Source organism: Myripristis murdjan, chromosome 14 (assembly GCF_902150065.1).
Source record: "Myripristis murdjan chromosome 14, fMyrMur1.1, whole genome shotgun sequence".
Classification (NCBI taxonomy): Eukaryota; Metazoa; Chordata; class Actinopteri; order Holocentriformes; family Holocentridae; genus Myripristis; species Myripristis murdjan.
The window spans coordinates 14,339,926-14,480,642 of record NC_043993.1 but is presented as its reverse complement, the minus strand read 5'-3'; the positions used below and the strand labels follow the sequence as shown (position 1 = coordinate 14,480,642).

At 42.6% G+C, this 140,717-nt stretch overlaps 1 protein-coding gene across 1 annotated transcript; it reads left to right on the top strand.

Moving 5' to 3' along the window:
- The first annotated feature begins 39,933 nt into the window (after positions 1 to 39,933).
- On the top strand, positions 39,934 to 128,649 carry dchs1b (dachsous cadherin-related 1b). Its single transcript, XM_030069541.1, has 28 exons — positions 39,934 to 40,767; positions 41,182 to 41,379; positions 41,532 to 42,305; positions 104,080 to 104,268; positions 105,930 to 106,161; positions 107,081 to 107,317; positions 108,023 to 109,084; positions 109,537 to 109,724; positions 110,210 to 110,306; positions 110,614 to 110,771; positions 113,350 to 113,787; positions 114,492 to 114,787; positions 115,020 to 115,135; positions 117,255 to 117,494; positions 118,236 to 118,361; positions 118,549 to 118,758; positions 119,697 to 119,953; positions 120,223 to 120,429; positions 120,637 to 121,033; positions 121,173 to 121,286; positions 121,849 to 122,060; positions 122,227 to 122,378; positions 122,964 to 123,094; positions 123,409 to 123,695; positions 124,260 to 124,401; positions 124,554 to 124,725; positions 125,338 to 125,747; positions 125,862 to 128,649. The coding sequence occupies exons 1-28, from the start codon at positions 39,934 to 39,936 to the stop codon at positions 127,907 to 127,909; spliced, it is 9,924 nt and encodes a 3,307-aa protein (XP_029925401.1). The 3' UTR covers positions 127,910 to 128,649.
- Positions 128,650 to 140,717: the final 12,068 nt, after the last annotated feature.

The window sequence follows — 140,717 nt, the reverse complement described above, 5'->3', positions numbered from 1 at the left end:
GTCTTTTCTATTATTGTCTCTGGCCCTGGTTCTCGTTGCCCGCACTTTTTTATTCTCGAGCAACATCTTCCTTTTCTTCCCAAAAAAACGGAAGAAATGGGAGCTGTGGGTTTCCTTCGGTCTACCCTGCACCTGCAGAGATACAGACTCTGCCAAGACGTTTCCTGAAGTTCAGCTGGAACATGCAAACTGTGACGCAGGGGGGTCAAACTACATGCTTTGAGCGGGACAATTTTATCCTTTTCTTGAGTCTTTCTCAATGGCAAAAAGGAAAAAACCCATCTGGAAAAAGCCAAAAGATCTTAATCATTAGCTCAAATAAAAAAAGCCTGACAAGTATATGTGATTTGAGCTTTTTCAGTTTCTTTGTTTGAAAAATTCTCCTGGGGTTTCTACCAATGACTGTGAAATATTTTATCCTAAAAGAAGCTGGCTACATGTCAGTGATAGACTTCACACATGCTGCCACTTTCAGATGTGAACTTATTTGACTCAAATTATCTGGCCTTGGACTCCAAAGTCTACCAGTACCAGATGCAGCTTTTGTGATAGAGTTTGCGTGGTGCTGACTGTGATGTTTAGCAGTGATGCAGAAAGGGGAGGCTGCCCTTCAATTTACCTTTTTGATTCTCTCTATCAGCCTGACCCACTTAAATATACTGTTTATATTACTATGCAGCAAGACAGGAGACAGAGAAGGTTAATACAATGCAGCATGCTGGCAGAATATAAAACCAGATATCATCAACCTCCAGCAATGCATGCAGTCTGTTTGAAAAGAGAAAAACAGAGAGACGGGGAGAGAGAGGGATACACACAAAATGAGAAAGAGAAAGACTTTTGCTTCCACTTAGCACATTCCATAGTGATACACTGACCAGCGCTTTTAATCATTAGATCTCTGTATTGAGCCAAACTCTCCATAAGGGAAGGGAAGGGAAGGTCAGGTTAGCCAGGATAGAAAAGAAAAGCATTTCATGCCTTTGGTTTTTCCATTCTCTTGGCTGCACAATGGTAATGGCTTCCTAAAATCAGCATTCCCCATCTTCACAAAAAAAAAAAAAAAAAAAAAAATCATGAAGGTTTTTGAGCTGTGAACCCTCTGGTCGCCAGGCCAGATCTGTGAGGGACCACGACACCATTGTTCTCGCAGATTTATGGACAATATGTCATCGACAGCCCAGCCTAAATATTTCCTTCCAGTTAGTAACCGTGTCTGGGTGAGCTGAACTCTCTCAGTGGCTCAAAATCCATGGACAAATCATGGTAAATTATGTTTTCTAAGTAAATGTGTCTTCAGCAAATCGAGGGAGACATTTTTCACGTTTTTAGACAGATTTCTGACATCACTTCAAAATACTGAGTTAATACAGTTGAAATAAAAAAGTTTTCTATGAATTTTATATATCATCAAATGAGGATTTTGTGCTTGCCTGTGTGTATGTATGTCTGCATTGTGCGTGTGTGTGTGTGCAGGGAGCTTGCATGAGCGGACATGACCCTTGAAATACACAAGGGAGTAAGTTTAGCTGGCTGTTTTAAACAGTAGTCAAGGCTTTGATGAGGTCTGCTACTGCCCTGTATATTTTAAGGAAAAACCCTATGCCAGGCAGCTAACCAACATGTTACATACCAGCTCCAAGTGCACACACACCAAGCACACATTTTGTAAATTACAGCTTACACATAGAGCTCTGTTAAATGCTCACACTTTCCTTGGTGTACTATAATGGGAAACAGAAAGCGAGGGACAACCCTTGCACATGCACACACATAGAATGCACACACACACACACACACACACACACACACACACACACACACACACACACACACACACACACAAATGTATAGTGGACGAGGTCTACTGAGGTCAGCTCTGTTCGTATAGGATGTCCTGTTTATGTCACTCTAAGGATGAGGACGGTGTTAAAGGAGGAAAGACGCAGCTGGAGCTGAGTAAATGTGTCACTTTGATCCTAGCTGTAGAAAACTATCAGCTTTTTTCCTATTTGTTTGTTGGAAACGTCTGGCAACCCATAAATTCCCATTAAAAAATATCTCTCTAGCATTGTGCACATGCCAAACAAAGGAAAACTCAACGCAAAGCTAGCTGGAGATATGCACAAGGCAACAACACACAAACAAGACGAAAGACAGCATTATTAAATATCATTACAGCATTCACTAAGGCTGTATTTGCTGTTTTGGCACTGATAGAATGTGTCTTTAATCAGTTCAGGTTGGAATGAATAGAGACACAAAGAGAATAAGCAAAGCCCGAAAAGGCTCCATTTCACATACTGGGCGCAAAACCCGGCGGAGTTCTTGTTGAGATAAGAAGCCCTTGACCCACTGGGAATGAAACCTTGACTCTCTTGAGTTCACAGGCCTGGTTTTCTGCCTGCTCTGATGATTCCCTTGCTTGGAACTTGGAGAAAGAAAAATCAAAACCTTGTGCTTTCTGTGATGATATTTATTCAATATTGGTGAAAATATGTATTGGCATCATTGATAATGCAAAGCGGAACAGTCCTTCTCTCTCCATATGACAAAAAGATTAAAAGTATCTGGACTGGGAATTTGCCTCAACACAATGAACCTTTCCAGACCCATTTGGTCCTGAACAAAAGAAGGAAAATGATAGAATGAGGTGAAGGAGACAGAATAAAGAGATGCTGTGTCCATGGTGGATACAGGTTTAAACCCCAAATCTGCATCTGCAGTATGATGACCCCTTCTGAAACACTTCATAGAAAAGCTAGCAGCATCTAACAGCGAAAGATGAGCAAAAACAGACCTGTGTTTTGAGATTTGAAATAGCACGAAGATTCATGAAGATGAGATATGATATTTGGAGAAAAACATTTTTTTTTTTTCAAGTTGAAACCAAACTCGCAAATATTTGTGCCCGAATACCTACAATTTATGGACGAATAAAGTCTACATGGGGGCTTTTAAGTACTCATATATGTCTAAATGTCATCGGTGGAGATACTGCAACACTCAAAAGGTTGAAGAAGAGCAAGCTAAACAGATTTATCCATCTCAGAGGATTAAAAAATTCTACTGGATTATACCTTGCAGCTACTGTGTAAAAAAAAAAAAAAAAGTTTGGGGCTTGGCTGCTGAAATGTGACATTTCCTTTTAGATCTGACTGGAGGACTGAAAACTTGAGACCACACCGTTTGGAGAGGCTGACTTAAGGCACAGTGTTACTCCCATTTTCACTCCCTCTTCGCCTACAACACTAGTGAGAAAAATCCAGTGGGGAGGGAAGAGAGGAGCGACTATCAAATTAATCTCATGCAGACTTGAATTGATATACAAACAAAACACAATGATGCTCACCTACTTGAAATCTCAAAGAACCTGTTTTAGTGTTTTCAATCACTTTAAAGAGCAAACACTTGCAGAGTAAACTGCTGCATTACCCACAAGGGGGCTGAAACTTATCATGGTGCGTTGCACTTCTGGTCACACACAATCAGTGAGGCCGCGACAGGTGTCACCGACTGTGGATGAAAAATGTCGGCCTTAGTTATTGGGTGTGGCCTGAACTGTCAGTCTCAGCCCGTAGAAAGCAGAATAGCAGAAGCTTCCTGCCTTTTATGATTTAGTGCTGTCTCATTCATTAAAGGTGCTACATGCAATGTTTATTAAACATCAGTATATCATTGTCAGAGCATCTGCCAAACCTTGGCATAATTACTGTCAACAAATGTGACCCTGGTCAAGATGAGTGGTGGCCTCTGTCTCACACCAGTGGTATTGCTAGAGCTGGTGCATCTTAAAAATTACCTTCCTTCCTTTTGCAGAGAATACCCGCAATTCTTTGGTCAGAGAGTTTTTCTTTTGCTTTACTGAAGACGATACATTTTTCCATGATCATTTCTTTGGCTCTAGTTTAGCTCTGTTTGTGCTGGAAGAACACTGCCCTCTTTCTGGTTTGTACCTTTAAACAACCTCTCTTTGTGCCATAAAGCAATCCACCCTGTTTCTAATAAAAATCCAACCCATTTTACTGATATTTTAAAATTAAAATGGTAATGATTTATTGATGATAAAGTGCCACATGAAGTACCTGTAAAAATTTGGCAGGGATTTCTGATAAAGCGCTCAATGAGCCTGATGCTACAAATATTATTGGATTGTTTGAGTTGAACCAGTCTTATTTCACTTAAGTCATGCGCTGACTGCTAAACACAGTCTTCTCAGTTTTTAAGTACCGGGACAGAATCACATAGAGAGAGAGAAAAAAAGGACAAAGAAAGACAAAGAAAAGGAGGTTGTCGAGGATAAACAGGGACACAGGAGTAAGGTAATATAGGAACAGACAAGTAGAGGGTGGGGTTCAGGGGTTCAGGGGCCAGACAAATGAAGAGGACAAAAATCTGAAGATGATACCATGGCTAAAATGAAAAACACCTGCAAAATGAAAATCACCGAAGCAACTGAATCTCCCCCGTTGCCTGGGACTGATCACATTGTCCTCAGGGGGGTTATATTTTCTCCACAGGATCGGCTCCAAATTAGACTCTCTCACACCAACCAAGACAGATACACAACAGAAATCCAAAATTGCATCCAAATGAAACTGCCATACAGTTAAAAAAAAAAGAAAAAGAAAAAAAAAAAGCATGCACTCACACACATAAAATGCACACATGGAGACACGGCGAGCATGTGCACACAAACACACACAAGTACATAAAGTATGTTTTTTTTTTGGCACATTTCTGATGGTGTCCCTCAAGGTTTTCTGCAGTCGTTGCTCATTTGCCTGCTCTCAAGACTCTCTCTCTCTCTCTCTCTGTCTCTCTCTCTCCCCCCACCTCCGTCAGCACCGCAGTTTAATCGCCCTCAGAGAACCACCACATCAGAGGGCTACAGACCCTTAGCATTAGCCAGAGCTGAGACAATGCTGGCAAATTCAGCGGTGTGACAGATGGGACAGAATCAAAGAAAGAACAAGAGGAGCCACAAGCCATATGAGGGGTCTTGTAAAAATCACAGCCTCCTGCCATCTTTATTGGGCAGCAGTCATCACAGTGGCTGAGTAAAAACGCATGGATCCCTGTTTAGTCTTCTCAAGGAGTCCATGTCATCCAGAAAAGTATTTTGTATTATTCATGAAGGTGATTGACATAAATTACTGCAAAATGCTGCTTCATATTCTTTCAGCATGAACAAGAAGCCCTGTGTTCGGTGCCCTGATTTTATTTTACGGCCGCTCATATAGCTCTGAACACCTGGACCACACTACGAGGTGCCTGAACATTCATCTTTTGAGACCATCATCAAAGCTGTTTCGGTGCGTGCGCCCCTAGCACTGCATCTAATGGCATACAAATGAGAGGAGAGGGCCTGCTAAGCTTCCTCTCACACCCTCAACCCCACATGGCTCCCATATTTCACTTCTCACACACATACCAAGTGTGCATGCATCGTACAATAAGCTCATAACTATCAAAGCCCTCGTTTTTTTTAAACTTCTTTCCTGTCTTTGTTCTTGGCCCCGCCCACTACAGGAAATTAACCAGTCGGAGCACAGGTGAGCATGTGTGTGTGAGTGTGTGTAGCTGCTCAGAGGTGATTATAAGTCATGCCTTTAATGGGGGGAATGTGATAAAGCTAATGGCAACACTCAGAAATTGCCCAAGGCTGTAACATTTGGTTGCAATCCCTCACACTTAAGTTTGATGAACAATCTGGGGGAGCTGGGAGAAGGAGGGAAGGGAATTGTGTGTTTATTTTTAGGCCAGAGGTGTATTCAAGTCTCCGAGTCCTACTTTTAGTCTCAAAATAATGAGAGCTGAGCTTTGTCCTTGAATTGATAAAAACACTGAATATCATTTGTGAATCCTGGTATTGATTTTTCATTCTGGAGGCAAATCAAGAACAAAAACGATACCTATACTGAAAGAACTGCACGCTGCCTGGACGACCTTAGTGCTGTAATGTAATATATTGCCTATTTCAACACTGACCTAATTCCTATTGAGATGATTTATCGCGTGGTGATGCTGTTCCTTGAATAATTTACGGCACAATCGTCGATAAAGCCAGCGAGGATTCTTTGTAACTGTTTGGCATGATTTACATACCATCTGCATACAGGCTTTTGTGAGTTTACCAGCACCCTGGATTCTCTGTCTTAGAAATGAGCCCTGACAAGTGGTTATATGAAGTCAAAGGCAAAAATCGCGTTCCATCATGTAGTGGAATTTCATCACAGTTTGAGAAAAAAAAAAAAAAAAAGACATTCCGTTGAAAAAGAGAAAAAGATGCACGTCTTCTTCAATAGTTGCTTACTGCTGAAATATTGTGCTGAAAATGTGAGAGAGAATGTATTGTGCTGCTGTGGTGGATAGGAAGCAGCTGAGAGGAGATGTGGCAATGTCAAGGAATGCATGCTGAGGTCTCCATGGCTTACTTTTGTGTGTGTGTGTGTGTGTGCATGTGTGTGTGTGTGTGTGTGTGTGTTTGTATGTGTAGCATATATATAATTGTGTACTTTGCTGATAGTCTGATAGATGGCCCATATTCTATGTTTGTGTTTATGTGTGTTTCTGTGTGTGGCTGCAAGTACCCACACACATGCCTGCCTTTATACTGTACAGTATTTGAAGTCAGATTCAATTAAAGTGATGAAACATTAAAGACTGGAGGGGTTTGACAGTGTTTTCATACTTTTATTCATTAGACGAGCTAATTGTTGAGCTGAGCTGATTTCCATGACATTCACGACCACAGACTCTGTAACACATTTGAGTTTGGGAAAACTTGGGAAAACTTTGTGGGTCTCCAATGAGTATGTGTGTGCTTGACTGAGCATAAACATTTATGACTATGTCAGCTTGTCATTACACACTGCTGATTAATAGAGTTGATGAGAAAGCAGTCATCAGTTAGATATCCACAAATGGAGGTGATTAAGTATAAAGCACACGCATAGAATCACTTTTAAAAATTATTTCAGCTTTATATAATTTTTTCCTGCATAAAGCTCATCCATGAACTTCTTTGTTCTTCCAAATAAACATAGCCACACACCAACATACACACGTTGACATCGCAAGCACACACACACACACACACACACACACACACATACATATATGCTCCGCTCACACACACCCCTCCAGCTGCCACCACTCTCAGAGAGTCACATCTAATCTTAATCTAGCTCTGTTTATTATTCTTTACAAGAAACTTCCACCCACTCCATGGTAACGCTCACTATCCCCAGCAATTTGCTGTCTAATCCATAGTGCGATTGCACAAAAATAGTTCTGCGCACGGTGATTACAGAGCTCAGAAATCAGTGGTCACTGTGATGTGGACGGCCGGTGGGTATCCTAAACGGTGCAGCAGATTTTCTGGTTGTGGTTATGCTCACACACACACACACACACACACACACACACACACACACATATGCGTATATACACCACCTTGCTTTTCCATTTATCTGTGAACAGAGAATGATGGGAAACACAGTGACTGCTCAGTCTCCATGTAAGCTCCACTCACAACAGCTCTCATGGCATGGACATGATGGCAGTGTGTGTGTGTGTGAGTGTTTATGTGAGAGAGAGTAAGAGAAAGAGAGAGAGAGTACTGCAGTAGTTGAAAAATAACTGATTGTGCCTAATGCATGGAAAATTTGGGGATAAAACAGTGGTTGCTTGGAAGAGAGACAAGTGAAACCCCCTTACCACAACCCCAATATCCCCAAATCCCTCCTCCACTCCCCTGCACCCCTCACCCGACACACTTCACCAACATAAAACAGACTGCCTCTGCAAAGCGCAGTAATATTTCAGAGGCAGACATCTAGTCTTGCCTCTGAGGCACACTCAAAAAGAAAAGCAACAATTAGGTTCAGAGAGAGGGAGAGTGACAGAGGGAGTGAGACAGTAAAAGACAAAGAAAAAAGAAAAAAAAAACAGAGGAAGAATGCCAGCTGCGGCTAGGTAACTACATGAATTATATTCCACCCAGGTTTACAGATCATCTTGACTTCTCCACATTTTAAAAACATCTTATCCAAAGTGGTGGCAAAATGAAGTCATGATGAAGTCATCCCTCTTCAAATACCTGGCAGCTCATTGTCTGTCTGATAGGGGCCATTACTGCAGTAAAGTAACGAAGAGTGCCTCATAAAGTTAAATGGAGGGGACGGTGGATTTTTCCCAAAATACTTATGATAAGCAGCACTGTGACGGTTATTTCACGGATTCCACAAGTTCAGCGCAAAAAGAAGAATAAAACAAAACAAAATAATTCCCTATAAATGAGGCACAACCCAAATTGGATTTTATACTTTCTTAAATACTTTTTGGCAAATAAAACATTTGATTACCTGCATGTTGTTTGCCAAGACTGGTGTTAGCAATTTAACTCCTGTTGGTTCAGTGGTGTGATGTAAATCTTGTACCCCCCACTATTCATACACACTGTGCTTAAGTGTTAGCATGCGCTGTCGTGAACTAAACACATATTGGATACACAGAGGTGAAAACTACAGCCAGCCTTCTTCCCGCACAAAGGTAAGTTGATCAAAGAAGCACAATTGCCAAAAAGTCGAAGCAATATTTGTTGAACCATATGTCCACATGTGTTATATTCCCAGCTTATATGGAAGGAGGGATGCTGAAAAGAAAAAAAGAAAAATTACCTCCCAGTGTTGATTCCCTGGGCATCCAAAGTGATGTCACTCTATTGCTGTCAATTGGAAATAACTGTTTATCAGTCGGTGCCTGTAAAGAAATAATTTTCACTATTTGCAACTATCCAAAATCGCTACCCGGAGTTGCAGCCTGACCATTCATGAACTTGCAGAGGTACGTGTGCTTAAAAATGTTCTATTAAAGAGAAATATGGCTTTAAATTGGAGAATACCTCCCTTGTGGTAGGTAATCACTAGTAGCTCATACAGTGTTCTTTGTAAACCTACAGGCCGGCTTCCAAAAAACACCTCACTACGCTGCGGACTCCAAGTGGCGTACCTGGAGTTTGAATCGTGCAAGAGTGATGTTTATGATTTCCTCACCAGTCACAATGGTTTACTGAGAGGATTTAACAAATGTCATACACGCATCCAGAGTTTCTCTCCGTCTGTTTTGAATCAAAGGCATCGGGGCTATACAGTTGTTGGTGGAAAATGCTCGCAACTTGGCTGGATCCTCTGTGCTCTTTTTTCTCTCTCAGTGAAATGAAGCATAATTGAATAAATATGTCACATAGAATAGAAAGCGGTGTTTAGAAGGCAGACACGGTGCTGTAAATATTTGGTTCGTATCGTCTGCCAAGCTGTCAGGGGAGAGATAAAACCTCAGAGGATGGACTCGCAGGTCACAGCGAGACATCGGCTTGGTGCGTTTGGTGTCTGTGACATGATATCTGACATGGTACAAATTTACTTCCTGATTTCATAAAGTTATCAGTATCATCTTTTACTGGAACCTGCCATGATGTCTCACAGTATCACAAATGCAGCGGTACAATTGCTGTAAATGAGAATTGATGGTAAGCTGCACTGTGCATTACGGCATACTGAGGATGCCTTCTCTCCTCAGTCTCTGTAAAAAGAGACAGAATGCCAGTGGAAGGAGACACTTTAAATAAAGTTTAGTGAGTCGGTACTGGAAAGAAGGAAGGGAAGTCATCATTAGACACTCTGTATATGAAGAGAATATCCTACATCATCAGTGGCTCCTGGCCGTCTCCAACTTTGATCAGTGTGCAGTCTCCAGCTAACCTTGTTTGCTATGTGTACGACACAACCAGGGCTGCCCGAGTGTGTTTACAAAATGATGTCTGTGTGTGTGCATTTCCTAAACCATTTAATGCTGTGAAACTGGAGTGTGGATGATGTGCACTACATGGTCCAGGTCACATGCTGGGGGACATGTAGAGGTCATGTGGCCTGTCAGTAGAATTAGAGATGCAGTTGATAAAGGACAGATGAATAACCCCCTGTGTTGATGTCGACGTGCCTTGCATGCACCTCAATTACTGCTCCAAACTGGATGCTACAGGGCGGCAATAAGGGAATTTCAGGACCAAAAGTAAACCAATCTCAGCTTGTTATTTCGACTGCTGGAACAGCCTGTGAGACTCTGTTGTGACTTTTGTTTTGTCCCCCTCTTCTGCCTCCTCACGCAAACTCCGTTAATGGATGCAGCAGTTGTACAGAGAGTCCGATCCGGAACGGCAATCCAAAACAGATAAAATATCTGCTCTTGAACTGCCATCCAATGATCCAATCTCATGAAAATTTACAGTGCCCCCGTAAAAGACCTGAATCGGTCTGGTTTATTTTCAGTTGTTTCTTGTAGCCTCAGCAAACCTCTCGCTCTTGCTATCCTGTTCTCTCCAAGTCTCCATCTGAGTCTGTCAGGTTGCCAAACTAGCCCAAACATCCTTATGAACAAATGCAAGGTCTATTGGAGCCTCTCCATCTCCTGTCCCTAATCCCTCTAAAAGCTACAAGAGCCCTCCATACTGTAAACACATTGTGACCTGTGCTGTGTACGCTGGTTAAGAAACCAACAGTGCCTTATCTTGATAATCATCTTTCTGCAGGGGAACAATTTATAAGAAAAACAAAATCCTAAACTCTACCAGAAACAAACAAACAAACAAAATCAGGGCAGTGAACTGGACATAAATCGGGTAATAGGCAAGACAAAGGAGAATCTCCGGCTTCTGCTCTGGCTCCAGCCGCATCCAGCTGCGAGAGTTACTGAGATGCAGTTTTTCTTGACCTTTTTCCAGACGCAAAGTGGTCTTAAGTTCCCGCTCTCTGATTCCAAGAAGATAGGCGAGGTTTTTAGAACATTGTATCGTAAAACCCTGAATATGATCTATCATCTGGTTCTCTCATTAGGAGACCTATAGTCTGGCCAGCCATTAGGAATTAAGGGCAGGGGGACAAAATTTGCCAAATTGGGCCCCTCATCCACACTAACTTCAGCACCACCAACCTCTGCCACCACCAACACCCACCTTTGGCAGTAATACCAACAAGGGCCGTCTTACAAAAGCTTTTGGCCATTAGCCTTGTAGTGACACAGTCGGAGTCTCTAATAACCATTTCCAAATCCAGTATTATGAAACTATATAGGCCATGATCTATTTTGCATAGATATACTCAATATCATTCTAAAGCACAAAAGGTCAGTTATTCCAGTTACATACACAGGTCTCCACAGATACTTTGCAATCTGTGCATTTCTCTGAGTAGTTCTAACAGAATCAGATCACTCTGGCAAGTTGCAGCGTAGAGTTTTTCAGTGTGGCACATTTGACTGTCCAGGGCATCTGTCATATTGTTTAATTGTACTGTCAGTGGAATAAGTCAGTAAGTAAATTGTCATACTTAGTCCTATTTCCAACCATAGATCTTTGCATGGGCCCCCCATGGGCTATGGGCCGGGGTCATTTGTACCCTTTGATGCCACTGATGGTGGCGCTGTCTGTAGTCTGCATTTTGGTGAAAAAGTGCTAAAATGACAATTGTGTATGTCAAAACTGCAATAATTGAAATTTTGAAAATGAAGGCTGTTTAGCATGAACTGCTAAAAACATGGAATAAGCCCTTGAACTCTGATTTCTCCTTAAATTTCCCTTTATGTGCCTTCAAAGTAGGAAAACATTTATTTTTCATATATCATGACCTATAAACACTAGGTCAGAGGTGGGTGCCACACCCTGTAAATTTTGGCCTGGCTGCTTCTTGATTGGGTAGACATGTTAGTTGTTTTGTTTAGTTTCTTTTCCTAGGTTAGAAACCAAACTTAGTTAGCCTTGTTTTTGTTCTATTTCTGCCTTTGTTTTGGCACCACGTCCAATCCTTTCCATGTCTTATTTCTTCCTGTGTGCAGCTCTGTGTCAGTACCATTATTCTTCTAAATACTGTAAATAGAATATCCATTGTCTTGTTACCATTGTCTCATGAACACTACTTTTTTTTTTTTTTTTTTTTTGCTAGTAAATGACTGCTCTTACCACTGTCATTGTGTGTAATCTCTTCAGTTTGCTTAATTATCTTAATTATTTCACTTAGGATTACCTGGTTGTTTTAAGTCACTTCGTACATTCCCTTACAACATCAATATGATTGTAACATCCACAATAACCTGCTGCAGTTATAGCAGTAACTGGTTGAAACTTGAGAAGACCATTCAGTCAGAGTCGTGCATCCTTCTGTGCAATCTGCCTCAGTCTGAGTAGCGGTGCAGCAGTCGCAGTGGCGGATTACGGTGGTTGTGCGATGATGAAGTGTGACGAGCATCCGTCGCAGGATGTGCCTCTGTTCCGCCAGAGTCAAAGGTCAAAGCCTCGTTATCTTCATGGGACAACACCTTATTGTGACCAAAAACAGGAAGCAGCTGATCTGCAAGGGCAATGTGAGGGAATACTTATCTCCCCCGACGCACTTGACCTTCTCATCTTCCTCTTCCTCTACAGCTTCTGACATACGCTACACTGACTGAGCCAAGTTTGGGGCGTCCCAAAAAAACCCTGCACTGCACACGTATACATAAACAAAAGGTTAATTGTTGTCACATAAAACTGAACATTTTTATTTGGGGGATATAGGATGATAAAACACAGGAAGGAAAACTATGAGTGTGTGTGTGTGTGTGTGTGTGTGTGTGTGTGTGTGTGTGTCCACGTCCTTTGTCACGATCTGCTCCATGGGTCAAGATCCTGCCCAGAACGACAATCCTCTACTAATAAGGAGAGATCTGATTAGATCAAAATAGACTACATAATACAAAACAATGTCTTTCCACGCTTTCTCTTTTTGTCCTCCTTTTTCTCTCTCTCCCTTCCTCACACACACACGCACACACGCACACACACACAGCAACTCATTATCAATCTGTCGTTCACTCTAACTATGGGGACACAGTAATCTACACTGTACATTAGCAGCACAATGTCATATCACTGTAGAGCAGAAACACATCCAGCTCACAGCACCCTCTAAATCTGTTCACCTCCCTGCAGCCTCATGTGTCTGCTGAGTGACTGAGTGTGGTGTGTTGGTGTGTGTAGAGGTGCGACCTGCTCTTTCCCACGATGCTGTGCATCAGCAGGCCAGGGGCAGGGAAGGAAGCAGAGGGGATGGAATGCTGAACACCAAGCACACACACACACACACACACATGCACAGGAAACTCCTGTGCCCATAGCACAGAAACCAGCCGGTAGATGGGCCTATACAGGAAGTTCTCAGCTTTGGCTACTTCCTGTTTGCTAGACGGTTGTATTAGAAATACACAATGAGGTAGAGCAGCCTTTCACCAGCTATTCACTGAGTGTAATGAACCAGTGTAACTCAATTCACCAGGATTAGTATGGGCGCAATCATCAGTTATGCAGATATCTAGAGCTACGTATTCTATTTCTGCACACACATTGTGATTAACACTGAATAACGCTGAGGTTACAGCTCTCCCACGTTTTAAACAGCTGGTAAACCCAGTTAAAAGTATCGTCATCATCCACCTAGTTCTGAGAGCTCCTCAAAGTCAGTAACTGTAATAAGCAATTTTAGGGCATGCATTTTCTACAGTAATACAATCCAGCAGGGCAGGGTGGGCTTTAGTCCCCTCTGTAGGAAAACAAAGCCTTGACCCTGATAAGACCAGCCACCCTCCAGCAAAGCAGAAAATATTCCACTTGTTAAAACTGAAATAGCTACGGGTCCTACTAGCACTGCAACAATAGGCTATATTAGCAAATGTTTTCACAGCAATATCGATGTAAAGCTCACTTGTTAAAAAGCAGTAGCAGAGTTGATGTGAGAAAGTCGCTCCCTAAAGAGGGAAGGCTCTATCAGACTGAAGTGCTTTGCCAGCCCTCTCCTCTGACATGAAGTTAGATTGGTAAAATAATCCTCTTAAAATGATGGATTTATATCCAGGAACAGCACAAAGTCAGCATGCCATTCTAGCTTACTGTTAATATCATTTGCTGAGGCTCACGTAGCACAACAGGTGCCCTGAGGAGTCAAATCAAACTGAGGAAGAGCTCTGATTGGATCATTCCATTCCTACATGTGTAAGAAAAAACGATAATTTTACCGATCATTCAGAAATCCTCTGTTAGGCCTCTCTCTGCACAGAGAAGACTTCAGATTCTTGCAATGAATAAAAACATATTAATGAGAAATAACTTATTTTAGTTTCCTTGTCCTGTTATACCATGGAATAGTTGCCTACCGCCACACTTTACGATACAGTTCACATAGCTATTATATTAGAGATATGTTTTACAGCTATGTTACATGCAAAAAAAAAAAAAAAAAAAAAATCAGCTGCAAGAACTGTTTTGCAGAGACAAAACAGAGCCAATCCTGGAATTGAGTCAATTTAAATCCATGTTTCACAGTAGCCAAGACACTTGAATATTTTGCAACCTGTCAGTCAATTAGTATACTGAATGATTTTCTCACTGCCTGAGCAGCCTATATTGTTACATGGAGGCTGTTCAGACATGGTAGATCTGTCTGCTTAGCGTATTTGCTCTGAAACAATAAAACATCCTGAGAGAAGGAGGGAAGTATATGAGTGGGACGGGGAATCCAGTAATGTAGGATGCAGTGTGCAGGTATTGAGGTGAACAGGATGTCCAAGTCACGTAAATAAAGACGGAAGAATAAAAATGAGGAATTGATGAGAAGAGAGGAAACAGAGGGAAGAGGAGAGTTGTCCAAGGTGTCATCGCATAGAGAACTCAAAGCAAAATCGAGGGATGCACAGACCGAGCAGCCAAAACACCTTTTGGACCGTAGATCATACACACTGATATTTAAACCAGGCTCTGTGGCGTCCATAGTGATTCCTTTGGAGCAAGTCCCTGTGGCAAAATCAGGCTTTGCATCCGTTGGCTGACTCATTAGCAGGAGCTTGCACTGTGGGACTCCAGCACCTTAGAGGATTTTGACCATGCATTTGTTTTTCCCAACACAAAGTTAAGAAAATGTAGTGTCAACGTCGGACACAAAAATGCAGTGTTAACATGAATAGCAGCTGGTCAGTGATATCCATAAGAGAGGTGATCTTCATAACAGCATGCAACAGCCCCCGTCGGCTTCTGACATACAGGTTTCCTCATTGTACAAATCCTGGAAGCTCGTCAGAGGAACTGTTTAATCTCCCACTCCGATATCAGCTTGAATGTAAAGATAGGTAGAGTGCAGGGGGCATTACAACTATAAAACCTGGACTGCTGCTTTCCTGTTTTCTTTCTTAACTTCAAGATCACGCTTCGATAAGAGAAAAGTTATGACCTTCACGCTTGAAAGTATGAGATAAGTTTCTCAGTGAATGTTATAAGCTAATACCAGGAGGCCTTGTTCAGATGAGGCTTGCCAAGTGGAAGTGGGCCAGCCTGTGAAGCACACAGCCTGTGAAGTTAAAGAAGAAAAGTTTCAACATTTCTTTCAACTCTAAGCACATTATGGAAATGACACAATTCGAGATAAGGCTAGAATGTGAGGCTTAGCGTTAGGCTGGATCTAAGCTGAGCAAAAAGGCGGATTTAATCATGCTTTTTGGAAAGCGCAGTAGGTATTCCGGTGGTCATTAGGCACAATGACGATATCTCAGCGTTTTATCACAGAGTTCCAGCGAGTTCCAACTGAATACTTTATTTCGGTTTTGTCAGATATCATTTCCGTTTGGATGTGGAACATGTGACTTCATTCTGTGAAGCTCAAGGGGAAGCACGAGTGCTCTGGGCTCCTAATAACAATGCCCTTTTCCTGCTCTGTCATCCCCGGGTCTATTTATCCTCACAGCCTACCCCTAAAATAGTTGCAAAGGTTGTGTACATCCACATAGAGGCCCTACCTAAGAAATCAGCCAATTTTGAGGAAAAGACAGATAATGAAGAGGAGATGCAGCACCAAAACCAAAAGAATATGGAAATACATTTTTTTCTTTTGTTAGCTCAGCAGAATCAATTCCCGAATAAATTCTTTCCTGTGATATTTAACCTTAGCTCCCCTTTCAGTGCCATCTAGAGAAGCACACAGTGTCGTAGCTTAACTGAGACAGAACAGCCAAAATCACTGGGCTGGTGACAGTGTGGTTGCATGGTAGGCGGATTGGCCTCAAAGTGAGGGAAGCTATAATAATTGCCCTAAGAATACCATAAGGGCACAGATGACGACAGTAAATACAGTTGGTTTCTAGTCACAAAGAGAGACGTTTGGGAAAAAGAACCAGGGCTCAATGTGCCCAAGCAGTACAGTATCATGGTACTGTCTACACTGTCAATGTGCTAAGTAGAGGCAAAAAAAAAACAAGTACTATGCCCAAATGAGACATCCACCATTTTAAAAAAGACACACTCGACACACAAATGAGTGCTTTCATGACCGTAAAGGAACAGTTCACACAAATAAAGTTATTTTCCTGCTCACCCCTAGTGCAGTCTATCCATGCTTTCTGCGTAAACTGGCGAGGTTTGCAGTCTGCCTTCCCTGTCTCCCTGCACAACAACACAATGAAGCTGAATGAGTATTTGTTTATGAAGGTCAAACCATGAAACAAAATTGTGCAATACGACAATGTGCAAAATGATAGCAATATGATGGTGCATTTTCTACTTTTTAAGTCAGTTGCTTTTTAACCAATGAAGCGCTTTGTGCCCTGCAGGTTATCTGCCAAACGCTGATTAGGGTAAAATGCTACTTGTACTTATTGTTATCTATTTTAACATTTATTTCAATTTATTTACTTTGTTTTTGATTTTTAATGCATCTCAGGAATTGCAAACACAAACACAATTTTGTTGTACTTATAGTGTCAATTAAAGACATATGAATATGAATAAAAAATGTGCATGTGAAAAACTCAACAGCAACAGCTCTTTGCAAGATCAATGACACAGATATCTGGGATAATCTATAGTCCTCTGGGAAGAAGAGCTTCATTTGGAATCATTTGCTGCCAGAGAACTCTGGCAAACTGTATCTATCCAATTCGAAAGAAAAAAGCCAATTTCCGCACACTTTTTCACCTCTGCATTGATTTATTCAAGGGAGTCTGTTGAAGTCTCAGGTGCAAGAGCCTTTCTCAAGACATGCCTTGAGAAAAGTGTGTGCAAGGATTGACTTTTTTCTTTGGACTTCGATCTTCGGGGACTTTGACTCCCTACGCCACACAAAAGACAGAGCAAATTGTGTACATGCTGCCTTCTGTTCATCTTGCAAACTGTATTTAGCCGCCTCAAATTCATTCTCTTTGAATGTGGATAGATAAAGTTTGCCAATGTTTTTGTATTTTGGATGAGCTGTTCCTTCAAAATATGCTGTTGAATAATTCTGCATTTTAGCTAAATAAAAGCCTGGATTTTGACACTGCTGTGTTTTTTAGTACTAAATGATGAATGTCAGGTAAGAGGGTTTTTATCCCTCCCTGAAAATGGATGCAGAACATTTACTGAATGAAACTCTGATCAAAGGTGGGCAGTGAGATTTTCACCATGGGAAGGGAGGGTTTGATTAAGCCCCGACTCTTTCCTCTCTTGGCCCGGATTCACTGAGCAGAGCTGTGACCTCATCCCATCCTGTTGCACAGGAAGGGCGAATCAGATAGCTGGGGCCGACACCTGCATGGACACAGGGCCCAAAGGAGGGGTTTTGGAGTGTGTGTGTGTGTGTGTGTGTTTGTGTGCGTGTGTGTCAGAGAAAGACTGAGTAGATGACAAAAGTGAGTTAATATACATATGCGCAGTTCTGAACGAGCTTGTGTGTCAGGAAAGGGATCGACTCCAGAGAGATGAAGTGATAACAGTTGAATGAAATAAGACATGGTGGAAATAGATACATTAAGCCGTTTTTTGGATGAAGCTGCCAGGATATACAGAACTAGGATATTGTGTTGCCTGCCAGTCAAAGAATTATTTCACATGACTGAAATATTTTCCAGGGCTGAGAGGATGAATGCTCCTTATACTTAAGTATTCATCATTTTTTGTGACTTTGATGAAATCTGAACATTAGTTTCAGTACATTGCACATGCAAACATGTCAATTTGTGTAAATTGCTACTTGATTCACATCAGAGGCAACATAGTGCTGCGGTCAGCTCTATGTGTGTGTGTGTGTTTGTGTGTAAGAGAGCGCGAGCAACCCAGCCAATAGGTCCAGCCTTACAGCCAACACAGACAGACCCCTCCATTAGCTCTTAACGAGGCATTTCCAAATGACCTCACAGCTACTACTTCTAAACTAACCGCCACCACCGTACCACCATCATGCCTCCTCTGTTATTTCTATCTCGTGCTCAGGGCTGTCATAGGTTGAACCAGGTCAGAGATGATCTACAGTACCTCAACAAAGTATGTTGAGTTTCAGGTGATGCAAAGAAGGTCAGATTAAGTCATTTCTACTGTCGTTTCATGAGAATGTGAATATACGGCGCTGTAACTGCAGTCACTTGGTTTAATCAGTCTTGTGATAAATGTTCGGAGTTGGAATGAATACAAGGCTTATCTCGGATTTGACGTACTATAAATTTGGGAGATGTGTGAGAGTTCTGGGATGTGGATGGGGGTTATCATGGTCAGGCTGTGGATTTTGAGGTTAGAGGGAGGAACTGACAAACAGGATGGACACAGGAGCCAAATAAATCCTTTGCCTGTGTTCCACGCTCATGATCTACATTTGTACTGTGTGTGTGTGTGTGCGTGAGTGATTGAGTGAGAGAAAGAGAGACCCTTGTATGAATGTGTGCAACAGCAATATAAATCATGCATTCATCTCTTACATGGTGGGGAGCCCCACCAAAAGTGTCACTACTCTGCCATCTGCTCTTGGTTAAAGCTGTGTAAATGCAATTCTGTGGCAAATGTTCACACAACAAGCTAGATGCTGCATAAATTCTTTCATACACACACAAACAGTACAAACACACACAGACACAGACACACACACACACACACACACACACACACGCATGCATACAGACTCTCCAAGGACAACGGCAGAGGCAAGATGAGAGGAAGAGCCTTTACTCAAACAGGGGCTCTTGGGGCTTGTTGCCTAAGAGAGAGTTCCCTTTGCAAAAGGGTCCTTTTCACTCTGAGCAAACTTTATAAAAGACATGTATAATCATCGCAAATCAAAACAGGGACAAGACACACTAAAATAGTAGCTTAAATCTACAAACTGTACCTATTACATCAAAGGCATAGTTCAGATATATTGACATAAGTTAGTGTGACTTACTCACTTGTAGCGATTCCGATGCATAGACATTTTTTCAGAGGCGATCCCTGCCTTCACAGTTGTGGCTGACATAGTGAAATGAATAACAGTCAATGGGTCAGCTAATGTATTAAGCCGCAAAAGGATCACCAAATATATTCAGACTATCCACAACAGAATGCAGCAACAATTGTGTATTCCAGTGTGTATCGCTTCCATAAGACAGCTTCTGTGTCTTGGAACTACTTAGCGTATTGAAGAATGCCATTGTGTTACTCCACACTATCAGTTCTGCTGGCAGAAGTTGTGTAGTAATCACAGAAATGAAATAGTTCTATGGCAACAAAACAAGTACAACAAAAATATCGCCGATATTTACATTGGTGATTTGAACAAAAGTACAAACCATTTGATCTTGGCCACAAGCTGTCGCTGTGGCTCCGGGTGCCAACATTGTCAGGTTGTAATTAGCAGCAATTCTGAGATTCAATTACTGAACTAAAACTGCAGGAGAGAAATCACGCTAGCTGGTTATGTTAAGGATCAAACCAACACATTTGCCTAGTGATAGTGACATAAAATCATAATCAGCTGCATTACTGTTAACAAAAAATGCTAAAGAAAATGTTTTCATTTAGCCATGCATAAGATGTTTAGCAACATAAACAAATTCCTCTGTATTGAATTGACAAGGGGAACAACCTAAAAATACACAAAATTTCCAAGAAACAATCAATTTTGCCATTTCTAGCCAGTTCTATCTCGACGGTAGTAATAAAATGGAGGGATTCAGTGAACAAAATAGTTCCAAGATATCGCATTTGTCTAATCGGAGTTATAAGCATTGGTATACATTATTGCTGTGGAAGGTTAAAATAATTTTAACAATTTTTTGGCTTTAATATTAGTCATTAGCTGACTGTTTACTGCTATTCACTTAGCTGCTATCTACCTGCTCATTCGCACAATTAACCACCACTCTAACCATGGGCATCAGCTTTGGAAACAGTGTACATGCATCAAGTCTCTAGTATCAAGTCAGTCAGTAGTTATCAACATGTATCAATACATCTGAGCATATCTTTTGCCTGTTAATATATATATTTTTAACAGTTGTAGCATATTTGGGGTCTGGAGTTCAGTGGAGGGACATTTTAATTGGCAGGGGAAGTGACACCCAATATTTGATGGTGATACTGGGTTAGTTGTTATATAAACTCTATGGACAAAAGTATTGGGTCACCTACACATTACACCTACAGGATCTAAGCCTAACCCTAACTCTAACCCAGCACAGTTTTTTTTTTTTTTTTTTTTGCTCATATTAATGCTTGAGGAGTTTTGGAGCTCTGCAGTTATTGAGTCAGCAAAGCGTTGGCAGCTTTCACGCACAATGTGCCTTAGCACTCAGCGACCCCGTTCTGTAACTTTACATGGTCTGGCGCTTGGTGGCTGAGTTACTGTGGTTCCTTAAATCCTTCCACTTTGCAGTAATACCACTTACAGCTGATGGTGGAATATCTAGGAGGGGAGAAATTTCACAAACTGACTTGTTGCAATGGTTTGTAAAAGCAGACTGTATGGCTAGGTGCTTGATTTTATACACCTGTGGCGATGGGACTGAAGGAAACACCTGAATTCAGTGATTAAGAGGTGTGGCCCAACACTTTTGTCCATTTTTTAATGATGATTTTTGCATTCAGGTGCAGCATGGGTCTCCTGTGGCCTGATTTCATGATGGTCACCATATCAAGGCTAACGTAGATAAATGTGCACATTTTCTGGTAACTGTGTGCATTCACCAGTTGATTTTTGTTATCATTTGTAACATGAACATTCCCATATAAGGATTTTTTGCTGTGATATTTGTATGGTATCCTAAAATTTATCATACATTCTCTTCTTTGGACTCCCACAGCAAGAGGAGATGGATTGATTGCTCTCCTTGACCCCCCTCTCACACACCCTCTTCCACCCCATGTTCACACCAGTGCACACACCCACACCGCCTCCCTCATTCATGTCTCCTCCCTTGCTCTGGTTCAGTGGTGCAGGTGGAGGCTTGACCTAAAATTCAGGGTGATGAATGACTCCCAACTTGCTGATGTTAGCAATCCAGTGTGTGTGTGTGTGTGTGTGTGTGTGTGTGTGTGTGTGCATGTGAGCTGTATAGCCCATCCCACTTTGCTGCTTTCTCACTTAGCGTATAAGCCAAAGCTATAATATATCCTTACATCCAAGTGTCTGTCAACTCATTCTGCTCATTACAGTTTGTGGTTTAAAGTGAATTAAGGCAACTTAATAGTCAATTTGGCTGCATTGAATGAGATCACACTATTTTTTGTTTTTTTTTTTTTAATTCCCATAGTGGCACTTTAATATTACTTTAATATCACTTTAATTTTCCTGTAATGGGCCTAATGGATTTTTACTATGATATTTGTGTGGTATCCCTCTAAAATTTATTATGAGGTTGACATGGTTTTTTTCCCCTCCAAGGTCAAGAATGTATGCCAGATTTATTGAAATTACAACATATGATACAGATGTTGTTAATTAACTATTTTCATGCTATACACTATGCTATTCTGATCCCCTCAAGATAGTCCATGTACTAAGTTGAGCGGACCAGCATGGATGGTCCGCTCCTTTGTCTGAAATTATACTTCCACTGAGCGGAGCTGGGGGGCACCAAAGTCTATGGGAACACTGGCTCCAATCTTTCTCTCCGCTCACTCCCCACTGTATTCCACAGTCTCCCTCTCCTTCGTCCCCCCTTTTGTGTAGCTACCCGAATAAATTAGCAACCCAAATCGGAGAAGGGAGGAGGAGGAGGAGAGCATGAAGAAGAGGAGGGGGGCTGGGCCTTGTGGCGGAGTCGGCTTTCATTTGGCGAGGTGCGCGGTGCCCTGAAGCAGCTCTATCGTCTCAGCGCACACACCAAAGCTGTATGACTGGATGCTGAGGCAGAGAGAGCGAGAGCGAGCGAGCGAGAGAGAAACCTTCAGATCAGTGAAACACCAGGCAGAGCACTGCGGGGCCACAGACGGCACATATCTGCTGCAGCCAGCCTGCAAAGAAAAGCACAGTGGCTTTCCAGCTGATCCAAACGCGCTCACCTGACAAGGGAACGGAGACAGGACTAACCTATCGGTCTGTCGGGATAAAAAAAAATCGGGCGAACTGGCTAAACTGATTTCTTTTTCTTCATTGTGGATATTATGTAAAGAAAAGCCAAGTCCAGCTGGCCAGCACGGGTTCATTCAAGATTTTGCCCCGGTGGATTGTCTTGCTGTGAGTCGTTAGGGGGAATTGGAGACCCGTTTGCATACTAATCAGGTTTCGGAGGGGATATCCAGAGCGCGCATCCAGCCAGAGCAGCGGAGCGGGTCAGATGAATGTAAGTGACAGCTCTTTTATTACTACCCTCTGTCTCTTTTGCATGTACCTGCAAATCTCAGTGCAAAGCTGCTTTAATCAGTGAGGGATAATAATACGGACCGATCCCTAGTTGTATCCCTGCTGGTGCTGGTGGGTGCACCCTACATCTGCACCTTGCATCCATACGCTGGCCAGACTACTGTGATCTGTGAAGACCAAGCCGCGCTACAATAGGAAGACCAGATCAATAGATTGTGGTGGTGCCGCTTGGTCAGTCAGGGCTATTCTCCTATTGATTGCTGATTACTATTCGCAGCAAACCAGATAAACAGTCAGGTTGGTAAAAGACCCAGTGGCACCACATGAAAGGGATCTATATTAAGGGTTAGTCTCAGAGCCTGGTATTTGGGCCCTATGATTTGGTAGCCCTATACGGAACATTTTAATAACCGTAAGTCGTCGGTTTCTTCCCCTTGGGCTGCCAGCTAAGAGCGAGTACACTTTGTTTTGGAGGGCGGACAGAACCACTTAACAGAGAGCACCATGAAGTCCACAAAGTGGGCCAGTATACTTTGGACTAATTCCTGGAGAGACCAACTGATCTGTGAATGAAGGGCTGTAGACTGACTTAAAGATGTCTCAGGAGGAGAGAATATGTAGCCTACTAATATGGTTGGATGCCCTTGAGCCAGGCACTTGCAGGGCCTCTTCTGCAGCTGATGTTGTAGGCTTCTGTTTCTTATGTGTACTTTAAACTTTTATGCATACTCAAAAATCATCCCAACCTGTCAGCAGAGTCACTGGTTTGCACAAGGCTTGTCCTAGTAGGCTTTAGAGTCTGCATAACAACCTCAAAAACCTTATGAAGTTAAGGCATCCAATACATTTTCCAGGAAATGCACAATTGCATGTAGTTCTGTCGTGCAGCAAATAGATTCTGACACAAGTGCTTTTTTTCTCACTGTCTTGAAGTGTATTTATTGCAGCCAGTTTTGTCTGCGTGTGTTTACATGGCCACAGGCTAAAAATGGGAGACCAGGGGCATATTTAAGTACCTAACCACAATAGTTATTCTAGTCGTATCTGGTGTCCAATGGCATCCACAGCTCCCGGTTTTCTCCTGTTAGGGCAGATATGGGTCTTTGCATTATTACACTATCCACTTACATGATCCCATGTGCTCCAGCTCCATACTGGCCTCAGCCTCTGGTCTGCATACGACCAGTAAGGGTTTGGTTTCTTCCAGAGTGATGAGGCGTGCAATGAGACATTTTATAACAGGAACCATATGGATTGCTGTTGGTAGGGCTGCAGCTGAACGGAGCTCATGTTTATACAAATAACTTCTAATTATTCACATTAATTGTGTAGAGGAACAGGTTCTTACAGGACCAGTAGTATGGTAAGAGTTGTAATTGTTTGTCTGCATGATCAGATTACAAAATAGAATTCATATCATAAGCCCAGGATACTTTACATGGGATGTGTCATCTACTTTGAGAAAAAAAAAATCAGGGATTTTAGTTATATCTCAGATCAGTTAAGGAATTCAGAATATACATTTTCAGAAGTTAAAATAGTGAAAAGTGCCCCTCCCCCACCCTTTGCTTTATATTGCATTCATTGGTGCACATTTTTGCACAGTTAAGGTATTGGACTATGTATGTGGCCATGAGTCGAAACACCCCTCTGGATGGTGTGGATGCTTGTTCTACACCTTATTTCATCACTTGTTCTTGGTCACCTGCCATTTTCAATTCAATTCTGGTTTAATCAAGTCGTGCACTTTTTAAATTGAGTTATGGAGTTGAGTAATGGTTTTGCAAATCTTGAACAATCTTGAGAGTTTACTTTAAACTTTACAGTCACACATTGTGTCAGTGTTGCAGTCGAGTCACTAGACCTCCAGTCCGAGTTGAGCACAAGTCCTCAGTGTTCAATTCGAGTCTGAGTCGCAAATGTTGAGTATGAGTCGAGTCCCTAATACTCTGCTTCCTTGTCCGAGTCGCCGGTTTTGAGTCAGAGTCACAGTCGAGTCTAGTCAACATTACCTGTGCCTGAGTCTGAGTCACCTGTCCAGTTCTGAGGTGAATGAAATGAAAGAGCTGACATATTTATAAAAGGTATAAACTGAACAAAACTGGCAACAAAACCTGTTGACAGATATGTCATTTATTAATTGGATGTGCTTCAAATCATACTGCATCTAGCTGCAGTTCTCAGTTGAATCCATCGTGAAATCCATATAGGCAAAGTGCACCACTCAGGTGGCTTCCTCAGGCATCTTTGCGTGCTACACACTGTGAGCAGGTGGGAGGAAGTTGAACACACTTGCGCTTGTAATGCAGCGTAAAGTATAACACTGTAAGAGGCATTAACAATATTTCCGCTATATCTCATTTAGGAAGTAGCCTCTACACCTCTGTATGACAAAGAAGAAAAAAAAAGTTGGAGTCCACAACTACCGACTTCCAAATCCAAAGGCAGTTAATGCCCAAGTCGAGTCTGAGTCATCAGTGCTCGAGCCCGAGTCGAGTCACGAAAAAAAGGGTCAGAATCTGACTCGAGTCCAAGTCCTGGACCTGCATAGTACAATTCTGCATTGTGTAATCAAATTGTGTACTTGCCACCCACACTGACGTTGACATACTGCTTGCTTACACCATTGTCCTCTGTGTGGTTCTGACAAACCCACATAAGAAAAAAATCTGTTGTTTAGCAGTTTCTTTATGTGTCCATTACTGTCTGTATCCTTAGATGATTACACTCGTCTCCATCAATATCCCATTTTATAATCTCTAAGACACGAGTAACTGTTAGTAAATAATAGTCTACTAACAATCTACTCCAAAGTTTTGAAAAGAAAATTGCATATTGAAGGTTTCAATCCCATGTGTAGTGTCAGCTCAAGTCATCATGTGTGAGAGAGAAAGACTGAAGGCAAGAGACAGAGGGAGAGGGAGAAAGAAAGACAAAACAAAACAGAGAGAGTTAAATACAAACTTCCTTTTACATCTTCCCACCCAGAAATGGTGCAGCTGAAGCAAAAATCAGTTTAATTGTATCCCAAAACTGTTTTTTCCTGGGTTTTGTTTTTATGCATGGGAAGCCAACATCTGAGTACAAATGTCGGAAAGTGACTCACAACCTCTCCCTCTCTCTCCCTCTCTCTCTCTCTCTTTCTGTCTCAACCTTTACCTTAACCCTCTCAGCTACGTGCTTTACCTTAACTCTTAACTTAACCTAAAACCAAACCTAATGCTATTTTTAACCCTACACCCAGGTTTCAACCCCAAATTAGCCTCTTGAAAAAGTGAGAATGGGCAAATTGTCCCTTTAGTCCCCACAAGTGTAGAAATACAACTACCAACACGTGCACAAAGCTGTCTTAACCATATGAAATCCATAGTGTTACACCCTGACTTTCCCATCTACACACAGAAACACCACATTGCTGAATGGTTAGCAGATGACAGCGGTGCAGAAGGCAAAAAAAAAAAGACAAAACAACACAAATAAGATTGTTCTCCTCTTTCTTGGCTCCACAAGTAGCCAGTGGAAATATTTACCCTACATCTTTCACTCGCCACACACCGCTGATGCCTGGGGTGTGTGTTGGTGTTTTTATTTACCTCCCAGACCACCATCTTAGAGGCAACATAAACCAGTGACGTTGACTCGGTATTGAAACTATTTCATGTCAGTTTAGTTTATCCAGCAACATTACAAACTATAACCAGAGTTTGGTTACTGTGTTGTGGTGGGGTGTTGTGTTGCTTTCCTGGAAAGCAACATGTATTTCCATCCATCTCCATCCATGAGAAGGCAAGCTTTATTAACAACTTAAGCTGTAGGATGATAGGAAAATAAGATTCCCATTGATAAGCAATCCCATTTATGATTGCTCTGCGTTTCATTAGCTTTACCCCTGGGGCCTCTTGGTTGCCATGGCGCCATAATCACTAAGTCTGCCATCTTGCTGCGAGCCACTATAATAGTCATGAAATTCAATTACACCATTGTAAAATTTGAACTGTGATTGTATGTGTGTGTGTGTGTGTGTGTGTGTGTGTGTGTGTGTGTGCTTTGTGCGCTTATATGCATGTAGCAAAGGGGAAGGGTTGTCCAAAATATCCATTCTTCACAGTTCATGCAGGAATCAGATTAAGCAATGGGGAGTGCTTCATGATTTCTATGACCGCAGCACACCAGTGCCAATAACCACTGTGTAGCACACTCTCATATATGCTATTGCATTTATACAACATCTGCATCATTTTTAAAGATTTTGTTGGCATTTCTGCTTTAATGGACAGTGACAGTAGAGAAAGGACATGCAGCAAAGGCCCTGGGCCACTGTGATAAAAATATATGCAACACGCTCTAGCAAGTTGGCCACCAGGGCACTCCTACAGAAGTCTTACAGTAACAAACGCTTAAACAAAGAAACACCAATATGGTGACTTTCAATCAAGTTTTCAGGCCCCCCTGATGACTTTTTTCCTCAAAAGCAACTGGCAATCAATCTAGCCACTTTTTCCTGAAAATGTTGAATCCTAAATAAATAAATTGGTACAGCCTGTTTGCTGTACTTGCTTGTGTAAACCAGAGGTCTGAAGATTTCAGTACAGCCCTCCTCTCTTCACTGATGGTGGGGAATGCTGTATTTATATTGATGTTAATTAAGTTTGCATATAACATCATTTGGTGACTTCTGGCAACTTTTTTGTGCAGCAAATAGCTACTCTTCTTTGAAAGGAGCTGGCTACACTGCAGCGTTAAAGGTATTAGGTTAACTGAATGATTTAATTTGCCCCTCTGCCAGCAAAGATTCCCTAGATCCCTACTGCTTACGTCAACAAGATTAAAAGATAGCATTTGATTTTTTTATGGTGCACGTTCGTGCACTGCAGTTACAAGCACTCAAAATTTTGTGTGGTCGAAAAAATCATGATGTGTAATGCACTATGGGTTTTATTATTTAAAACAGAATGAATCAAATCTTGATGAAATCACCCAAAGTCATAACTTAACTCTGCTTGGAGTCTTGCAGGCCTCTACACTGTCAGACACATAAGGTATAAAGCTGCACCTTTTGTTGGTGGGGCTGTACTGTACTTTCCGAGAGCGTGTAGGGTTTCCTCTGGGAAGATGCCACTGGGAAGACCCCACCTTCCTACACATGAAGACCCATTTATCTGCTGCTCTGGAGAAGATATTACCATATGACTAACTCACCCAATCAAAGTAAATTACTGGACTTGCCTGACAGACATAGACTGATTGACTGGCTGGAGCTCAGAGACGGTGCAATTTCTTTTTTGTTTGTTCTGAGGCCCAGTGCTGATGTAACTACGTTCATCCTTATTCGTGGTCTTTGTCCAGGCGGTGCAGCTCCTGTTTGTGTAATGACTTTGCTGATGATGAAGTCAACCGAATAGAGAAGACTACATCACTTGCGCAATAATATGAAATGACATCTTAAAAGTGCATTAGGTGCCTTTCCGTACAGCCACGGAGAGACTACTTTTGGACGGCTCCATTGACACTTAAAAAAAAAAAAAAAAAAAATCCAGCCTTCAAATGTCAAGACTCGCTACAGTGTAATTATCAAATTTGACAACAAAAGTTGATCCAAACTGGCCAGCTGAGCTAGACCAGGCCTTTAGCCACCTCATGATTAGGATCTGGGATAATGACTGCTGGAAATGGGTTGTTGTATTCCTGGAGGAAACTGCAGATGGAAGTCCTCTAAAGCCTGGTGTTGTCTAGAGTTTCCCCATCCTGCTCTCTTCAGAGTGGGTTGGACCTGTGACACTGGCTCCTGAGTGCCAAAGTGTGGCGGGACTGTTGAAGCTCTGGGTTTCTCATTATCGCGGTATAGGGCTTAGAAGAAGTGTGTGTGCGTGCGTGTATGCAAGCACATGCTGTCCCATGTGGCCGTGGTACTTTCATCTGTGGGCTTGATAGAGATATCTCAGTCCAGTCCATGAAATGCCAACAGACGTTTTTTTGCTCGGACCTCTCATCAGTTATGTCCCACTGAAGAAGAGGCAGGCATGTATATGCACATGTCTCCGAATGAAAGGAAGTATTGATTTAATTAATCATGTGAAGAGATGAACGTTCCAATGACTCATGACAAAGACGAATGAAATGTGGTAACTGCCACCCATCAGGGGGCTTGATAGATGAGCCCGGAGTGTCTATGTTCTAAGGCAAGCAGGCGAGCAGAGGGAGCGAGCCCGTCTGTGTAGAGTCTCATGTGTTTTTAATGATGCAAGTGAGATGATCTGAGCTCCTGGTAACTTCAAACACTCACAGCGAGATGAGAGCTGCATGTAGGGCATTCCAGCTCAGGTAGTGCTACGTGTTATGCAAGTTAACAGATTGGCTGTGTGTGGGTGTTGTAAGGGAGAAGGGGTAGGGGGTGCATCCAGTGGTTGGTTAGAAAAACTTTTTTTTGTGCGTCTTGATAACTTGGAGATTGAAAGAAGTGACCTTTAGGAATATCAAAAATGGTATTTTGTGTTGTTTACCATTGATGTATTCTGTCAAAGACCGAAAAGGCTATTGATTAGGTCAGCAGTGGGAAGCGTTTCTTCACTCTCAGCCTCACCAGTCATCTATCACATGTCTGCCTTTCTAATATCATACATTATCTCTGCCTGGTGGTAGCCTGGAGGGGATATTATATTTGGTTGTATGTCTGTCTGTGTATCTGTCCACAGCAAAATCTCGCATACTAGTGAGCTTCGATGATCAAAACTTTTAAAAAACTGTTTTATACCACAGTTGAATGCCAACTCCTTTTTTTTTTTTTTTTTTTTTTAATCTAAGTCTGGGCTCCAGAGAAGGAGAGATACGCCTGGTGTACATCTGCACTCTTGTAGTTTCTGTTTCGTTTTGAGCATTATTAACAGATCACTATTGCTGGTTGCAGCAGCCTTTATAATAGATTAGAATAAAGACCAAGACGACTTAATATCCAGGCTTAACATAAGAAACACAGTAGAGGAACCTGATACAAGGGCATTCCTTTGTTGAACAGCTATTGCCACCAGCAACCAGGGAGCCACTAGAGAATTTAATAACTAATGAAGTCTGTCATTGTGCTGCGCTCCAAGATAAAGGTAGAGATGCATAATTACGAATTCATACGTAATTTCCATGGAAACTATCTAAATTTCTAATTGAGATCATGGTAAAAAAAAAATAAGGCTCTGTGATCTAATTCTCAGTTTGATAGGAAACTATCTCAAAATGAGAATTAGATGAGAGGTTTTATTTGTGCTTTGACTCCTCTCATCACATCAGCAGCCTGACAGCCTGAGACAGTTCCCGGTCTCTTCCAGTCAGATAAACACTGTAGTATTTCCCTCAGGAAGATACAGACCTATTTTCTCTCTAATAAAATTTGCTCTTTTGAGCTGGGAATCTCTTCAGTGAGACCTTTTATCACTTTAGTCAATATTTCTGTCTTTTTTTTTGAGGCAATAACATGACGTGGTGCGACTGAAGCACAGCATCAGGGCCAGGTTTCAGATTATTTTATGATGGGAGATAGAGGAGGAAATGAAAAATGAGTGTGTATGTGTGCGCGTGTATATGTATGCGTATGTGTGTGCGTGTGTGTGTGTGCATGCATGTGAGCGTTTGTGTATTCAAGTTATAAGTTGGATCTTTGATTTCCCTTCTCCCGCCCCTGTTTTGGCTATCTGCTGAGTGTTTTGTCTTTGAACCTTTCCTCTGTTAGTTCATTAACAAATGCTGTTATTCTTCATATTGTTATGTGATACTGTGTGTGTGTGTGTGTGTGTGTGTGTGCGTGCGAGTATTTGCATGCTCGTGTGCATAGTATATGTGTGTGTAGATTAAGAACAAAGGATAGGGCACGGAAATTTCACTGTGAATAATCTAACTAATGCATTTGCAATCTGAATTGCAATATGATAAACCCGGGAATCAGCATCACATTCCTCCTTCTGACAGCGTCCAAAGCACGCTTTTTATTTTTAAATTTATATGTGCCAACAACACATTCCGAATCGAATGATTTTCAAGCAGAGCAAGTGAGCATGCCACACATACACACACACACACACACACACACACACACACATACACACATATGCACACTGACGTCAGGGCCAGTCAGAGCCAGATGGACCCGTTATTATATGTACTTGGCAGGTATGTTTGTGCGTTTAAGTTGTCTCCCAGTCAACACTGATAAGAGTGTTTCTCAGCGTTTAATTACTTCCAGACAGATGATGTTCCACTTTTCGCCAGGCAGAGACAAGGATGAACTCTGATGTCCTCCTCATGGACTGAATCCAGTGTGCTGAACCATCTTGAAATAACAGTCGTATTTAGTGGCCATGCCATCACAAATACAGAACTGGTGTTTGTTTGGGCCACTGGAAGGCTATTTGTCTTGGTTTCCCCGCTGAGGTAATACTGTTTGACAGAGTGTCATGGGCAGGGCTTGCCTTGACTTTTTTTTTTTTTGGCTCTTATGGGATATTAAACACGGTTTGATGGGGAGGGGGCGATAACTGATGGTAGATGGCAGCTGCTGCTTCACCTTCAGGGGTAACACCCCCCCCCCCCCCCCCCCCCCCCCCCGGACCCCCCACCCACCCCCAACCTCATAGCCTCTCCTCCCCCCCGCCCCACACATATTCCTCTCTGGCTCCTTCTGTTGTTCTCTGACTTGTTTTATGATTTCTCTCTTTCTTGTCCTCTTTTTCTAAATCCCCTTGTGCCTCTCACTTCGTTTCAAACATATTCATTCATACACACACACATACTTGAATGCACATACACGCTTGAACATACACACATTGCACATACACTTGGCAGTGTGGCCTTGATTCACCTCTGGCTGTGCTTTCTCTTGCGCTCTGGCTTTTCTGTTGGTCCAGAGGGGACATATTATTTTTCTGGCTCTGAGTATATATGCCTGTATACAAGAGTTTATGTGTGTGTTTGTGTATATACGTGTCAGGATTCACTCAGATTTCATATACCACTTAATGTTTCTGCCTCTGATGCTGCTGCAACATGTTTTTTTAGGGGAATCTCACTCTGTATCAAACTTTTCTGTTTTATCTCTGGCTCTACTTCTTCCTCTGTTCTTTCTCTCTGTGTCTGTCTCATCTGCTTTCCCCTTCTGGCCTGGTCGGGCAGTAAAATCTAGGACGCTTTGTCACAGGAGACTTGGTGCACTTTGTGTGTGTCTGTATCTGTCTGTATTTCATCGTGTGAGCCTGTGTGGGGGTAAATAAACAAATCTTAGTCATCAAAACAGCTTTGAATTGTCATGCTCATGGTACTGAGTTTCGGAGACTTCAGCAGTTGTTTTTCCCCAGCTAATATCCCCATGGAGTCAAATAGGAGTGTTTGTAAGGAGAAACAAAAATTAAAGTTTAACGTGTCCATCTCATAACTCTTTTTCAGCAGCCTGGTGATTTGAGTCTGATTTGACAACGCCAACTATAATTTATTTTCAGAAGCCAGTCATGTTCACTGTTCTGCTCAAGAATAAATTAGAGACAAGTGTGGTCCATAGCTTAATTTTCATGTCCATTAAAAGGCAAAAATCTCTGAAAGCACATCTGAACATGAGTTATTGCATACCGAGAATAGGACCACATATTTAAAATGACTAATTTATTGCATAACATCTTAAAGACCTTTGGCCCTGAAATGGGGAAACATTGTTATATGGCTGAGAATATCTTCAAATTAAAGCTAAAAGTCTGCACCCTGACCTCAATTTTATCGCATCATTTCCCATCCAAATAAGAGTATGGAGCCAAAACATCAAAAAAATGCCTCGCTCTCCAAATGCTGTTTGGACCTCATTGTATGTGCATGCTAGTGCACGCATTTGCTGTGTGTGTGTGTGTGTTTGTGTGTGTGTGTCTGTTTGTGTGTCTCTGTGTGTGTATGTCCGTGCTTGCAAGTGCTTGTATATGTGTTGGGAAACTGAGTACACCCACTCTAGTGATGCTGTTAGCGAAGAGGCAATCAAGACACAAACAATATAATCAAGATACAATATTCTGTTCTATTCTATTCTATTCTATTCTATTCTATTCAAAATGCAAAATGATTTATACCCAAGTATGAATTTTGCATAAAACATTCCTCCCCAAAAATGTTTTTCTGTAGAACAAAACAAGGATATCTAAAACCAAACTGAATAGAAAATGACATGACTGCATAATTCCTTTTTTCTGTCATATTGTATCTGCAAGCCAACCCTGCATCCTTTCAAATGACTAGTAGTTTCACTACATGAAATAAAACATATTCAGATAACTGATATTTTGCTGAAGAGAAATCCACAGTCGCACGTGTTTTTACTCATGCATGCACATCGCTGACACGCAGGTCCAACTACAAATAAAACTAATATTTTCATGTTAAACCATTGAGTCATTTGGTCAAAATATGCCAAAGAATTTCAAAAGTCAAACATCAAAATATAGGCAAATATAGGCATAGGTTGACTTGTGATTACTAAAAACAATCCACAACATCTGTCTTAAAAACTTGTGGTTCCTATGTACAGTGCAGCACCAGAGCTCATAACTGCCAGGATTTAGACAGAAAGAATTCCACAAGAAATGAAAGGATTTCAGGATTGGGCTGAGATATCAGCAGATGATCAGTACTGGACAATATCTGCTTTACAAAAGCAATATCAGTCTCAGTCCAGAAAGTATTTTCACTGCTAATACTTGACTAATTTTGAATCATGGCATATTTGTAATATGTTTTTGTCTAGGACTGTGTCATCAATACAACTGTCAAATGAGCAACAGAACAAAACTAGCACGGCCTTCTGTTTACAAAACACATAATTGTCTAAAGGCATGCCAGTGTGAAAAGCTGAACCTTGCAGTTGCATTTGTATTTGGATTCTTACAACAATTCATGTTGATATCAGTCATCTTTTATGGCTCAGAAGCTATCGTATATTGGGTTCAGCCTAAAAAAAAAGCTTGTCAACTTATCCCTAAAATGAATATAGTGTTAAGAATCTTCTAAAATAAAAAAAGTCAAAACAACACAACAAAAAAACAGCTGGTGTTTTCTGAGCCATATGATAATTGTTATGTTGGGTGTGGTTTCCCTCCACTGTGTATGTGCAGATCAGTTCTACCAATGTCTCATTCATGTTGCTTTTTTACATGACTGGATTATCTGACCGTCTGTATTGGATCATCAAATGGAGCTACCACCATGATGAGGGATGTTTAACAGTAACAGTAAGCCAAGGCACTGGTCCACCCTTAGTAATTATTAATTCAAACTTCTGTTTTCCACCAGTCACATGGCTGTGTCCCCCATGTTTAACCAACCAGAGAGGCTGTAGTGCTGTACTTTCACAGGCTGTGGGAGCTTTTAGGGCCTGCAGGCCTCCCTTAGGTGAGGTAACCCAGTTGTATGACGCAGCCATGAAGTATGTAGGGGTATAAATATTGATTGTGTTTGGGTGCAGTTTGTGCACACATATTTCAGAGAGTGTGCAGCTGTGCAGGCCGTGGTCGTCTGGCTCTCTCAGAGGTCATGAGGTTTCTCTGGTGCTGCACTGGATCAGGGTCAATTCCACTTTAATTGAAACAAATTGAAACTGATATCCATCTACAGCATTGACTCTTAGAGGAGCAGTAAAATTGTATTGAGGAAACACATGTATTTGTGTATGTTGTAGATGGACACACACACACACACACACACAATGCTGGTGACAGCTGGGGATGCAAGTGGGATGTCTGTATCCAAAGATCTGGGGAAAGGGAACGCAAAGGGAGACAGGGGTCATAGTCACTGTTGCCCCTAAACACACACACATACACCGCCCAAATGTCATGAAAACTGAGATGTAAAGCATTCCTCCATCCTCTGCCCCCCACTGGGCTCCCAGTTCCCTCCTGCCTCTTCTCACAAAAGTTTTTTTTGTTTTTTTTTGTTTTTCTCTCCAAGCCCTGTAGCCTTCCTCACCACAACCTTTCACTCTCACTAATTTAAAGATGTGGTGTTCCTTGGGATACCCCGTAATTGCACACTTTCCAACTATTGTGAAGCAATGTCAAAAAAAATAAATAAATAAAAAAAAATACATATATATATATATATATATATATATATATGTAGGGCTGAACTTCCATAATACAATAGAGAATTTGACTACACTTTATTTTTGCGTGCTTTTAATATGCCAGCAAAACAAAGTAATAGTATTTTTAGTCGTAGTTTTTCTCGCGCTATTTAGTACATGTGTAAAATATGGTTCTGTATAACACTTGGAACAGCAATGTGAAAAAAAGATTTCTTCATAAATCACATCATTGCAGTTGGTCTTTTGAATATACAGTACTAAGGCAGCGTTTTATCAAGGCTCTGTCTCTGCGGCAGGCATATTTCTGATGTTAACTTGTGTATTTCACTTTGACAGCCTCCTTCCCACTTATTCTTTCCCCCGTCTGACTTTACTGTCAATCACAGGGTCTGGGTAGTGTTTGTGCTGGGTGACACAGAAGCACTTGCAGGGCTGAATGACTCGGTGCCAAGTATCTGCTACAGTCAGTGCGAGACCTCTCGGCTGCTCAGGCACTCACTGAATGCAACGTTTCCTTGTGCTTTAATAAGCTCTTCCATCAAAGAATAAGCGGCACGGCTGAGAAAGAAGAGTGGCCATTTTTTCTTGGAGATTCGTGACTTTGGGTCCTGTTTGACTTGGCCACGGGTAGCTATGGCATGCCCAGCTATATCTGCTAAATCCATTAGAGGGGATGGAAGGAAAGAGGAGGGGCGGACATAGGAGGGACAGGGAGATAGAGAGGTCTGTTTAAGATTGGCACTGCAACGTGCAGGCTAGTTCTTACAATTGAGATATCACAGCACAAACACAAGCATGCACACTCACACATACACGCACATACACTGCATAGACATACAACCACTGCTCTGAACAGTCACATCCTATAGAACATATTATGGTTGCCTATTATATGGTAACAGCATTTAGAGTGGCGGCCCATGCATTTGAGGCTTTGAGGCTTTGTGTCCAGCGGAGGCAGATTATGGGGGTGCAATGCCAGATATAATGTGGCTTAGACTGCATGGAGCCCTCCGGGTCTGCACTGCCTGTCAGTGTGGTCGCACAGAGATGATGTCACTGCACGCACGCACAGATGTTCCACAGATATGCCCAATACACAGGCGTGGAAAGACCCAGATAATGTGCAAGGCGACAAACTGGCAGACGGGCAGGCAAATTGGAAAGCAAATTGCAGTATGTGACTTACTTTCTGTAATATTTTGTTTTCTTTTTTACATTTTAGATGCCGTTAGAACCTCTACATTTGATACAAACTGCCAAGAAGAAAGCTTCATAAACAGAATATTATACAAGGTGCCACTAGAGGGAGTGAATCTTTAGCCACTGGCCATCTGTTAAAGCCAGTATCCTTTCAACATGAGTTATATTTTAGTCCCTGCTCCCTTCATTCTTCATCAGCCCGTGTTTTCCAGAGTAAACACCAGTGTTGTACAGTGCATGTCAAAGGGGAGATGATGTCACGGTCCAGCCGCTCATCGACAGTGACAGATCACAGCCATGCGACACATTCATCAATAAAACCTTTCACTGATGCTGATTTGAGGCAACGAGGGAGCACAGGATGCAGGCCTTGAAAAGGCACACAGATGCAGACACAAACACACACATACGCATACACATACACATACACATACACATACACATACACATACACATACACATACACATACACACCACACACTGGAATACACCCTGCCTGAGTCAGTAGTTCAGTCAGAGATTTCTCCCACACAGCTCGGTGGTCTCTATGGGCAAGAAAGTTTTACAGCCAAAGCAAACTGGTTAATCACCCTGCAAAGTATAGCTTTGCTATTGTGTCTGAAATCCACTCTTTCCATCTCTTTGCTTTGTTCTTCTTTTACGTCTACCCTTGGGGCTTCTCTCTGGCTGCGTCATGGTACAGTATTTTGCCAGAGCAGAGCCTCCAAAGACTCGGGCTCTGACTCTCAGATTCCCTGTAAGCCTCTCAACAGGGTTTGTCTTCGTCATCTTGTCCCTCTTTGTCTCTCACAGACCCTCCAATTCTCTCTCTCTCTCTCTCTCTCTCTCGCTCTTTCTCCTTTTACACAAACAAGTGCAGAGACAAGCAGGCAGTTTGATGCACATGTACAAATACTTCGCACGTAGCACACAAACACACACAGACAAAAGCATGGTGTGTGCATATGCAGACTCTCCTGAGTCTTAGCTCTGTTTCTGTCTTTGTGTAGGAGTGCAACAACTGTCCAGAGCAGCCGTCTGGACCAGATGTAGGGGTCAGCGACCATAACAGCGGGGCCAGTATCAATGTCCCTCTCCCTGTCCCAGTGGAACTATAGACTTTATTAATCTCTCCTCCTCAGAGGCCTCATAATGTGGGTTAAACTACTGAAAGGGGGCTGGGTTAGTAGAAAGACTGGTGGAGTGGATGATTATACAGGGTTTCACTGGGTCTGTTTCATTTGCAAGAAAGCCTCCTATCACCTTGGTAACTAGTTAGGAACCTTCCTTATTAGTAGCATATCTTATTCTAAAGGTTACATGAACTTTGACAACAAAATGGCACAAGGAGCATAGAATTACAAACGGCGTGGTGTTGCCAGTTTCCATGGTAATCGAGCCTTTCCAAAACAAGTGATCCCAGCCAGTAGTGACTATAATGTGGTAAAGTAATGGGAACTGAAAATATGAAGAATAAATCTTAATTCTATCTTAACGTGTAAGTGTACTGGAAATACACATACAGCTACCTTACAGCGAGCTTGCTAACACACACACACACACACACACACACACACACACACACACACACTTTCAGGTGGTGAAGGGACATGTAATTGACATGTAATAATTAGTGTAACTCAATGACTTATTGACAGATTTAACTAAAAACATGCAAGAACGGGTCTTGCGTATTTAAATTTTCACTTAAACTCCTAACTCACCTTTATGACACTTCCGTTGGCTGTTATAATAACTGGATTTAAGGGCTTTTGGCTCGCCACATGTTTTATTCTTTAAAATATTGGAACCTATGTAGGATGTGTCCTATGCCTCCTGTCCTCTAATGAGACAGTTAAATAACCATATTTCCTTAAAATGCTGCTTAACCAGGAAGCTTCCTTGCAAATGAAACAGACCTACTCTCTTGTATTAACTGAATGTATTAAGTGTATTTGTGAGGATGCCACTTGTGCACTGGACTGGTGCAGAATATGCATTTGAAGAAATGGGATTGCATTTGAAAAGGAGAATGCGTTTCCCCATTTAGTTTATTAGGGTGAGAGGCATGGTGAATATATTGTCACTGCTGAGTATAATCCTGCTCCATTAAATAGGTGTTATCTATAAGGAAGTGGAAGGTTTAAATCCCTTTTCTCCTATTCTGGTGTTAGCAGCCTTGCAGACAGCTAGACAGCCTTAAGAATAAAGCTAGTGGGTCATGTGTGTGTGTGTGTGTGTTTGTGTGTGTGCCTGCTTGTTGTAATGCATTTGCAAATGCAGGAGGCCCAGACTCTCTCTCTGTCTCCCTGTACTGTAAGAAGAAGAAATACCTAATGTTAATTCTCCATCTTGTATGTGCACCGGGACAATAAGGCTGACTTTGAGGGCCAACAAGCTCCACTGCGATCTAGCGTGCTGTCCGTTATTGCCCTTTTGTCTTCCAGCTCCACTTTAGTGCATCTTCATTGGAAGAGATTTTGATATTTGTACAGAACAGCAGCTGGAGTTTTGTACAAATAGACCACATATGGTTCCCTAAAAACAAACAGCTAATACTGGTAGGACTCATTGTATTCATTGTAGGGATTTTAGCTATTTATACTGCCATCATTGTCGGAGGCTGATGCACAACACCATCCCTCTGGTCTCAAAGTGTGATGAATGGAATATGTCAGGACTTGGTTGCTCTCCCTATTGCAGGATGTTTTTCAGTTATGCGCTCAATTAATCTTTCCTCATAAATACCAGAGGAATATGTATAAACAACTGCGGTCATTTTCAAAATAAAGTAAATATTTATAGACCCCATTGAGAGGTAAAATGTGCATCTATCTTATGAAAGTTTATAGAGGTTGTAGAGGCTGAACTGGCTAGGACGTTCATGAGTGCATTTCCAACATTTTTTGGTAGTGTGCTAAAGTATGTGTGTCAGACCCAGGTCAAATACCATTTGCAAATAATTATTAGTGTTTGTTTAAACTTGCCGAAAGTGAAGTACCAGATGGTAGGGTTTACTGCAGGATAATTCAGTTCGTGTCAGGTGAGTTTTAGATCACTGAAAAGTATGCTAAATTGACGTAAAGTACCTTTTTTTGTGGTTGTCTTTGTTTTACTCAGTGTGTTGTCCTATTCCGTGTATCTGCATGTGATCAGATGCAGAATAAGACTTAGACTGAGGTACTATAGTTTTTGCGTGAAAAGCATATTGCGTTTTTGGATTTGTGCATGGCTCAGTGTTTGGGGAACATGGAGAGTAAGTAAGCTTATGGTCTGAAATTGACTTCTTATATAGATTTGGTTTCCCATGCATTCTGTGCGTGTGTGTGCATGTGTGTGTGTGTGTGTGTGTGAGTGTGCGTGTTCTTATTATTATTATTGTCAAGCTCTTTAAGGATTTTGATGCCCAATCTTGTGTCTTTCAACGTGTTTCCTATGGGGTTTTACTCTGTGACCAGTCCTACAACTTAAAAATGTTCTCACCGAGTGAACAAAATTTGCTATCCTTCAAATAAATATATTTTATGATTCTGTCTCCAGTGTGGTTCAAGCCAATATGGCCCGGGACAGAGTCAGAATTCCATTTGGGACTTAGTTTTCATGCTCTTTCAAATCCTCCTTATCCAGCTGAAGAGATCCGTTCCAAAATGTTATATATCCATTTTGGGAGGGAAAGAACACCTGAAATTCATCAGGCATTATCCTTAATATATACAGTTTGCAGAGACTTTGTCAAACAAGACCCTACGTTACATACTCCCTGTTTAAAAGTACATTTTTCAAGAGAGCAGGGGTATTTTCAAGTAGAGGATGGACAAAATTGTTCGATTTTTCAATCCATATATTGTAAAATATATCTATATTTGTAGGAATAACACTTGATGTTGGCCTTTGGTTAATATCCTGGTAGCTGATGTATTTCTGTGTCTCTCTTTGTGTCTTTCTCTCTTCCAGGTGTAGCAGAGCCCAGCCATGCCGATAACAAGTAAAGGGTCAAGAGGGAGGGCTTGGGTCAGTGGACCCTGTGTGTGCTCAGGTCTCTGGCGACGGCAGCCGGCCCTTTTTCTTAGCACTGTCCTTTTCCTCATCCTTGTTGAGTCCACGACTGTTTTCGGAGCACTAGAGCTGCAGTTGGACGAGGAGCAGCCTGCAGGGACCATCGTCGGTGACATCAGTGCTGGGTTACCGCCCGGAGTCACTTCCAGCGTTTACTTCATCTCTGACCATGAGGGCACAGGCGTCGGCAGTGACCTCAACATTGACGAGACCACGGGTATCATTACCACCGCCCGCCGTCTCGACCGCGAACAGAGGGACCACTACAGCTTCATTGCCGTGACAATGGAGGGAGTCACTGTTGAGGTGTCCATCACTGTCAACGATATCAACGACCACGCGCCGGTGTTCCCTAAAAAGAAAGCCGTCCTCAAGATCCCTGAACAGACAGCCGTGGGAACGAGGTTCTCTCTGGAGCCTGCGACAGATGCAGACAAGGACCAGCTGACAACGCAGGGCTATGTGATCCGGGAGGGCAATGTGGGCCAGGCCTTCAGGTTGGAGACCAAGAGAGCTGCCAACAAGGTTCTGTATCTGGACCTGGTGGTCAATGGACTGCTGGACAGGGAGAAACGTTCATCGTACAGCCTGGTCATAGAGGCCTTTGATGGGGGCTCACCCAGAAGGATGGGATCCATGACCTTGGAAGTGACCGTGACCGACATCAACGATCACGCACCAGTTTTCAACCAGAGCAGATACCATGCCATTATTTCAGAAAGCCTGCCACAAGGCAGCAGCATACTACAGGTCAGTCTAATTAATAGCAGTCATTAATTATTCAATGATACTTCATCCACCTAGAGATGATGGTTTTGTTGCTATTCAGTGAAAACCTCCAAAATGTCTTTTTTTTCCTTTCAAAATGGCCTCATGTTCAGCTTGACCACCATGCTTTTTTAAATTTATCCAATAAATTTTGAAGGGGTGTCATAACACCAAGAATAGTACTGTTTGTTCTTACCCATATAGGGAGCATGGTTTCTTTTTGCTCAAAATAAAACATGAATTCACCGTCATGGGAGTTACAAGGTTTTTGCAGGATTGTGCTTTTTCCTGTAAATACAAACTTATCAATGTAATATCAATGCAATTTAATGTTTTTAATGTAATTTAGCAATGTTATCAGTGTAATTTTAATATCTGACATTCCTGTCTTTACAGGTGTTTGCAACAGATGCAGATGAGGGAGATAATGGTCTTGTACTTTATGAAATCAACCGGCGCCAGAGTGACCCTGACCGCTACTTCGTCATGGATATCAAGTCAGGGGTCATCACCCTGAACAGGCCTCTGGACTATGAGCTGAAGAGGGTCCATGAGCTGGTGGTCCAGGCCAGGGATAACGGCAGCCACCCAGAGGTAGCAAACATGCTGCATTACAACCACTCTTTACAGTGCATAACAAATATACTGCATACTTTAATGCTGTTATAAGTAATGCAACTACCAGGAAAGTTATAATCCATTTGAGCAAGCGATAGCATTAATTTTGCTATATTCTTATTTCTCAGGTCACCAATGCCTTTGTGACTATCCATGTCCGTGACTACAATGACAACCAGCCTACCATGACCATCATCTTCCTGAGTGAGGACGGCTCTCCAAGGATCTCAGAGGGGGCCCAACCAGGCCAGTATGTAGCTCGGATATCTGTCACTGACCCAGACTATGGAGAATACGCCAACGTCAATGTGTCCCTAGAGGGGGGTGATGGGAAGTTTGCCCTCACGACCAAGGACAGTATCATCTACCTGATTTATGTGGACCAGGCCTTGGACAGAGAGGAGCGGGACTCATATGATCTGAGGGTTATGGCCACAGACTCAGGCACCCCTCCCCTCAGGGCAGAGTCATCCTTCACCATCCAGGTGACTGATGTCAACGACAACCCTCCTCTGTTTGACCAGCAGGCCTACAGACAGACCATACCTGAGGTGGTCTATCCAGGCTCCTTTGTGCTTCAGGTGACTGCCAGGGACAAGGACCAGGGCCCCAATGGGGATGTCCGATACAGCCTCCTCAAAGACAAAAACACCCACTCTGATTGGTTCTCCATCGACCCGGTGACGGGGATCATTACCACAGCGACCGCTCTGGATTTTGAATCGGAGCCAGCACCAAGTGTGACAGTTGTTGCCACAGACAGTGGCCATCCGCCACTGTCATCCACAGCCAAGGTGGACATTGTGCTCCAGGATGTTAACGACAACACGCCAGTGTTCTCCAGCAGTTTCTACAACGCCTCCATCAAGGAAAACACCCCACCTGGGACATGCTTCCTTGAGGTAGGTCCCAATAGAATAAAATTTTTTTTCTCTCTCTCTCTCTCTCTCTCTCTCTCTCTCTCTCTCTCTCTCTCTCTCTCTCTCTCTCTCTCTCTCTAATCTCTCTCTTCCTTTATCTTTCCCTTTTTGTGTTTTCTTTATTTGGCAAGGGGACTGCCTTACTTAATTCTCATGACACTCAGTCTTGCAGCCTGCTGGCCACAACACTATTGTCCTACTTCTGTAGCCAAAAACAAGTATTCACCATCTCCCTCATCCTCTCATCTCTTTATTCACTCTCTCTCTCTTTTCACTCACACCCTCCCCTTAAGCCCTCTCTGATTACTCCCCTGGCACATGCATGATTTATACATCAATAAAAATGAGTCTGGAAATCAAAGTCATGTCTGAAGTGAAAAGCAGTTTTAAAGTCATATTTTAAATGAGGATGGCGCACTTGGAAGTGCTGACACGTTGTGATGTGATTCATAAAAACTGGGCTATGGGAAGTAAAGTGCAGCCATGCAATGTGTTCATCTAGGGGGGAAAGATTTATAAAAGTAGGAGAGAAAAACAGAGGAAGAGAGAGACAGGGAGGGAGAGTTCACCTGCATTCCTGAAGCTACTGTGAAGAGATTTACTCTACGCGATATGTCCTCTCTCTCACCTCAAAAGGTTCCCATGGCAACCGGGCCAGCAGCGTAAGGTTAGCGCTTAGTATCGGCATGCTATATCATGGCAGTTTGGCTGTCTTCCTTTCATCTTGTTTCCAGCAGCTCTCATGTATACGTGAGACCTCTCCTGAGAAATGAAAATAATGACTTGCTGTTTGTCTTCCAACAAGGTCTTATATAGCCACCATGCACCGTTTACGCCAACTGTTTTTACAGGTTGTTTTTACCCCTCTGCTACGGGATGAGAAGAAAAATCTAAGGTACATTTGTGTGTCTCAGCTTTTTCAAGAAAGGCTGCTGCTGGAGCGTCACAGTAAAATCCTGTGGACCCAAGAATGCGTACAAGCTGAACTGGGTTTAGATAAATAGTTAAATTCCACATTGTTACGGGTTCATTTAACATGCATTTGGAGTGGGTGACTGGTTGGTGCTCTGTGGAATCTGGCATATGGACTTGCTCCTGAGGGAAGACAGGAGAGGAGGGAAGAAATGGAATGACAGAGAAGATGAACAGCATGAGATGCAGATGAAATAAATCAGTGAAGGAAAAGAGGACACAGAAGTGAGTGGAGAAAGAATGGTTAGATGGCTAGATAGGGGAGAAATGCGGATAAATTCTGTTTTAATATGATGCATTTCTAAAGTGTCCTTCAAAGTGTCTGTCTTTTGCTCAATTATTGAACTGAGTAATTTGCTGCTAATTAGACTGCTCAGTTGAATCCCGCTGTCCCCAAATGAAAAAACAACCTCCCCCCGGACCTCAATTCCAGTTGTCGCAACAGTTGTAACTGACTGTTAGTTGTCCTTCTAATCCTAGCCAGCAGTTATTCTGGCACTCCATGCAAGCCTAATCCCATGCCAGACATCACGGGTGGTTTTCCAGTATGCCAGAGTGAGTGAATAACTCTTGATTTGCTCATTCCGGCACGTTCCTCAAGGCTAAGTTGGATCGAGCCAAGATTTTGCGGGTGAGAGTCCCCCCACAGGGGGTACGATTTGCAGGATAACGGTAGTTAGAGTGGACTTGTTCTGGGCCGATGCAGTACGTGGCCACTTGGATAGGATACACAAATGATGTTAGAACTGACATCATTAGGCTAATGGATGTCGTTGCAGATTTGTTCTGTGCTTTCTCCAGTTTCCTGCCAACCAACTGTCGAGGCCGTGGAGCTGAGCAGTTTGGTATTTTACACTGTGGACTTTGGATAGCAAAGTTAATATAGGCCTACTTGCTTTATTGTGCTGTTTCTGAAATAGCGAAATTACAATAAAAGCATATTCAAAATCTTGATAAACTGAAGAATTGGGCCCGCTGCTTCAACAGCTGACATTTTCGTGTGATGTTATTTGGCAGCAGCACATGGGGTGTGAGGTTTTGTCACGTTCCTCACTCCCTAAAGTAGAGGAAAGGATGTTTTCAGAATTGGACCAACATTTACAATAGATTGCAGTCGGTAATAGCCTTTGTGATTTATTATTATGGTCTGGCTGGATGTTATTTCTTGGGGAGATTTTGTGTAAAAACAGGAAAAGGGCAACAAAAGTTTAATATCATGTATGCAAAGAAAGTGTGTTGTCAGGAAATGGCTACAGAGTTAAAGGTAAGGGCTGCTTTCTCTTTTTTGCCAAAACCTTCCCTGAGAACTAGTCTCTTGCTCTCTCGGTCTCTCTCTTTCTCTAATGCACACATGCACACGCACATGCACACGCACACGCACACACAGACACACACACACACCCTCAGTATTATTTTTCACTTGCTGTCCCTCTATATGTTTTCTATATCTTCTCTCTCTTGCTTTCTCTCCCTCTCCCTCTCTCTCTCTCTACACACACACACACACACACTCATACAGACACACTCACATACACATGCGCGCAAACACATACAGTGATAGTGTGTAGGAAGCTCCTTATCAGTGAGGCCACTACAGTGATTTGTAATGCACTGTAGCCTACTGTTTATATAGCCACAACACAAAGGAGTTATTTATTTCTTGGTTTCCCTGCTTTCCACTTCCCCCGCTTCCTTTTAAGTATTTCCCAGGCAGGAGAGGTGATGGTGCCCCTGTGTTTCTTTGTGTGTGCGTGTGTGTGTGTGTGTGTGTGTGTGTGTGTGTGTGAGTGAGCGATTCAGGTTCATATCCTGTGAAAGTAAGGGTCATGAGAATGGCTTGAATTGGGGCTGTTGAAGCAGAGCTTGACAGCTGACACACAGCAAACAATCACATTCTCACCAGCCTCACTCGCGCTGCGTTTCATTAGCGCTTCAACTCGCCCTCGTTGACTTCCCCTTGGCACTTTCCCTTGGGGGAGTCCCCTCCGCCATCATTTGTCTGAAAAACTGAGGTGAACTTGGTCAGGTCGACCCTCAGAGGGCTGAGTGAGCAAGTCAACAACAACGGTCACTCCAGAGGTGAATTAACCACAATGCATTGCAGTTGTCCGTTATTCCTGATGCAGTGAGGAGGAGCAAATGATAAAATATGTAAGTAAACAAACCAATATCCATGTAATTACATGAATCCATGGAAAGTCAACCAAACTGTCACATTACTTATTGTTGAATAACTTACCTTAGTACATTAATAATAATGATGATCATCATAATAATAATAATTCTAGCCTAATGATTCAGAAAACAGAATTTTCAAATGCAAGAATCAGTGCAGGCCAAACTAACAAATGCCGATGTATCCGAGTCATCTGTAGAAAACGTGACAGGATGGCTTCCATGAGTCGGCAGGTTTTTCTACCTGTAAAAGCAACCAAACATCGCTGACTGTCTGCAAGGGCAAGTGTGTTCCCTTTAAACCCCCCCATTCCTCTCTCGCTCACCTCTGCTCTGATCCCCAAGCGGCCTTCATGTGACATCTGTTGTTACGTGTTACCAAGGGCTGAGGGCAAGTCAACGAGGGGAAATGAAACAACTAATGAAACGCAGCTTTGGGCTCCACTTGGTCCCTGTTACTGTCGGCCACCCTCTTTTAATCTCTTTCTGACGCGTGTCAGACCAGGTTACGTGTGACGAGTTTCATTCAGGACTGTGCATCACCTTAAAATGTAAAGTCTTTATTAGTTTTGAAAGGTGTAAAATTACACTGAAAAGCTCTTATATTCACTTTAGATGAATCTGTTTGTTTTGTCCTATTACTTTGATCTTAGTACGCCACAGTTAAAGGGATGATTCACCCAAAATACAAAAAAGGTATTCCCCTTAGTGCAACATCCATCTAGATAGTTTCTATTTGATTTGCCTCCCAACAAGTACAAATTTGAGGCAGCTAGATAAAGTTTACTGGTTTTTGACAGTTTGAGCTCCATTAAAAAATACCCATCCTGCCTGATTTTACAGAGGTGAAGGGAGACAGGGACAACTTGGCCAAATCACACAGAAACTGTCTGGATGGATAGACTGCACTAGGAGTAGGTATATATATGTGAACTGTTGCTTTAATCCAGTTCAAATGCCTGAAATCAGATTGTGGCATAACTGGTTCAGATGTAGTGTGGCCCCATGTGCATCCATCTGGCTTCGCGTCAAAGCCCATGTTTGTCTGGTTTCTGTGATGCCTGTTTGAATGAGCAGTAATGCCGTAGAGTTGATATGATTACCTTCAGGTTTGCAGTCTTAGCTCTAATCTGTGTTTCTCAAAGACTGAGTGTCTTTTCCTTCCCGTGTGGGTCGTGCCGTGGCGGGCCTCTGTCAAATCCAATGACATGCTCGCTCCAGGCATGACCTGACCACTGGGAAGCCATCACTGAGCTTGCTAGCAGTGACACGCTGTGCTCTTGCCAAGGCTAAAATACAGCTGAGACAAACATCAGCCAGTGACTTGTTAGACTACAAAATAAATCAGAATGAACTTGAAGTTGAATGAATTTGAAGAAGACTGGAAATACAGCATATCATTTTGTAAATAATTCATATCATTTCATTTTAGACTTGAAAAGAGAGAGGAGTATACAGCCCATGAAGCAATGTGGAAGACCAGATTTTTTTTCTCAAGGCATTTAATTTGAATCAGACCCTCCTTGGTGATTCGTCAAAATTATCAAGAAAAGTTACCTACCCAAGCTTTAAGCGCAGTTTTGAAAAAAATATTGTGTATCACCATGAATTACGTAACGCAAATGATTTTGAAATGCATACAGCTGTAGCTTATTTTGTAATCAAAGTTGGGCAGCCAGACAGAAGGTATGATAATCCCCTTGCTTTTGGAAAAGTAGAAGCCTATTAACAGCCGTCAACATGGCTTTATTAAAAGTACATGCACACATAATGTGAAATCTTTCCGTTGCCATGTTTGCTGTTATTCGGCACATGGTGAAAGTCCCCTGCTATGTCATATCGACTGTCTTCAGATGAACTCTTTCCACCAAACTGTATCCCATCTTGTTGTCGATATGCCAACTTATCCTCCTCCGCAAAGTATATAAATTTTTTTTTTTTTTTTTGCAAAATGTAGGATTTTGTATGTTGTACGTTTTCTTATGCACAAATTTGCATAAAAAGGTAGAAGTAAACCCCAAAACTGAAAGAGTGTCTGTTTGGATTCACACCGCTGGGTGTGTATGTACATGCATGCAGGCATGTGTGCATGTGTGTGCCTGTGTGTTCATACATCTGTTTATGTGTGTGCTTGTGTATGTTGCCGAAGCCAAGTCCGCGCTTCCAGCAGGTGATGCATCTCCCCTGTGATGTTCGGCATGTGTTTTCCTGGTCAGGCCTGTTAAACAGCCCTCAATCATCTAGACAGACGCACAGATGTGCCGAGCTGAGAGACGGACGGAGACGGGGAGGGGATTGTTTCATGATGGTACTAAAATAATGATGGCATAAAAGTTGATGCTGTGCTTTAGAATCATAACCAAAAGAAAAAAGGGATGATGAAATAGCGTGCTGAAGGTAAGCAAGAAATAGCCAGAAAGACAGTTGAAAGAAAAAAAAAATATGAGAAATGCAAAAACACAGAATGACAATGTGCTTGGTTTAATCAGTCAAGCAGCTCTAGCTAAAGTTTTTTTTAAGGGTCATTGTGTGTGTGTGTGTGTGTGTGTGTGTGTGTGTGTGTGTGTGTGCTGGCCATGTATTCTTAATATCTGATATTTAAAGTGCATGGTAACCCTATGGAATATATTCTCATAGCATGTTTGATTTTCGTGACGTAAACATATTGTTTTCAAAAAGAAGGTAAAAAATCTTATTTTATTCATTTGTAAGATTTTTAGTTAAGTTCCAGGTTTTAGGGTCACAGAATCGTAAACATCATAAAGCCTCAGACTACACATCGCCCCACTGAGGGCTGACCGGTGAATGAGGACGTATTCTACCAGAAAGCACAAGACGCCTGTTGGCCTAAACACTTCCTGGAATTTACCGTGTCAAATAACGCGGTAAATTCAGAAAATTCCTTCTCTGTGGATTACATGCTTTTTACATGGACCTTGGGGGTGAAAAACTGCATGACCTACAGTCTTGTGGTCGAGATGTTTTATGGGTCAAATGTTGTTTTAGGGTTAACTGTCACTTTAAGTTCAAGAAAATGGGGGAGGAACCTGCAAAGTGTATATATTCTGTGAAGAATTACCATACACATATTTCAGATTGTTTGAACTTTGAATCAAAATTGAGGGACAAAGAGAGACAGCTCTCCTGTTTTTGTGCCCGAGCACCAATTATTCTTTTTTTTTTTTAGGTGCACAGTTTTTTTTTACTGCAATTTTATCAAATCAAAATCAAATCAAAGAGCAATGAGGTTGTGGGGGGAAATTGGAAAGATGAGCACAGAGAAGAGTGTGTCTTTGTGTGTCCTTTGTGTGTTAAAGTGGCTGAAACAGCGTGAAAGCACAGAGGAGACAGCTTTCTTTTAACAGGTGCAGTTAGTCCGCCTCAACTTCCCTCAAAGCCACTTAAGTAAATACAGTCCGTCTGTCTGTCAGAGCAATCAGGCCCCGTGGTGTGAAGTCCAGAGTGCAGAAAAGATACGAGGACCCCGAGGCAAGAGCCTGTAAGAGTCTACATGGAAAAACGCATCATATGTAAAACACACACAGACACGCACCCATGCACACACACTCTGAGACTAATCACATTTGATAAACCTGCTGGTCTAGAGACATAAAGTGAAAGCAGGAAGCTGTTCAGCCACAGCTTCTTGTAACAGCAGACCCATCTCCTGCTGGTGTCGCGCTCAGTCCGACCCTCGTGGAAACCAGAGCCAGACCACAGCTTCCACTTGGAGCTCGCATGCTCTTTGCCAGCCCAGACTCACAACACACACACTCAAGTTTTTATTAAGCTTGAAAATGTGAGGGGAGATGAAATTTATCATCCGTTTCATGCCTCGGCCACTCGGCTTCTCTGCCCGTCCTCCTCCGGTGGCACTTGTACGTTAATACAGCCACTCTGGTTCAAAACCCTGTCTTGTGTGTTTTAATGAATCTGTCAGTGTGTTTAATTTGCTGGGATCAAAAGCTCTGTGGGGAGAGACTGCAGATTGGACCTATTGCTGTCACCACATGCCTCAGCTGCATCTCTAACAGGTGATCAGCGAAGACAAATGGTCGGGTTTCGCACACAAACACACAGCAGAGCGGTCGCAAATTTAGGGAATCGTTCAGGCTGTTAACAGCTGGCCTTGGTTCTGACACGCTTACTCGCTCTCTTTCTCGTTCTTTATTGTATTTCAATCTATTTCTCTCATTGTCTCCCACTGACTCACCCTTTCTCTCTCTCTCTCTCACACACACTCACACACACACACACACATTTCTCAGCTGCCAGTGCTGTTGACAGCATGTGTGTGACGAGGGATCAGGATGGCGTGTCTGCTATGCGAAATATTCTCATAACATCTATCAACACTCACCGTCAATTCATCACCTGTCTGCTACCGGTTGAATTACATGTCATGAACAAAATCTGTCTTGGCTTTAATAGACCTCAAGATTTCTACATACAAGAAGACAGCTTTTTATAATTATCATTATTTATTATCTTAAAACTGCAATATGAGATATTCCACTGCAGTATCATTTCAATAACTTGCACAGTTTTTTTTTTTTTTTTCCGTGCAAGCTACTTAAAGAGTAACTAAACCCCAGCACCAAATCCGTTTGAAACCTGACCCCTATTGGTGAAAAGTAGGGTGCCTGCGATGTCACCACCCATAGCGTCACATGCAAAAATCAGCAAGAAGACAAAAAAACTTTGAGGGAGTCGTGGTGCACTAGAAAAATTGACCATAATACAAAATACAGGGAGTTATATTGGTGTATGATAAGCTTTGTCGTCATTGTATGAACTTGTTTGGCGTTAGACTGAATGTAAAAAATGTTAATTTACATGTAAAAGTTCTGTACTGCGACTAGCTTTGACATTATGGTGGTAGTCATTTTCCTCCTGCTAAGAATACTTATGGGAGGATATTTACGGTACGGTTTGAAATGTCAAAATGTCGTCAACCTGATCTCTTTGTTCTGAGGCCACTTGTCGACTGTTTTCCTCTTGCTGTGTTCCTCAAAAGCAGCGCTTCGGTTCCATATCACTAGCTGTGGGCATATGCTGTGTTTTAAACCTATCAGAGTGTTCATTCATGTGTGATCTGACTGGCTGATGCTTCTATGGAGAGGATGGCCTCACGCCTCATTAAGCCCAATACTCTCTACCATATGGCAGTGAGGGGTTTTTCTTTCTCTGTTTCTCTCTCTCCCTCTCTCCCTGTCTCCCGAATGACTGGTTCCCATTTCATTTCTTCACCTCATCTGGTAGCAAGTACCTGCCTTTCCATTCTTAACTTTTCTATTTTTTTTGCCTTGTGTCTCATGGGCATTTACCCCTCTGGCTGCTGTGGTGCTCTTGAAGGCCAGCAGCTTTATCTTTTCCTCTGCTGTTTAAAAGGAATCAATCCTGCAATCAGTGAGGCTATTAAGTATGGAAACTATTTCTTTCTTTGTACAGTGCCACTCTTCTGTACTCTGCTAGCTATAGCTTTATGCAACAACACACAGCCCATTGTATTTTCCTTCCTCGATGGAGGGAATCAAGCAAATATGTTCCTGATCCCTATAGAGAAAGAAAGTCTGCATCCGTGGCCCCTTTTCAAGGCACACTGCAAACACTTAATAAGTAACATCATCTCATGTTTCGTCTTAAAATCTTGTTTTTCTTAAAAAGATAACAAAACCTACAAATTCTGCCAGTAGGATGAGATAATCCCATTTGTTTCCAATGCAGTTTCACTCGTCTCAAGAATTTGTTTTCTGAGAACAAGTATAAATATGTTGAAACAAGGCAGAATAAGGCAGATCATCCATCTAGTGTTGAGAAAATGACACTTGATTAAAGAAAAATCTGGAAACAAGTTAATTATCATTGGAAATGAGTAGGATTATGTCATCCAACTGGCAGATTTTTCTCCTGTTTGAAGAAAAACAAGATTGTAATACTAAATGAAATTAAATTACTTGTTAAGATGGAAAGTTTTTTGCAGCGCACACACCCAAAGACAATGAAATGCATACAGGCAGTAGTTGTGACTTGGCTCATCACTTTTACCTGTGATGGGGATCTACATAAGCGACATTACAGGCTGCACGGGGCTTAAATATGCAGCATGAGCCCAGAGCTCATGAATATCAACAGCTTCATCTGCATAGCAATGGGAAAGGCTCAGGGAAAAGAGAGTGGCGAACAGCAAAGCTTTTCCGTGCCGCAGAAGTTTCTTTCCACCGACGTTATCCAGAGTCTGGAGCTGACAGGGTGGACAGATTCAGCTTTAGAAAGAACACAGGAGAGACAGCTCCCTGAATCTGTCGAACACACACCGCTATCAAAGTGCTGCAGGCACAGGATCCTCCATACACCACACAGACAAAACTGTGGGAAAACACACACGTACACATACCTACATATACACATACACTCGCTGTATGCAGGCTTTCTCTATGTGTCTCTCTTTCCCTGCCTATCTCTCTGTTCTAGCTCTCCTGGGCTGCTTTTGTCCTGCGTGTTGTCTTTACAAACGTATCTGTTGTCCAGACCTTCTCTTTATCTTTCTCCGGCCCACCATTTTGTCACTGTCTTGTCCCCGCTGTTGATTGATTCCCCCTGGTTACTCTTAACACTGGGGCTGGGTGAAGAAGAGAGAGGGCTGATTATTGGATTCGGCTCCGAAACAGGTCATCTGCTAATTTGCGACCCACATAGGTTGCGATTCTCTACATTTTAGGTAGACAATCCTAACCTCAGTGTACCTTTAACCTATGTCATATGATAAATAACCAATAAATCACCATCTTTTGGATATGGTGTCTCACTTATGTTTATAATGTATTTGTAATGAGACATCAGTAGGGGTGAATTTAACAGAAAATGTTGGGAGAGTCAACCCAGAGGTGAAATATGGGACTTCAGCTTATGAAAACAGTGTCACGCACTTTTTTCCTGGCAGGTAGTCTCAGGTTAAAAAAAAAGCATTCAACTTGCATGACTGGTGTAAAAGAAAGTAGTATCAAATACATACTTATGCGTTACACTTAAATGCAAACAAACACACACACACACACACACATACACACAGATACACACACAAAGCAGCAGGTGATCCTGAGGCCCCTGGAAGTTCATTAGGTCACACTAATCTAATTTCATGAGACATTGAGCTAAGTTGGTGTAAATTAGTATGCTTCCTGTGTTTCTGTAGATTGTATTTGCTTTTGGAGGAGCTCTGGAGTTTGGGACAGCAGGTGGTCAATAAGTTCGAGGTCAAGGGCCCTACAAGTACTTGTTTCCCAGTGTATCGGATTCTGTCATTTGGGCTTTTCTAGAGACGTATATATTAGATGTGAGGTCACCGTGGGGTCTAAGCGAGAGTTTCCTCTGTGCTGAGTTTGAGTTTGTGTTGTAGTAGTTTTCTTTAGTGTCTATTTTATGCTTTGCTCCAGGACTCTAGTTGGTGTGTGTGTGTGTGTGTGTGCCTGTGTGTGTGTCTGTCTGTGTGTAGCAGCATTAGTCCCAGAGCTGTTATCTGGCTGACTCTGCTGCTCTGGTGTTGTGTCTGTGTCCCAGCTCTCTCCACACTATTTATTTTCTTCTCAGGGGTCAAAGACAGTGCACTTCACAGATATTTGTTTTCTTTAATGAATCATCCATTTAATCATCTTGTCCTGCTCTGGCACCTCACCTCACGATCTCAAAACGTGGAGAGATGCTGAGCGAGACAGAGGGACAGAGGCAGAGAAAAACAGAGCGAGAAACATCCATATTCCTCGTGTTGCGTTTTCTAAGCCAAAAGACACAGAGTTTAACAATACTGCTGATCTTGCTTGGTCCACATGAGATCACAGGAATGGCACTGACTAACAAAAAGCATTTTATATTCAATGTGGTCCCCATCACGTCTCCCCCCGTTTCTTTTTCATCTCCCACATGCATTGCTTTCATGCGTGCACCTCATATTGTCTTTTCTTAGGACTTTGGGTTTTATAAGGATAGTTCTCACCACGGGATTTCTATTAAAGGTTAGAACAACACCAGAAAGAGTGAAAGAAAGTTTCCACTCTCCCAGAGTGGAATCTTTTATGAGAGAAGCCCTTACTACTTCCCACCTGCCCGCTCTAACCTCTGCTACTCCCGCTCTCTGCGACTGTCTGAGCTGAGTATTAACTCCTGGTGGCATCACTCTGGACACGAGGTCTCAGTCTTTGGCTTAGCAGCTATCCAGTTGTGCATGATTCACTTGTTAACAGTTCAGCTAATAAACAGCTTTTATTTTTTTAATGATTTGATCCTAGTTTGTAAACCAGGATTTGAGCAATTTGATTTGGTGCTTTTGATAACAGTTTATCCATTAACACTAATGCAAGACAATTTTTTTTCTTTTATAATCTGAAAAAACACACAAAAGAATTACTTTTATTACTAGTAGTATTACATTATTTATTCTAACAAAAACTGACAAAAACATTGCAATTCATAGTATTGTGTTCGTTATATTAGATATTACATTCATCTATTCAAAGTATTTTGTATTGATTCAGATGATTCATTCTGTTGTTTTTTTTTGCAGATTGATGCAGATGAATTGGCAGAGTTTATAATCGTTGCATCGATGCAATGAATGAATCATTACAACTCTTGTCTGTGATTAGATCACTTTACATGTGTCTGAAAGCTAAAAGTTTTTATTTTACTTACTGTAAGTTTGTTTGTGCATGTGCAGACAGGAAAAGTAGTGCAAGATGAAACAGCAGTTCATAACCCCTCAAGGATAAAACCACTGAAACGTCGGAGGCTTATTTCCACTTTGGCCTTCTGTATATGTGTGTGTGTGTGTGTGCGTGTGTGTGTGTTTGTGGTTGCTGGCTGCGGTCTTTCAGACTGTTTTGGACGGGCTGCAGGAGTGGAAATAACTTTTCTGTTTGCATGGGCAACTGCTGTGATTTGTTTCGATGAACTGAAGAAATCCCAGTCCGTGAGGATAGGAGAGGAGCGGGCGATGAATGAAAAATGCGAGAGGGAGAGAGTGATGACAACAACGCGAGAGGTGACCAGAAAAAGGGTTGAAAATATAGTTGAGTAGAAGATAAAAAAAAATACTTCTATTGATTTATTGAACCGGAGTCATAAGTTTTTCTCCATATCGAACAGAAGCAGAAACAGTGCAGCTCTGTCTCCGGACGCCGACCGGAGGGTCCCGCGTGCTGCAGCTCACACTGCACCCGGTGAACCCAGCCAGGCAGAACACGCAGGGTATTAATTTAATACACAGCCTTGAGACGAGGTATAAACCTCAGTGTCTTTTTCCCTTTTAAAATGCACAGGACAACCAGCCCAGTGTGGGTTGGAGAGTTTTTAGCAGCTACCGCTCTCTGCTTATTGCACACTCTCTTCTTTCCTCTCTCTAAATGATACCTACTGAGCCACGGGCCAATTCTTCAAATCATTTCGACACATATAGCGTTGATACTTTTTTGCATGCTGTGCAAACTTACTGAGTCATGTGTAAAAAGCTCCACTGACATTTAGAATAATAATATATCTATAAATACTGACGTGATCAGCTTGTAATCCATTAATAATGGCTTTGATGATTCCTCTAAGCTGTAGAGTTTAATCACTCTTGACAAGGTTTATGATTTCTCCTCTGGACTCTGGTCATTTCAAATCCAACTGTTTCAGGGTGGTCTGTCCTTTCCTGGCCTGCTGTACCACATTATTAAGCAAAAAGGGATTCTTCACCTCACCCGTTGCCATATCATTCAGTATGCAAGCCCTACAATTTGGACACTCACAAGATCACGCAGAGTCTCCAAAAGAGTCTCTCTTCTTTTTTTTTTTTTTTTTTTTTTTTATAGGAGCATGTCCTGCAGTTGGATCACACATCAGGTGTTTATGTTGGAGGTGAGTTAGAAATAAGACAAATCTTTCTGACATGAAACAGTAGTCCCTGCGTGTTGCTGTAACCTAAGCCTGAATACATTCACAGGCTTTTAGTCTGGGTGAAAGGTTTTGGCCTGGGTTAGATAAATCGTCCGATTTGGCCTCTGTTCTGCCTTTCTGTTGCAACCGATTTAACTTTAAGGATTGGGGTAAGTCAGCTTTAATGTCAATTTATGGGAACCCAAATTTCTGGTGAATATGTGGCCCAAATTCTGCTTTGTGGTTTTGGATGCAAATTCGCCGCAGTTTAATACACCCTGTCGTGCAGTATGCTGTTTCGGAAGTCTTGGCAGCGGATTTTCTTTTGACTATTAGGATGAATCTGTATGGGTTTTGAAATAACATGTCCACCTTCCAGGATTCAGCAGTGAGATGACTGCTCAAGACAAATGAAGTAGTTCTGCTCTCATGCTGAAGTCTGCAGGATTGTGGTCGAGATAGACAGAACAGGTGCCTGCCGCTCCGCCTTGTGACAGAAACCACGCTTCTCAATGTGATGCCTCCGCACCCCTGCTGTCTATATAGTCCTTCGCTCTGGATCAGGCTTGAGCTGCCCCCACCGGAGCAATCAAGCGCTCTGCAGGCTGTGGCGCTTGAAGATCCTGCTCTGCTCCTATCAGAGGGATCAAAAGAGAGGAAAAGGGAAAACTGTTAAAGGGAGGAAAAAAAAGAGGGGAAGGGGGAAGGAGGTAGTATGGGAGAGAGGGAGTTGCAGTAGCCGTCGTTAGATGTCAACATCTGGTCTCCTAGCCGCTGTCACTCACGGTGACTTAATGTTTTCACATCATGGCTCAGAAAGCACAGCATAGCAAGAGCAGCTGGCTGGCTGGGAGGTGGAGAAAGAAAAGTTCTGCACAGACTTCTTTTTCACATCCATATGATGAAACCTAACGATTATGTTATGTGATACGATATCTTAGAATGCAAATATGGAGCTGTGTTTTGGTACCTAGCCTTGTTCTAATAAGGGAGGCCTAATAAGGAGAGATTTGAGCTTATGATCCTTCCGTACCTGTTCGATTCAAAGTTTGAGCTTTTTGTCTGGAAAATACGCTCCGGCTGATATCTGATAATATCAAATATTGCAATCTTTGCAGCCATATGGCATGTTTCCTGCGTCACCGTACGTTTCCCGTCCTGGATAGTCTTTGTGCAAATGCCTGTTCAACTTGTTGGTAGAACTGTGAAAAAGCTTGAAACAAATTCATGCCAGTTCCAGTTGTTTTGACAGAAGGGGAGACATGAATATTTGGATATTATTTATCAACTTTGAAAAAATGCCCAGTCATGTGCTAAGCAAATTTAATTTAGAAGTACACTTTTTTGTTGCTCCATTTTATCATGCAGATGAGGAGTGAGCTGTTGATTGTAAATTAAAAAAAAAAAAAAATTGAGTTTTTTGTTGGGTGGAGAAGTGGTGGAGTCATATTTCAATACTAAATTCTGGATATTGCTGAGTACTACTTGTAAATAATGTTAATGCAAATAATGGCGGTTTACTACAGTGCCTCTGTGGGTGAACTGAAGTTAGTTTTTAGAGGGTATGAGGCAGAGCCAGCCCAATGAGCACATTAACTTTGGTTCGTCATTTAAAAGGTATCTAAATGGTTACAGATGTCTAGCCTAAAATTAGACTACATAAGATATAAAAGTTACACATGTATCTTAAACTGGCCTCTGAGGTATGTGACAAAGATAAAACATCACCTTGTATGGACATATCTTATTCATATTTTTTTTCATATTTACAACTGTTTATGTTTTGTTTAAGTGTGTAATTATGTTTTCGCTGCTCGGCTTAAAGATGAACTGGGCAAAAATATCCAGACGATATGAGAGCTGAAGTGTAGACGTGACGGTGTTGGGTGAGAATGCCAGCTGTCTGCTGTTGAATCGCTGTCTGCTTATGGTTGTAGTGTCAAAGGAGCCATTTCTCTCAGGACTGTGTCAGCATGGATTGTTAATGGAAGAATCTTGTTCTGTTGGTGATGCATGACTGAGTCTCTCTCTCTCTCTCTCTCTCTCTCTCTTTGTAGCAAACATGGGCAGCTTGGCTAGCATCCTATTCTCCGCAGGGGATCATCAATTTAGAGAGCTGCAAGTTTTCTGTTTTTTGTGATGTTGTCGAGTCATACAGATGAGATTTTCAAAAATACACACCCGCCGTGCACACATACAGACACTTACACACACGTCTGTATGGATGCCCACGCATACGTGCACCCACATGTACATCCACGCAAATACATAGACGGGCATGCATGCACACTCACAAGCATACTCACCATTGGCGGGCTGCTGAAGCTGAGTACTTTGTGTCCCGCTCCAGGGGACGATTATGGAGGAGTTGCTTGATTGCGAGAATCTTGGAGTGCCGGATCTGCCCCTCTAATACCGGATACGGGGACTAATGTGAATCCATGCAAGTGTATTTTCTCCTTTCAAGCCTTTGTTTCTCATCTAAAGAATGGTCCTTTCAAGTAGCGCAGATGGAGAAGCTGAGATCACAGGAAGCAGACAACAGATGATCCTGCTTACTCTGTGAATAACACGCAGCACAATGTACACCAGCACGCAGTTTGTAATGAAGTGTGAAACAAAGACGGCGACTTTTTATTCAAGAGTCTGATCATCAGTCATCAAAAATCTCAGCCTGCACTAATGTGGTTACAGCAGAGCAACGGCACGCCCACTGGTTTGTCACCACAAAACACTTTAGGTAATGATTAGTGTAGTGTAGGATCCGCGATGAAAGAGATTATGCAGTTAAATGAGGATGAACACGATGTGGTAGAAACTAAACAGTTGGCTTTAACGCTGTTTACAAGATTGTAGTTGGGAAGCTTTGTACTGCCGCACTTTGACAACAAACTGGCCAGTGTTAATGTTTTTGTGGTCACTTGAATTTCTCTTGCTTTAAGTCTTTTAACAGATTTACTTTTCGTTTAGACATATTTTTAAATATTCATCAGTGTAATTAGGCAATCAAGTCATGATTTGATGCTTACATGGGAATAAAGTGAATAGAGCTGCAACAATTTGTAGATGGCAGAAACACAGACTTGGTAAATTTGTTGATTTTTCCATATTCATTATTGCTTCATTTTATTTTGAAAATTGGAATGACATCAAGATTATAAAAAGCCCACAGCATTAATAGTGTAGGAATATAGCCAACAGCGCCCCAAATATGAGGTATTATTATCCGAAATCACACACCACAGCAATAAAAACAATACACGAACATCTGAAGAGAAATCCTTGTGGTGCAGTTCAGTGTACCTCATGGAGCAGTACTTTTGGTCATAGTTACTCTAGTTGGGTCAGTCTGTCCACTGGCCAGAGAGCTGGTTACTAATTGTTGATCACAGACACATCCTTGAAAAGGTTTATGAATAGTAATATAACGTATGACTGTTTTCCAGGCAGCTGTTTCCCACCACACCTCAGATATCAGCTGTGATAAAATGAATGCTTTTAGTCCTGAGTTATAACTGGCTGAACATTCAAAGCCATCGTAAAAATACTCTGAAAACGTGCACTGTGTTAGTCTGTTACACGCCATGCCTATACTAACTAACTTTTGGCTGCTGTGAAATCACTGTAAAGCACAACCACTCTTGGCCTAGCGCTTAATTTGGCCATTACACGTGTGCTGTAACAGGGTGGGTTTGTAAAATGAAATATAAGATAAAAGCAACTAGTGATAGCCCTAAAATAGTATTTTACCTCAGTCTGGACTGTGGTCTTATTTGGCCTGTAAGATGCCGAAATCTGTGTAGGATATTACTACCTTTTCCCCATGCAAATTTATTCAATTTGAATTAATATAGCAGAATCATTATAATGTAATAATGTAAATAATTGCAGCTCAGAGTACTGTCTGCTATAGCAGAATGAGACAAAAGGTCAGTGTGCCATGAGAGTGCAGACCATCAGGCTGTAAGGAGCCTCTTTATAGACAGACTTGTTAAAATCTCTGGTTTCGCCTTGCTGTTTATGACTGAAAACGCATACGCATGCACCCACACGCGAGCACATGCACACTCCCTCATACGCATACTCCAAAAATGCATAAACATATTCAAAACCCAAGGATTTTGTGGGGCTATATATAACTCTATGAGCAATTTCATGCGCTTGCATAAAAATCCCAGTGCTTCATAATGAAAAGCTGAGGCTGCTGAATATATAGATGTTACGTAGGAAAAAGGCAAAGAGTCACAGGAAGAACAGGACTCAGCATATTTCAGACAGCGGCAGAGAGGGAGGAAAGGAGAGAAAAAAAGGGAAAAAATGAGGGAGTGATAACAAGGATGGCTGCATGTGGTGTGAAAGCATGGATTCAGCATGCAGTGGAGGTGCTGATGGTTACCATGACGATGGTGGAAGGAGAAGGAGGACAGAAGAGGTGGGGCCAAACCAATTCATCACCGGTTACTTGTCTGTGTGAGTGCGGGTGCATGTTTTGTGTGTGTGTGTGTGTGTGTGTGTGTGTGTGTGTGTGTGTTCACCTCTGTCTCTCTCAGTCTGTGCCCTTGAAACATGTTCTTTCTCTGTCTTTGCTTGCACACACACATACACACACACAGACACACACACACACACACACACACACACGGTAAAAAATAGAACATGATGATGGAGGATTGGAGAAGAGCAGGTTAGGTAGTGGGCAGCCAGCTGTGCATGCCGTCTAAACCATCATCGAGAGAGAGAGAGAGAGAGAGAGAGAGAGAGAGAGAGAGACACACACACACACACAAAGACAGATAGGGGAGACCAGATCTCTCGCCTATTCTTCTCACTGCTCCCTTCTTACAAGCAATCCCTCCTTCTTTCCACTCTGGCTTTATTTACAGGCTATTATCTTCTATAACTCACTGACTGAGAATGATATCGCAAAATGCCAGAATGTCCTGGAAATCCTGAAATGCTATTGATTAGATGATGATGATGATGGTAATGCCTGCGATGAGGGGAAGCTATCCTTCTTTGCAAATCAGGACCACCGGATGAGAATGAGTGCGGATTGAACAGAGTGTGTGAGAGAGTGTGTGTGTGTGAGTACTGTACACTTGTCTCTGCGTGTGTGTGTGTGTGTGTGTGTGTGTGTGGGTGAGAGGGGGTGTCTCCCTGTCCAGAGATATTTGTCATTGCTGTCAGTGGGAGAGCGGGGTCATGTTTTTGTAACTGGGCACAGAGAGGAGCAGGCAGACAGTCCTTACACTCACACTCACATGTGAAGGATGATCGCCATTACTTCATTCTGATAGCATGCGTGTGTGTACGTGTGGGTGTGGGTGTGGGTGTGTGAGGGGGGGGTGCATGATGGTTCTCAAAGGTTTAGAGACATCATTCAGCGGTAACCATGGTAACAGGACTCTCAGGACCACAGGGAGGGGTGGAGAGAGGAGGGAAAGGGGGGCAGGGGGGTATCATGGGGAGTCAGGTTGGCGTCTGAACCGTACGATAAGCAGTGATGGAAATCTGGGCATTACTGAGCCAAAATGGAATGCAGTTTGGTTTTTGTTTCCACTTGAAAAAACTAGAGTCAAATCTATGAAAGGATGTATCAAAATTAAAGCAGGTTTAGTGTAGTAACGTACCGATATATCGGCACACTATCATCTGTGGCCAATATCAGCTTTAAAAAGCAATATCGGTATTGGTGTGGCCGTATTTTCACTGCTGATCTTTGGCTGATTTTGAAATTCAGCATTTTTGTGACCCTTTGTCATCAATAGAATTAGAAAATTAGCAAAAGAACAAAACTAACATGGTCTTTAAAAAAAAAAAAAAAAAGAATTATCTTAATACAGGCCTGTGTGGAAAGCTGAACTTGTTTTTGCAGTTTTTGCAGGAATTCATATCAGTATTGCTATTGGTAGTTATGTGTGGGACCATGTTGGATATTAACTTAAAAAATGATGTCGTTCCATCTATTTTCATGAAAAGTGAAACTCCACCGGATCAGACAGAGGGCAATTACAATCACTGAATCAATGTGAAAATAAAATAACTAACTATAAAAGTACAGCTGTCTGGATTCCAGCTGATGCTGGTTATGTCATGTGTAATACATCAGTCTACCTCATTTCCATCCATGTTTATTTGGATCCCACTCATCCCAATAAGTGGGTTTCAGAAATGGATTCTATAAAGCCACAAAAAACACATAAATGTCTTTATTTACCTCTTGGGAAACCAGGGCCTAATCCTTTTCAGCTTAAGTTTCCTCATATGTTCCCTGCTGTATGTACTTTATGTGTACAGTATGATTGCACACACATGTTTGCCGGACAGATAATTTGTCTGTATGTATGTAACCACTTACTAGTGTTTTCCAACACCCTGAGTGTAACTTAATGTGAGGTTAATGATCGGAGAAGAAAGGCCATGTGCTGCCTTTATTTGCATCACCTCAAATCCCTGTGGTGTGCCGCTGCTTTGAGGTAAACTGAGGTAATGCTTACCCTGGTTTCCACAACTGTAAATATGTTGTGTGCTCGCCAGAATGACTGGCGTGGCAACTAAGTGGCGGTTTGAATTAACAGAAAAGTAAATTTGGTTTTAATCGACTTTTGCTCTCTTTCACTTTCACCCGCTGACCTCTTTTCTTTCCGCGCTTATCAAAACTGACAGTTCACATTTGCTGCAGCTATTTGGGCTTCTGCATCCACAATACTTCCCCTTCTTTCTTTTCCAATTCGGTAGGGAATGTTGACACACGCACACACACACACACACACACACACACACACACATGCACATATAAACTGCATCTGACTCGGGCTCTAAATGGACTCCTTTGTTTTCTTAATTGTCAAATTAAACATGCCACTCTATTTGAATGGAACACACATATGCCAGCTGCCAGCTCACCCAAAGGAGAAAGGGGGGGTTTGGCCCTCACCCAGTAAAGACAGAAATCCCCCTCCCCCTCTTAAACTCCTTGATCATGCTTGATACACACATATACACACACATACACCCTCATGTACATACACACACACACATGAGGGAAGGCAAAGAGAGGATGAGGAGAAGTCGGCGTAATCTTTTGTCTGTCACAGAGACGACCCCCCTCATCTGGTAACAATCACCTCACAGGCTGCCTGAGTTTCTCGCTTGTGTGTGTGTGTGTGTGTGTGTGTGTGAGTGCGAACATGTTGATGTGAGGGCAAGCATGTGTGCATTTGTGTGTTTGTGTGTGTTTGTAATCCCCGAGTGCCACCAGAAAGCCCCATCCATCCTGGCCCTGTCTGTGAAATATGAAGGGAGGAGGAGGGAGCGACTTTCTTCTAAAATGAAAAACTACAACATGGAATAGAGTGGGTGCTTTGCTTTTTTTGTTCCCCGCGGGTGATTATTCTTTTATATTTATTTGCCCAGCAGACGTCCTGGTCTCGGTCCAATGGCACGTCCTCCATTTTGCACATTAGCCGGGCCTTTCTTTCTTCCAGCTGCCTCTCTCCCATAGTGGAGCGGACATGAACCATGTAGCGCTGTCCAGGCTGCGCACCGCTCCAGACAATACACACCTTTATTTCCCACAGTGGGAGCAAATTCTCCTGCTTGTTCCTTGATGAATGCTGCGAGATGTTTTGTGGAGGAAGGATCGTTCGGCTTAATGAATCCCCTCCTGCTGTTGGCCCCGAAGCCAGATAATTAGGGCTGAGAGATGTGATGTACATTCAGAGCAGTCTTTATTGGTTTACACTCAAAAGAGCCAAGAGTTGCGCCGACTGACGTCCAATCAGCGGCTCGTTTGGAGTTGGTGCAGGTGTAGCCTCTCCATGGGAGACCGTGTACAGATAAAGCGAGGGAGTAACAAAAGTGTGTTGAGTTAAAATAAGTCCAGTAAATCAGAGGTATCTTGGTTAGGCAATTTATCAATGAGGAGGGAAGCTAAACGGCATATCCTTCAGCTAGATTTACATTTATTTTGAAAAAGAAATCCGGCTCTTCTATTTTTAAAAATGGAGGAAAGCGTTCTATTTTCCTAACCCCCTTTTCTCTCATCAGCTCTGTTTGGTTTTAGTCACGGCTCCAGTACCACTCTGCTAGTGCGCGGTGTAATAAAGTGATTTGGCGTCGTCTCCCTTGCCATTTCACCCTGGTGATTTAGAAGAGTGTAGTCAGGTCCAAATTTTCAGGAGGTTAGTTTGGATGAATAAGACTCTCTCTGCCATGGCTCTCTGGGCGTTTGTGTGAGTGAGGTTTCTCTCTCTCTCTCTCTCTCTCTCTCGCTCTCTCTCTCTCCCTCTCTCCCTCCCTCTCGTACTCTTTCAACTTACATCAGCACGGCTTGATATACACCAGAGAGGGGTTGGCTGAAATCCCAAATGAGATGCATTTAGTCACCGGGGTGACAGATAAAATTAAGCTTGTGCCTGAGTCTCGTCGGGGGAATGTAAAGAAGACGGTGGATAAAACTAAAGATCTGATCCAGTCCAACTAAAAGACTCAGTTCTAAAACATTTGCAATTTGTATTGGGGTTATAATAATGGTGTATGTGCTTATTCTGGATTCTTCAAAGTGGAAAGCATTTAGTTCTTTAGCCACCACTTCAGTGTCAATCGCTGCAACTGAACATTTTCTACTGCGCTATTTCATGTTTTAGTGTGTATGTGTGTGTTTGTGTGTGTGTGAGCATGGCACTCGCATGAAATTGGACGAGACTGAGCCCTGGTTTGAGGCGACATTGCCTATGATTTGTCAGTCTGATCACTTTCATTAACAGCCCCCTTAACAGCCTTTCTACAGTTCGGTCATCTCCTAGTGATGGGAATTTTGGCTCTTTGACAGGAACTGGCTCTTACGGCACTTGTTCCTTTTTGAGGGCCATTCAAAAGTCCGGCTCTTCATTCCTTTTTTTTTTTTTATTCCCAGGGGCTGTTTTCATGTATGAATTGGAAGTTTGGTCCTATACTGCTCAGTTCTAAGAGTTTTAAGCCATATGGACTTAGAAGGTTGTTCCTATGCTGCCGACGTATGATCAGTCTAACAGGTGCAGATGTTCTTGCTCGTCCCTGTTCTCTCCTTAATGCTCTGTTCTGTTTAACCGTGAAGTAAGTGCACATGGGATCCATCGCAAACCACCAGTGTTATCAGAAAACGTCTAACATATATTATCGTTATTATTAAAACTATTATTTTCCTATAAACAACTTTCAAAATCACAGTACAGATCCTCCTTTGACTGGTCATAAAATTTGTTGTGCCATGTTGGCTAAATCAGCCATGAGGTAAACCATGTGGCCGTATTTTGCACAGAACTCTGTTGGAATCCATAAACAGGTTGACGGGTTGATGGTAAAAAAAAAAAAAAAAAGACCAGCTGTCAGCCAGTGCGACTTGGTTCTCATAGTCGGTTCACTGCAAAGAGCCTTTCAGGAGAATCAGTTTGTTCACAAATGACACAAGACTACATCTCCCCACAGTCCGGTCTCAGGAAGACAGCCTTTTGTCTTCTCCCGTCTACCGTGACGTACTTTTATAGGAGCTTTTCCATTTTGACTTAACTAGCCATCCTACAACCAAATAAACCGGCCTCAGGATTGTAAACCATGGGGACGTGATACATCCTGCTGCTGAATAAGCTGCGAATTCTGTCACGCTTAACTGAAAACATCCCCTCACTTCCGTACATACAAGCAAACACTCACACCAAACAATAATTGAGCAATTAAGCAATAATTACTGACTTCTTGTGTGTCCGGTTAGCTAACCAAATACACTTCAAGCCTGAAGCCCATTGGCTTGGATTCTCACTTTTGAACAATGGGGTTTCAGTGACTCAGCCTCAGTTCGGGACATAGAGTATTCTTGGCCGACCCCGGTGGGCCGGTCTGGCAAAAAGGAGTGAGAAAGCAAAATATGATGGACAGGCATGAAGGTGGACTGACACACAGGCACATGTCCAGCTATACAGTCTGATCCCTGGTGGTTTCATGCTCTTTCTGTCTCAGTAGCTTGGTATAATGTGGCCGACGCTATGCTGGTGGTCTGCATAGGGTTAGTGTGCTGAGTGTTCCATTAATCCTGCTATGTCGCACATTACCCACTCCAACACACACACACACACACACACACACACACTCTTATATTCGCACACAAACTTACACTATCTGAACATGAGCATGAGATCCACGGCCAAGATAGAGGAGAACTGCGGCAATTATACACCCAATAAATCAGTCACTCACTCATTTTTGTATGTGTGCGCTGACTCTGCCCTCCCCCCTTTCTTCACACACACACACACACACACACACACACACACACACACACACACACACACACACCTCCTACCCCGACACTGCTGACCTCCACACACACAAATGCACATACATAGACACACATTTGCACACATGCACATTCCTATATGATACAAATGCTCCTGTGCATGAAGGCTCTGAATCTTGGGCTCCTTTAGAGGTCGCCTTGACTTACACACACCTACGCATGAGCACACACACACACACACACAAATATATGCACACACCATTCCATCACTGACAGCTGAAGTGAGCCTGAATTGTGGTCCCATGCCTTGTCATTCCCTCAGCCAGAGGCAGAGTCAGACTCCTCTGGATTCCACTGTTGGGTGGAGGGATGATGGACCGGGTATCGGAGACTGGGATCGGGGCATAAACACACTGCCTGCTTTAGTCATCAACTTCTCCCTCCCACTTGTGCAAACCCAGAGGACGGGCGGGGTTCTCCCCATGTCCCGTTTTAAGCCAGGGCTGGGCTCGGCTGGGCAGGCCAGGATAGCCGTGGTGGAGGAGCGTGGGGTTTCTCAGGTGCACCAGAAACAAAGAGACTTTTACATCCCAACACCTGGGACAGAATTACAGCTGACAGCTCCGTCCGCAGGGCTTAGCCGCAGCTTCCGCCAAATTCGTATTCATATTAAGCAAACATGTATGTATGCACCGCATGCACGCAGGCCACTCTGATGGTCTGTGTGGAGAGCATGTGTTTGTGTGTGTAAGAGAGAAAGTGTGTGAAAGACGCCGAGCATGCATCATGAGAAGGCCAAAGTTAACATCAATCCAAAAAAACACAACATTATAGTATGGTACAGTAAAAATGATGCAGTTAGCAGACAGCTTGGGCTGATATCTTTTAGAATCCAATCCACTTCTGAGATATTTGTGGCCATATGATATTTTCGACAATATCAAGCTCCCGCCTCAGGACCTTAAGTCACGGGATCATAGCCAGAACAGAATGACATGACTCTTTAGTTTCAAGCGTAGTTATTTTGGTGCCATTTTATTCAAGGGTGTTTCAAGTTTCCATTTAATATTTGGTGTCAGGGGTTGCAATTCTTAAATTTCTTTCCATCTGTCTATCTGCCAAGAGCCATGTATATGTAGGTATTCCTTTCATATTGACTCAATAGCTGATCTCCCTAAATATTTTCCCCCTCTTGTTGGAGTTGTGATAACCAGTGAAACTAGTCAGTATTCACGTTGTTTGGAGTGAAATCCTATATACTCTTGTGGTCCTTGATGACTCCCACTGTGACTCCCAGTGTCCCATTGTGGTCGATAGAGAAGGAAAGAGAGAGAGAGAGAGTGAGTTTGCACAGGGAGGTTTGCAGTACTCTGGTTTACACGCCACCTCGCTACAGAGAGGAAGTCGGAGGTTGAAGGGAGGCAGGAGTCAGGTTTGGTTAGCTGGCAGACCACAGAGCCAGGACAGCGGTAACATGAGAGGCAGGCTATGGCAGGCCTATGGAAACAGACACATGCTCTCGTAGCCCAGCTATATAGATTTAATCGGTGTTATTAAGACGGCCAACGGTGTCCCTTGCCTGGTCCTTGCTTACCTACATTCAGACAGAATTATTACTTGGATTTACTGAGGAAGGGCTAGAAAAGGGCAGCACTCTTGGTCTGTGTTTGGCTCACTCTGTCCTCTGTGGCTCTAATGTGACCTTCTCTGATCTCCATCCTTTTATTGCTCTGCCTCTGTCTTTGCCTTTTTATTACCCTCCTTTTAGTCTCTTTCGCAATTTCTTTCACTATATCTCTCTCTCTTGTCCTGCCTGTCTCTTTACAGTGCTTTCATCCCAGATATTTATTTCTATTATGAGTATAATGATTCATTTATTGCTTTGATGCATCGTTGATGCATTTTGCCGATTCAACTGCATCGATCCACTAAAAGAAATAAATAGAATGAATTGCTCTGATTTTCTCCTGACTTGATAAAAAATGTTTTAGATCAGACCATTCATTATTCTTAAAAACTAAACCTAAGGTTGTGGTGATCGAACAGAATACTATGAACTGAACTTTTTTTTATCTGTTTTTTTGTCATTTTTTTTTGTTAAGTGAGTTCAAATTCAGGATTATCTTTGATTATTGCATGTTTATTTAATGGATCATATTTTTTTTGCAAAAGTAGGAGTAGTGCAAGTAGGAGTTGAATCATTGACTCAAATTGTGGTTTTCAAACTTGAATCAAGTTGAGTCACTCCAGAAAACAATTGAAAATTGATTTGCCAGCTTGTGAAATGTGAATCGAATGAAGTTTGGATTCACACCCCTATCTTCAATAATTCCCCTGCTTTGTTGCTCTAAAACTGAACCATATCTTGCCTTCTTTCTCTTTTTTTTACTGTCTTTCTTTCCTCCCTCTCACCCTGCCTGTGTATTTGGACCAGTGTTATACACACACACAACCTCAGTATCGAAATGGCCATATATAGTATATAGTGTGTTTACATACATAGTAAACCTTGTCGTCTCTGTGTACATACATGGGTCTGTGTCGTATTTCCCCTTCAGGAATCCAGAGGTTAGGGTCAGCATCTCATATAACCAGCCCCTCCCCGCCTTTACCCATAATTCCCCCTCAACCTCACTCTGATGTCCTGATCAATTACAGCCACAGTAATCACAAAAGCCCCCCCCCCCCTCCTTTTACCTCCCCTCTTCACCCCTTCCTCTCCCTTCCCCTTTACTTCCCCTCTCCCTCCCTCTTTATTCAGCACTTCCTCAGTCATTTCGGTCAAGAGGAAGTTGGCAGTGTTGCAGCCCAGTGAAATATGCCTGCTTAATTTGTCTGGGCCGAAGGATCTGGACAGCGGTGTAGCCGAATGTTGGCTGCATATCTCTATACAGTGGCAATAGCTTTGCAATGCTAATATTTCACTATTTCATTAATTGCATAAATACATTACTTCCATTTTTCCACTGGAATTACTACTTTTTTCTGTAAATTAGTGCTGGATAGAGAAATAATTCCATGTCAGTAAAAACAAATTTTATGTGAATCGCTTATTTCCAAGCTGAATATTTTTTTTTGCCGTCTCTGTCCCCTTTATTTCCCCTGCTTTTACGGGACTCGCACACTTGGAAGCAATCACGCGCAGCCACACGAACGCTCCCACATGTTCCATCACTCTCTGTGTTACCGTTCGTGTATTGAATGGTGGGAAAAAGTGAATTATCAACAATGATCTCAGCGCCGTAGCACTGTATTCTCCATCTGGTCTACAGTTTAACACTGGCTGCCTCTAGGGTGAGTCAGCTGTGAGGAAATTAGTTTAATTACTGGTCTGAATTCGCGGTCACTAACTGCTGTGGGGAGGACCAGGAGGAAAGAGAGGGAGGTGAGGAGAGGACAGGACAGGACAGGACAGAAGAGGAGAAGATGACACTAGTGAGATCAGGGCCAGCGATGGTACACTTGCTCAACTCAGTTTCTCCATCCTTTGTTCCTCCGCTCACGTCAATCTATTTGTCTGTGTGTCTCATCCTCTCAGTCCTCTCTTCCCTAAGGGATAGGTCTGGCAGATGTATGTAAATATCCACATGTGTGTGTCTGTTTTATCCATCCCTCTGATTGGGTTAAGGCCTGGGCCCGGGGCAGGGACGGGGGGTGAGAGCCCGGTCTGAGGCTCCCTACTCACGCGAGGTGGTGAGTTGTGACCCTAAGCCATCTGTCAACCTTGTCTCTCACACATAATGTACACACACAGAATGAACGGGAACTTCACTCACACTCAGACCTTGTTGTTACGTAACGCTGCCACTGCTGGAAAACCCAGTGTTGCGTTTTGTGATTTGAACCGTAACCTGGTAATTCGTGCGCTGATTGAGTTTCATGGTCAGAACGCCTGTGTAAACTCATTTTGTAGATTACAAGATTTTTTTTTTTTTTTTTTTTTTTTTCATTTTTTAACTCTCAAATCCTGGCATGTTGGCTCTGCATATGTCTCCAGCAATAAAACTAGCATGCGGCAAATTGAGGGCTGGTATGATGCAGTTTGAACGGAGGGAAACAACAGGGTAAGTGCACAAAACAAACAAAAATTTAAGGAAATTAGCAACTAAATCAGGACCAGTGGAACTCTGGATAATCCATCTTGCATAGTTTGAGGCTGCGTGTATATGTTTGTGTTTCTGTCTCACTGCTGGAGGGCGTCACAGGGGCATGTAGGTTAAGAGGGTAGCCACACAGGGTCAAAGTTCGTACATGAGAGAATGCCGGTATGCAGTCTTGAGCAAATGTGAAGTGTAACACAGAAAGCAGGACAAGCACGCTCTGATTTGTTTGATAAATCAGTCACTAGAGCTGGGTGATATGGACAAGATCAAATATGACAATATCCTTGACTGAATGCCTTCGTATCAATATTGTGACAATATTGTAATAAAATATGATGACCAACCAGGTAGAGGCAACTAACAGAATAACAGTGTAAGTTCAGAAAACGGCATCCCTTTATTGTAATGCAGCCTTTAAAACCAGGGAATATTATGTTATCCAAATTCCCAGATGCTATCTAATCTTATATTCCAACATCAGTATAATATCAATTTATTGCCAGTCAGATAGTCAGTCATTCACTCACTCTCCTCCTTCCTCAGAGTTCCTCCAAAATAGAGTCCTACATCAGGTTGGGAAAAAAATAGAAAAAAAAAAAAAATCCTGATAGGTGGGATAGAAGTGTTATACAAAAATACAATATACAAATACAATATACAAAATGTGGCAGTTTGCAGCTTGCATGAATTAAAGTGCAGTTTGTAATTGGGAAACAATTTAAATCAAGCCTTGCAATTATTTAAATTAGAAACTTATTTAAATTACAAACCACGATTGCGCAGAAGGGGCTCTATCATTCATCAAAGTAGCCCATTATGACAGTGAATTAATGAAAGGATAGCCTGTAGTTTACTATCCAAACTGAATCTCTCTCAGATTGACTTGATATACTCTTAATTTAGACAGTGGGAGACTTGGAACTAAAATAAGGACTCTCTAAAACTCTCCTCGTCGAACACACTAATCTCCTCATCTCCCTCTGCTCAGTGTTGTGACTTCCTATCAAGAGCAGATCAGTTTCCGTGGACATAAACAGAGCCTATCGAGTTACCCCCGTCATAAAGTTGGACTGGCACTCCAGTTCAACTTCCATTCATCTTCAGTCTAAGCCACTCCAGCCCTGTGGTCATCTGACACCTGTCTGTTTACGCCAAGGGACAGATCTAGAGATTTAGTAACCTGGGGTCAAGTCTGCTGCTGCACAATTGGTTGCACTGGGAGTTACTTGTATAGGTGCACGTATGTGTATGTGTATGACTATAGGCATGTGTCTGGCTTCATTTTGCACTCATACATTCAAGCAAAAGATTTAGAGGCTCCGTGGAGTCGAGTGTTTGCGAGTGTGTGGGAACGTGGAACAGAGCGGATAAAGGTAATTGCTCATGTCAGCAGTTTGTTGAATGGGAAGCCAAAGTTTGCACTACGCAATGCCTATGTGTAAACAAACTGTGGATAATATGCTTGAGCATGCTTGTGTGTATTTCTGTGTATGCATTGTGAACATTTCTGTCTGTGCGTGTGTGTGTGTGTGTGTGTGTGTGTGAGAGGCAGAAAGACAGACTCACACGTGAAGATAGACAGCTTGTAATTGTGTGTACTGCATGTCAGAGCGTTTACCTAAAAGACAAGTATCATTGATGAGATGATGAAAATGAAATCCAGTTTGTCTCCTTATCAGTGCACCCATCTCCTGCCAACCTGAGGATCAGTGTAAATTGTTTGAGGAACAGTTTTTGGGTAAATTGCTCTGGCAGTTTCTCTCTCTCTCTCTCTCTCTCTCTCTTTCACTCCCATGCAGACACAGTGGTGTAGAATGACTGATAGGGTGATTTATAATGCTGACGGGCTCGCTGGTGCTCCCCCCACCAGATCTCTCCCTCGTCCCTCAGGGTTGTGTTTCACTCTATCGCTTCAATATTTTATGTCGCTTGTAGCGCCAGTGCTAAAACATTTACAGGCCTATTGATCATGCGCCTAAGTAAAGGGGCAGTTTAGAGGACCACCCTTCAAAAACCAGACACAGGGCATCAAAGGACTGGCCCTGAATGTTTATACTATATCTTCTCTTGCTTCAGCATCACTCTGTGTCATTCGGAGTACATTTCATTGTGCGTGTGCGTGTTTTTCATTGCGGGTGCAGCTCCAGCCTTGGCAGCCAAGTACCAGGATTACTCCCCGTCTCTCTGAACTTAACCACTCTGGAAATCATTACCTGGAATTACCCTCGCTTCAAAGACTTCTCTCGCTCCCCCGCTCTGATGACAAATCAACCCGTTCAAATCCTCCTGGTAAACGGCTCTGCGTCGGCTCGGTTGTTGGGAGGGAGGAGGAGGAGGAGGTCTTTGAGAACGCAAGTTTTCTGTCAGTGAGAAAGCCAAACAACGTTTCCAACAAAAAAATAGAGCACAGTTGTTAGACACCTGGTCAGGATTGTTTGTCCCAAAATTCATAATCATTTGATGAAATCAGTGCTGTGTTATTCCCTCAGCCTCCCTTTTGGAGACTTGGCATGCCTCATTCTTTCACTCATGAGCTCCATGCTGAGGTGAAACTTTTGATTTGTAAAACTTCAACCACATCTTTCAACTTGTCACTCTTCTAAACAGACTTGTTCCTCTGAATAAATCACAATTTGGGGTATCACAGCGTATCACACACCAGCAAGAAGCTGTTGTGTATCGCACCGTGCATTATCATCAGAGCAATCCAGTCCTTTTCCCATCAGGACATGCATCTCGTTGGGAGAGATGACAGAGAGAAAAATCCTACAGGCTGTTCATGGTGAATCTGTAAAACACTCTACGGCTCTAATCTATTCTTCCTTTGACTAATGCCAGGCCTGACTGCATTATCAATAAAGCAATCATCATGGGAGATGCAAGCCAACACCAGGTTCAGTTTATATTATCTACTGTATAACTCTATTTTTTCCCAGGGGACATGAGAAACAGTGGTATGGACTGATACAATGAAGATGAATGAGAGGACCTTGTTATTTCAGACCTGGGTGAAATTTTGTAGCAAGTGAGCCTTTGAACTCTGATTATCTCTTAAATTTCCCCTAAAGTAGCATCAAAATTACAAAAAAAAAAAAAAAAAAAAGTTTTCCCATATTGCATGACAACATCACATGCATGTTCTGGAGGTGCTGGGTGCAACACTTCACTGATCCTACATCATACTTATATTGAATGGAATATTCAAAGAAGGCATTGTTTTATGGCTGCACCCTTTCATCAACTAGACAATAAGTAGATGTCCTGTCCATCCTCTTATACACATTTCCCTGTAATGCAGAAGGACATATAGTATTTGGTTTTATTTGGAAACCTTAGGACCTCCACCATAAATGAAAACAAAGTTCAGTGGGTTGGACTGTTCAGATAAAAACGATCCTCATTTACAGCCACATGTCCTGTAAGTGTCCAAGTCTCAGCCACTTATGTGTTGGCGTACCCCTAGAGTACTTTTTTCTGTGGTAACTAGTAACATAATTTATTACTTTTTCAATTCAAGTAATAAAATACTTACCGTATTTCACCAATTAATCGCCCGGGCGTTTAATACGCAAAATCAACTTGGACCCCGGGCGTTTAAAAGAACCAGGCGGCTATTCGCTGCAGGCCTTTATTTATTTTTGCACAGACCTGCACCAGGCCATTATTGTGATCACAGTTATTGTCCAACATATTTACAGTCGGTCATGTAAGATTACGGTACACCCTTTTTTCTAACGTTGGCTAGCTCTCTTATTTTGACAGAAAACAGAAGTGCCGCACAGTTATTGTGCGGCTAATTGTTTACTTCTGCAAAAATAAGGTGAATAGCCTTATTTTGTGTTACCTCATTATGATGCAAATAATCGCCCCGGCGGTTATTCGGGTGGGCGTTTAATACGCAAAATGGGTGCAGACCCCAGGCGTTTATAAGAACCCGGCGGCTATTTGCGGGCCGGGCGATTAATTGGTGAAATACGGTAGTTATTTTTTCAAATAAGCAAGCTGTTACTTAACATTGTTTTTACATTTATCCTCATTATTTTGATGATGCACAAACCAAATAACAATTAAATCCACACCTGTTATTTCTGCACATAAGTTGTGCAGGTTTACATTTGATTCTGCCTGCATTTAGTTAAGCCAGCAAACGCTAACTGCAGAGATGAAGGCAGCTGCAACACTGTGGAAGTATTCACACTGCTTTGAATTTGTGGTTCAAAACAGCGGCTGCAAATCTGTCTTTCTTACCTGTTATTATCCTGCACAGTGGATTACAGACTGTAGAAGGCTACACAATACATTTACCATAGTGTTAAGACGGGTAGTAAAAATAATCACCATTTGCAAGGCATCATAAAGGCACGGTCCCACGTTTTAATAAGGCTGCTGAAGCTTGTCACTTTTCTCAGTGGATAGCACTGCAGCATAACAAGTTAAGATTATAACAAGTTAACTTTAACTGTAACACTCCTGAACTTTGGCTAAAACAAAGAAGCTAACGACATGGAAACTTTTTGCAAATATCTGACCCAATTTTAGTTTGTGCCTCTGCGTGAGTAAGACGCTCTCTTGGTGCGACTGTCATGTTACCATAGTAACAAACATGGAGTCAACCACATCTCCAAGTTGACTTTCATCGTAATTAAAACGCCATTTCTTACACAAATAGCTTGCATACACTGTGGCATCATGACATTATTATGCCTTTAACAAAAAATGGGCTTAACACAAACACTCACAGTGACACACATTGTCCTTGTAGTCTCCTTCTGATCCACTCATACAAGCAGCCAGCTGTTTGATTAAGGCTGGATGAGTAATCCAGATGTATTCTGCCGCCATAATGAACCAATGAAAGGCCCATTTCATCCCAGCCTCTGTCTGCATGGCTCACCCAAGCTTTTCTTCTTTATTATTCTACTGAGCTCTGGTCATGGCTGGTCGAGATTGGTTTTCTCACCTAATCCCTGTCGCCTCGCACAGTCTGGCTGTCACTGAAGGCTGCACTCACACATATATTCACTTATGCACATATATGCATGCATACATTTATACACACATGACACACGCATGTGCAGCCACCTTCTTCCACACACGCATACACAGGTTTATCTGACACTGCGGGTAGCTTGGAAAATCACACCTAATCATGTTTGATTGACAAGTGCCCTCCCCTTTGTCCTTGTTTGTAATGAGGAATAGAAATGGCAGATCCGTCGCCACAGAAGCAGAGAAACAGACAGAGAAAGGCACACAAAGAGAGCATGCTCAGTGCTGCTAAACGTCGGCTTCCTTAGAGCCATCTGAAGGCTCCAGACTTTTGTATGCCTGTTATATTTTTGCATATGTCTGTCTGTCTTTGTGTGTGAGACAGCTTTTGGGATGTCAATATGGAGTTTAAGCATAGCTTAGATGTGTAAATCAATGTGCTGTAATGCAAAGACTTGGATATAAGAGAAAAGAACATGGTGAACATGGCTGTCACCAATCTTTTTATGTGTGTAACAGGGAGGCATGAGGGGGGAGGAAGGGCGGGCTGAAAAGGAGACTGGAGGAATATGTGTGTTTCTCCTGAGGCGATACTGTAAAACGGTTTAATTGAATCTGTGGAGGAGAGGTGTGAAATGTGTCTGCAAACTGCAGCTCAGCTGTAGCAAGTGTTGAGTCAGACCAGAATAACTGCCCGAGTGTCATCCTGAATCTGGAGATTAAAAAGCAAACAAAGAGATAATTGTTTATATGATGTGTGTGTCTGTGTGTGTGTGTGTGTGTGTGTGTGTGTGTGTGTGTGGTGTGTGTGTCCATGTGTTTGTGCCTGTGCTCTACCACTACAACAACTGGCAGTGGATAGTATTATTTGCAAATTAGAAATCCAATTAGTCAGTAGTCCCATTCATCACCTGCTTATCACTGGATTGCCTAGTTATTAGTGAACCCTAAAATCATTAAGGTGTGACCCTGCGTCCACCAAGCAGAGCCACATAGCATCACAGCTCTGTGCTTTTTATTTCCTTGACACGGAAAAGCTGCAGCCTTTAAAATGCTGAAGAAATACTTTGCCATAGCTGTGTATTGGGTAAATGTGTGTTTTTCATTACTTAGAAATCACAAGGGCCGCCTTGCCTTTTTTGTAAAGGGAATTTTGGTGCTGCAGAGTATCCTTTTTTTTTTTTCCTTGTTCGTGATTAATAATTTGTGTTTGTCACAGCTTAATAATGCCTTAAACTGTGTTTCACTGCGCTGATAAATTTTTGTTGGCCTTGTTTATTACCATGAGATCAGTGTTTTCACTTTTAAGTTAAATGCAAAGTGTGTGGAATGTCAGTTACTAGCCCCGTCACGGTCATTATGTCAGCGAATGGTTTACTTTTGTCTGTAGTCAAAATGTGATGTACACGCAGCAATGCAGACAAAGGCATGTAAATGTTTATTTTAGTGTAGAATGTTGCAAAGATGGAGGGTAATGCTTTCTAAGGAAGTCACCGGCTTTATGTACATGATGTCACTGTACTGTACGTGTGTGTGTGTGTGCTGTATTTGGCGTGTCCATGTGCTGTCTTGTGTGGTTTCTGCATAGAAGTCGAGTTCCTGCGCATATCGTCCTGAGCAGAGCTTCCGCTTCTGGTCCTAACAATAGAGGAGACTTCCTGGTTGATAGCATCATTTCCTGACGTGGATCTAATACCGGCTCACACCACAAGGTCCGGTCCACAACTGATCATGCCTGGGGCAAAAGTTTAAGAGTCAGCCAGACAGGGCTAATTTAATCCAGTGAATCAAATCACTGACTTTATACCCCATGAAGCAAGTGGCCTATTTCCCCAAACTGTAGAAAATTGTGAATTTATGTCCTTCAACCCGTAAATCCAGCCTCTGTAACATATCTGCTTATCTGTTCATGATACTAATTACCAATAAAAATCAAATGTCATACTAATTCTGCAGCAATTTCCCCAGTATCCCACAGTCATATCACTCTGCAACATACAATTATCTCTGGATTTGTGTTTTAAGCACAAATTCAGTGATGCAGTCTGCAGCTCCTGACAAGCAGAGGGCACAGGGTATTTATATGTTGCCTGAAAGAAGTTGCAAGCCAGCTTTTATTAATCTTTTGGTGCCAAATTTATGTACACTGTTCAACACTAGATAAGTGATTTTTTTTTTTTTTTTTTTTTACAACGGATATTTTGCATCTTATATATGATTTCATGGGGTTTCATTAATTTGTATACACTGAAACTGCCTACTGAAGAATAAAGGTATCGCCTTAAATACATAAAAGAAAAGCCGCAGGGCAGAGTAGTCACATTTCATTTGAACTTTATTGGCACTCATGCAGTAAAGCTCTGATGAGGGCCGCATAGACCGAAACACATCAGCAGCCATTATTCTGTGGGTGCCATTAAAATCCAAGTGAAATGTGAGCACTCTGCTGCACATGTATTTTTGTAAGTGCTACCTTTTTTCCTCTCGAGATATATTTTTAGTTATGCACTCCAATCGAAATTGGTTTAGTTCATGCACATTCACATCCTCTGTTGAAATTGTCTGTACAAACTATAGATAGTGCTGCAGTCAGAGTGAGTCACTGCCAGCATAAAATCAATAATGATTAGCAAGCACCTGGTAAAGTGCAACACACACACGCTCACACACACACTTAGATGCCTGTGAGTGTGTGTGTGCATGCACACTGACCTGCACGTCCACACACACATGTGCACTGCAAAACAGAAGTAATATTGTCAGTCTTCTCACGTCCCCCGTGTGCTGTAACTGTTGCACATGTGGTCACACCAGCAGGTAAGGTAGCTCTCCTGTTACAGAGAACACTGAGACGTCCATCAGATATATGCATGTGTGTGTGGATGTGCTTGCTTGTGTGTGTGTGTGTGTGTGTGTGTGTGTGTGTGTGTGAGTGAGTGAGTGCAGATGAAGGACTGCAGAAAAAGGCTTTGAGCGGGATTATCAGCCATCTTCATGTTACGTGGATCAAAGGGCCGCTGCCGGGTGGTCTTATGTGCCCAGAAGAATGCATGTATGTTGTAGTCCCACGAAGAGCTCGCTTCTCGCTCTCCAACCTGCCTTTATTTCAAAGCCCATGTAAGGAAATCATACAGGAGTGCTCAACATTGACAAACTATGGTGCTCTATTTAGCCATGTTTCATCATTGTTGAATTAAGTAATGCCAGTAAGGCTGAATTCCTCCGTGGGCTCTGACTGGGAAGTCACCTGATACACCTGGCCCAGAGCCTTGTTTATTGCAGCGGCGCAGTGTGATGAATACTGGGAGGGCGAGCTATGTGCTTTGGAGGACGATGCAGTCAGGTTAGAATAGGACAGGCCTCGCTAACACACTGCTGACAAGTAAATCTCGACCTGTTCTTCATCCAAGAGTCGCTGCCATGGCAGGGATGTGGAAGAAACCCGGACCTGGGGTAATGACAAGGGTAAGGGCTTGCAAATATAAGAGGAATAAACTTTGGAGTTGAAAACTACTTATGTTGGAGGAAGTTAAACTTTTTTAACCCAAAACTCACATTTTTTTTTTAAATATAAATTTGCTCTTGCCTTGGCCCCCAATTCTTTCTTTCTTTCTTTCTTTCTTTCTTCTTCTTTCTTTCTTTCTTTCAATACCCACTAAATTTGGGGCAAATAGTCCTGATGTTTAAGTTTGTAGCTTCTCAGTGTGAATGTGACCCGAGACCTTTTTCACATTTCTGCCCAGAAAGAAAGAAAAAAAAAAGTCCAATATACAGCTATGGGAGAAGACAAGTCAACTCTATGTAATTCTGTGTGTGTATTTATGTGTATAAATGTGATGCCTACATATCCGACTAACACAATCAGCAACAATGATGATGATGATGAGTAACTTTAAACGAAGTAATCAAGTGTGTATGGGTGTGTGCAACTGCACTCAGCCTTTCTCCACTCTTTCTGCTTAGGTTTTCTGAACCTGACACTGCTCAGTTTGCTGCTCTGGCAGACACACTATCTACCAGTGTGTAATGCAGGGCTTGTTTTGTTGCAGCTGATGTTTTGCTTTTGTAAGCCTAAATGAGTTCTCAGATGCATTATGTAGACTGGCGGATTGCTTTTTGCTCATTTTTACAGTATTCGTACCCAATGTGTCTGCATCTGTATGCATGTGCTGAAGTATCTCACATATGCCATGCGTGCATTTCTACAAATCATACGTTTTTTTTTTGTCCTTACAGCCTATATAGTCCATAATCTTTTTCTGTACTTGGTATTTTCTTTGTTCGCCATGTTTGTGCGTGTTTGTGCAGTTGCGGGCTTTGTAGCTCCGTGCCAGTATGTGCCATGGGGAGTGCTGGAGATTATTGAGAGCATCAAAGCAGTGAAGCAGTGTTAGAGGAATGCCCGAGTTTACTGCCCTCTAGCCCTCTGTCATCAGCCACACCTACCGGAGAACAAAGAGAGCGGAGGCTGGCACTGACTGGAGGAGGGAGAGGATGAGGAAGGAGAGCAGAGAGGGAAGTAAAGGAGAAAGGAGGAGGAACAAAGCAACAGAAATGGGATGGGGATAAAATGAAGGGGCAGGGATAAGAGTTACAAATGAATGAAGGCTACAGGGTTTTCATTTTAAAATGGGGTTTTCTTGGTTTCCCCATCATTAGGGTGAGATGATGTTGTGCTAATTTGCATATTAGTGGCACAAATTGGAACAATTTAACATTGTCTCCAAGGTTTCTTAGGGTAACACAAAACTTTCGGGTAGAATTGCAAATGCATTGCACTGTGCTCTGAGTGTTGCATTTGTTTCATTTATCCTACTTTTTTATAATAAATGCCTGGGTAATTTAACCTGATGTTGTAGACATTGAAATGTAAGACCGGTGACTCATTAAAAACATGCAACATGATAAAAAGAAGAACAAAAACGTTCTCTTTGAGTGTCAGTCTGCTCAGTTGGCTAAGACGCTCCATGTAACCACAACATGATGGGCTGAGATTAAGTCTGGGACCTTGGTCGTTTGTCATTACCCCCTCTCTGTCTCCTTGTCTTCTCTGTCTCTCTCTTCACTGTGATTTATCCTATAGAGGCAAATGACAAAAGTTATTGTTATTGTTTGCTGTAGGAAAAAGCTTTTTGTGGCCACTAAAAAATTCCCTGTACAGAAAAACCCCCTTGCTTTTAACCACTAGCTACTGTGAACTGAAGTTATAATTTTCAAGTATTTTTCAAACATGAAATTAAAGTAAAGCTCATGCTAGTGAATCTGTCTCTGTGTAATATGTCTTTTAATTTTTTTTTTTTTTTTTTTTTTTTTGTAAGTAGTTGTATTCGAGTCAATTTTGGTTTGTGGTCTTGTTAGAAACCGCATCACCAACCCACTTCCACTTTCAGAGCTGGTCACAATTCAAAAGCATCACATATTTACATGTTTACGTTATGATAAAAGTACACATTAAAGTTCACAAAAGTACCCATAAGCACAACAGTGGTCTTGTATATGTTTATTTTCTGAGGCGGCAATGACATGAGATGACAATTTCCATAAATAGCTGTCAGATTCGTCTTACAGCACGGGCTACTTTCCAGCCGTGTGTGGCCACCACTGCTGAATGAATGCAGGGGAAACACAGTGTCTCCTAAACTAACTGAAATAAAATAAAAATCAACCAAAAACATTTTTAGATTTCTGGTCAAAACCAAAATGAGAGTGGACTATGGCATAAAACATCTCGAAATGAATGTGACACACCCTGTCTGTAAACTAACGGACGGCAAGCTGCAAGCAAACTCAAACTAGATGGAAATCACAAAATGCACACACTCCTGAAATGAATGAATGGCTGCAAGCGGTGGCAACGATGTGTTCAAATTCTGATTTAGAAATGAATGACTGACATGAAAGGAATGAAAATTCTGAGGGAAGCTGGAGAGCTCTGCATTGGAAACACATCATTGCAGTTAACCAGGCAATTACCCCGAGATGTCCAGGTTGAATCCTCAGCAAAGAATATTGCACACGCTGCCTTAAAGAGCCCGAGCCAGTTGGGACATTTTGTCAATAACACAGAGTCAGAGGAGGAGGGGTAGATGGAGAGAGGGCGAGATAACGGGATTGAGGTAAAGAAGATCGAAAAGGAGGAGCAGTGAATAGCAAACAAGAGGCAAAGATCGGAATTAAAAGGAAGCGTGCATAAAGTGAAACACCCTGTCAGGGCAGAGATAGTCCAACGGGGTGGAACCTGGAGAACGTTTTGGTTGGCCCCCACGCACAAAGCACCATTGTGCCTCAATAGTGGCTTGCCAACAGGGTTTGACAGGCCTGTTTTGACTGGCCCCTTGGGGAGCAATGTGTTTAGGGTAAAAAATTTACAGGGGCATGTTGTTTCTACATCGTCCAGCAGCTGCTGTCTTTTCCTTCTTTCATGCTTCACTCATAAGAGACAGAGGAGGGATATTTACATTCTGTCACAAGTTGGCAAATCCCTGCATGCTTGATGTTTGAGAGCAAGTGGAACGTCTGCACTGATATTGTACAGTCAAAAATACCTCTTTGCTATGATTATGATCATAGAGGAGGAAAGCTAGTGGAAATCACTGTTTCTGTTACTTATCCTGTTAAAATATTGAGTACAATGCAAATGATATCATGATACATGGATCGTGATATGATTTTGTCACAATACATTGCAATACTCTTATAATGAAATATTATGCTTATTATATTATATTATGCTTAGTCATATTTACCGCTATATGATATAACTGTGTGCAAGTTTACACATGCATGTTTATGTATGCACATGTGTGAGTCCCTCTATGTGGTGTGTGTGTGTGTGTGTGTGTGTGTGTGTGAACCATATTTAATTGTGCACTAGTTTATACTTGCATGTTTTTGTGCCTGTGTGTGTGTGTGTATATGTGTGTTTCTGGGCGGTATAGTTAAACCACAGGAGGCCACGCAGTGTGCAGAGTCAACACAGTGTCATGTAATGAAAGAGAAAACCAATAAGAGTTTAAAGACAGCTGGGACCCCCTTACCTCTTATCCCTCCCTCCCTCCCCCAGCCTTTATAAACCTTTGTCTCTATTCCACTTTCATCCCTCTCGACTCTCCGTCTCTCTCTCTCTCTCTCCTTGCTGTTGCGTCTTAACTCCCTGTCTTTTTCAGTTTCGTCACTTGTCCCTCTATCAGTCTCCTTTCTAAGCGCTGACCTGGGCTAAATATGACCCTGCATGGTGAGGATTGCTGGCTAAGGTGCGACGCTGCTATCTGAGCTGGGATGGGAGGAGGGGGGTTGGGGTTTGGGGTTGAGAAAAAAAAAGAAGGAAAACATTATGTGGATGTCTTTTGGAGGTCAAGTAAATACATTAAAGGGTAAGCAAACAACAAAGAGGCATGGGCAGATGCTGTTTTTGGCAGCGGCACAACAAACTGAGGGGGTGGGGGTACCAGCAGGATGCAAATCTGTCATGGCAGGTGCATGCTGAAAGAATTGGTTAATACTGTACCTCCAGGCTGAATCAGAGGTTCTGTGAGCATGCTATTATTGAACAGCATGGGTATGAAGTGCATAATGAGTGCAAGCCATTAGGAAAACAAGACATGGGCTGTGATTTAACAAGGCTGCTTTGACCACCTTAAATTACAGTATGGGTTACCGTAACGTTGCATCTTACCACCTCCCCCCTCCCTCATTTCACACTGTTCTCTTCTCCTTTCTGAAACCCAAATCCACTCAAGAGATGCTTTGATCTGGGCAATAATCTACCCCACCACCACCAACCGCAGCCCTCAGTCCCGCACCTCTCACCCCTCTCCCAGGAAGCCTTGGTGTGACCAGCCAATGCATCATGTGATAGCTGAGACCCCATCCTGTCCCATTACTGCCAGGCTTAGTGCATCTAAGTCTACCTCGAAGCCCCTGGCTTACTGTGTTGGAGGTCTGTTTACCCCGTGACCGGGCTAATCTCCCTCTAACTCCCCCGTTAACTCTCTCTCCACCTCCTTCCCCACTTTTAAAGGGAAGAATGATGCCAAGATACACAAGATGAATGGCCAAAATAGAGTTATGGCATTCCAGTTGCCAATCATGCCGCCTCTCTTCAAAGGTGATTCAAACACAGTGCAAATACCACCGGATCCTAATTTCTGTCTTGTGCTCTGTTATCTTCTTCATAAGGTGAGGTGCTAATTCTCCCTTTTCCCTCAGACTTGCAGCCGGCTCCTCCCTCTATCCTCCTGCTTTGTCTTCCACACATCTTGCTTTCACATCTCAAAAACCCATTAGTGCACCATGCACTCTCCCTCCCTTGCCATCCACCTCTCCTCACACACACTTCTTATCCTAACAGTTTCCACTCCTCCCAACAACACCTATGGCCATTAATAAACTCTTTCTCATACATTAAACGTCATCACTTCATCCTTCAATAAAGGGGAATCTCTTCTTTGTCCCTTTTACCTCTGTCTTCTGTTTACACCACTCTCTTCCTTACGTTCTGCCTCGCGTGCGGCGGTGACAGGTGTGCCGAGATTTGAACAGCAGAGCGCCGCCGATGGTCTCCTCTCGGGACGTGACCTTTCCCAGAAATCTTGGTCATGTCATGTGTTGTCACAGGTGCCGTATTGTACTGTACATCTCTGTTGACACTCGCTGTCTTCGCCTCATCTCTGTACCAGAGACACAGCAGAGACATAACTCGGTCACACTTTATTTGGACTAGCCAGTGTGAATATTCAAGTTAGTGTCAGCTGAATACCAGAAGACCTTGACGTAAGGGTGTAATGAGTCATTCATTGCATTGATGGATTATAAATATCTGATAATTTAACTGCATCATCAAAGGAAAGAAGATTTTTTAATAGATTTTATGCAATGGATATACATTTTTTGCTAAAAGTAGGATTCACTCCCACATTTAATAGATCAATGACTTAGTATCACTTGAGTTTCACAACTTAGTCAGTTAACTTTATATGAGCCTGTCTCATGTAAATACCCAACTTGATGTCATTTCAGTATTGTCTGACTTCTAACTTTGTAACAATATGGTTACAATTAGGTTGATACTAATTGATACAAAGTTCACACTAAGTTGAGTATTAAAATTAGACAGTCTAAATGAAGTGTTATCCATGTTGTTGTACTTCACATATTTCCTTCCAGAGAGATGAGGCAGTGAATGCAGCGTTGTTGTTTTTTCTTGCTGCCTTCGCTGCGGTGATGTCAGAGAGGCTCGAGTAAAAAGTCGGTGCGGTTAATGAAAAGGAGCAGAGACACAGATAGCGTGAGAGGGCACAAGAGTAGGAGCCACGTAGATACAAAGGAACGTAAGTTAATTGGAGTCACTGGAGTCTCATTATTTCTTCCTTTGAAGCCAAACCCTCTCTGTATGGAGACTATTCAGCTTATGAATTAATCTTCATTCCAGTTCCTCCCTGACTCTCATTTTCTGCTCAAGCGATTGAGATTTTCACAGCTTCCCAGCATCAGATAAGATAACACGCTCACATTCTTCTCAATACCTGTGGCGTGCCTTCGTAGTCTCATATTTGAAACAATGGGATAATTTGTGGTTCAAGCCCTGTCTGCCCAGTATGTGTCGGGAGTGTTTGTGTTTAAAGCTACTACTGTGCTGTAGTGCTTGCAGTGGGTCTTTGTGTTGAGAAGTCATTTCCCAGCGAGTTGACTGATGAAGTGCGGACGTGCAGCTGATTTAGGACTTCTTTCCACACATCTGTAGGTGTGCTACGCTAACCTCTTTTTCTCTCCCTCTCCCTCTCCCTCTTTCACTCTGTCTCTCTCGCTCCCTTTTTCTTCATCCCTGCCTGATTCGTTCCCTGCAGGAGTTGGCTGTGTCTCTGACCCCAGGGCTGCATCATGCTTAGCCAACCTGTTTTTCTTGGAAATTCTTGCTGGCTGAGGTAGCAAGAAGGACAGGATGATAATGGGGGAGTGTGTCTGTGTGTGCGCTTATTTGAGAGTGTGTGCGCCTGCATGTACTTGTGCGTGTGCTAGGCTCCATCAAGCACACATTAGTAACAGGATATTGTCCGGTTGAAATACTGCGATGTTCAATATTATCAAGATATTTTGATAATCAACCCAATATGGAGCAAATTTTCTTAAAAAACTGATTTATTTTATTTTATTCTAAAGTCTTCTTCAGAAATCGCCTAAATAATATATGCAAAACTGAGGGTTAATTGAAGTAAAGACTGTTTACTCTCAAATGAAAAAACAAAAAACAAAAACAGCAGCAATGGTGAATTCATGTAGACTCAACCATCATTTTTTCTAAAGGGTATACAGTTTAACATAGATCACCTTCAAGTTTTTAGGTGCATGAACTGCACATTAATCAAAACTGACATGAATGATAAAAATGACCCATTACCATCTATTATTCATCTGCATATCTGTTCAACTGCTGCTGTAAGACAAACTATTTAACAAACTTTGTTTAATGAAGTAAGAGTATTAAGCAATACTAAAACAAAAATCAGCATTATCAGTATTCAGTGACTACAAATAACAAAAACATATTTACCAGATGTTTAAAAATTGCACTGAATGATTAAAAAACGAAAAAAAAATCTGAATCCTCCAGCACATTACAGAATAATTAGGTTAAAATTCACATAGGGACACAAATACCACAGTATTTAGTACTATTGGATTTTGGCCCAAGCCTCATGTGTGCATGCATTGTATGTACATGTGTGCCTGTGTGCACATGTCTCTGTTGGACTGCATCACTGACAAACTGGTTTTATTAGGCCTCGCTCATAAAGTTCCCTGCTGCTGTTGACCCACCACGGTCCACACACACTGTCCTTTGTTGAAGACTGAGAGAGACAAGCACTGAATGGGACATGACACAAAGAGAGACAAGAAAGATACTGACCCAAGAGAGCAATTAATTGGAATCCTCTCTCAAGAGGCAGATGGATGAGGGTGGTTAGGCGACTTGAGGACAGAAAAGAGGAAAAACATCAGGGGAACACAGATATGATTTAAGCAGATTTGACTTAAGTAGACTGTTTTGAGAGAGATCATTTTATCCAGCGAATAACTTGGCTGCCTCATCCAAGCGTGGTCAAAATTTGGGAGGATGAAGTCTTGGTCCTGCACGGACAGGTGCTTTAAGAATCAGGTCAGTGTTTCTCTCCGCTTTCTCATATTCGCCCCACTTGTGCATACTCAGGAAATTAATTTAGCGAGGATAAGCTAGTTTTTCACCCCCTCAGGCTGTGTATGAATATGTAATGGCAGTGTCTAATGCTCTCCCCACACACACAGATGGAAGCTCTTTGTGTCTCTGCGGGTCAATTAGACAGAACGAAGTTATGTTGCAGGCCTGTGTCAGTGTGAGTGTGTGTGCGTGGGTGTGGATGTAGGTTTAGGGAGGTATTGAGTCTGTGACCTTAAGCAGCATGAAGTTAATCAATAGAATTCATTAAGTTGTATTGCCTAAAATAGCCTGGACAGCAAGCTGACCGTCCTGTATGTGTGTGTTGTGTTTGTGCGTGTTAATGGTAATTGCGCATTTTAACAATTTCTAGCCATCTCAAAATGGCCAACACATGCCTCGCACAGCAGCCAGAGATCATGAACTTCGGGGTCTTCCCTGAGGCCCAAATAGTTTAACCTTCTCAGCATTACATTTGCTAACTGTGTTTAGTGTCATTTTACCGTTGACCCTGTGCTAATAAGCATTAGCGCAGACAGACCCTCCATACATCTCTCCCAGCGGTCACTGAGCTACCTGACCCATCTCTGTGGTTCAGGCCCCGGTCAGTGAAAGGCTAATCCAATAATGATAGCTGCCTGTTACCGCGAATGGCTCAATCAACTTAGCTCCATTGTCAGATCTAAGGGTTAGCGGCCGCTGAACTTTGCTGCTTGTTGTTTGCCCCTCATCATGCACATGACAAGTAAAGGCACAAGGGTATGTATAGGGTATGTATAGGAACACAAAGGCAGTGGTTGCACTTGTCTTTTCTGAAATCGGATGTGATTTGCATCCACACGTGACAGTAAAATGTGATCATGTCGCAGTTTGAATTGCATTATCCTGTGCATTCTGTAAAAACAAATGGAAACAGACATTCCTCACTTTTTCCAATGGCTTTCAGTTTTCAGAGGAGTGTCCTCCTTTTAACTTGATTAAAAATTTAGTCGTCGAGGTAGAGACCACTCAAAGTATCAGTGGGATTAGTGAATGAGGTGTCTGATGCCCTCTCCTCCAAGTTTACAGAAGCCATCTCAACACCTGGTTTCAGCTGCTGTACACCTTACAACCACCATCTATCAGCTTTTCAGTGGGCAGTGCAACATGTCATAGGCGTGATTTATTGACATTTTTCCAGTGAATCCATTTTAAGATGTCTGATAACTTCCAGACCGTCGTGAGACAGGTTAGTTTTACCCCACTGATACTGATGAGTTTTTGCACTAGTAATCCAGGTGGCCATTCCTATATAAATGTGAACGACTTCCCCAAGTGGTTTGTAGGATTGGATATCAATGCAACCATGCAACCTGTGATTTGAGTACATTCATATTTTGTCACTTACAGTAATGCATGTGGTGTTTAGATACCAGATATTGGATCGAAGTTGCATGAAGTGACATAGTCTAACTCCAGCGTTAGACACAAACCCAGTTCACATTCGCTTCTTGGGGGCTCAGCAGCTGCAGTTATTAACTGGAGTCTCTCATGCTCTGTGTCCGCACACATTTACATATTTAGAAGATTGTGAACACTTTCCTGTACGAATGAGAAACCAAGCTCGCTGCTCTATTTTCAGCGCGGTCACAAAGTATGTACTCATATGATTTTTGCTCTGAGCATAAATCCTGCCTTTCAAATATCACTTGCTTTTTTACATTTGGCTTTTACAGCTTTTAGCTTAATGCAGCGCTGCTTATCCATCTTTTCAAACCCAGCAGTCCATTTTTTTTAACATTAAATACTTCATTGCTTCAATTATTTGCTTCTTTTTGGAGATTGTCAAGCATCCAGAAGTCTAAAAAAAGAGTTTGGTTCAGCCGTCCAACGTTGTTGCTCGATGACATCCATGGCGATGTACCATAGTGTTACCTGTTTTGAAGCGTCTTTCCTCTTCTTTGCTCGGCTGTTTCTGGTGAGGCATTCAGGGAGCCCTCTGCATTTACATCACTGCACATCAACAAGCGGTTGTCAAGTCCTGTTCCTATACATGCACACACGGCCAGGCTCATTTGCAAAATAACTAGAGTCAAGCTTGGCTGTTGCTACCTGTTCCTTACTAGCTGTCACCATCATTAGGAATCCAACTGAATGTGGACACTAAAATGAGAAACACTAAAATGAAAAATGACAGCCATATTTAGCTTTAATATTAACAAGGCCATAGATAGCCTTGTTTTTACACATATCTCTCAATAAAGAAAAACAAGGTTTTCATCGAAGACCAGATGGTCCCCAATCTTAAGTTAAAACATGAACATCGCCACGAGTCACGAGGTTTTAACCCGACAGCCACGATATGTACACAGGGAAACAAACGGCAGCTTAATTAGCTCAATTAAATATCTCTCATTAGGCGAGTTTCTGGGTGGTTTATATTGCCTCATGAACCTCTGTAGCTCTCTGGGGTCTATTTAATTATCACCGCATTTTGGTGTAGACATGTTCTTTTTTGGAGTAAAAAGGTTGTGCAATGATGTATTATGCCCAAAATGTTTGTCTGTATTTGGGTCAGAGTATATGTATCCCTCCAGTTGCATGTATACGTCGGTGTGTGTGTGTGTGTGTGTGAGAGAGAGAGAGAGTGAGAGTGAGGGAGAGAGACAGAGATAGAGACAGAGTGGGAGTGAGGTATTATAGCGGCTGTTGTGTACATGCCTGTTAGTGGTTTTCCTCTTTATCCTGCCCTGTGTTTCACCCTCGTTAAAAACAGTCACTCTTATTGCTCTATATATACTCTAGCTGGTGACGTGACTACTGCCATACACGTGCACTATAGGATTACAGATCTACACTCTTTATATGTTTTTTATATGTTTTTTTTTTCTGGCTTGGAGCTGCTGTGCAACTCCGCAGTCCTAACTCTGACAGTAACCCGACACCAGATGTAAGCTCGAAGCCCACGGGGTGCTCCTGTTATCTTTTACTGTTATCACCTCTCTGATGTGGAGGTCGCCAACTCCCTGACCTCAGGAGTAACGATGGAGAGACAGAGAGACGCGCAGAGAGAGAGGCTCAGGTAGAGGGGCTTTGGTGTAAAGAAATAAGAGATGGTAGACAAAGAAGAAAGAATACACACTGAGCAGAGCGCGGGTTAGAGCTGCTCTGCGCTCTGATCTGTCGCTCTTCAAAAGCACGCTGCGTTAACCCCGCTGACTCTGGGAGTGTTGGATCAGACGGGGTTTGATCACAAGCCTCTCCTTTCCCTTTCGCTTTCTCTCGCTGCATGTACAGATGGCACAGAGACAGAAAGGGAAATGAAAGAAAATTGATCCTCTATCATCAGACTGACAATAGCGATTCCCTAAAGGCCTCAGGAGCCTGACATAACGTTCGCTACGAACCTTTGCTGTGACATGAATTTCTGAATCAAATGCATTTTCTATAAGGAGAAAATACATGGGTTTTTTCACATGATTGTCCCTGTCACAACCTGTGATTTAAACTGGCATGTTAAGCTTTTTTTTTTTTTTTTTTTTTTTTTTTTTTTTTTTTTTAACCTGTGTGATTCTCTCTAACATGGAACTGAATCCACTTAGCAAAATCACCAACCAAAAATAGTTATTTTTCTAACTAAACCAAACTACATAACTAAACTAACTAAAGAATGTCACAGCTCATTGTTCTGTGACCATTGTCAGACTAAATTTAGGACTAAAATCATCCTTGCTGGATACTAAGACATAAGAAATACCTGGTTGGCTTGCTGCCATGTCCATTTTGTGTGGCTGAAAAGTATTAAGAGGGAGAAATAATTTAATTTCCAGTCACATGTGGCAGCTCATCATGTGTGGCGGAGCACTTAGCTACTACCAATTTGTTACAAAAATTACATCACTGTCACCATTTAAAATCCCATTCCTTGCCTCCAAAAATGATCGGTTGTTTTGATCCGGAGGTCTCGAAGATGCTAACAAATGACTTCTGAGATCAATAATCAAGGCTTCTTCTTTTTGAGTGGTAAAAAGATAACAGGTGGGATTCCCTCCTGTTTTGTCAAGGACACACTCATGTATTGTCATGGGTGACCTGTTACACACACACACGCACGCACACACGCACGCACGCACGCACACACACGCACGCACGCACAACATGGCCTTACTGGTCTCTAGGGGTCAAGAAAAGAGAGGCACAGCTGGACGTATGGTTCACCTTTGACCCTTAAGTCTTAGATTTATTTCATCACACACAGAGTAACTCACACACACACACACACACTCCCATACACAAACACACACAGATACACACACAAGAAAGATACACGCAGTTGTTAATAACATACAGTCCCTCTTGTTATCCCACTCTGGATCGAGTGTGGTTCTTCAGACGATGTTTTCTGGAGGGCTGAGAGCAGCGTAGTTTAGTCTGTCCCCAGTAAGACCGAGCTTACTGCCATTGATAAACATACTCAGCTTTATTAGTGCAAACCTCCCACATAGCCTTGTGTTAGTTTATAGACTGAGGAATAAAATGACACCGAAACGTAAATGTTTATAATAACAAAAAAAGAAAAAAAAAAGAAAAAAATCAGGCTCCAACTAGCCTGGAAACCCATACCCACTTCAGAAAAGCACGCTGCTCCACAGAAGGGGATTTGGTTTCGATCAGATTTACTTTATGCACCCGTGATTTAGTTTGAATTGGAAACATGTCAGCATGTAATCTTTTCACTCAAGTTCTGTTAGATTTATTGTATTCTCTCCCTCTCCTGGCAGAGATAGTAATAGATAAATAATGTAATAAGTCTGCGAGTTAAGGGCTTCCATCTGGCATCTTACCACGATGCCCTAACCGAGTCTGTGCCTCGGGCCTGATACATGAGGAATCGGTGTGTCATTGACAAATAATCATTTGGAGTTTACTTGAGGTCAGTCATTTTTATTCATGTTTGGAGATTTCAGTGGAAATAGTTGAATTCTGTGTATTTTTGTACATTTTAATGACTTCTGTTCATAGTTTGTCCTGTATCTACTTTACCTCGCCTCAGAAATTCATGGGCTGTGTTTCCCGGATAGGAGACAATTTGTTGTCTCGCAGCCAAGGTCTATTAGTGCGTCTTAAAATTCCCCGTTGCACTCACTGTTTACCACACAAGTGGATTTGTAGAATAGAATAGTACCTCTAAATGATGGTAATTACCTGCCAATGTGGCTGGTAAACAAATTGCCACCCACAGCCAAAACTCAACATTATTTTGCCAGAGGCTGGTGTTAATTTACTTCCTTTGTCCCCAGCGTTGCAGCTCACTGTTGTCGCACTGACAGACAAGACCATGATGAAACTGTCCCCAAGGCCTTCGAGATCACATTCAGGAAGCATGACTAACTGGGTGGAGGGCTACAAGGGGCTTAGAGCCACTATTTTGGTTTAGTGGAGCAGAGCCGTGCAATCAGCAGGGATAAAGTTGAATCTTTGTTTAGCGTGTTTGGAGGGCAGCGCGTCTGTGTCTGTTTGACTGAGCGGTGTGTTAACTCGAAACATGTTCCTGCTGAGTCTCAGATGCCCATGTATGAGCAGTTTAGACTTAATGTGAAGATGTTGAGAATAACAACGATGCTGGTATGTAATAACTCAGTGCTCAGAGGAAAAAGCCCCTGTCCTTTTGTTTCCAAGCTGTGACCACTGCATTTTAAAGGAACCATTCACCAAAAAATCTGAACAGTGCATGTAACACACATTCCCAGTTGTATTAATCCCTATGTTTTTCCAGATGATATATTTTTTTAAAATTCATAGGCTATGTTGGCTTTTCTGACAGCGTTTTGGATCAGACAGTATATTATGTGAAGCATTACCTTCAACAGTTTTTGTTTTCTCTTTCTGTGGATGGCATCACGTGTGTGCCAGCTAAACACAAGAGAAGTGCCTGTGCCTACACTGCACACAGGAAGGCAGTAAACACAACTCCATGGCTGCTTCTCCAAAACAATTAAGGTCAGTGGATGCCTCTTTTTAGAGTTCCAAAACGGGCAAAAATTACTTCATACCACTTGTGCAGCATCATCAAACTCTTTAAGAAGCCAAATGCAAAACATTCTACATGCAAAAGATAAATATTTTTATGTTAATTAGCACAAATCTTTACTAGACTAACCTTTCTGTTAACCAAAAGTATCACTTGCAAGTTCTCCTTGAGTTCTTGCAAGAAATTGTGAGACTAAACTACTATACAACATGGCACAATTTTGGGGTGTACTGTTTCTTTAAGACAGCAAAAAGTAGCAGCTTGATCAGAGAAACTCACACAGAGAATGCATACATGCTAAGATTTGGAAGTCCTGCTGATAACAGAATCATATCCAGGATATTTTAATGAAGATTATGTGGGAGAGGTTCACGTTTGCATTTGTTTTTGCCTTCAGCTGTGCCTCAGTAGCTGTCCTCATGATAGATAGTTCAAATCAGACCTATTGATCCCTCCCTCTCTGTGCTCTGCTCTCACAGATGGACAAATCAATACCTATAATCAGAACTACTCACTCTGTCTGCTCAGATAACACACCCACACAGCACACACACACACACACACACACATGCACAGACAGCATAGTTTGGGTGTCACAAAACAGCATCCGCTAACAATTTGCAAAGCCCACAGACTGAGCCCAAAGACCATGAGAGTAAATGATGGAGTTTATTACTGCGCCTCAGTATGAGCCATTTTCTTGCTTTTCATCCGGTTCCGTCAAACGGGTTCTCCCCGTTTCACTCCTTCCATGCAGACAAGCTTTGAACACAAAATACAAATTGGAAACAATAACCATCAACGAGACACAAACCCTCAAATTCCAAGTGCCCGCTCCCAATGATATGCCCTAACAGTGGTCTGAGAGTCCCACAGACTCGTCAAAGAGAAAATAAAATCCTGTGGCATCCCAGTAAAACCTCTTGGGATGGGAGGAGGAAAAAACAAAACAGATTCCACACTCTCCCTGTCTCTTTGTCATGTTTTTATTGGATAAACCACTAAAATGCCCAAACTTATATATATATACACACACACACACACACACACACACACAAGCCTGCACCCAAACTAGGGAGAAATCTTGAAGCTAAAACACAGACGCACCATCCTAAAAGTATGCTGCTGTTGAAGCTCGGTGTGACAGGATCTGAAATTACCCAGAGTGGTGTTCCCGACGCAGCCATGGGGCGACCACCGCGTCCATCACTCATCTTCTCATCTATCTTGTCGTCCACAAACCCGACAGCTGAGTCTGAGACAACAGTCCACTGTCTTTAGGTCTGACTCCACAGCCTTCCTTTGTACTCCGTCACTCCTTAATTACTGTTTTCCCTTCATCTCTTCAGCTAAATTACAACTGGAAGACAAAGAGTGATAATCATGCCTCACTTCATATTATGGATCTCCCTGTGTAAATCAAAGCTGGGGGACTCAAAGAAAGCTTTTCTTTCATACATTTTGTTCTCTTGCCATCTCAGCTTGTCAGTCTATCTGCAGTACTATTTTCAGTCCAGCGTACAGTACTGTTACACTGTTCATCAGAAATATACTAGCGTTGGGCGTCAACAAGCTTGTGCATGTCTGAGTTTCATTGCTAACCAAAGCTCATTTACAGGAGTGCACTTTGTCAAAAAAGGACAAAAGAAAAGTGAAAAAAATGTCATTGTATTTTTTTTAATCATAACAAATATCTAGTATATTCCTTCTATTTTGAACCTCCCAGACACAACATGGCCAAATGTAAGTAATACACTAAATATATTAAACTTGGGTTAACTTTTTGAAGATAACATAACATAACGCGACAAGCCATGGCGGGCCTGTAGTTCAAGAGAATGTTTTTTCTCTTTATCCGTTTCAGCAAAGCAGCTAAATATTTTATTGTCCTGTTGTTTTTATTATAAGGCTTATTAATGTATTATTGCTGTGTAAAAAAGTGCTTTGGAGGCCTTAATTAAACAAATTAATCTGTTGTTTTTGTTGCAGTGGCTCTTTCTGTTTGTTTTATTGGGTGTTAAGCCTTTATTGCACTTTCTTGGTCATTTTGTGTTTTAACAGTGCATGAAAGCATTTTGGATTATTTTTAATTTTGTGAAACAAAACTGAATGCCTCTGTAGTTTGCCTCTGTGTGGACTGTGACTTACTAACTAAGAATAAATGTGAACCCTGAAGCTCGACTAGTTGAAAACCACTGACTTACAGTACACTATACAGCATGTGTTAATTATGCTCTAAAAGGCAATACTTATCCTGATTAGATATTTGTATTCAAAGAGTTTTAATAAATTTGGACCACATTGCCTCTGTCTCTTACAGAGGTTGCAGGTGTCACTTTTGGGCCACATAAACCTCTTAGCAACAGAATCACCATAAGTGTAAACATACAATGACAGTTTTTATTATCTTCTAGGATCATGTGTTTGGTTGTGTGTGTCTGTCTGTCTGTCCACAGCTAAGTCTGCATACTACTAGGCCTATCAGCGTTAATTTTTTTAATACGTAGTGGTCATTTTTACTTCAATCCTGGAAAAAATACTGGACATAGGTTGCATTTTTTGGGCGAACTTGGGCGAGCTGGGGTTAGAATCGGTTAAACAGTCTGATGCCTCACAACTGTAAAAAATGACGTATAAAACAGCTGCCGATGGGTGTGTGTGTGTATTTGTGTGTGTGTCTGTGGGTGTGTGAATGAGAGATAGAGAGTGAGAGAGAGACAGAGATTCATTTTGAGTAATTTTGCTGTTTTAATTTAAGCTTTTTGAAATGGGGTTTCTGTTAAAAAATATGTGACTTCTGGCATAGAGCCAGAAATGGCTGGTCAGCCATTGGCTCCAGACCACTGGTATAATGTATGTAACACAATGAAACTGATACAGAGTGAATAAGAAAAAGATAAACTATATTATATATGACTCATATAGTCATATAAGTGTTTCCCAGTACAATTAGATGCTGAATCTCTTGAGTTTTACTCAGCACATATGGTAGCCTATAGGCTGGAGTAGGGGAAGTACGCCTGGCGAAGATCTGCACTCTACTGAGTACACTCTTCTAGTGTGTCTCTGTGGGTGGTGGACACATACTTTCACCCCTCGCCTTTAACACTTGACTTCAAGTTCCTCTCTAGCTTCGCTGTTAAGCAGATAGCGCCGTTAAAATCCCTGGCGCTTCACAGATATGCAGATCTGTTGCTGGCAGCTGCTGCTAGCCAGGGTGAGTCTGGGAGGTGACTGCTGCTTCTGCCATGGCGAGAGGCAGACACCGACAGCGAGACAGGCTTTAAACGGCTATAAATATTTAACAGTAAGTAAAAATAGGGCTGATTTCTGTGCTGATTAGGCCAGCTGTCAGTCAGAGGACCCATTTCCCTACAGGGTTCACTTTGAAAAGGATCTTTAAAAGGGGAGGGGGGTCAGGGAGACACGAACACACACACACAGCTAGGCAGACATGGAAGCATATAGATGGGTTAAGAGTTGCCACATTGCAGGGCTTTGCACAAGATAGGATCACTACGATCTAAATCCCTTGCACCTCTTATCACTTGAGTGCCCAGTCAGGTGATGTCATTCTTCATTGTGCTTCTATTTCCCTTCAACCATCCTCCCATCCATCCCTGTGACATTTATCTCCCACCGACCTTCCTCTTAACCTCCATTTACAGGCTACCACTTTTCTTCTCCCTTCACCTCTTTCCAGCTTGGCAACAAAGAAGACAGCAGCTCACTCTTGATCTACAAATGTGTGAAGTGGGCAGGGTTATATTTGGTGGTCAGGAAGTAAAAATCCCATTCACTTCCCCAAATGCAATATTATGTGCTTGACTGTTGACTGAGTACGTCCAATATTTGGATGGGCATGAAACTCTCACAGCTGAATCATCAGTACAAAGAAATTAGACCTGCGTTGAAATAATTCAGGTTCATTGAAAAAACATCAAAGGTCCAAGACTGTGTGCATAAAAAAACGTCTAGAGGTAAGTCAGCTAGAAGCACTGCCTCAAGAAACAGCCCGTCATCAAGCTCATAATTCTGCTGCCTGCACCGGTAAAGTTTAGCTACTTAGATTGGTGCTGACTTTATACATGTGCACTTGGATCATCTCAGCAACTATGATGCTCCAGACATACTGAACTGAGAGAAAAATGTAACTTCTCAGGAACAAATTTGAAATATTTAGAAGCAATGGCCGTAACGTGACCCTATACTATTGTTTATTTATCAAGTGTATGATTCTTCATAATTCTGAGTGATACTGCAGTTATCAATCAAAGGTAAAATTCAAAATGTAGTGCCACAACCTGCAGGTCCACCCACTCTGCAACTCTATTGTGTTAAAGAAGTGCTATGCAAAATTGTTAATGGCTGAACAGTTGTAGTCTCTACTGATAAATAACATGTATAGTCCATGTTTTTGGTAAGTTCAGTTGAAATGGTCTTCGACAACTTTGTGTAATGCACCTTTATTTGTGACAGAACTTGGACGAAGGAAATGGAGTACGTTCGCTGCAGATTCTGTTGCTTTGGACTTTGGCTCAATTATATTTTGTTTGAATACAAAACACAGAAAAAAGACACACATTTACCACTGTCCTGTTTTCATATACAGCCTATTTGAAATTGTTACCATGGCACTGGCGATGCAAGTGGCCCTGAGGACTGACAGTCCAGCAGCAAAATTCAGGGTATCAGATTCCTGCTGAGACCCATCATTTTGTTTGTCACTAATCCCTGAGCACAGGCAGGTGAAGGGAGTGACAGCATGTCGTTAAACTAACATGGGTAAACCAGGCCTTGAGTGCTTTGACATCAGATGCAGCCCAAAGATAAACTTCTTAACACACACCACATGTCCGCATGTTTAACTCAAGCCAAGCAATAACTCTGTAGTTTACTATAGGGCTCTGATTGTGGAGCGTCTACAAGTGTGTGTGTGTGTGTGTCGGTGTGCTTGTGTTTGCATGGGAGTGTGTACACGTGCACCGGTGTGTTTGTGCGTGCATGCACGCTGGCATATGTGTTTACAGTATGCGTGTGAGAGAGAAAGAGAAAGAGGCACAGAGAAACTTTTGGGGTGATTATGCTTGAGTATGCTCATTAATGATATTAGCATTGTTTCTTCCAAATATAGAAGTCAATCTCTCTCCCTGCATGTCTTTCACCTCCCTCCCCTTTTCTTCCCTTCAGTGGTTTGATGTTCCTAATCATTTCCAGCTGCGAACTCCACATGAAAGACAACAAGCACTTGCTGTAATAGGGTGCTGAAAGAAAGAGCGAAAGAAAGGACAGAGAAGAGGGGAGAGACCGAAAAGGAAAGGGGAGGTCAAGGGAGGAATGGAGATTGAATGAGAATCGAGATGAAGCCTTGGTCCTCGCTTCCATTTCAAGGCCTTGTGTTATCATTAGCCCTGCCTTTTGTTCCCCTGCCAAAATATTTCCCCTCTCTCTCCCTCTCCTATACCTTCCCCTCTCCACTCTCCTTTCATATCTTAATTGTACCCAAAGTGTTTCAGCCCATGGAACCAGAGAGGCAGAAATTGATTTTGACTTGAGAATCCCTAATATGAGGAATGTAGCTTAATTCTATTACAAACGTAATGCTCAGTTTTGTCAATGTTTGCATTGTTTATTTGGTTTATCTACACCAGCTAAGTATCATTGCCAGACACTGAAAATACAAGAACAACAACAAAAATGGGTGGACCTCTAAAGATCAGTTTGGTTTAGTAGTACGACGTGTTCTCTGGTTGTATTGCTATTGCCTGAGTCATGCATATGGTGGAACCACATTTGCATCAACTTTAGGCTGCTTCTCAGCCTACTGACCTTGGAGATGATGATTGCTTTATAGATAATGTAGTCAGTCCTGGCACCAGTCAAAGGAAGAATAGATTAGATTGGGATGTACTCTCTGCGTTTTACAGGATTTACCATGAAAAACCTATAGAATCTCTCTCTCTCTCTCTCTCTCTCTCTCTCTCTCTCTCTCTCTCTCTCTCTCTCTCTCCCTCTCTCCCATGGCATGAGAAGCTATAAAAGTCCACAGCAGAGCCACAGCTGGGGATTGAGAAGCAGAGAGCAGACTCACTTTGACACTAACTGATGTTTTACAGAGACGAACTGCAGAGGACAGCAAGATCCATCTGGACCGGTGCCCACATCTGGAGAAGAAAAGAATAGAGATAGAGAGGAGATGAGAGGAGAGGAGAGGAGAGGAGTTGTAAGAGGGGGTATAAAAGCAAAGAAGAGGGGCACAGCATGTATGAATGAAGAGGAGGAAAAGGGGCAATGAGTTAACAGGGATTGAGAAAAGAGCGGGGCCAGTAAAGAAAAGGAGAATAGGTTGGAATAACAGTCCTCTGATGTCATACACCTCCTGTTAAGAGAGCTGCAATGAGGTTTGGGCGGCAAAGTAGAGAGTATTTTGGTTCTAGATGTTGGTGGATGTTGCCCTCTTACATTACCACTGCTTGTTAATCTGCACCTCATCCCAGGCAGATGTCCCCCTCCACCCTCTCCACCACATTATATACTATTGAAAGATGAGTCTGGCTGATGCGTGTGAGTGTTGACTTGCCGATGGGAGAGGATGAGGTGTGCGTCTGAGGACTAAGTGGACCCTCGGAGAGTGATCCACCCTATCTGCGGAGACGGGGCGAGAGAGAATGGGAGTGACAGAGAGAGTAAACGCAAAAGAGAGAGTGAGAGAGAGATTATGTGCAGCAGCGAGGACAGCCGAGGGGGATGAGTGATGAGGTCTGCTTCTTTGCTAATGCTCCAGTGAGGGATTGCTCCTCCACTGTCCCAGCCAGCGATGAATGGCTCTCTATGGACAGAGAGCTCTCGGCCTGAGCTCTGGCTGAATCCGATACTCGGCACGCTCTTCCTGGCTGTTTTTCACATGGTGCTTACCGGGTTAACATGTGCTGTGTGAGACTTCGGTTGGGTCTTTCAACAGATATATAGTCAGTCAATGAGTTGCACAAATGTGTAAATCAAGTTATCTTATAGAAATCTTTAACAGCTGTAAGCATGCTGGATGAATTCACTTTTGTGGTATAATAAGCTGGGATGGTTTGCAGATGCTGCACTGCAGCAGCACATCCTAAAGCTAGTTTATGTTTTGATGCAACTCATTATGATTTTATCCAGTCGATTAAGCCTCTGAAATTCCAGCCCAAAGGCAAGTACATAGCTTGTACTTATGCTGTACATTTTCTAGAAAATGAACCTGAACAGCAGGTGCCTCAGAGAGTACAGGTGGTTAGCAATGAAGCAATGCAAATGCATGGCCTGATTAGTCAGCTTTCATTAACATTCAAGGCTTTTAGCAGACACCCCCGAGCCACTTTAATATCATATTGCAAGAAGTGGGGGAACAAAATGACATCTCCTTGCTCCAACGTGTTTAACTCGTTTTAAAGCCATCATCCAAAATCCTCTCTATTTCCATTCCATCCATTTTCCGTACCTATTTATTCCTAATCAGGGTCGCGGGGGGCTGGAGCCTATCCCAGCATGCAGTGAGTGGAAGCCAAAAAAACGCTGGACAGGTTGCCAGTCCATCACAAAGTCTATTTCTTAATTTGAAATCTACCATAACTAAACTGCAAGAAATATTCCTCACATTTGGCAAGTCGGGTTTTTTGTATTGATCATGATCATTTTGATTTATGTGACCCTGGACATCAGTGGATTACCTGCCTTGTTGAGCTCTTGTGTTGAGACAGGTTTCCACTGTTCATCACATCAAATGGGAGATATCAGCCACCACAAAATATTCCTACAATTCATAGTTGTTAGGATGCAAATGTTTTTTTTGTTATTTTTTCTAGTCTGCAGCTTACAATCTACGTGAAGAACAAATCGCGACTGTCAAGGGTACAAATCTGTGATCTTTCAGTTAAATCACAGCCTATCTAACCACTACATCACCCTGCCACCGCACAGTACGCCCCGTTAATGATCCAGCAAAAAGTCCTGCCAAAGTTTTAGAGATCCACATTGCGTATACCCGCAAATATCAGGGAGATGAGCACTCCTGTCAAGCATAAACTAAGCAGACTGTAGCACGGGAGAGATTTAGATGCTGAAAGGCAGGGGCTGCTGTCTGTGTTTGTGTTGCTACGTACTTGTGTGTTTATCACTGCGGGATACCTCAGGAGAGTATGATGATGAATGGTTGTGTATGGCGGAGGCTAGCTGGTCAGGGATCAGAGAACAGGCTCAGACGGGGGAGGAATTCCTCCCTGGCAGACACTCGCGCCCGACCTGCACAGCTCTGAACTGAAGATATGGATCAGATTACCTTATCGGTGCTCAAACTGTACTTTTCTTTTTCGTCGTGACGTGTCAAGATAAGCAGTGCAGATGCAGAATACGGGAGCAAACTGAGGGAGGAGTTCTCACTGCCCACATGGCTCGAGCATATGATTTTGATGCAAGCTACTACTGTAGGACCATGTGGTGTTAACATTAGAGACGGTGCTGCCAGATGGATTGACAGGAGGAAAATGTGCTGATGAAAGGCTTGAGGCTTATGGACTGCCGTCTTTTCCAGAGTGTTGATTCTAGACTCCCTGGGCCGAAGTTCATCCAAGGCTGCTGCTGCTACGCAATTTTAGCTATTGTTCTCGGTCTCTGAGAACAGAGTCACGTGATTTCCAGTCTTAGGACTTTGTCTCTATATTTCTATTTTTGTCTGTTTCTGCCACTCCAGCCTCCCAAACCATCTGCCCTCTAACTTTCCCTCTGCTAATATTTTCTGTCTCAGCATCTCAAGAGTGGCACAGCATAACCGCTGTACCGTATTTAGTTATTTATATGTCGGGGCAGCGAAGTCATCTCTCATTTTATTGCTCTGAGTCTGCTTAAAAATGTGTTTGCATCAAGGTTCCTTAGTGCCTCCTTGTTGGTCTTGCATATTTTTTTTTTTTCGTTATAAAACCCTTACCATCCTGCTGAGGGATTTTAGGTTTTAGAGTGAGTGTATAATCAGTGTCTTGCGCCGTTTCTTCCTAATCTCAGTGCTAGTCACTTCCAATTCTAATCCTAATCTCAAATTCATACTTTCAAGTGACACCCATGTAACTCACATCTTACCAACCCTGTGCTGTGGCTGGCAACAGCATCTCTTGTTGTCCTATTTAACTTCTTTCTTTCTTTCTTTCTTTCTTTCTTTCTTTCTTTCTTTCTTTCTCTCTTTCTCATAAACACAATAAACATATCCGTGTCCCGAGCACTCACTAATCCAGAGTAGGACACTCTATCCTCCTCTCCTTTGTGCAGATAGACAGATTTTCTGGGGTAAAAATGGAGGTGATGATGAAGTCACCCTCTCACCAGGTGGGCGGTCATGAGTGTTTAAAACTCTTTAATTAGATTTAGTAAAAAGAAGTGTGTGTGTGTGTGTGTGTGTGTGTGTGTGTGTGCGTGTGCGTGTGTGTGCAAGTGTTTGTCCAGTCCTTCTCACCACAGGTGGCTAATCCATCGCAACAGCCAGAAAGATATGAGGAACACCCAGATATAAACCTAGATCCCAAAGATAGTGTTACCCTCAACACTGCGCTGCACAGGAAGTCCCAGCAATGACCTAAAATTCCCACCAGTAAACTCTGACCAAAGGAAGAGGAACGACCCCAAAATACCAGAGCAGCCTAGCCATGGTAATAGAGTGACGTGAAACCCTAAAAGAGGAGTTATTATATTACAATGGTCTAATATCCTACAGGAGCGACAGTGTGAGGCAAGGTGGTGTTATAGTCTGTTATGGCCAGCAGGAAACACAGAGAGAGGTAAGCCTAATGATGAAGACATGTGTCGGTGGGACAGAGGGAAGGTCATTGCCAGGTTTCCGGATGTCTGCTGCGGTGGTCTTAGGCTCCATGGGGTTTTAGGGCCAGGGCAAGTTCAGCTGTAGGATTCAGCTGTATGATGGAATCATTATACATTTAGAGAAAGAGAGAGAGAGAGAGAGAGAGAGAGAGAGAGAGGGAGAGAGAGAGAGAGAGCTTTTTGTGCATGCTTTTTCTCCTCCGTCAAGTGTCACATTCACACAGCTCCACACATTCACACCTCGCAGCTTTCCAGTACAATTAGGGCTGTAACGATTTTGTAAAACTGAAAACCATGATTCTGCAGTCTTCAGCTGACTGAAGTGTGCATGTGTTGTGAACAGTGATCACCACAGCTCTTGCACACTGAGTTTAATTTTTGTTTATGTATTTATGTATTTATTTATTTATTCAGCAGAATGAAAAATTCCAGTGAACACATTAATAATGTACGGCATTCCACACTATTTTTGACTAATTAGAACTCACTTTTCCATAAGCCACATGCAGAGTTTTTCTGTTGCTATGTTGCACAACATTTACCCAATTAAATTTGGAAAGAATTAGAATAGAGTCAGTGAATTAAACAAAAAAAACCAACAAAAAAAAAAAAAAACTGTGATACAAACCAAACTGTTGCCTAAACACTGAGGCACAAACGTGTGAAAAGAGGTAACCATCAGTACAGTCATAGTTTTCTTCTGCTGGTCATTGAGCAAATCCACTGGAGAGGTTTGGAGATAGATGCCTTGCTCAAGGGCAGTCAGTAGTAGTTATGGAGCAGTCACTTTCCCCAGCCACATTATTTCCAGCTGTAATTCAATCCGGACCTCCTCTAACATCTAGACTTCAGCCGCTCCCGTATAATCATAACAGAGCCTCCCTCTCTTTGTCATTAGACAAACAGCAGTATATTATCCTCACTTCACATTCAAAATCAATAACAAAGTAAACTGAATGTCATTTGCCAGTTGAAAATCCAAGGCGTCAGAGATGTGAGTCAACAGCTGGATTCAGAGATGGGACGGTTTGACAGTGAGGCGGTGATGTCATGAGGCCTCCTGGATCTTGGCTGGACTTCAAGGCCTCAAGATCTAAGGGAGAATGCTACTTTTAACAACCACCATAAACGCCACCAAACAATGTTATGGGCCAGTGTTAAACTTCAGTCAGAGGCAGGATCCCAGCACAGCACAGAGGACATTTCCCTTTTGTGTTTTGTGAGGAAATCTTTGTTATATTATGGGATTTTGAAGTATTTTAATAGATTTAGTCGGGGCATGGAGTGTATATTTGTGTATGTGCATGTGTGTGTGTGTGTGTGTGTTTGTTTGTGGATGGAGGGAGGAGGGAGGGCAGTAGCAAGAAGGATGTCAGATAGAAATAAGTCAAAATAGGTCAAAGGGCATGTCGGGAACACTGTCTGTTGTGTGTCTTTGTAACAGTTTGACGTCGTTTGTAGAAAGAAATGGACTAAAGATTAATGGCATGACTGATGAGTGTTTTCACATGGCTCACTCAGTGTGTGGTGCGTGTGTGTTTGCGTGCGTGCGTGTGCACGTATGCCCTCTCCACTGGGCGAGTGTTACTGTCACCTTTTCACAGTGAGTGTCTTATTCAGATGCCAGTTAAAAGACTTGACCTTCCAACATCTTTCAACATGACTCCCCTGCACCTCTGAGCCTAACTAGTGACCGCTGTCAACTCTTCTCTTCTCTTCTCTTCTCTTCTCTTCTCTTCTCTTCTCTTCTCTTCTCTTCTCTTCTCTTGCACCTTGTCTTCAGCCATCTTCACCCTCCTCTACCACCCCCGTGCTACATCATGCCCCACCTTTCATTACTTTGCTGTCTTTCTCTAAAGGTCACCTGTCATTTCTTTCTTTCAGTATCCATGGTGAAGGAGCCCCTCCTGTGTTTTTGCCAGTTTTTTTTTTTTTTTTTTTTTTTTTAAAGTACCGATCACATGTATCTATGATCTATAAAAGTCAATTACTCGCACAGATGCTGAATTTATAGCACTCTGGAAAGAATAACAAGTCATGTTATGGTGTGTGATATTTGGACAAGTGTAGATGTATGGGTCTATGAGGTGACTGGATTATGGATGTTATGGTGATAACAGAAGGCCCTAAGCTCATATATGATAGATGTGACACATGTACATTTTCTTTCATGCTGATATCTTGACTTGCCGGGTGAGTGTGTAGGCGTGACGCCTTTGAAACCCGTTCTCTCTCATGGGCTGTTAGGCACCAGTGGACCGTCCATTTCATGCTTTATTTCTGTTTTTCTGCAGGTGTCAGCCACAGACGAGGACCGCGGTTCCTTTGGTGCTATATCTTATGCCCTTGGTTCTGGCTCTGGGAGCATGGTGCCCGCCCAGTTCACCATCAACAAGGAGACTGGGCGACTTTGTACCAGCACGGCTCTGGACCGAGATGAGGGGTCAGACAACTTTGACCTGACTGTCACCGCAACAGACGGAGTATGAACAGATTTACCTTAAATTATGACTGCCCAAGTAATATAATGACTAATAATTGTGATCTTTCTAATGTTTTCATTTTATCAGACTGACCTTTAACTTTGCTTTTACTGTGTTATTGAAGCAGGGTAAGCTAAAATACTAAAAATAGGGCTATAACTAATCACAATTTCTGTTGATTTATCCTTTCATTATTTTTTGATTAATTGATTAATCATTTATTCTATAAAATAATGACTAATGCTAATGGGACATTAGCAGAGGCCAGAGTGATCAGTTTTTTTCTGACCAGCAGCTAAACAGCCCCTAAATTAGCATTAAAATAAATCGATCATCAAAATTATAATTCATTAATTTTCTCTCATTCAGATAATTGATTGGCCAACTATTTAAATGCTGCACTATAATAGATTGAGAGAGGTAGAAGAGATGCATTTCAGCTGATTTTTGGCCCGTGACAGAAGACTTTGCATCCGATATTGTTGACTTATCCACCCTGCAATCAAAAGGTCAGGATGGCAGGAACCAAAGAAAATCAAAGATGGGCACAGCTGTACTCTAATAAATCTGATCAAAGAGAGACTCAGGACATCCTTAAGAAGACAGCATCCTGTCCCTTAACTCAGTGTCTTCAAAAAGCAAAGAGAAACAGCAACGGCATGGCAAAGCAATCAGAGGAAGAGAGGGAGTGCGGAGTTAAAGAAGTAGGAAAACAGATACATTTAAACAGTCCATTTAAGTCACCGTTTAAGTTACCATTTAACTTAAATATGATGCCATACTTCACCATTTAACTATCCATGTTTATACACCCTCAGCCCTTAGAGCCTTACCTTCCCCATAGACCCATACTCCCTTAACTGTATAAATTCATCACAGAGGATGGACTTAAAGATGCACTGAAACTGTACATAGGGTGCAATAAAACATTAATTCCCAAGACCATATTGTTGCAGACAACTCAGAATATATAATTATATTGTTGATAAATGTATCATTAGTATTAATATTAGTATTTTTTGACTCCTCAACCTTTTGTGTGTGATTTCCTTGTTTGGGAAAAAGCTCATTTTAATTCGGTTTTATAATACACAACCAACCCCCAACAGCATATCGTCTGTCGCAGCCCCCCACCACATCCCTTGCTGGATCCAGCTGGTGTCTGTTCCCTTTGTCTCGACTAGCTCTGTTATTAATGGTCTCGTAAAGTGAGGCCGGCAAACACAGTGTAATGAGTGCAAACTATTACCCTCGCTGATAAATGTGTATGACTCTTGATTGGCTGCGTATTTCATAGATCTTCAGCAGACAATTGTTCTGTCAAGTCAGTTCCTCTTTACAGTGTGACATAAATCTGTTGCCACAGTTTCATCACATGGATGTCCTGTATTATTGCCTGTCACTGAGGGATAGAAAACAAATTTGAATGCTGCCTTCAGGGATGCAGAGTGAGGGAAGGGAGGATATGCCATAATGAACATAATCCTAATGCCTTCACCTTGCCTCCCTCTATCTCAATAAACTTGTCAGTTCAGTTCTGCGATATTACAGCACTGGTAATATTCACTTCACTGTGTATACTCTGTTTACATAGCAATATTTCACCACTGTGTATTTTGAATCAATTCCAAATCCATTGTTTGCGTCCGCCTCTGTTGCAGGGTGGTTTGAGCTCAGTAGCGCGCGTGAGGGTCTCTGTGGCGGACATCAACGACAACCGGCCTGCCTTCTATCCCGTCCTCTACACGGTCAGCCTCAGCACCCACAGCGCCCCGGGAACCTCTGTTGTCAAGGTAACCGCCAACGACCCTGATGCTGGGGAAAACGGCAGGGTGACCTACCGCACAGTGCCTGGAGGAGGCTCGGCTTTCTTCACCCTTAACAAGGACACAGGTACATGTGTGTTTGTTGATGTGTGTGTGTGTATGTATGTGTGTGTGTGTGTCTGTGTGTGTGTGTGCTGTGGAGTGGCCATACATTAGTCTATGCATGCCCATGATTGTGCCTGTGTATCCACTAGCACACACACACACACACACATTGATATGGTATTATGTAATGATATGTTTACTTTATGTACTTACTCTACAGTAGTTCAGCAATTGTAAAAATAAATAAATAAATGAATAAATAAATAAATAAAAAGTCACTACAGGATTTGTCAGAAAACAAACTAACGGTACAAATGTTTTGTAGTGAGCACTTTTAATAGGGGAATAAGGAAAAGGGTTGAGAGTTATTTCTTAAGAGTTAAAGCTAAAATCTGGGATTTCCCTGCATTCCTTGCTTATATGGAAATGATGTTGAGCCCACAGCAAAAAGGTGAAGCAGTCGCTCATGTTGCTCAAGGTGAAGTGTCACTCGTGTGCTATCAGCTCACCAGTAAACAGTTCCCACCATCACTAAAATGTCACCCCTAGACCAGAATATTTGACTATATTTATTGTAACTTTTGTAATGAAACCCAGCACTGGCCTCATGTGTGCAGTTAAGTTGGCCAAAAAAGAATGAAGGTAATGTAAAGGAAGCTCTTTGGCGAGGTTTGTATGATAAGTAGCAAGTGGCACTCAACAGCCCAGCCGGTGACTGCTCTACCTGATGAAACATTTCAGTAGCAGTCTACAGAGAGCGTTTCTAACCAGTGGTATTGCATAAATTATGCTGGCAGCTTAAGCTTATGTGCATTGTTATTGTGTTACTTGGCTCCCCAATCCAGATGAATAAAACAACTATTACTACTAGAACGAAGGGATGGATTCAAGCTTTAAGTCATCATCTTCTGTTCCTTTCTTTTCTTCAACTTTCCTCGCAGGTGTGATATCTCTCTCCCGCTCACTCCACGGCAAAGCCAACACCGTCATCTCCATGGTGATATCAGCTGAGGACGGCGGTGGCCTAACAGCGCCGGTCAATGCCAGGGTGAACATAAGCGTGGTGGGGGGTTCGGTGGCGCCCCCTGTGTTTGAACAGGCCCAGTACTTCTTCACTGTCTCTGAGGACGTCCTCAGAGGGACGTCCGTGGGAGTCGTCCGCGCTGCTACCAAGACAGGTGAGGACGCACGGGTAGTCTCGAGCCCTCTGTTAAACTCTTTAAGTTTGAGATACAAGAAGTATTTCATTATTGCTCTTAATGTTGTACTGTATGTCTGTGTTCTGTCTCTGGTAACTTGAGGCTTGCTTTTTCTCTTAACTTAATATACTTTGCCAAGGAAAGTCTATTCTACGTGACTTACCTGACAAGACGGAGCTGTACTCTTATTTCTGACAGGTCCCAGGGTAGCAAATGCACTCCTGACCACTTGTATGTTACTTTAATGGAGTGAAGAGTGTAGGATACTTTACCTCTCACTAGAGCAGTTGTACAAATAGACAAGCAACAGGAGTATACACTCCATTAGGAAATCACATTCATCACACAGTGCAGGCTTTACCAGGAATTATTTTTACTCTGGCCACACATATTTCTTTTCCTCTCACTATAAATGATGGAGAAATGGATTTGGATGGACTGTGATCATGAGTGGGAGTCAGAGTGAAGTGCACTCAGTGGTGTAGTGGACAGAAGCACACACATTTTGGTCCAACTCTTTGAACTTATGAACTTAACCATGCCCACCCCATCTCTATCCATTGACAATGGAAATGGTTCGTCACATTAACCTTCCATAATACAGTGTACTGTATGTGTAAACTCTTTCTCTCCCTATGTCTTGGTGTTTTTCTCACCCTCCTTTTATTCTTTATCTTCCCCCAGGGGTGTCCAAGGATATCTCCTACTCCATTTCCTCCGGAGACCCAGATGGCTACTTCACAGTGGACAGCGCCTCTGGCACTATCCGCACAGCCCTTCCTCTAGACCATGAGACTTGCTCCAGTCTGGACCTTGAGATCCAAGCGCGCTATGGTTCCCCTCCAGCCTACGGAACCAGCCGAGTGCGCCTTACAATTTCAGATGTCAATGACAACGCCCCCACCTTCCTCCCGTCTTCCTCAGAGTCCCTCCTTTTGCCTGAGATCACCAAAATGGGGACTGTCATCTACCGCATTCAGGCCACAGACCGGGACTCTGGTCATAACGGTCAGCTCAGCTTCGACCTGGTCTCCGCGGGCGCGGCGGGTAGCAGTGGTCAGAGGACGTTCGGAGTTGACCGCGGCAGCGGGGAAGTGCGTCTGATTGGGAGTCTGTCTTACGAAAGTGTCCCTCGCTATGACCTTCAAGTGATCGCCAAGGACGGCGGGGCACCCCAGCTTAGCTCCACTTTCACCCTTGTGGTGCACATCCAAGCGCAGGACGCAGAAGGCCCACACTTCGACACCCTGACCTACCGTGTGGAGTTGCGGGAGAACACACCGCTCAACACACGTTTCCTCCAGGTCAGAGCTCTCAACAGAGAAGCAGCCGGGAATGGCGGAGGTTCCTCGTCTTCTTCTTCTTCCTCTCCCATGTCCTACAGGCTCCGTCCCGACGGCGATGCTGCTGGGTTTGGCATCATGCCAGACAGTGGTTGGCTGTTTGTTCGTAGCTCTCTGGACCGCGAGGCAAAGGACATGTACCTGTTAACTGTCCTGGCCACTTCAGGCCTCGGAGGGGCCGGCAGGACGGGCAGTGCCACAGTCAGGGTGACGGTGACCGATGAGAATGACAATTCCCCCAGACTGAGCCAGGAGAGGGTGTTCCTGGCTGTCAGAGAGAACCTGCTTGCAGGGACGGGTTTTGGCAGAGTGTCCGCTACAGACAGAGATGCAGGACTTAATGCTCGCCTCACCTACAGGCTGCTGCACACGGACAGGCACTTCCAGATCAACTCACAGACCGGTAAGGATAAAAACCTTTTTTTTTCCCTGGGATAGCTCCTGATGAGCAGGTTGCCTGGCAGTTTCTGCCATCATTGTATGAATATGAGTGTGAGTGGGTGAATGTGAGGCATACTCTAAACTGTAAAGCACTTTGAGTAGTCGGAGGACTTGAAAAGTGCTATAGAAATGCTGTCCATTTATATGCCTTAGAATTTGTGAGAGTCAATGCTAAACATCAAGGAAGTTGTGCTGTAATGTTACTGTGCTGTATCAAATGTAGTTACTACACATAAATTCTTTGCAAACAAGACTTATATGAGTATGATGCAGTTTTTTTTAAAGAATGTTTTTTGTAACATTCATATAATAATCACTAAACATTTACCTAACTATTCCTAATATGCTCTGTGAAATCTAGTGCACCTTGTAGTCAAATCCCTGCACTTCTTCTGTGCTTCTGTTTTTCTCAAGGTGAGATCAGTACCCGCCTGGCCTTGGACAGAGAGCAGCAGTCCAGCTACCAGCTTGTTGTGGTGGTGCAGGACGGTGGCACGCCCCCCCGCAGCGCCACCGGCACTGCTCACATCACGGTGCTGGATGAGAACGACAACGCCCCCAGCTTCAGTCACGGCCAGCCGGACAGGGAGCTGATTTTACAGGTGAGCATGAGAGAGATGGGGCAGGGGCACAGAAAGATACAGGTGAGCATGAGAGATAAAAGAGGATGAGGACTGGTGTTCCTATTTTTGAACAGAAGCATTTCATTGAGGGAAAACAAGTATCGCTGATATTGGGTGAAAACCTTTCATCTCCAAAACTGTCAAATTTTAAGCCCTGATTTCAGATAAACCAGTGTAAATTTTTGTGTTTACCAATGGGATCTGAAAGGGTTGCTCACAAAATGGATGTTTCATGACAGCAGCAATATGATTTGTGACTAAATAGCTGACTTTTTATGTTTTTTGTAATAATAAAATGTTTGAAAAGTTACTTTGCAAGCGTTGGAGGCTCCCAAGTCTTATCCTATTTATGTGTCACTAACAGTTCCCAGTTCAAAGGCTGTGAAAAGACGAGAGAAGTGGAATCAGAGATACTGTACATATAAGAAAGACAGGAATGTGAATGTATTCCTTTTCCATTGTAGGTGATGGAGGGGCTCCCATCTGGTACAGTCCTAGGTACGGTGACGGCTAAAGACCCTGATGAGGGAGAGAACGGCACCGTCTACTACTCTTTATCGGGTGAGTCTCATTGTAAATCAGCTCACAGCTACGTTTCTGGAGACTGATCTAATTTCCTCCCACAGTGTTGTTGAAATTGTCGGCAGCATAAGCTTACATAACCCCACAGTGGTTAAATTTCCTTTTATTGCTTTTATTATTGTTTTATGATTTTTGCTATTATTGTTTCCACTGCTTCTTATCATCTGTTATTACCTTTGCTGCTGAAATGCCCTCGTTTTTCCCACAGGGACTAGTAAAGTATTGTTCATTGTCATCTCGTCTCGTTATAATTTTGCACTGATCTCCATGTCCGTGTCCACTGAAGGCCCCAGAGCGGAGCGTTTCTCTCTGAACCCGACCAGCGGAGAGCTGCGCACCGCATCACCGCTTCGATTCGTGGAGAGAGCGGAGTACAGCTTCACTGTGACCGCTGCTGACCATGGCACCCCAGGCCTCAGCTCCCCCTGCCAGCTACGCATACAGGTAGACAAATACAATGTGTACATATTCATTAACTGCATTTATTCACATCATCTCCTTTAAACACACATGCACACACACTGTGTTTTTTTTTGTATTCTTCCTCCTTGCCTTGGACACCTACCTAGGATTCAGGCAAATACCTAGGATTCAAGAAAATAGACAGGGAGGCCAACCAGGTGCCCAGAAAGTGAAGCTGTCACATCTACATATTACCTCAGTCCTTTTTGCATTCTTCGCCGCGAGTTCTCCCGAGTCTCCCGAGTAATTTCCTCATACTGTGCACAAAGTGAACAGTATAACTGTAGAAGGAGCTGGAAAAGGAGGTAAAAAATGAGAGGGAGAGAAACTGAATCTGTGCCTGTAAAAACAAAAGCATCTATCCAATCTAGTGTGTGTTTCCTGTTCCAGAGGTGAGTCGGGTAACCCAAACCCAAGGTGAGAAACCCTGAGCTGCAGGAGGGAGCTGGTCTGGACTGAGTTATTGTTCTGGACTTTCTGCAGGAGGGTCAATCCTGCGAATCAACACACAATATCAGGAATTCAACTGCAGAGAAAAAAAAAAGCAAAAGAATAAAAACATGTAAGGTCCGCCACAGAGCTCTGAAGCCAGAGAAGGGCGGTGGTATGCTTTGACTGCGGAGCTTTGAGCTTTGCGTTTTTTTGTGATGTGATTTCGGAAAGGAAAAGGATGCTAATTACAGTGGGAGTGCTTGCCTTAGATTTCGCCTGCGCCCCGCTTGTGCGACACTGAGATTAGACAGAGGGGAAACAGGCACCTTGGAATCAAATGTTCCCAGATGAGTTTTGATGAGAGCCAGCTGCATCGAATCTTTCTGATCGCACGGAGAGAAAGGGAATACACCACTATACGGTAGCAGGCAGTAACACAAACACACCCAGACACATTCACACAGGCATATACTGTAACACACAAACACACACGCACAGGCACACACATAATCTAATGACACATTCAAACACACTCATGAGATAACATTTCCAGATAATGATTTTGAGATATCATTTCACCACATAGCTGTGAGTAAAATCAGACACAGGGGTGCGGTTATACACCACAGACATGCTAAGTAGCTACAGTATATGAGAACGCTTGGGGGAAGACAATGAAAAACACAACAGTGTATAGTCTGTTCAGCAAGACCAAAGAGTTTAAAAGCCTCATTGACATTGAAAGAGACGTGGTTAAGAAGGCAACATAAGAAAGAACACATCAAAGTTGCAAACCAAGACAACATAGAAAGAACAACACAATTCAGTTACACAGGAACATCTGTTTTAAAGCATAGAAACAAATTCATTCAAAAAATGCCTACTTTAAAACCTTGTACAGACATCAGAATAAATAACTGAAGATATACACAAAGACACTGACCAGTACTGTTGAATCTCAAATCCTTTGATTTTTTTTTTTTTTTTTTAAGTAAAAATTAACATATTTAAAATGAAGAATTGGGGCTGCTTATTAATTTGAATGCTAATCTAGAATAATATCAAGACCTCAACCACCTCAGGATCTGTCAACCAGCTCAGTGCTGAGTCAGAACTCTTATTAAATATTGAAAATCATTTCCTCTTCTGGGTTTTATCCCTCCCGTTCATGTTTGATAAACATGTGATTAATATTAACACATCTGTGTGACAAAAATCAGGGATGGTGTGTGTGTGTGTGTGTGTATGTGAAGAAACTTGCAAGGTTGCCTGCATGATAAAAGTGTGTGTATGCAATGACAAAGCTGAAGCGTGCTGGAGTCTGCTTGTGTTTGCTGTCTTTGCCTGCTCTTTGATCTGTTAGCCCTAGAAAAATGTTGGACCCTGCGGCCGTTGTTAAGAGTGACGAAAGCCCCCTAGTGCACATTTGTTTCCCATCTGACTGTTACTGGATCATGCGTAGGCTGCAGTTACTGCGCTGCATTATTTGAACTGGAATATTTACAGTTTTTTCTTTGCTGCATGCCCATCTTTATGTTGTCTCAGGTCATAAGTCTTCATAAGACTCTCATCTTGATGCCAGACAGTGTCAAGATATTTACTGGAAGGAACGTACATGATCTGTCTTCATTTGTAGTGAGAATGCTCATGAGGATTAATAAAATAATAGCAAGAAAACAGAAACAGACTACGGCCCAAGGCTATGTTTAGGGATGGGCTAGATTAAGAGCCATGTAGTTGCATTGTCTGCAGTACCAAAGGAAATCAGCCAGTAAGATATACGGTACACCACTGCCTATTGACCTTGACACTTTGCTTCCAAATCTGGTTGAAGTAATTGCATTTTCAAGTGCCTTCACGGTTAGTTTCACTCTGCTTAGGGGCTCGATAGGTGGGGCTCATTGCACAAAACAAAACAAGGGGTGGCTGAGCAATTTTACAATTATAGGAAAGTATTTCAGAGTCTATTTATTGTACTTATTCTGTAATTGAAAACTCATGTGGCATTATACGAAATGTCCTGACAGGTCAACCCCACCCGCGTTATGCTCCAAGCAAGTTATAAGAAATGCTGTGAATTATTGTAAACTATTTGGCTGTGGTAGTCACATTTTTTCCTTTTCACCAGGTTGTCAGCTCCTCCAAGTCCAACCCCAAGCCCAACGTGCTCTCCATGGCCATAAACACAGTGGAGGGCGCCCCCCCAGGCTCCATCATTGGCTCCGTCAGCCCTCATGACCATGAATCCACCCTATTGGACGGGCAGGTGACCTACCTTGTGGTGGGTGGGACAGACCGGGACGGGACATTTATGGTGGACCGTTTAAAGGGAGACGTGTATCTGGTTCGGGAGCTGGATTATGAGAAGGGGTCAAGGTACACGCTCCACATTGAGGTATCAGACTTCTCTCGGGCATTTCCCAGCAGCCACCTGGTGCACCTGGACATCAACGTGCAAGACAGCAATGACCACACCCCCCAGTTCACCGAAGACCCCGTCACCATTGTGATCCCAGAGAACACAGAGCCCGGGATGTCCATCTACACCTTCCAAGCCTCGGATCAGGTTGGAGATGGAATTATTCGGCATCCACACCCAACACCAAGGCTCAGTTAAATTTAGAGGAGACCCATTTTACAAAAGAGAAAGTTTGATCAAAATGCACTTTTTTAATTCAGTGTCTTATAATTAGAACTAAATAATTTGTTGTTCTGCACAATGCAAAATTGCATTTTAAAGGAACAGTCCCACCAAAATGAGAAAAAAAACAGATATTTCCCACTTATCCCTAGTGCAATCAATCCATCCAGATAGTTTCTGTGTGATGTGGTGAGGTTTCCACTCGGCCACAGACTTCCCTGTCTCCCGACACCCCATTGTAGTGAGCATTCTTTTGTGGCGCTGAAACCATCAAAAATGATATGTGAAAATTCAAAAGCAACGGCTCTTTCCAAAAACAATGACATCAATACTTGACATATTCTGTAGTTCTTGGGAGTGAAGAGTTTCACTGGGAACTATTTCCAGCCAAAGAACACTGCAAACTGTATCTGTCCGCCCCCAACAAGAACAAATTAGAGTTAGATAGATCATGAACAGACTGCAAGCTTTGCCAAATCACACAGGAACTATCCTGAAGAATAGGTTGCGCTGTGTCTTTCGGGTGAAATGTACCTTTAAATGTTTTTCCATGCTTGATCAAATTTTGTGAATGAAAGCAGAACAGAAGTGACAATCTAATTGAGATTCATCTGTTTTCCTCTCCACAGGACGGCAGTGGGCCCAACAGTGAGCTGCATTACTCCATTGAGCACCACTGGCCTGACACACCGGACCTCCTGAGCCTTGACCCACTCACCGGGGTCCTGACCATGGGACAGAAGCTTGATCATGAGGCCACGCCCTCCCTCTACCTTGTGGTGCGGGCCACAGACCAGGCAGTGGATCCATCCCAGCGGCGTTGGGGTTCAGTCACTGCCCGGCTGTTTGTGACCGACGAGAACGACAACGCTCCCGTCTTCACCTCTCCGTCTGCCGTCAGTGTCATGGAGGACCAGCCTGTCGGGTGGGTGACATGTCCAACGGCAGACTTGCATACGTTTTTGACTTAGAAAATTCCACAAACAACAAGACACTCCCTCGCACATCTATTTTTCTGCTTCAGTGGCTTTCATCCATCAGCCTGCAAAAGTAGGGCATCTAACAAGCCTGTTCAGAATGAATGGAGATCATTTGTTCTCACTGTGTTTGTTTAGTCTGTTGTTATCTGACATTGTGTTTATATCTGTGCGCAACAGTTTTGTGATTTTGTACGTGATGGCCCGCGATGAAGACGAAGGGGAGAATGGCCGCGTGTCGTACAGAATCCAGGCAGGCAACAGCGCCGGCCGTTTCAGTCTCAACCCCAACACTGGTAAGGCTCCTTTGGGTGAGACATGACATCTAAAAATATCGTAATGTTTCAGTTTTATAATAGGCTCCACAGAGACTGGGGACTTGCCATAAATATCCAATTTATACTCCATCAAGGGATGATTGGGGTGAAATTTACCACATCATTTCTCACGTTTACAATTCTGCACTGATTGATTTAACACAATGGGAGATTTCGTATGAGGCACTTTTCTGCGGGGTTTCATGATTGATAGATAATCAACATCCCACCCATAGAAGCCCACTGGACCAGCAGAACTTTCCAGAAGACTGTAATTATCCACCAGTGTGCATAGTCTATGGGGTCTTAACTGCTAAAACACTCATAACCCTCATAGCCTTCTTTACTAGACAATCTTTCAGTGCCTAAGAGCAATATTTCACTTGAATAATGCTTTGGTGTTCTTTCCTTGACGGATTTGTTCATGGGAACCGGTCTTTATTTGGGCTGGGGACGTGGACGGCCTTTGATATCTTATATGTGTGTATGTGAATGTGTGATTTCTCTGTGTTCTCCATGAGCTGGGTGTTGTGGGCGTGCATGGCTCTGGCTGAGATGGGATTAGGAACCGTAAGACAGACACTTAATGGAGCTTCCAGATGGGAGAAACTCTTAACTTCATTACTGTCAAGTGCCTGGTGAATTAACAAGGGTTGATATTTCACTTCTGGTTTGTTTCACTGGCTATATGGCATTAAACTTAGCGCAGCTATGGTATGGCCAACACTTAGCGATGGCTGTAATAGCAGATTTGCATTGCATCGTTAAGGCATTTAATAAACCACTGGCTAATGTGGGGTATATTATTATCCAGATTATATTACAAATAGTAACCAAATATGAATTACGCTATATATCTGCTCTGCCAATATGAACGCTCTGTTGCTTCAGTTTCCCCCTGCTTTATTGCTTTTATTAACAGCACCCTTATCGTGTGGTAGATATGTCTACAAGGCTTTATTGCCTACAGATGATGATGAAATAGTGACAGGGCTGGTGGAAAGCTGTGTTTTGATTAAAACACGAGAGATATGCCATCAGTGACAGGTAGTGTGTGTATCAGCCAGCCTCACAGAAACATCAGAGCCTCAGCTCCACAGTGCAGGCAACACGATGGATGTATGTGTGTGGTTTTGTGTTTGTGTGCGTGTGTGTGTTTGGCATGCTGCAGCATATAAATTACACACCTCTCTCAGGCACTGCATGCCAGCTAAATTAGTATACTGCTGTGAACAGTACAAACACAGTACACACATTTCATAGGTTCGCACGCTTTGGCTGACCCTCCTTGCAGATTAGGTGATGACAGGGGTGCAGAGTGTACAAATAAAAGGTAGGAGAGTAGCTGAAGCCAGAGGCTGAGGAGTGGTGGTCTGATTCACAAATTGTGTCTCTGAACCAGACTGATTTACATGGAGCACGCACACACACTCACACACATTCATCAACTAATGCCTCATAGATTTAGAAGCTAACAAATAACGTTGTAAAGAAGAAAGGGGGGAAAAAAAAGATTTAACTCGGTTTTATGGGAGGTTATAAGTTGATTTGAGTTGGCAGCCATATAGTTCCAGTTTGCACCACAGATTCTCTGAAGGGGGTGGACAAATGTATTGGATTGGAGCTCATACAGTGTGTGCTTTGCATTTACCACAAATGTAAGATCCAAATTTAATCACAAGTTTGTTCAAAGTGCCAGAAGTGAATAGCTCCTATGAAAAAAAAAAAAACTGTGGGCTCTCTCTTATTGTGGAAACTCTCATAAAGAAAAAGCCGTAATGGTTTTGTTTTACTGGCTCTCGAGGCGTATAAATACTGCATCTCTCTCAGGTACACAAAATTGCATGTTCACAAAAGCAGCCTAAACACTCCCAAACACATAAACAGACACATATGCAGAGACTCACACACACACACACACACACACACACACACACACACACACACACACACACACAATTTGGGACCAAAAGAATCCAATGAAAATGGAGACTTAAGTGGAGTAAGCCGTGAGGAAAGCCAAACACAGTAAAGTCAACACAGTAGTTTTGTGAAACATCCTCATCCATTGCTCATCAAATCCTTTACTCTCTCGCAGGCTCTCTCTCCATCCTCAAAGCTCTAGACCGAGAAGAGCAGGAAGTCTTCAATCTCACTATTGTGGCAGAGGATCATGGGATACCCCAGCTTTCCACCTCTCAGGTGCTGTGTGTGCAGGTGATCGATGTGAATGACGAAGCGCCTGTGTTCCAGTGGCCAGAGTTTGAGACCCAGGTGATGGAGAACCGAGGCCCGGGAACCACGGTGTTGACTGTCACCGCCACCGACCGGGACCAAGGTATGTCTTTGAATAGAAGATGTAGAGGGTGTGATCACGGTGCTGTGAGAGGGTACTTGTCAACAACAAGGTGAACTTATTCTGTAGCTGTTGGTACCAAGGCCCAAACAAAATCTATGGATTCCTTACATATGTCCCCTGTTTGTAGGGGAAATAACTGTATTAAACTTTAGGAACAAAAAAGAAAAAAGAAACACCTCACACATTTCCACATATTTCCAGCTAAACCATGGCACACAAAAAAGGGAGAGAAACATCTGCAGATCCCATATGAGCCTGCACAGGCACACATTTGCACAGCCATTTGTCTGTTGGCCAGCAGGAATTATTCCAGGATGAAGTCAAGATTACACTAACCATTAAAAGAACAAGGGAGGTACTTAGGAGTCAATCCAGGAAGGATTAGTAAAGTAAACAGGTACAGTTGCTATAAATGTGCTTCAGCTTGCACATGATCATCAATTCACTGACAGACTGACTTGAGGTAGGAGAGTTGGAGAATTGAGTGAAATTGAGGCCAACCAGGACAGGGTATTTTTAATGTGGAGGTTTTGTTACCCCCGTTGCTAGTGTCTGCACATCCTTGGATTCATATCTGCTGAAACTAGGATATCATGCTCTCCCAATGGGAGTGGAGCTGTCTCTACAAATCATTGAGAGGAAGTATAGAGGAGTTTAGCCATTTTACAATTTATAGACAGCATTGCATCTTCATCCATGTCTTTTTGTGTTTTTATCCAGGCTCTAATGGCCAAGTGACCTATGGAGGAGTGACGGAGGAAGGCTTTATCATCAATCCTGTGACAGGAGTCATTACTACCACCAAGGAGCTGGACAAAGAACTGCAGGACCACTACACACTCACTGGTAATATAATATCCACTGTCACACACACCCTTAATTTATGTATTATGAGCCCTCTTGCCTCATACCCATCTGTTAACTTCACATGACATCAGTTTGTAGTTTTATGTCGATTCCAGCAAACAGAACTTTAAATTTTTATAGCGTTTTGTAGCACAAATTTATATTTCCATTTTCCATTTCTCACTAGTTTATGCCAGGGATGGAGGGCTGCCTCCTAACTTTGCCAAGGCGGTGGTGCGTGTGGAGGTGCAGGATGAGAATGACAACGCCCCAGTTTTTGCCAAGCCGTGGTATGCGCTGGAGGTGCCAGAGAACCAAGTGCCTGTAGAGCTTTGCTTTCTCAAAGCTACAGACCCCGACTCTGGCCCAAGTGGAGAGCTGGAGTACAGGATCAGCGGTAAGAAATACTGCTGTGTGTCCAACCATCTTAACTATTTAATTAGTATTGCTTTGAATGGAGAGCTGAAGTTTCCCATGATGGTCTGAATGCTGTTTCAGAAGGAATACAGAAATATTGCAGTTTTAGGGATATTTTTAACATCAAATTGTCAAATATAAATACACAGATTATCAGCACAAAACACTGGCTATCAGCAGATTGAACCCAAAATATCAGTATTAGTGTAAGCCATTTGCAAATCCTAAATTAGGGCTTTTCACACTGTTTCATGTTCTGGACCTCCAAGTTAACTTTGATTAAGCTGTGGATAAGTCAAACTTGGAACACTGCTGCAACAATGCTAAAACAATCATTCATACATATTTTTATATCATAACAAATTTATTGTGAATTATAGTGAATTTAAACTGTTCCGCACCTTCTTGAGGACCCCCTGGAAGCCCTTCAAGGACCCTTGGGGATCCCCAGACCTCATTTTAAAAAATATATTTGAGTGCAAGTTTGTGATGGTTACAGCAGATGCACACAAAGTAATGAGCATCATCCAGTTTTCATGAAGGATTGGTAGAGGAAGATGATCTCTGAAGTCACATTGACAGTGCACAGGAAAGAATTTGCTCTCCCTCAGTGGAGAAGGGATACTGACAGCATTAAGACTGATGCATTGCTGACGGTGCTGTGCTTCTCCCATATGGAACATCAAATCTGCACACTGCTACTCCAGGCTTACTCCTGACAATGTTCTGTCTTATTTCATAAATAGCGCACTCCATCCACCTGTCTGGGCCAGATTCAAACCCTGACTCAAGTGCAGAGTATACACAGACTGTCTCCTTTCTCACCTTAGTTTAACACTCAAACACAGCTGCATGTCCCACAGAAGTCTATTGAATTTTTAAGGATTTTTTTTTTCTTCCTCTGCTCATTTATCCCAGCTGGAGACCCTGATGGAGACTTCCAGCTCCAGGCCAGCACCGGAGCCCTGTCCACCTTACGCGCCCTGGATCGGGAAAGGAGGGCTGCATATACCCTGGAGGTGGTGGCCACGGACCGAGGCAGTCCCGCTCTCAGTAGCACAGTCACAGTGGAGGTCAAAGTGCTGGATGTTAATGACAACAGCCCTGTTTTTAGCAGCAGCAGCTACTCAGTAGATGTGTCAGAGGATGCTGCAGAGGGCTCTCAAGTGCTTCAGGTGGGCTTAACTGGAAACTGGGATGATTCTTAGGCCCATTATTTGTTAATCTTATCATATAAAGTCTGTATATAGTGATTTCCTTTTGTCAACTAATCACTTACCTACTGTCATGTCACTGTCAAAATGTACCCTATCTTGTGTTCGTTTTGTGCTGTCGGTCATTTTGTAATTGATGTTACTTTTTCAAATGGTTTATATTTTGGAATAAAGGTCATAATATCAAAAAAAAATAACATCTGACCCAGTTATTTTTTATTTGTTTTCAGGTGACAGCAACAGATGCTGATGATGATCTAAATGGGAAGGTTCTCTACTTCCTCAGCCGAGAAGCACATGGAGCGTTCACTGTGCAGGAGAGCACCGGTCGAATCACCATATCAGCTCCTCTGGACCGGGAAAAACGGGCATCATACAGCTTCCAGGTGTTCGCTGTTGACCTTTCACCTGCTGCTCCCAGAAACACGTCAGCTCAGGTAAATGAAAATGAGTGGTAGATGTTGTTTAGGGAAGCAATGTTCAGTCCAAAGATCCAAATTAACAAAGTCTTGAAATTATTTATCATTCATATATGTTAGATTGAGAAGACGACATGCTTCTTAATATTTGTCATGGCTTGCATACAAATCTCATGTGTTGAATTGTACTTTCAACCCCTCCACCCTGTGCCCTCTCCCATCCAGGTGACAGTCACCATCCTGGATGTAAACGACAACGCTCCCTTCTTCATCCAAGATCCGCTGGTTATTGAAGTCCCCAGCAGCCGTGCCCAGCGTGTACTGGCCACCATGAGGGCTGAGGACAAGGACTTTGGAGCCAATGGCTCTGTGTTTTACCGTTTCGCCACCCCAGTGAGGGGTTTCAGCATCAACTCCCTGACTGGGGAGATTCAAGCCACGGAGCCACTGGGGGGTCTGACCCAGGCTCAGAGGACCCTGATCGTTGAGGCCATGGATCAGGGCAGCCCAGCCCAGTCCTCTCAGGGCGTGGTGGTGATCTACGTGAAGGAGTTAGAGTACAACGGCATCCGCTTCTCTAGAAATGCCCGAGATGTCAGCATACAGGAGAATGCCGCCAAAGGTCACACATCAATATCAATTCAGTAGTCATACAAATTAGATTAATTATATCAGGCATTCTGTGCGCATCAAAGATACTTCTGCTGCCACAGTATAGACCCATAATGGAATATTTTGTGTGTTACTCTTCCCAAATACAGGCACAGCTGTGGCCCAGGCACAGGCCCAACATCCAGATGGCACACGGAAAGGTATCAGCTACAGCCTCTTCAGTGGCAACAGAAAGCAGGCCTTCAGTATCAGCTCCTCAACTGGTGAGACTCATGAGAAAAAATGAAAAGTATCATCTGTTTGTTTAAGATCCATCATGGTCATCCAGGTGGGAAGATATCCAGGAGAAAAATCAATCTATTCACTGGACTTTTCATTTCATGGTTAAGACATTTTGCTGTCAGCCAAATAGTTGCTTCTGTTGTAATCACTTGGTGGGGAAATCCCAGTGTTTATCCCTGTGGGAAACTATGCTTCTTCTGGAGGAGCTTGTTTTGGAGAATTCTGAGTTGCTTGTTTTGTATGAGGTGCTGATTTGGACATGAGGGGTTTAAGGCATGTGAAAGAAGTTAAACATTTTTCCAGGCAAGAGAGTCCCAGTTACATGTGAAAAAAAGCCCAGTTAAATCCTAGACAGTGAGATCCTGGAAGGATCTGTGACTGCTCCTTCACCTCCTTCCCCTTGGCTGGATCAATTATTGACATAGTATTTGTCATAGGATGTGAATTTAAGTTTATCCTCGTGCGCATTTCCTTCATTGTTATCTCTTATTTGAAGATCTCCTGGTCCTCATCTCTCAAACACATTCCTTCCATGTCTCCCAGGTGAGATCTGGGTGCAGAGCTCCAAGGGGCTGGACTTTGAGGACACCCCCAGACTGCGTCTAGTAGTGAAGGCTGAAACTTTGTCTTCCACATCTTTCATGGCTGTCAACCTGATCCTGCAGGATGTCAATGACAACCTCCCTCGCTTCCAGCTGCAGAATTATGTAGCCTACATGAGAGAAGCACAAGGATATGAAACGCCTATCATACAGGTATTGATTACTCATGCTTTCACGTTTAATAACTGTGAAACGTATGACAAGAACATGCTCAAATATTTGGTCATCTGGAGCATGGGACTTGGGATATTTTGCTGTAACGGCAAAAAAAACCTCACTGTCTTCTCTTTCCCTTGTCTCCTCTCTGTCCTCCTCCCAGGTGGTGGCGGAGGATGTGGATCAGGGCCAGAACGGTCAGGTGACCTACTCCATCCAGTCATCAGGCATGAGCGGCCTGTTCAAGATCGACCCAATGACAGGAAGCATCACCACCGCAGCCATCATGGACCGTGAGATCTGGACCCAGACCAAGTGAGAACAGATCTGTGGTTGCCTAAACCTCACCAACATTTTTATTTGCATGCCTTGAAGATGGATATATCCTTTGCATATAGTAAATGTAGGAGGTACACAGTGTTGTACTGAAAAAGCACATCATGTTTACATGCAGGTAAACATGTACAAATGACACAGCAGACATAGCATATGTTATGAATTTGTCACACTGAGCTATTTCGTGTTTAGATTGCTGGTGAGGAGGTTGATAGGTTGTGCTGAAAAGACACGCATCATTGCAAATAGATATCTGCACACCAGATGGTTCAGACAGCCAAACTGCAATTTCAAACCCAGTAAATCAACAGCTGTTTATTGTGACATTTTCATAATGTTCCATGTGGTGCTTTCGCAACAATGTAGTGGTCATTGCTTTATTTGGATATATGTCAGGATGCAAAGTAAAAAGTGCATTGACCGCTTGATGATTTTATGTATTTTATTTCCCAAAGGAAAAACCTCCTACTTGTCATGTCAGAGTTCCTTTGCTAAGTTTTCAAAAGGAGATACTACTAATTTGTTTGTTTTTTTTGTTTGTTTGTTTTTTTTGCCTGTCCGCAGGCTTGTTGTCACGGCAACCGACAGAGGCAGTCCACGATTGGCTGGTTCAGCTACACTAACAGTGATCATTGTCGACCAAAATGACAACAGTCCAACTATTCCCTTGCCACAGGAAGTCCGAATCCCAGAGAGTAAGTGTACAAAACTTTCACTCCCAACCCAAATGCATTTAATTTACAAAACAGACAAACGTCTGTTGACTGACAAATGCCCTGTTTAGGTCTGATGATGTACAAATGATCACCAGGGTCATAAAAATAACCATACATTTTGTTATAGCTGTGTTGAACAATTGACAAATATAACCACAATAAGCTGAAACAGACAAAACTGATATCTTGAAAATCACAAACGCCAGTAGGAAGAACAAAATTCTGTGTTATTTTATCAGCTGAAAGAAATGTAACTAACACTTTTTTTCTGTTTGTCTCTCTCTCTCTCTCAGATACATTGATTGGTACAGAGATCACACTTGTGACTGGTAATGATGTGGACTCCAGTCCTGCCCTCTCCTACACTTTGCAGCTAGACCCATCTGCCTTAGGCAAGTTTGGGATCCACCGCTACAGTGGAGGGGTGTCGCTCACTGCACCCCTGGACTTTGAGGAGAAGACCTGGTACACTCTGACTGTCAGAGCGACAGACACCCAGCACCAGACTGAAGCTAACATCACCATATTGGTGGAGGATATCAATGACAATGCACCTACCTTCACACAAGATCTCTATCAGGTAGCATCTCCTGTCAGGTTTCGTAATTATATTATTATTCATCATGTTCAGGCATCTTTAATACATATTTCATATGGCCTATTTCTTCCTACTTATAAGATTGGCATTTGGTTGTGGAGCTCCACCATATAGCACTTGCAGCATGTTAAGGGGGAAGGGAAAATAAATTTGCTTAAGAAAATGTTTCTTTTCAACAGTTTGCTTCATCAGGAAAAAAGTGTGTTCACACATGTGCACATGCTACAGAAAAAATATGCACACATAGACTCACTCATATACAAACACGCAGAAATACACAAACACAGTGGGGGTGATAAAAGTTAACTGCCTTATATTGACTGGGGAAACACTGCAGAGATGAACTTGTAATATTTACTACTCTGTGTCAGGAAATGATCTCAGCTTTAGCGCAGGCTGAGGAAAAACAGGAACTAAGATATAAAATGCAATTTTCCCCTTTATGATTTAACAGCAAGTTGATCTTCTCACCATCAGGTTTGGGAGTTTGATTATTGATGTGTTCCATCATTGGCTCGTGAATACTGATGTTTTCGTGCACCATAGGTAACTCTGCCTGAGCACACTCCGCCGGGAAGTGCTGTTGTCACGGTAACAGCGACTGACAAAGACTCCAGAGAGAATGGAAAGGTCACTTACAGAGTGATGTCATCAACCCAGGAGGGCTTCTACATTGACCCGAGCAATGGTAGAGTCTTGGCTTTCTTTCATACTGTTAAAGTCTAATAAACAGACACCTTACATCATGTTGAAAATATGAGGCATTTTGGCTGTATGTGGTTCATCTAAATATTCAGGCTGTGACGTTCTGTGACTCCCTTTCTCTGCCCTCCTTATTAGGAACCCTGTTCATCAATCAGCGAGCTGAATTTGACCCTGAGCGTCCGTCAGTCAGTATTGTCATTGAGGCTCGCGACGGAGGCTCCCCCTCCCTCTCCTCCCTCACCACTGTCCAGGTTCACATCTCTGATGTCAATGACAATGCCCCTGTATTCCACCAATCAGAGTACAGGTCAGTCTATTTTCATCAGAATTTGGCCTTCAATGAAAGTTATCAAATACACATCAAAACATACATCAAAAACGTAATTAAAAATAGAATGAAATAAGATAACATATGGATTAAAATATAGAATAAAATAGATTTGTGTGTACATAGATGTGCAATATCCATGTATGTACTGTGTATGTACATGTGAGCTGTGGCTCTAACCACTTAGAGGTTTATTTTAACTAACTTGTGAGTTCTGCCTCTGAAGCACAGCACGCTTAGACTCAGAATCTGAGATAATGTGAGTTTGTGTGGTCCCTAATTGGGTACTGGGTGGCAGAAACTTTTAGATTTGGTCCAGTCTTATAGAAACACCCTCTCACCTTTATCTTTTATATGGTACAGCTGATTGGGGCTCGGGATGTTTTTGCTAAACTATACATACAATACATACATGAGCACAGTATCTCAGAATCAGAAATACTTTATTGATCCCCCAGGGGAAATTGTTTTTATATACATGTGCTGGGGTGGTGACAGTTGAACTGACACGGTCCTAGAGCTGCCATAGTGTAATATTAGCTGTCCTGATATGTGTAATGATGTTTTTTTTTTTTTTTTTTCTTTTTCCAGGGCTACGGTTTCTGAAGACACCATCCCAGGCGCAACAGTTCTGACATTTGAGGCCTTTGACAGTGACCTTTCTCGCGAAAACTGCGGCTTCGACTTTGCTATTGCCAATGGAAATGAAGGGAATGCATTCCAGATCGAAAGCAGTGTGCGCTTCCTGGAGGGGCGGGGATTTCAAACTGTTGGAACACTGCTATTGGCTGAGGGGCTTGACTTTGAAGTCAAGCCCCTCTACAATCTCACCGTGGTGGTGTCAGACCGCGGTGTGCCCCAGCGGAGCTCTAGTGTGGCCGCGGTGATAAATGTCGATGATGTGAATGATAATCCACCAGTGTTCAGCAGAGCAGATTACACTGTGTCACTGAGCGAGGGGGCTGCCACAGGGACTGAGATCATACGCCTGACTGCCATAGGTAGGAAGAAAAGGGCTTTTCTGATGGTCTTTCTGTTTCTCTCTGTTTATTTCTGGTTCATCTTTTTTTACTTTCTCTTAGTTAATTAATTGTACTCTACTTTCTTTTTGCCAGACCCAGACTCAACTCCTAATGCTGAGGTCCAGTATACCATCAGTTCTGGTGATGAAGTGGATCTGTTTACCGTGGACCAATGGACTGGAGCCCTGCGGCTTCAGCAACCACTCGACCGTGAGCACCGGTCAACCCATGTTGTTATCATCCAGGCCACAGATGGCCAGGGTCACTTTGCCCTGGCTCCAGTCACGGTAGAGGTGAAAGATGTAAATGACAATCATCCGTTCTTCCCTGTGGAAATTCTAACAGCCAGTATTAGAGAGAACCAGCCAGCAAACTCAGCGGTGACTGTTCTCCATGCGATAGACCACGACACAGGAGTTTTTGGCCATTTGAAGTATTACATATTAGAGAGATCTGGAGCAGGGAAAGAGAGCTTCACTGTGGACCAGAACTCAGGAGAAATCAGAGCCAAGATGTCCTTTGACTTTGAGAAGGTCAACTCTTTTAACTTTGTAGCATTGGCAGTGGATTCAGGCAACCATTCAGCTACTGTGACTGTACAGGTGTTCATCACAGGTGAAGATGAGTATGACCCACTCTTCGCATCCTCTAGTTTCTCTTTTGAAGTCCCAGAGGGAGCTAAGAAGGGCCAGAGTATCGGTCAAGTTCAGGCCAGTGATGAGGATGGAGGGGTGGATGGAATCGTGCTCTATTCCCTTCCCACCACCTCTCCATACTTTGATGTGAACAAAACCACTGGGGTGATCTTCCTCAAAATGGACAGCTCAGGCAGCAGTAGTGGCAGTGGGTCAGGCCGGTCCAAGCGGGAAGCTAGGCTGATGAACCTGGATGTGACAGCTCACAGTCCCCTGGATACATCTCGCACCACTATAGCACATATCTCCATCGATGTCACCAACACCAACTTTGGCCTGGCTCCTGACGTCAACATCCTATTGATTAGCATCATTGCTGTGTCCCTTGGGGTGATCATATTACTTGTGGTCATGGCTGTGGTGGTGTTCCTTGTCAAGTCACGCAGGAGAAAGAAAGGCCAGGATACAGGGAACAGAACTGTTGCCTCAGGAACTGCCCTGCAGAAACTGGATGATTCCAAGTCAGGCCCAGGAGCAGAGAGGATCTACCACCAGGCCTTGCCAGGCTACGCTGCAGATCAGGGTGGGGCAGGCGGGGGTCCCTACACCAGAGGAGGTTCTCTGGACCCCTCTCACTCCAGCGGGAGAGGATCAGCTGAGGCAGCTGAGGATGATGAGATCAGAATGATAAACGAGTACCCCCGCGTTGCCTCCATCACCTCATCCATGCAAGAGCACATCTCCGCCAGGGGGCCAGACTCTGGAATCCAGCAGGATGCTGACCAACTCTCTGATATCTCCTGTGAGCCTGCAGCCTTGGAGGGGAGCACCTGGTTCAAAGGAAAGAAACTAGGAGGCAGTCTCAGTGGGACCTTGCTTTCTGGCCAGCTCCCTGTTTATAGGGATGAGGGAGGTGGGTACCTGGGAGTCGGCCGTGGCCTCAACATTTCCCTTCCCAAGGATTACGCCTTCCCTGAGGATGGCAAACCTTCAGTGGATGGCTCCCTTACAGCTATCGTTGCTAGTGACGAGGAGCTACGTGGAAGCTACAACTGGGATTACCTGCTCAACTGGTGCCCTCAGTTCCAGCCTTTGGCTAATGTTTTCACAGAGATTGCCAGGCTGAAAGATGAAACCACTCAACAGAACCAGAACCCACGGCAGCCATTCCAGCCCAAGCCCAAAATGGATCCAAAACCTAGAATTGACCCTCCACCACTCATCACAGCAGTGGCCCACCCAGGGGCCATGTCAGTTCCCCCTAAGGTCCCTGTGATTGGACGGACATTCCCCCACCTGGCCTCACTCCGCAGGTCCCCTATAAGTCATGAAGGCTCTATCTCATCAGCAGCCATGTCCCCAAGCTTCTCCCCTTCTCTGTCCCCACTGGCAGCTCGATCACCAGCTGTTTCACCCTTTGGGGTCAACCAAGGTCCTTCAGCATCCATGATCAGCACCAGGGAGCCGTCGCTGGACCAGAGCCCTGACCATGAGATGAGGATATGAGAGCAAAATTTAGAGACAATTGTAGGGAAAAAAAATATGGCAGACAACCTGAATGAACCATGACAGAAGGAGTCTGTTCTTTTTCACAGAAGGCGGGCAAGCAAGTGAAGGTGTCAATTTTATTGTCATTCCTAGAAATAATATGAGAAAGTTTCTCTCATAAGAATGACACATTCACAAATCTCCAACACAGTGACACTAGTTTCCATGTAAGAATGGCTGACCACAGTTTGACCATTGACTGGTCTCTGTCAGTGAAAGATACTACTTTCCAGGAATTCCAGATGTGAATTTTGGAACAAAAACTCAAAGAAGAACTCAACCCTCTCCTGGTAGATTTCTGTTCCTTAAAGGATTTCTGTCGGTGTCATTGACAATGTATAGAAGTGGAACTTGTGCCTGGGTTGACAAGGTCAGCCCTCCAAGCCCTCTCATGTCCACAGTGACGCAGGTTTCTAAGAACTGAACAGGGTTAAATGGTGAACTGGTCTCTTTATGGGAATATGCACTCACCAGGCCCTGCAGTCAAAGATGCCTCAGTCTGTAGATAAATTTGTAGTTTTCTTGTTACCTCGCTGGCTGGCCAGAGAGCTAAGGACCTTGTTCCTCTCTTTGTGTCTGTGGACATTTTACACTCCAACATTAAACTCAACTAGTAGCTGCTTTCAAAATGGCTGCTGAGTACATTTGTGAACCTCATAGACAGGAAAACATGTCTGTTCACAAAGATACTGCATTGAGTTGCCAGTGCATCACAGGAACGGGAATTGAGGTTATTGTTTCCCTAAACATTTCAGATGACATTTCTTTTGATTTGACTTTTATTTTTATATATTTTTATATCAAATTATGATTTCTGATCCCAAAATGCCATTATCCCACAAGGAGAGGTTATTGTTTTGTGTATTTCTGTGCATATATGTATATTTGTATGTATGCTAGCTACAGTATGTATGTGTCTCCTGCTATAGGTTTTTAGAGACCTTTTGTGTTTACTTGTGACAGTTCTGATGTGCGTGAAAAGGAGACTTTTTTGTTTTTAGCATTATTTATATGAAAAGAGGACCTGCTGCCACATTTTGACAGTAGGAAACCACACTCAGCTTTCACTATGCTGTGTTGTTATCTTAAAACCTTTTTTTGTCAAACTGTAGATCATCCAAAATCCAAAATAGCAGAGCTACATAGAAATTTTCAGACTGGATGAAAACCTGTTATCGATGTCTTCAGTCTGAATGCTTGCTACTACCAACTCAGCACTGTGTAGCAGTGTGCACATGTTCCCTTTGTTATTCAGGGAGAATTCAATTTGCTGATCACCTCTGTGTCTTTGAAAGAAAGTGCTTCCTAAATTCAATTACATTAGTTGTTAATTTAAATGCATTTAACTGTGAAGTTCTTCATCTCGATGCAATAAAAATAAAATGCAATGAACAGGCTGGGATTCTCATGGGAGAGTGGCATAACCAGCCCGTGGCAGACAGAGTAAACCATGCTATAGTGAAATGTAGTGCGAAGCAAAGAAGTTGGAAGCAAAAACATGTTCCGAAAATTTGAATGCATGAACCTTGATGAATGTACATCAGTGACTAAACCAACTACAGTATTACTTTCCATGTTGCCTCTTGTTCTATGCATTTTATTTCTATGATTCACACGTCTGGTTTTCTGTCTCATCGAAATGGGAGTTGTTTTCAGGTTCCATCTGTTTATCTCATCAAACGTGTCTTCTCTCTTCTCTCTTGTTCTTCATTTCACAACATCTGCTTGTGTAGCAAAAGGAGGGGAAAGAGGGGAAAAAAGCTTTAACAGTGTCATCCTCATTCTTTCATGTGTGTATTCATCCTTCTGACCTGTTCTTAATCTGTAGGGGTGATTGCAGTTATTGGATGTCCTCTTGTTTTCAAGAGATGGCTTCTACCTCTGCTGCTGGTTTAAAATGATCTCACCATCCGCCTCATGCAAAGCTGGCCCTGGCTCAGCTAAGAGCTACACATGCCATGAGCCTAGCTCCATCACAACATGCTCTCAACTTGTCTACAAGTAACATCATGTTGTCTCAGAGACATTTCTGTGTTGGAGGAGCTCCATTTGGAGTTCAGTTCGAGACAGCTGCCAGTGACTGAGCAGTGGAGCAATCACACAAAAAAGAGCTGTACATGTATTTAAATAAGTAAATAATAAATTCCTACTGATCTCTTTTGACAAACGGGAGTCTGATTTTTTCGTCATTTTCTTTAGAATGAAGACTGAAAAAGCAGTTCAAACTTTACAGCGTCTTAGTTATCTAGGCTCTGAATGGTAACTGTGTAGAGCAGGAGTTAAATTCTGTCTTTATTAAAAGGCTATTAAGGAGAGAGCAGCCAGCTTGGCTCTGGGCAGAATCACAGCAGGCTTTATGGGGACAGAGGGCCAGAAGAGAGAGCCCTATAGCCAGTATGGTCACCATCTGGCCTTCAAGAACAGCAGGTATTTCACCTTAGGCTGAAAACAAACAGGAGTTGTAGCTGCAGTATAGCCTCAGATTAACATTATGCTACCCATTACAGAATGAAGCTTAAAAGATTTTGATATCGTTGCACTGAACCTCCACCTTGAGGATGTTACGTATAACATACACATAATATGCTTGGTAATTTCAAATGGTGGAAAAATATAAATATAAGTAAATACAACATTTGAAGAGCAGCTCAACACAAACATTTTTCTCCTATTTATTTCTTTTTTTATCAACAAAAATATTGGAAAGCCACAGGAAAAGCATTTTTCTGTCACAAGATATAGGTTACACACAACCTAACATCAGCCTTTCGCCCTAAGTCGAGATCCAGCCAAGATCCAGTCAACGCTGGATTCAGTTGTTCCAGCTCATAGAAAGGCATATGGTGTTGATGTAGCTGAATAATTATAAAATGTTTATTTCATATGGAAGACAGACATGTTTGCATAGCTGCCGGAGGATTTCTGCCTCATTTGGTCATCACCCACAGCCATGCAGTGTTTCTCTGTTATTGTTATGTACAGAAGGAGGTAGACATGGATTTAGACAAGCTGCAGGAGGAAGAAGTTCACGAGCCAGAGACAGAAGCTCCTGTGGGAGACACAAGACCTCATGAAATAGAAGGTGATGATGAATTGCACAGTGGAAATACATTCAAATGTTGATGTAATTATGATTTGTTAATAAAAATGAATGTTTGATCTTAATTTTGTAAATTAGCTGAGCTAGAAATGTATCATTTGTAAGATGGGTACATACAGTATTTACTTATGTATTCAAGCTAAAAAACTACCTTTTAATGGTTCTGGCTCAGCTGACTAATTTACAGTAACTCACATCCATTGAGGCCAGCTGTCAATAGCCTGCTGTCCTGTGACTGCGTTCTGCAACATGATCCTGCACCAGCTCCACACACAGCCCAAAATCCTAACTTGTGCTTACACACAAACACACATACAAGAACATGCACATAGAAACACATGGCCCACAACAGTTTCTCCAGCTGATCTTGGCGCAGATCCAGCTCCTGCAGGCACATACTATACACAGGCAGGTTTAGCTGCTAAGTCAAGGAGAAATCTGTCTGGAGCAGAAGTCTGTTCCCTGGAGAAGCTGCTGCTCTCACAAACATGAGATCATTGGTATAAAATGTGTAATATTTGGTTCCTTTCTCTGGTTTGGACATGAATGAACAGGTGTATTCTAATTATATAATGTTAGGAAGACAATGTGTGTATGTAAGTAACAGCACTGTGACCCAGTGGCAGCTCTCCAAGGAACAAGCACCAGCATCTAAAACAATTAGAGGTGTGATTTCTCTTGCACCATTGACCTGCATGTGTTTGTTATCAATATGATGAACATATCAAGATGAAAGCCAATGAATTAGAACTTGGTCAGATCTGTCAGAGGAACACAGCATGCACCACCACACTCTTTTACCTCACTTAATTATGCTTATTCTGTCTTCAGGCTCTTATTCAGGATCCTCAAAATCTTTTTTTCTGTGTTTTTTTCTGTCTTCTCTCAGAATATAGCTGAACAAGGAATTCCAATTTTGGATTTGTCAAGGACCATAATTTGGCAAAGCTGCTATAATCACTGTCATATGTATGGCAGTGACTCCACATCGGGATCAAGCCATCATCATTTTGCTCCAAGCTTATTACACGATATAAGACTTGATATGGATTGGGTTTCATATGTTGGTAGAAACTACTCCAGCTGTACACAAAGACAGCCATTGTATATAGTAGTTTTTTTTTTTTTTTTTTTTTTATCAGTATGGAAATGACAAAAAGTGTTGATATCCATCGTTTATTTTTGTTTGTTGAATGGTACACAATACACTGTAGCAGTGGTTATTAAGAGTGGCCCTAATTTCCTGTAAAACTGAGGTTACTTAAAGTTGCTTAACAAGATCTAAAAAAAAAAAAAGGCTGTTTGGCTCCTGCATAAAAAAATCAATGACCCATGTACCATTTCAATTTATTATTGTTTACGCTCCTGCAGTGAACACGCAAACGAGGAATTTCAATCCAACCTTTGGACGTCAGAAAAGGATCTTTTTCACTGGAAGTTTTTGGAATCTGTTTATTTTTTAATGGCAGACAGAGAAAAGTCACCCTACGGGTCTGGAACAGACATGCAGGGTTTGGAGAAATGTAATTGTGCATTTTGATATGTGTCACTCTCCCCGCACATCAAACTTTGGGCTGAAATAAAAGCTCACTCTGCAAAACTGTGTTATTTCCAAGTGGTCGGGGCTGTTTGCAGCTGCACTCTTCAAATCAAACCTCCAAACATTACATTAGATGTAGAAACATGGCTCACTTTGTAATTAGTTTTCAAATGCTTTTGGTTCAGATTATTTCAGCTTTATTAAATAACGAAGCAGCACATGCACATGTGCAGTTACCAAACATGAATAAACTTGGAGAAAAAAAAAAAAAAAAATGAAGTACAGAAGATGTTGCTGCACTGGTCAGTGTTTGTGAATGTAGGTCATTGCAGAGGGAGAAAAATAAAAAAAAAAGATGAAAAAAGACCAGAAATAGCAACTGCTCTTAAAGTCACAACCTTAATTGCAACCTTCAACAACTTTTTTTTTTATTTTTTTTTTTTTTATACGCTTCTCTGTGCTGAGTTTGACGGCTGAGAGGATTTTTTTAACTGCTAGTTGTGAGTTAAAGAGTAAAGTTTCCATTAAGACACTGATGAAAAACTTTGTTGGCCCAGTGCGCCGTCCTCTGAGACCCTGACTTCACAAACCAGAACTGTTCAGAGCTGAGTTAAACAAGGAATACACAGACACATATTGTCTGCACTTGATGACTTCATGAAAAAGGGGGAACTCTGCAAGCACCTGAAAGATATCAGACAGTTTTTTTTTTCCAACATATTTTCCAACATATCCGTCTGTTTGTCTGTTTGTTTGTCAGCGGGATATCCCAAAAGGTTGTGAACAGATTTGCATGAAACCTCATTGAAAGGGTGATCTTGTGCCAAAGAAGAACTGATTAATTTTTCACAATGATTTGACAAAGTGGGGCGTGGCAATGATGTGGGTTCACATAAAAATGCATGTAACTTTCAAATAGATTCAAGCAAGATCATGAAACTTTGTGGGAAGGTTGGTCATGTGACAAGGAAGTACAGATGACCCTTTCACATTAAATGCCCTAAGGGAGATGTAGCGACTAACTGATTAACTTTTGGTGAATATCCAACATGTGGAACTGGCATATCTTGACAGTTGCATAGTGTTTTGCATTTTTGTTCCCTAGATATTGCTTACACATGCTTCAGCTGGAACTGTATTGGAGTAAATAATAAAGGACATGGCCAGCACCAACGCACCATTTTTTATTTCCTCACAACAATAGTGCAAGTTCATCTGAGTCCAAATGTTCAAAAAGTTCTCTCCAAAGCCCGTTTAAAAAAGTTAAGACATTTTTTTTATTAGAATAGGAATCAGTTTAAATTTGGCTGATTGCACTGGACAACAGCTAAGGAAATCCCTTGTTTTGCATTTGCGTTTGAGTCGGTTATTCACTGTGAAATCTCTTTGAACAGTGGCCCCAGAACTGCAAACCCGTCCTGTGGAAGTTAACTTGAGGCCACTTCTGCGCCAAGGTCAGGCTGTTTTTTACTGAAGCTGATCTCCCTCTCCAGTGTCACACTCTTACCCTGAACACATACCTCTCCACACACACTGACATGCAAATGCTCACAGCAGTACCTTTGGTCCCAAGATCCAGTTTCATGCTGCTTATCAGCTGTTATCTGCGCCAGCACAGGAAAGGTTTTTCATAGTTTTTCCATTGCTGTGTTGTTTGGAGGTGTGTGCATGTGTGTGCTTGTGTGTGTGTCTCTGCAGTAGTTGTGTGCCCACGTGCCTGCGGGATATTTTCACATTGTCATTGTCAGGTGGAAACTTCATAGGCTACCTGCCAAAGGTCAGTGTATGAAAAACAGCCTTGTTTTCAGATTGATCACTGTGTGTTTCTAACTTGATCCAAAGGGTTTTAAAAGAGTTGTAAAAGCAGCAGGTCAAATAGCCATTGACCTTTCTCTGCCTAGAGATGACCACGTAATCTTTGAATTTTGTAAAAAAAAAAAAAAAAAAAAAAAAAAAAAGAAGAATATCAGCAAAATTGGCATTAGGCTCTTACTGTACATAGCGATAACATGTGTACATTCATGTGTGTTTCTGAGCACGTTTGTACAAAGTGGACAGTCTGATGTTGCTGATATGATTGTTTTAACATCATGCTGAGAATGGAACTAAAATATTTTTTTCCCAGAAATGGCCACAGAAGCCCATAGTTGATCCTCATTCAACAATACCTGTTGTGTCCTGCTAAGACACAACTTAGACCAGCCTGGAGTTATTTTCCGACTCCCTTTTGTGCCATGCTACTTGCGTGACTAACAGGATATGTGGAGGAAAAACAGTCACTGAGGCTCGTTGGCTCATGGCCTCTGACTTACTATTTTTAGGGAGTTTTCACTTTTTTCTGTGGCGTCAAGAGGAGAAAAAGTGACAGGAGAGAGGAGCCAGCTGAGTCAGAGCGAGCCTGGTTCTCATTTGTGCTGACCCTGCTTTACAGGACTCCCCCACTAGTGTCACTCACACTGCACACTGCAGGACGGAGGGAGAGGGAGAGGGAGGGAAGGAGAGGGAAGGAGGGAGGGAGACAGTCGGTGAAGGTAGGGAAAAACTGACAAGAAAGAGCAATAAGTTTCGTTTTTAAGTTTTCTATTATTTTTTGCTACGGAGCTGAATTGAAAGTTTCAACACTTGGCTGGACTTGCAATGGAATCAGATCCTGTGTTCTGCAGCCAACCAAAAGGCCATGCATAGAATATTACTTTGTAATTAATTTGATTAATTATAAGTATTATGTGAAATCATTTCACAAAAAGTTGATGGTTGTGCCTTTGCTAATTGGGATTGTATGCTGGGTCTTTTGGTGCGCATATTGTCTAAAAATATCACAGTTATTCCTGCTTTTTTAAAAAAAAAAATAATAATAATTGCGTCTCTGGACTGCATGTTAGAATAATCAGTTAGCAAAACAAAATATGAATATGAAATATACAATGTGTTTCTCAAGAATGCTCATTTCCTTGCAGTTCTTGAATGTTTCCTTGTGAGAGTGTGCAGGTGTCAGATATTGTGGTGAGAGGCCAGATTGTTTGGTTTATGGTCCATCTCTCAGTCTGTTGGCTTTTGGAAAGCCTGACAGTTCCTCAGGCAAGACATGAAACATGGACATGCAAACTGTTCTATGAACTCCTTACAAATGTGAAGCTCTATAAATTTTGGAGCATTTACATTAAAGCTGACATTGCAAAAAAAGAAGCCTTTAACTCAGAGTCTTAAATTAAAAAAAAAAAAAAAAAAAATGCAGCGCTTAAAAAATAGTATATCTGATAAACAGCAATAGCAGACCTTATTCCCTCAACAACTATAAGCTTTATGGTGTGAAACCTGGACGAGTACGAGTAAGCTGCAGCCTGGCTGTGCTGGTGTGCACCAAAACGCCCAGAAATGTCAGGAATCAGACGAACATTTATTGTAACAGATTCATCAGCAGCAAATGGACTTCAGGAATCCAGACAAATATGATGCTGTTTTTTATGGAAGGCCTGTTATGTTTGGCCCAATATAGCAAGCTTCTGGAATATAGTTAAGGTGGCTGGCTATAGTAACTCACTAGTGAGATGGATCAGTGGTCCTCATTTTACCTTTTTGACGTCAAGGACCCCTAAATTGATACCCATCAGGTCGTGGACTTGTATTTGATAATATGTAGTCTCTGATTAGATTTAGTGAATTTGTCTACACTGTAAGAGTGTGAAATCTATGAGCTGAAGAGTCATTCATATCCATTCTCCCACTGACCAAACCTCTAGTCACTGAAGTAAAATTGTGAAATTAAAACAATCCCCATTTTTCTGGGGACCCCCTGAAACTGCCTCTAGGACCCGTGGAGTTCCCCGGACCCCAGGTTGAGAACCGTTGTGTTAGATAACCTCCATTCGAGCAACTGTAGCTAGCTAATTTGATGACTGTTAGGTGTAATATACATTCAGATTTTATTTTATTTTAGCTATTTTCACAATATAAAATAAGGAGCAGAACAAAATAACATGTTGTGCTCGTGAGATTTGAAAACCCCAAGAGGCTTATAGGACTCTCACCTCAAAAACCATAAAAAGCAAGTACAAACATCACATAATCAACAAATATAAATAAACAAGAAAATGAAGGAGATATGGGCGTCATTTCACTGTGAGAGGACACCCCAGCAACTAGGTGGCTGTGCCCATGAAAGTAGAAACGTCCGCTCAGATAATCTGTGTAATTGATTAGATGAACACACCACTATCTGGGCTGTCCCTGCTATCATCTGTGAAAAACATTACAAAAAAAAAAAAAAAAATCAAAATCAGTTTCTGAGTACATGCCTGAAATAGACCCTGCAGTTGCAAAATCTTGCATCATTTTTAATCTGCAACGCCTGGTTTGCACAATTCTTCACGACACATAAAGTTATTTCACTTTGAGCAAGTGTGGGGGCTGATGTGCTGCACTGCTTCTACAAACCTGTCGCCTATCAGCTCGCACCGAAGGCAGCCAACATAGACGTGAATCGTATGGGAAGCAGGGAAATTGATGGCCATATGTGAATGTACCATAACACTGTGTTCAAACAGCATGCATCAGGTCAGGGCTGCAAGCAGTTGCATCACGGCTTCAGTCAGTAAATTCAGTCCTTTCCACTCTAAAAAAACACACATCTGTTCAGACTACTTGAGTCTTTCAACATGCATGCTGCTTCAATGCAACGTTCCTGTTTACTGTCAACCAACAGAAGAAGAGGAGGTCCTGATGCCCTGATGATGCATCATATGTGAATAACACAGGATGCTCCAAAACTTATGTGACACACAGTGTTTGAACTTGTTTATGTATTCAGGTGACAGTTACAGTCCGGGTAATTTTCCATTTTCAGTGTGACCTAAGTTCAAAACATCTTATGTGTGTGGGGATGCAAAGCGAATAACAATGTAAGGAACATAAATCAGCAGACACTGAAACTCCACAGGAAAATATTACACACACACACACACTCACTCACTCTCTTTCTCTCTCTCTCTCTCTCTCTCTCTCTCTCTCTCTCCGTCTCCCTTTATTGATTGCAAAGAATGAACGTCAGACAGCCATTTCTTCATGCTCTGAGCCTACCTCAGCCTGAGAGCATGAACAGGCCAATCAGCCCTGCACAAGCTGAGATGTGGCCAGCACATTCTGCAGGGTGGGGTGCTTTTCTAGTTAGCAGGTTTTTTATTTGAATGGATTAAGGGCCGTGGTCACTAAGACGGAGTTCAAAGGTCACGTGGATGGCACCCAGTTGGAAAGAGCAGAGGAAAAGGGAGGGAAGCGAAGTGAGGGTGTGCCAGGATCATTCAATCTCCCCTGCTCTGCAAAGTTTTAATGGACTCCATACCTCTCCCTCATCTATGCTCTCTCCATTGCACTCTCTCTCTCTCTCTCTCTCTCTCTCTCTCTCTCTCTCACACACACACACACACACACACACACAGTTTCTAGGTGGCTGCAGCAGGAGAGCTGAGCTTAGTCTGACTGCCTGTCACACTGTTAGTTTATGAGGGCTGTCAGATTGTCAGCAGTACCTAAGTTTGAGTTTGTACCCAGGATTGGAGTCCCATGCCATCCCTTTGCTTTTTTAATTTATTTGCCTTGTATTCAACCTTTGTTCTTGTGTCAACTGTGAAACCTAACCATTTCTACATCTATTTCTCTCTCCCCTAGCCATCCCTCCATCGCAACACATCTCTCTCTTGTTCTCCCCCTTCTCTGCCCCCTTAACATGTGGCCGAAATGTGAGCCAAAGGTCTGACAGAGATACGGAACTTAAGAAAACACTCTCGAGCCTCAATCAGGAAGGTTAAACCAACACTATCGGCTCTGAGGGAAGTCAACACCACAACAAAAGCGTTTCTTCTCGGCACTGCAAACAAAACAGCAGTACACCATGCCTTTAAAGGGGAAAATTTGTGGTGGAAGCAAAATATGTTTCACATTATGAGCCATTAAGCTGATTTATGATTGATAGATTTGATAGACTGGGAGTCTAACTTTTTCTTAGATGGAAAAAGTCCATCCATAATGCTGCACGGAGCATTTTCAGCATTTAAAACACTGGAGTTGCCCATTTATTTCCACGCAGCTCTGTGCTATATGGCACAAACTCTATCACGTGTAAACCTGATGTTTTTCCACTATGTGTGAAGCATATCCCAAATCTCTGTAAGGAGGCACAGGTCAGTGACCCCACACTGTCAAGGAGACATCAGGCATTATCCTCTGCAGATTTTTCACATAAAAACAATCAGGGCAAGCTTCACATGTGGGGGTACAAGCAGCATTCCATTTAGATTATTCGTCCACCACTCGCTCCTGAGCAAACACTCACACATGTAATCGTCAGAGTGGATTCAACGAGAGCAGAGCAAATCAGCGGAGGCGTGCGGCCTCAGAGCGCCTACTTATTGTTTGGCATTTGACCATACACCATGAACGCATTACCAGAAAGTGATTGTATTCCAAAATCATTAAGGCCTCTGCAAGTGCCTGGTCTCCTTTCTTCCACTCGATTCTATTCTTTTTATTTATTTATTTATTTTTTGGGGGCGTTTCTGCTTTATTTGACAGTTACCATAGAGAGAGACGGGATGACAGACAGCAAAGGGCCTCACCTGGGCCACAGAGACTCAAGGCCTCCGTTCTATTCTATATTTTTGCAACAGTTATCTGACATAACATTTATGTAAATGAGCCCATTCATGCACTGATGAAACAGGGCTCAGTGGTAAACCCCACTTATACATTCCTGACTGTTCAGTGTTCATGGATCCTGCTGCAAGCTCTCTCCACAGGTTAGATAATACATACATAAGCAGGGGATAATTAATCATACCAGTAACATACATATCTTATCGATTCTGTCATATCCTGTTCTGCTGCAAAACACGAACAGTGTTCACAATACGCTATGCAGATGTGATGTTCCCCTTCTTCTTTGGTGCAACTTTCAGCCAATTGCTGACTCCCACTATGCTTTGAGTTCTGCTCACCGAGCTGTTAATCACAACCAATCACAACAAAACTGAAGAGAGGCGCTAAAAAAAAAAGTTCCTTTCAAGTGCATGGATGTTAATGGATTGATGTTTAATTTTGTTGTAAGTACATGCATGACAAATTTCACAAAGCAGGTTTTTTTTTTTTTTTTTTTTTACATTTTTTCAACATGATCGGGAGCAAACTGGGGTATGTTAGCCTCGACTGCTAAGCTACCAAAGCATACTCCGCACGTACTTGCGCAACCGATATTTTTGAATGGATACAATCATGACTGTTGACAAGAAGTCAAAATATGACTGGTACGGCCCTCCAACTCCAGTCACTGGGATTCATAAACAAGTTCTGTCTGCCGTGAGCATGTAGGCTTAATATCCTGCATGGCCTGTGCCCATCAGCTGGATTTGGGAGCCTCTCCTCGGGGCTGTTAAAGGAGGAGTCGAGCTGTTTTACGGCTTGGATCATATAGCATTAGGGCTCAGATACAGAAACAGTCAAAATCTAGATTACAGAGATATTGCCAGTGGTTCATTATATAATTATTATCATTCGCAAGTGTAATAAATATTCCATGATAACAGGCCATAAACGGGATTAGGTAGAGGATAACGAAAGGCAGATTTCTGGAAGAGAGCGACGCATGGTGCGAGGGCCTATCAGCACCCCTCAAATTAGGAGCTCTACTTTTCTTTACTTTTATTAAGTCTGACTTTGAAATCCTTCAAAATCAGACCAGTCAATGTAAGCCACAGAGACGCCGCTTCACATCAAATCACCCGAGGCTTAACTTTGAAACTAACTTTGTATTTATGATCGTGATTTGCATACAGCTTTACTTTGAAATTATGGCTAAGTTGGTCAGAACTCTGTGTCGGAGCAGATGTTTTCGCTCTCTCACTTCATCTCACCCTCTCTCACTGCTCTCTCTCTCTCTCTCTCTCTCTCTCTCTCTCTCCACTGTCTGCTTCCTCCTCATACTTTTCCTGTCTGTTTTCACTTTTCACATCCTTGGATCTCTTTGCCCCACATTGCATAATGCGCTTCTCTTAAATTGTCTGCTTCTGATTTCACATTCACTGAATCATATATTTTCCATAGGACTGGTGATTTCTGCATGGAGTTGTTTATTGTTT

Coding starts and splice junctions, on each gene's coding strand:
- dchs1b (XM_030069541.1), top strand. CDS start 39,934: ATGCCGATAACAAGTAAAGGGTCAAGAGGGAGGGCTTGGGTCAGTGGA. Junction 42,306..104,079: donor CTGGGACATGCTTCCTTGAG/GTAGGTCCCAAT, acceptor GTTTTTCTGCAG/GTGTCAGCCACAGACGAGGA. Junction 118,362..118,548: donor GGACCACTACACACTCACTG/GTAATATAATAT, acceptor ATTTCTCACTAG/TTTATGCCAGGGATGGAGGG.